Source organism: Vipera ursinii (genome assembly GCF_947247035.1).
Source record: "Vipera ursinii genome assembly, chromosome: 1".
Lineage (NCBI taxonomy): Eukaryota > Metazoa > Chordata > Lepidosauria > Squamata > Viperidae > Vipera > Vipera ursinii.
This window is the reverse complement of record NC_139512.1, coordinates 216,459,483-216,603,661: the sequence shown is the minus strand read 5'-3', so window position 1 is coordinate 216,603,661 and position 144,179 is coordinate 216,459,483. Positions and strand designations below refer to the sequence as shown.

General features: G+C 40.4%; 1 protein-coding gene across 1 annotated transcript; it reads left to right on the top strand.

Annotated features, from left to right (window-relative positions):
* Positions 1-23,649: 23,649 nt before the first annotated feature.
* On the top strand, positions 23,650-97,102 carry GREB1 (growth regulating estrogen receptor binding 1; the record flags this gene model as incomplete). Its single annotated transcript, XM_083363128.1, has 32 exons — positions 23,650-23,806; positions 34,756-34,884; positions 38,241-38,417; positions 49,125-49,307; positions 49,805-49,945; positions 53,762-53,875; positions 56,342-56,464; positions 57,660-57,800; positions 57,935-58,120; positions 60,846-61,196; positions 62,987-63,115; positions 63,918-64,043; positions 64,222-64,419; positions 64,501-64,681; positions 65,925-66,117; positions 67,816-67,952; positions 69,005-69,344; positions 71,151-71,266; positions 72,324-72,526; positions 73,667-73,756; positions 75,516-76,069; positions 78,077-78,179; positions 79,570-79,728; positions 80,484-80,626; positions 81,729-81,890; positions 88,177-88,381; positions 89,267-89,441; positions 89,634-89,852; positions 90,508-90,643; positions 92,319-92,519; positions 94,865-95,003; positions 96,939-97,102. 32 exons carry the CDS (start codon positions 23,650-23,652, stop codon positions 97,100-97,102), a joined length of 5,775 nt encoding a protein of 1,924 aa, XP_083219254.1.
* Positions 97,103-144,179: the final 47,077 nt, after the last annotated feature.

Here is a 144,179-nt window from a genome sequence, read left to right as displayed (position 1 = left end):
AAAAATAGCTACCTCTTGCACTTCTTAATGTGGGGTGGGCCTAGGGATTGGTTGAGTATAGGCAAATGCTTGAAATGAAGTGTTTAGCTTAACCCAGGGGTAGGCAATCTTGGCTTTTTTATGACTCGTGGACTTCAACTCCCAGAATTCCTGAGCCAGCCATGCTGAGGGGAAAGGGAGAGGTTTCCAAGCTGAGCCATGCTGGCTCAGGAATTCTGGGAGTTGAAGTCCACGAGTCATAAAAGAGCCAAGGTTGCCTACTCCTGGCTTAGCCACTGGTTAAACTGCAGGAGCAGATTCCATCCCCTGCTTGCATCATCAAGCACATTGTTGATGAAAAGTGCTAAATCACGGCTCTAGCAAACATGGAGTTGGAAATGTTGCTTTGGGACAGCTAAAAGCCACTTAAAGCAATCTCATCTCTGGCCTGAGGGTGATATTGGCAATGCTATGAAGATGTGTCATTTGAAAAAGATCACCAATGCATTTGAGTGGAGCAGTTCAAAAATGAGAGGAGGCACTAGGTGAATGTCTCAGTTCTTCTTCTCTATAAGGGGTAGTCAGCTTTCTTGTTCCCATGGTTGTATAGAGATAAGGGCCTGCATATTTGTGGGTAAATCTACCCTTTTCTCTTACGCAGTTGAGACTTTGACTGCAGCAGAGAAAGAGGAATGCTGACCCCAACTCCTTTAACCTTTCCTTTCCATTGATCTTAGCTACATCAGGTTTACTGGAGAACGAAGATTAAGCCCTCAAAATCCCATTAGCCCTGTAATTTCAGTACAAATGAGATTGCTGAGAGTGGGAGCTTTAGTTTTTTGTTTCCAGCAATCTTGGATGCATTAAGTTTTTGAAGGTGATGGATTAAGGTGTTGAAAGTAAGAATTGATAGGAATGTCACCAAGAAGGGTTTTTCGGTTTAATCAATGGGACAAACTGGAAGGGCTGGTCTTTAACTGTTAAACAACAGAGGTTCCAAGCGAATTTGATGCAAAAAAGCAAGATAATGTTTAGAGAAATTTAAAAAGGAAATAGAATAAATGCAAATAGAGGTGACAGTAGAGACTAGGTAAGTAAGAACGAAATTGAAGAAGAGGCTTGTGCTTGATGTTACAGGTATTGACTTTTCTAATTTTTTGATAAAAAATGTGCTAGTTTAACCTTGAGTGTAATTTATTAGTCATTGGGTGTAAATGTCTGCGGCAGCATCTACATCTCTGTTATTTCTTATCTAGAAGTCGTAATTCCACAAAGACCTTAAGAATGTAAATATACTTTTGAGTGCAGAAATATATGGTTGCAATTCAGAAACTAGATGCATACATAGGGTACACTGGGTACATAGGGTAGACAAATATATAGATCTGAGAAGAATAGATAATTGCATGCCTTGATTAAAATGACCTATAATGCTACCTTACATTTATTTGGAAGAAATTTCAATTGGTTTAAAATACATATAATTTTAAAATACTTTCTTTTAAATAAATTTTATTAGGATTTACAGATATAAGTATTAAAAAGAACTAATACAAACTAGGAAAAATGAAAAAGAAGAAAAGAAGAAAATGCAGAAAAAAGAGAATGTTTTAGAAAAGAAAAATGTAATAAACAAAATGTAACAAAGAAAAAAAGATATATAAAGAAATGATTTCCTCTGCTAAGACAAATATAATACTTTCAATAACTTATCATGTTCTCTGATACTACAACAAAAGATTTCCCCATATCTCATATCTTATCTATAAAGAAATGCTAAAGCGTTGTCATTTAGTCCTACTCAGCAAAGTCCACTAAAAGTTAATAGAACAGAACAGAACAGAATAGAATAGAGCTGGAAGGGATCTTGGAGGTCTTCTAGTCCAGCCCCCTGCTCAAGCAGGAGAACCTATACCATCTCAGACAAGTGACTGTCTAGTCTCTTTTTTAAAATCTCCAGTGATGGAGCACCCACAATTTCTGAAGGCAAGTTAATTGTCCTCACTGTTAGGAAGTTTCTCCTTATTTCCAGGTTGCTTCCCTCTTTGGTCAGTTTCCAACCATTGTTTCTTGTCTTGCCCTCTGGTGCTTTGGAGAATAATTTGACGCCCTCTTCTTTTGACACCTTCAAATATTGGAATACTGCTATCATGTTGCCACTGTTTCTTCTTTTCTTTAGACTAGCCCAGGGGTCGGCAACCTGAAAAAGGAAAAGAGCCACTGGGAACCGGTTCCATCACACACACAAAAAAGTGGGAGTCGCGTGCGTTTGTCCATGCACGCGCATGCGCAAAAAACGTTTTGCGCATGCGCAAAATGTTTTTTTCTTGCGCATGCCTGGACGCGTGTGGTTGCCATTTTTTTAATGTACGATGAAACCGGTTGCGCGACGGCGACGGCCCGTTTGCAGAGCTGCCGCCTTCGGCAGTCTGCAAACATGCCGCGGCAGCTTTCCCAAAGAGCGGCGCCGCTGCCCATTCGCGCGGAGGTGCGCGCACACCTCCGCTCGTTCGCCTGCAAGCGTGCCGCGGCAGCTTTCCCAAAGAGCGGTGCCGCTGCCTGTTTGCACGGAGGTGCGCACACACCTCCGCTCGTTTGGAGAGGTGCGCGTGCACCTCTCCGAACGGGCAGCGGCGCCGCTTGTTGGGAAAGCTGCCGCAGCCCGTTTGCACAGCTTCCGCCTTCGTCAGCCTACAAACGTGCTGCGGCAGCTTTCCCAAAGAGCGGCGCCGCTGCCTATTCGCGCGGAGGTGCGTGTGCACGTCTCCAAAGGTTTGGAGAGGTGCGTGCGCACCTCCGCTCGTTCAGAGAGGTGCGCACGCACCTCTCAGAACGGGAAGTGGCGCCGCTTGTTGGGAAAGCTGCTGTGGCCCGTTTGCAGGCTGCTGCCTTCCTCTGAAGGCGGCAGCTGTGCAAACGGGCTGCGGCAGCTTTCCCAACGAGCAGCGCCACTGCCTGTTCAGGCAGAGGTGCGCGTGCACCTCTCCAAAGGTTTGGAGAGGTGCGCGCGCACCTCCGCCCATTCGGAGAGGTGCGCGCGCACCTCCAAACGGGCGGTACCACTCTCCATTTGGAGAGGTGCGCGCGCACCACTGCCCGTTCGAAGTGGTGCGTGCGCACCGGGCAGCTGGGACTAGCCAAACCCAAGTCCTGCAGCCATTCTTCATACGTTTTAGTCTCCAGGCCTTTGAACATTTTAGTTGCTCTTCTCTGAACTTTTTCCAAGGTCTCAACATCTTTTTTATAGTATGGTGACCAAAATTGGTTGCAGTATTCCAGGTGTGGTCTTTTTTTAAAAAAATCCCATTTATATCCCGCCCTTCTCCGAAGACTCAGGGCGGCTTACAATCTAAGAAGCACAAATCAACGTGCTTAGCAATAGCCTTCATTCTATGTATATGCCTGCTTATTAGGGCTTTCGGGGGGCCCCAAGCAGCATTTTTACAAAGTCAGCTCATTGCCCCCAACAATCTGGGTCCTCATTTTACCTACCTCGGAAGGATGGAAGGCTGAGTCAACCTTGAGCCTGGTGGGACTCGAACCTGCACTAATTGCAGGCAGCTGGTGTTACTTAAGGAGGCATTAGCCCACTGCTCCACCAAGGCTGTTACTAGGGTTTTAAAAAGTGGTACTAATACTTAGTGTGATCTTGATTCTATGCCTCTGTTTATACAACCCAGGATTGTATTAACTTTTTTGGCTGCTGCTGCACACTGCTGGCTCACAGTCAAGTGATCGTCCACTAGGACTCCAAGGTCCCTCTCACAGTTACTGTTTTTGAGCCAGGTATCGCCTAATCTGTACTTAAACCTTTGATTTTTCCTGCCTAAATGTAAAACTTTGCTTTTCTCCACGTTAAAACTCATTTTGTTGGATAGGGCTCATTGTTTGAGTTTGTCAAGATCTTTTTGGATCCTGAGTTTGTCTTCTGGGGTGTTGGCTATTCCTGCCAGTTTAGTGTCATCTGTAAATTTGATGAGTTCCCCTTCTATTTCCTCATCTAAGTCATTAATGAAGATACTGAAGAGTACTGGGCCTAAAACGGAGCCTTGTGGTACCCCACTGCTTACTTCTCTCCATGTGGATGTAGTACCATTGAGGACTACTCGCTGAGTATGGTTTGTCAGCTAGCTACAGATCCATCTGATGGTGGTGTTGTCTATCCCACCTTCTTCTAGGTTACTAAGCAGCAGGTTGTGGTCTACTTTGTCAAATTCTTTACTGAAGTCTAAATATACTATGTCCACAGTGTTTTGCTGGTCTTCTAATTTAGTCACTTTATCAAAGAATGAAATAAGATTGGTTTGGCCTGATCTGTTTTTGACAAACCCGTGCTGGCTACTGGTTATAACTTTTTTTGCTTCTAATTGTTCACAGATCTGTTTTTGATTATCTTTTCCAGGATCTTCCCAGGTATTGATGTTTGATTGATTGGTCTGTAGTTTCCTGGATCTGTTCCCCCCCCCCTTTCTTGAAGATGGGAACTACATCAGCCCTTTTCCAATCATCACATACTTCCCCAGTGCTCCAGGATTTTTGAAAGATATGGTGCAATGGTTCTGTAGTAACATCTGCCAGCTCCTTCAGAACTCTGGGGTGTAATCTGTCAGGTTAACATTGTTTTCAGTATTATTATTGTAGTTTGTCATTTTTAAATCCATATTCAAATCAATCTTGGGGTCAGTCTTGTCTTTGTCTATCACTTCTTTTAAATCCCATTTTTTTTTAAAAAAAATGTTTTTCTGAAATGTCCTTGATTCTTTCAAAGTCAGACTATTTTGCTCCATTCTATATTTAGACTCTTCATTTAATTATTTTCTTTAGTTCTTTCCGGTTACCTCTAATGCCCAACCTTCAAAATCCCATTTTATTATGTTTTTTTTGTTTATTTGAATGATCTTATGAATAGAGCTGGAATTTAGCATAGATTTGTGCTAAATTCATTCACCCATGCAGCTGTCCCAATCTGATTTTATTAGTGACAGACTGAATTCATTCTTGCTAATTTTTCACAATCTGTTTTGCTTCTAAGAACAAGGCAAAAATCTCATCCAAAAAACCCTTGAGCTTTATTCTTGACTACTAACTGAAGTATTCCACATAGTAAATTCCCACATTTTTAAAACCTATAATAAAACCATAAACTATTATCAGAGTGAAGAAACAAAAAAAATCAAGAAATAAGAGTAAAGAAAACATGAATGTCCATTTTGGAATAATATTATGTTACTGCATTATGACTGTAGGAAGAAAAGTCTTCATCATAGTTCCATCCAAGCCGGGGATAAACAACATGGAGACTGATTTGGGAAGAGGGTTACAGTTTATTGCAGAAGAAAGCCAGACAGCAAGATGGATCCAGGAGAAAAAGGATTGAGCACATGTGGGGCGTGGGTTTTTATACCCCCTGGACTCTATTGTTTGGTTATTTCCTGTTTCAGGCTTTGTATTTCCTGTATCACATATTCTGTCCTGAGTCTAGGTGTGCCTTTCTAGGAATCTTGCTGGTTGTATGTCCCAGCCCCTGCCTCCCTGGGGCTGGAGTATGTAGATGTTAAGTCTTTGTCTACCTAAGCTCCTGACTCCAACCTTCTTGATGGCTCACATTTGCATGTCTATAGAACTGATTTTCTGCTTGGGGAGAAGGAGACCTGAGACTATTAAGAAAACTGGGCATACTTTCCTGGTTCGTCAATTTCTTTTTTTAGGAAATATATTTTTCTGCCCTTTTAATATTTCCTTCTCTGGGGAGCTGATTTCCCTCAATGACAAAAGGGATGACAACAGCAGTTACAAAGATGATAATGAAGGGATAAAGAAGATCTTGTTATTGTGAAGTTACAATATTCATTCCTAACAACATGGCTAAGATCAGAACGTGTGATTCTTCAACTCTCATAAAAAGAACAATCATATGAACTTGTTGACACTTGTTGACTTTGGAGTTTGCACAAAGAATATTGGATACAGAACATTTTGTTCATGTCAGATTTATCTAGTAGATACTTACTGTCAGGCCCCAAACAAAAAATGATACATTGCAGTTCTTCCAAGGTGAGTTCTTTATTGTTTCACACGTATAGACAAAATCTGACCAGAGTAAAGATTCTACTATCTGCATCTACTATATACTCTGTAAACTATTGGGGTGTGTGTCTTGTTTTCTCCTTGTTTTTCTCACACATCTGGACTAAATTACCTCTTACTCCTTTGAAATGTACCCATCTGTCCTAGGAATCCACCTTTCATTACATTCCATCACACTATACTAGAAATGGAGAACCAGTTTGGTGTAGTGTTGAAGGCATCAAGCTAGAAACGAAGAGACCAGAGACCGTGACTTCTAGTCCCACCTTAGACATAAAGCCATAAAGCCATTGGCCTAGTCATTGTGTCTTTACCCTAGGAAGGAGGCAATGGCAAAGTATTTCTGAAAAACATTTAACATGTGCTTTTTATATAAAAGGAAAGAGTCTTATTTTGGGGCGGGCAGGGGGGACAGACTACATGTGTTAATTGTTCTATTGTTCTATGCAGTGCTTTTTTTGTAAAAAAAAAAGTGCCAGAACTCATACACGTCATACAACCCACCTTGCCTACCCTACAAGGTTCCATCCAAAAAAGGTGCCAGAACTCTGTTTTGGGTGTTCTGTGAGAAAAAAAGCCCTGGTTCTATGGCTAGTGGAAGTCTGATCAACCTGAGAACTAGCTTTTATACTACTATAAATATTTTAAATTTGCACATAGTATAGCTGAACTATATACCAAATTGGTGGTAGGAACCTTCTGTCGTGAACTTAATAGTTTTCAGAGAATTTTATGTCCAGTATCTCTCTACATTTTTGATAATTGTGCTTACTTTTGGAATATGTAATTTTTGTTTATATTTCAATTAATTTTCTTTTCTGTATGTCTTAAAATCTTCATACTCTTGCTGTTCCTGGTGTATGTTGAGGTATGCATTGATTTATTTGGATTTATTGGAAACATCAGATTGTGCTGAAATACTTATATCCCACCTATAAATATTTTAATATATGGTTAATTTTAAAACAATAATATTAACAGATAAAAGATGCCCTTGGCAACAACTAGTGTTGGCATTGTGCTTTACTGTTAGAAGTAGAATTGAAATAACCTCACTTCTCATTCTGCAATCCTATTAATCCTTCCAGATGAGGAATTGTATACTGTAATTGCCCTGTCTGTTTCATGGAATTTCCAAATAATTCTGTTTTTCCACTGGTAATTTTCCAATGTTTATTCAGCACTTTTTTTTTAAACCATCTTTCCAGAAAAAAATAGAGGAGGCTTTGTCTTGAAGCAAAAAGAGGTCATTGCTAAATTCTATTCTAAATTCTATTGTAGAAGAACAGATCAAGTTAATTCTTAATTATTGGTATGTTCCTGCTTCCAGTTATACTTCAGCTCTTCAGCTGAGTTGCCTGTGGGATTTTCTTTTGCTGATGCTGAAATATCTCAGACAATCTGAAGGGGAAAAATATATTAGAGAGATGAAGTCTAACAGAGCATAAAGCTTTATTCACCACAGTAGCACAAATAACCCAATTTTTTCAAAAATTCAAAAGTAGATGGTAAAATTATATCTCTATTTGGACTATTGGTTTGTAAGGTTCACAAAGTGAAGGATGAGCTTATAACATATATAGAATCCGTAAAACAATAGACGAAGAGAAAACAAGGGGAAATTATAACACAATATTCTGCGGCTTGTTTCCCCTCAAGATAGTATCTTGCAGACAAATCAATTAGGCTGAACTTTACCATGTGTGAAGGAGTTCATGTTACACAGAAGCAAGAACAGAAAAGCAAATAAAGGATTTTTTTCGAGGGAGGAACAAACAGAGAGAGGGAATGGGAGAGAGAGAAAGGATCGTATTGGCTTTCAGGATCATTCTTTTGGTACAATTTAAAGTATGACCTTATACTAAGATACGGTAAGTTGGAATACTGATAGGCTCAAAGTAGTTTTGTGGATTTTCTATTTTTGATTTTACTTTTTCCCTCCATTTTTTTTGCAGCCATCTCTCCAGATATTTCTTAGCTTTAAGAAAGCTGTGGCTGAATCCAGAACTTTTTGCAAATTATGTTACAGGTAGTCCTCAACTTAACAACAATTCATTTAGTGACAGCTTGAAGTTACAACAGCACTGAAAAAAGTGACTTATGATAGGGTTTATTTTTTACATTTATGACCACTGCAGCATTCTTATGGTCATGTGATCAAAATTTGGACTCATATTTATGACAGTTGCAGTGTCCCAGGGTCATGGAATCCTTTTTTGTGACCTTCTGACAAGCAGAGTCAATGGGAAAACCAGATTAGTTTAACAGCATGTTACTAACTTGATATCTGCAGTGATTCACTTAACAACTGTTGCAAGAAAAGTCGTAAAATGGGGTAAAACTCACTTTACCAATGTCTCAGCAACAAAAAAGTTGGGCTCAATTGGAGGCCTATGTTGAGGACTACATGTATTTAGTGCTATTTTGGGGCAGCTTTTTCATTAACAAAAGCCATCTGGGTCTATCTCGAGATTAACTGTGACACAGTTTATACCTGGGGAAAAAAAGACCAGATATGAGAAAATCCTGTCAGTCTTAAAGATCTCACAACCTATTTCAGGTCTGTCACCTGAAGAGCAGCAAAAAAACCCTGGATTTAATGCGAGCACTGTGGAGAATGTTTCAAATTCTGAAGCAAAGGAAAAGGAAAGGGGAGGATTTGAGTATAAAAAATGCAGGAGAAACCTGGGTACTTTCATAGACAGCCTAATGAAGATGACTGGCTTTGCTAGCTAGCTAGAAATTACTGAAGTCCAACAATTTGGTGGGCAACAACTTGGTCTTATTCCTACATGTGACATTAGACTTCCACAGTAGTGTCTTCGCTTTGGTATATAGCACTGTTCAGTTTAAAAGTGAGCATCCTTTTTCAGGTTATTGGTTCAAGAAATGAATGTAGGTGTGGATGGGGAGAACAAATCCCATTTCTGTCCTTGGCCTCCATTTTCACACCAGACGTTCCAAACTAGACACCTAATAGTGATGGTGTGCGGGCATTGCTTCACCTACACTTCCATCAGTTTCACCCAACACAGCTCGCAGATGGGGGCAGCCCTGGACCAACTTTATCAAGGGTCAGAATTGAACATGGCTGACTGGTCATACATGGGTGGGAGACCACCAGGGAACTCTAGGGTTGAAGCCTAAGTGGGAAAATTATGAGATCATTCTGGAAGAAGGTTATAGCAAACCACTTTCACATTGTTGACAAACCTGGGTTGGTCTCTGTAATCACCAGAAGTCTGAATTTAATCCTGGTCTCGGCCTTTGCTGATTCAGGAAGACATGCTCTGTTTTCCTGGCAAAGGCCCACTTCATTTATTAAATAATCTGTCTAATTAATATTGCATGCTATTGGAAAGAATGGGAGAGCTTGCTTAAGTATGATTCATCCTGATCAGCTACCATAATTACATTTTTTTTTCTTGTTCCTCGGTCAAAGTGACCTTGTATACATTTTTAAAATTAGCACTCAAATGTTCTCCTGAGAGTTTGAAAAATGAATTCAACAAACAAACAAAACCTATGTTTTGTAGACTTATGCAATAGCCTACACATTATTGTTTTCCAGGTGTCTTTCTCCATGGTTGCTATTAGGGCCAGGCATTTCTACGGTAAGCTTTAGTAGATACTTTAAATTACTTTAACTACAGGTAGTCCTCAGCTTACGACCACAATTGACCCCAACATTTCTGTTGTTAAGTGAGACATTTGTTAAGTGAATCTTGTCCCATTTTCTGCCACAGTTGTTAAGTGAATCATTGCAATTCATAAGTTAGTAACCTGATTGGTAAGTGAATCTTGCTTCCCTATTGACTTTTCTTATCAGAAGGTTGCAAAATGTGTTCACATGACCTTGGGACACAGCAATGGTCATAAGTATGAACCAGATGCCAAGCATCTGAATTTTGATTACGGGGATACTTCAACTGTGAAAAATGGTCATAAGTCACTTTTTCAGTGCTGTTGTAATTTTGAACAGTCACTAAATGAACTGTTGTAAGCTGAGGACTAGCTGTACTCTACAGTGCAATCTTAAGTGAAATGGTGGTTGACGGAGGGCTGTAGGCAAGTAGAGGATCTTCTGTTTCATTCAATGCCCCACAAAGTTAGACTGAATAGGATGGGTGGTCTGTGTTTCCATGCTTATAAAAGAGCCTTGGTGGAGCAGTGGGCTAATGCCTCCTTAAGTAACACCAGCTGCCTGCAATTAGTGCAGGTTCGAGTCCCACCAGGCTCAAGTTTGACTCAGCCTTCCATCCTTCCGAGGTAGGTAAAATGAGGACCCAGATTGTTGGGGGCAATTAAGCTGACTTTGTAATAATGCCGCCTGGGGTGTGTGAAAGCCCTAACAAGCAGGCATATACATAGAATGAAGGCTACTGCTAAGCTTGTAAGCCGCCCTGAGTCTTCGGAGAAGGGCGGGATATAAATGGAATTAAAATAAAATAAATAAATAAAAAAATAATTCCCTCTTGCTTTTCCTGTTAACACAAACCACAGACCCTGGAAGGAAGAGGATGGAACTTCACAAGCAGAATGTCAGAAGGATAGTCCTCAACTTACAGCTATAATTGAAGCTGGAATTACAATTGTTAGGTCATGCTGGTTGTTAAGGGCGTCATCCTGCGTCTGACTAGCTTTTATAACTTCTTCGTTTGTGACAGTCATTAAACAAACATGGTGGTCATGAAGCAACCCATTGTTCATAATGGGCATCTTTTGCTGAAAGCCAGAAGTAAACATTAGTTTTCAACAAAAAAGTCCTAAATCACAGTAATGTGACTGAGGATTCCACAAACACTTATAATAAATACAGTAGCCAAAATATGGTCACATGATATGGGGTGGGGTGGGGAATGTTGGAACTCTGAATCCAGGTTGTAAATACCATTTTTATTGGGGGGGGCGGTGTTCGTCATAACTTTAAACTGCTCATTAAGCAAGGATTACCTATATGGCATAATCTGTTCTGATGGCCTTTTGATTTGCTTAAATCCTTCAATTAAATAAATATTTGCCCAATACTTTTTCAACATCTTAATTATAACTATAATTATATGTAAGATATAATTAGTCTTAATTATAACTGCACTTTCTCTCTTTCTCGCTTCGGTGGCCTATTCATCTTTATAACCAGTCTGTCTCTTCCAGCAGGGGCTTTGCATTAGAGACGGAAAACTTTGAGAAAAGGCTATTTTTAATATTGGAAGACCATTTGTAGACTTCAGCCTTAGCGAGAGTTTAGGGAGGATCTTTGTTTTTTAATTATAATATTTTTATGTAGGGCTTTCTGTACAGGTTTCATTTTCAGCACTCATATCTGCTTGCTTCTCTTTTGACTTCAAGTGTTAGTATGATTTTGAAAAGATTGGAAATAAAATGTAATTGCCATGGTGTGAACTTTACACTAAAGCGAGGGTGAGAGCGAGAATTCAAAAGATGAGATTTAATATACTGATTAAGAAAAATAAAAAAGGAGAGAAAAAAGGTGTCTATAAGAAAAAGCTTTCAAGCAGCCTCCCCTTTTATTCTTTTTTTTTTCTTACTCCTTCCTCCACCCCCTCAACCACTAACTGCTACCTCAGTATTTTTATAGTATGCTTCAAATTTCTAAATCTTACTCAAAATTTCTAAATGCATTTCAAGACATCTTCAGCTTCCAGATCTCAACTTGAATTGTACGAGGCGGCCGGGGCAGGGGGGGGGGAACACTCTGAAATCAGTCTTTGCACGGAATCAGCCAGAACACTCCAAAATCTCTACTGCTTTATAATATAAAGGATATAAAACGATTAAATATATAGCAACTTCATCCAAAGGAAGTGGTGAGGTCACTTTTTTCTTGAGTGTCTGAATAGCTCTTCTCAGGAAAGTCTTTACATGGATTCCTGTGCTAAGCAGGAAATGGACTTCGAAGGCCTAATGGCTCCCTTCCAATTCTATGATAATTTTTAATTAATGAACAGAAAAGGTTAGGTTCACTTTTTGGTGGACAGCCCCAGACATGCCATTCAAGGACCAAACAGCAGGCTCTTCCACTTTGTTCCATTCGGTGTGGTTTGCCTCCTCAGCCTTTCCTCCTGTGTCATCAAAAAGAGTGGCTTAAAACAGGCACACTAGCACCTAGCACACTAGCACTCTCCCTTTACACCTAAAGGGAGACCTTTAGCAAAATCTATAGGTTGTAGGGAGCTGGCAGTGGTTGACATTAACTTTGCTTTAGACTGACAAGTCTGGTAAGCACCCGACTTAGGAGCAAGATGACCCAGTGCCACACTTCAGTGTTAATAAGACATCAGCTGAGGTAAGGAAGCGTCGGTGGGGGAGGGGGCATTGCTCTTTATTCCCCAGCCAAAATTATTTGACACCAAATAACTGAGTTGTGGCGCAGGCCTTATTTTGTTTCCGTTGCAAACAGAGATAACTGAATCCTTCCTCTGTTGTGCTGTCACAGAAGAATGTTTGTGTCAGGGTGACCTGACCAACACTTGCTGTTTCCAGCGGCTTACTCAGTCAAGCTGACAAGCATCTCTGCTCTGAATCAAAGAAAGACGAACTCAGTGAAGCTAATGCTGGCACTGAGAACAGCAGCAGCAGCAGCAGCAGCTGGGATTAGCCGCCTTTGCAAAAGGCTAACTGGCAAGGCTTTGCCTGCTTGTGATGATTCAAGCACAAGATTGACTTGCAAGCTTCGCCTCTATAAGGTATAGTAGATTTTTACTCTGTGCAAGAGGAACCCATTAATGGCTCTTGAAGTGCCACTAGTATTTTCAGGTCTAGCAAAGAACAAAGTTGCAAGGTCTAGAAGTACGTAGATTAAATCAAGCTACGTTCACCACTGTTAACCTTCACTAGGCTGCCTGCAGGCCCAATTTTCTTTTCTTGGTGTACGTGGTCATTATTGTGTAGAGTAGGGGTCTTCAACCCTGGCAACTTTAAGACTTGTGGACTTCTACTCCCAGAATTCCTCAGTCAGCATGGCTGGTTGAAGAATTCTGGGAATTGGAGTCCACAAGTCTTAAAGCTGACTTTTAATAGGACTATAATAATTCAAAATGTACAGGCGTTGTTATATGGGCACAAGAAGCAGCATACTATTTGATTCCCCAACAATTTATTTCAAAGATCTGTTATTAACAGTATTTATTTCACAATTACTCACAGAAACCTAGTCTGTTGCTTGGCTATATATACTAGGAAAAAACTGCAACATTTTAAGTAACGGCATTGTACTCAAAAAAGTAATGTTTTTTTAATCTCATCCTTTTCTTTCATCCTGTGATTTAGTGGTTTAGATCCGTTTAAAAGTAGATGAAATATAATTAAGGAAGATTATCCTCTTTGTCTTTATACCATTTTATCTGCATGTTGTCTGTATTAAATAATATTGAACTTGTGTGCAGATGTTTTTTTCCACATTTAAAACTTTACTTTCAGGAGAAATTTGCACACTTTATACCTCTGTAATCCTGATATTTTATTTATTCATTTATTTTATTCATTTTTTCCATACATACAAGAGTAATTTTTCAATCAACGTGCTGTCTGAGTTTACATGCTAATTCATATTTAATTCCTAATCCATTTCTTCTTTCCTCCTGCCAATGCTAAAATAAATTCCAGGTTTGATAATAGTCCATTTCTTCTTCTTTTTTCAGTCTCATAGTCAATCTGTCCACCTCTGCGCATTCTAGTATTTTTAAAATTATTTCTTCATCTGATGGTATTCCTTCTTTTTTCCAGTGTTGTGCAAATATAATTCTTGCTGCTGTTGTGACATGCAAAATCAAGTATAAGTGTTGTTTATTAGTCTTTTCTGGCATTATACCTAATTTAAAAAGTTCAGGTTTAAAATCAACATATTCTCCTAATGTCGGTTCTACCAAGTATGTATCTTTTTCCAATAATTCTTTACTTTATCACATGTCCACCAAACATGATAGTACATGGCTGACCTATGTTTACATTTCCAACATCTATCTGACATATTTTTAAACATTTTTGCTAATCTTGCTGGTAGCAAGTGCCATCTATAAAACATTTTGTATAAGTTTTCTTTATAGGAAGTCGACATTGTCAATTTATAGTTTCTTTCCCATACTTTATCCCATATGATATTTTATTTTTTTCCTTTGATAATTTGTCTTTTACTTAGAGGGCAGAACAGAATTTAATAATATGTCTCCCTTACAGAATTAACTTTAGTTTTCATGGCCCTTCACTTTATAAATATCCTTTCTTAAAAATTGAAACCTCTTGGGTCTTTGGAGCCACAGAATTAAAATTCCCATGATCAAACTGGCCTTTTTATATTTTCCATGGGTTCTTTGAATATATGTGTGAAAAATTCAACAGACAAGCTAATGTACCCTGGTGAAATTCATTTTATGTAGAAGACTGTGTGCTAGTTGGATCTTCAGCATACTTGTTCTGTGCTAAAAAAAAGTAATAAAGGCAGCCTAGGAGAACAAATTAATATCAGCATGTTTCTCATTTTGAATTATTTTTTGTCTGTGTGAAAGATTAGTTAAATGTAAGGAAAAAAAGACCAAAAAGCGCCCCAAACTGAGTAAAGTCTGGAATATACCAAATGAAGCATCTTAGGAATGTTGTATTTGATTTATAACAGAATAATATTTTAATAATTTTTATTAGATCAGATAATTTTTTATTTTATTGTTTTATTCAAACAATTCTGTTTGGTGTGACTGCATTTAAGTCTTGCTTCCCATAAGTTCCTTTATGGTTCCAATCTAAATGTTAGCACATGAATAATTGTAAGTCAGTTTCTTTTGCCTCAAGAATTTAGAAGCTCAACAAGATAATTAAAAATGCCCATATTCGATATTTCAAGATTTAAAACAATATCATAGCTTGTACTTATAAGTGTTAATAATGTATACTTTATGATTATGGCTGACTAGTTTGTATTGATAATTTTCTTTTGGAGCCATCTTTTTCTGGTTAGTGTAACATGTTTTTCTGGTTAGTGTAACAGCTATAACATGGTTTGTTTGATCTACGGCTTTGCATTTTATGTTAACCCAGCTAATTGTGTTTATTTAATAAACCATATAGTAAACCACCATACCACTTAGTGTGATATGTAAAATTCGTATAATTATAATGTCTCTTACTTGGTTTTAGCTGATTTGAGTTAAACATAACCCACCACCATTTATGTAGACTCCGGGAAAGCTATATTTGAAGGCATGTTGAAGCCTGCATAAACAAACCTGATAGCTCAGAGTTAAAATCGCTGTACTATTGTATCTTTTAGTGCAGAAAAGCACCATCATTCAGGAGAAAGGAATTGGAAATGCTGCTTGAGAGATCACCAAACCTTTGCTTGTGTTATACTGATTGCTTTTTGTCATATAAGGCTGGAAAAATACCAGGGTTTTCTGCTGGAGAATGGTTCAAATGTTCTGCCCCAAAGACTTGTATTTAAACTTAAAATCTAAACAGCTATCTGTTAAAGCTAAGTTAAAGCTAAGTACACTTAGTTTGCATTAGATTTTATGGACAAACTTTGAACACGATACACTTTTAAATTGCCTTCCGTTTTTTAAAAGCAGGCTGGCCACTTTTCAAAGTGATAGTAAATCTTGTCAGCATAGAGGAGACAGTGATGTAAATACCGTGGAAAGAGTTAAGACCACCTCTCCTCCCAGGTATACAAATATATGTTTTATAACTTCCTTAAGTCCTTCCTTTCCAGATGTTTCTCTGCCATAATTTTAGATAACGGTGCTCATTTAGGGGTGATGGGAATTGTCCTCCGATAAATCTGTAAAGGCACCAGTTTAGAAAGACTACTGATTAATATAGAGATGGATTCATCTTTTATTTGCAATGAAGCAAAAAAGAAGCTTAGGAAGCTCTGTTTATAAAAACAACCTTGGGTTTAAATTCGGATGGAATGCAGTCTTTTGGTTAGTACCCACAGGGATATGTCTGAGAGAGACAAAAGCATTTTTTATTTTCTAAAATGGATTTAAAGCTTATGACTTCAGATATTCCCTCCTTGTCTTTATTGGCTATCATTTTCTACCCTGCTTAGGATTCCCATAACTACTTAATAGTTTTTAAAGTGCCCTGAGACTTTTAAATATAGTTTGAAGATAAATTTATTGTTTATCTAATAAAAATCCTCCAGGGGGATGGAGAAGATCAAAATAATATCCAGGATAGAAAATCCAGTTTGTGAATCTGGATTAACTAGATGCTGTTGACTCATGAACAGCAAACCATAGTAATTGAAGTTACACCTGCAGCTTTTATGAGATCCTGTAAGAAAAAAACCTATAAATCTGGATTGAAATACACTGTTTCCTGTAGGTGTGGAAAGACAAGGCCCTTACAGGATGTAATTCTACTGTCTAATGTATTTATTACCACATCGTATATTACACTGTGGGCCACAGTGGTGTTTCACTACCTAATGGCCAACTGATTTGAAAATTGTTCTCCAGGGCTCAAGGGATAAAATGAAGAAGTAAGGCTAATATTAGAATGTCAGTGCTCATTTCTCGACAAAATTAATGGATCAACCTAGTTCAGGAATGCTTCTTACTAAAAATGTAATGCTAGAATGGGTTACGGTTGGGAAAAAAATGTTTCTGGATAGGTTTTTTTTTTCCTTTCTGCAAATAGGAATTTTCTGTTACTGAAGCTTCCCAGGAGCCTAACACATATATTTTCTTTTGCAAACCAACATTTGGTGACATTTCATTTGGTCAGAATGTCTTTTAATCTGCAAGGTTCTCCAGTACAGTAGCTCTTCTGCGCTTTGTATAGCTCAACTTTGGAATGCCTTTAATTTCTAGATTGTTTAATGGAGATTAATGGATTTTCATTGTTAATGCTGTAATAATAATAATAATAATAATAATAATAATAATAATAATAATAATAATAATAATAATAATAATAATAATAATAATTTTATTTGCATACCGCCCTTCTCCCGAAGGACTCAGGGCGGTGAACAGTGCAAACATATAAAAGTACAAAAATACAAAAGTTAAAAAAGAATTAAACAAAATGCCCAAGCTACAACAATAAGTAAATATATTAAAACCACAATAAAATCCCAACCCATCCCCCATCAGGCTAGGCCGGCTCGTTGGAACAAATAAGTCTTCAGATCGCTGTTGTCATCACTTTGTGTTTTTTCCTCTTTGCACACCCAGTTGATGTTTACTGCTTCATCTCCATATAGAGCAGAAAACGGAGGTACAAAGTTCTATATGATTTACTGATCCCTCCAACAATCATTGAAAGGCATCCTAACATCTAATAAATTTATTTGTGCCTCCTGCTTCAATTGTACTGCTGAATCATATAATTAACCTAAAGCACATTTAACAACTGAGGAATTTTTGTCTAAGCATGTTTGCTATGATCAGAATGGCAGTGAACTAGTGTGCCAGTTTCCTTGATTTAGATCACCGTATAAAGCACAGCTGACAAGTTAAACACAAAAAACATGCCTTGCAAACATAACATTCTACCTCCAAAGTAAATAAATAATATTACGGATTAATGACAAGACCTTCAGCCATAACTTTTATAACCCCATTTGCAACATGGGAGAATTAGTGCTACAGTAAAGATTTTGGTGATACTATGAAGCATTTTGAGTACTTATCTATGTACAGTATATGTCTTATAGAGGTTGTTTATTATATACTGGCATTGAAAATACTGGTGTAACATCTTAATGTCAAATGTCTGCAAATATGTAAATGATAAGCAATAAGGAACCAATGTAGACGATCCCTTAGTTATATTTATGGTGAAAGTAAGCAATTTAAATTGCAGCTTCTTAAATATAGAGGCTGTTTCATATAATAATAATTCTGTTTTATATATTAAAGTGATCAATGTGAATATTGTTCTGGAACTTCAGACTCTTAGAAGTTTGATTCCCATTACTGAAAGGATGTTCTATCTGGTTCAAATATTATCAAAGTTTTTCAGCAGAATCTTATGCCTGTCTGCCCCCAGCCAGAATGTCTAAGATCTCAATCTTAAAAGAGTTATGCAGATTCTATTGTGTTTTTTGCATAGGATTATAAGAATGTCCTTAAAAGTTAGTACGGTATGCGTGAAATAAGCAAAGTTGTCCCTTGCTTTGCTTATTTCATGCATACTATATTTCACATGGCATACCATTTCTGAAATATGAACATATTAAAACTCATCTAAAACTTTTAGCATTTTGTACAAGTGTATCTATACGAAAAGCTACAAGTAGAGAGTTTATGTAATTGCACATGTACACTATATTCCCTTTATAATAGTTGAGCCTAATCTTCTAAAGCTTCTTTTAAAAAACGAAAACAAAAACCCTCAATCCTCAATATGTAGATGCTTGCAAAGTTGAAATTCATCCTGGTGTGTATATCAAAGCAATATTGTGTGAATTTGAGCAAACTATTGTTGCACAGTCCAGTTAGAGGTTAGTACCTAACCAATGTTGGCTGATCTCAAAAATCTAAGCAGAAATGGACTTGGTTAATATTACAGATCTTCTGGAATAGGAAATATTGCAGATTTCCTGCCAGATCTCAGGAAATACCAGTCCTTTAAGCTAGACATGGAAGTTGGGGAAAAAAACTTTGTAGAAGAAACCATTTCTGTATTGATGCAAAGGTAATAATATAGACATGTATAGAAGCCAAGTTCAACTAAAGGAAATTTCTCCATCTCTTTGAAAGCCAGTGTTCTGCAGGAATTTGGGTGCTGAAACTCAGAGTAGGGAAAGCCAGGTTTTACTCATTCTTTCTGCAAAGAAGCCAATGGGGTGACTTGGCCCTGTAACTCTCTCTCAACACTAAACTAGGACATTAAAAAAAAATGCCTGACACTTCCCTCTCCAGAACTAGCATAGTAGTTTACAGTCCATTACTGGAGCTTCACATAGAATTGTCAGCTTTCTACAGCTTCATGCAGGTTGATGTACTTTGAGGTTTTCATTTTGACAATATTCCCAAAATATTGATTTTTTTTGCCAGTTTTGGGATTTACTGCCAAGCCTGCCAATGTTTCCTTCTTGTCAACTAGTGGTGCTGGCTGTTTGGGCAGCATAAGAAACAGTATAGGTAGCTCAAACATTTGGAAGAGAAGGAATGGATTTACTTATAGCATTCTTCCTAGTGGCTCCATCATCCATTCAGGAGGAATAAGATCAGGTCCACCAGCCATGCCACCAACATTCATACGTCCACTGGCCTCGCTTTGCTTAGGAATGTGAAATGGGCATGTGTATTTTGTTTTTGTTTTTCAACCCATCAGGAAATAAAACCTTCCAGTCCTATATACAGATAACTGTGTCCTTGCAGTGACTATTCTTGTTCACATATGTGAAGATGCTGGAGATATGAGCTGAAGCCTGCTCTTGCTTATGTTTGGTGAATGTGTGTTTATTTGAGGCAAAATAGGAAAGAGGTGTTAAATAGCACTTTTGAAACCCAAACTATAAGAGTAGTTCTCCCCCTGATTTGATGTTAATATGTACTTTGTGTGTTTTTATATTGAATAGAAGGTACGCGGTGGCTCAGTGGGTTAGGACGCTGAGCTTGTCGATCAGATGGTCGGCAGTTTGGCGGGTCGAATCCCGAGTGCCACGTAACAGAGTGAGCGCCTGTTACTCGTCCCAGCTTCTGCCAACCTAGCAGTTCGAAAGCACGTAAAAATGCAAGTAGAAAAATAGGGACCACTACGGTGGGAAGGTAACAGCGTTCCGTGCGCCTTTGGCGTCTAGTCATGCTGGCCACATGACCACAGAGATGTCCTCGGACAAGCGCTGGCTCTTCGGCTTTGAAACGGAGATGAGCACCGGCCCCTAGAGTTGGAAACGACTAGCACGCATGTGCGGGGGAACCTTTACCTTTACCCTTATCTTGAATAGAAATGGAACTGCTGTTTTATTTATACAGGTTTTTAGTCACATGAAGATTTTTAGCTCACTGATCTTAGAGGAGCTGAAAAGAGCAAGCTTGATTTTTCACTCCCAGTTTGGTTAGTTCAGGTTACACAAGGAGGCCATCAAATTTTAAACTGCAGAGGATTAAGCAAAGAGAAATAAATTGAGATGTTTCCTTTTCTATCTTGAATAGAAATGAGGACGGTGCTGTATGTTTTTTTAAAAAAATTCAGATTTCTTTCCCATATAGTTGCCCTTCAAAAACCAAATTGAGTTGGCTAAGAGTTGTGGTGGCTGAACTTGAATTTGGCTTCCATGCCTCAGTAGACGCACCACACCATAGTAACTCGCTTCTCTTTATTGTCTGTGTCTTCACTTTGCAGACCATAAACATGGGGCCACAACAAACTAAATTTGCTGGAGTCTGCTTCACTCTACCTCACAAAATTCTATTTTGGGCATGAAAGAAAAAGAAAGGACAGCAGCTGGTATTTTCCCAATATGTTAGACTACAGCTTGGCAATTTCCTGTGAATGGGTTGTAGCCCAAATCATCTGAATACCATCACAGTTGGGAAAAGCTGATCACCATATTTGTAGGTTGCCATCCTGTAATCCTGGTATATTCTTCAACACGGAATCACCACCATCTCCAGCAGGGATTAACTCGAGCGTGGCTTTCTTCTCCCTATCTTCTTATGATTGTGAAGTATTAGGAATATACTTCGTGTTCTCCTTAGACCAAGTTTATAGAAGTCCTCCATAAATCCTCTTCTTCTGCAGCAAGTAGTAAAGTGCCGGGATTCCTTTCATCCATTGCTATGGGGAGATCAGCCTTTCTCTTGTCCTCACTTCCGGCTGGCTGGAGTTTTTTCAATAGAGATAGTCGGTTCTGATCATTGTTTGGAATTTCACAGACATTTGAAACAGCCTCCCCCATCTCCGCTTGTGTCTGAGAGCTCCTAGAAGACATAAATCCGATACAGAGTTCAATAGCGCAAGAAAATGAGGCCTATCGGCCTGCCAAACTTCTGGGTGCCATTTTATGACCTAGCTGGCACATTCATGGCCACCAACATATATCTTTCTGCTTCTTAGACTGTTAAACAAGAGCTGTCCCAAATTTTTATATCGTGTAAGTGCAGGCAGATGCTTTGATGTTGTCATTAACACGGTTTGTGCTCCAGCCGGCTGCTTCCTGGGTCCGAAGTAGATGCAGACGATGTTAGATAATTACCGTGTCTGGAATTTATGTTTATTAGACCTCCAAGCTTGGACATGGTAAAAGGTGAAATGAATCCAGTGAACTCTTTATATTTAAGGGCTGCCCTGCACACATCAGTTGCCTGACTGTTTTCCAATATCTCATTTATGGCTTATGAACTTGAATGTGAAGGTGGTAAATGGGTTTAGTTGGCAAACATGCTTGGGAAAAGGTTACCAAATGCCTTGAGGGAGGGAAGAGAGGTATAAATTTCAGAAATAGGTTTGCTTGCTTACTTGGTGTTTGGTGTAATGATGAAGAAACTTGTAGTTCTATACCCATGAGTTCTAATCCTCCCTTAAAAGTTGGGGGTGAGTTACATTCTCTTAAATAAATAAATAAAATTAGTCCAACCCACCTCATCCAGTGATTGTTGTGGAAAAATATAAGGAGGAAATACTATGCAGGCTGCCTTGGGTTTTATTTTTAAAGATGAGATGTAAATCTAATAAATACGTTTGTGTTTCCTCTAGGATTCAGAGTGACATGCCAACCCTTCCTTGCCACAACAACAACCTTGTGAGATAGATTAGAATGAAAGTGACTGATGTGAGGTGAACCTCCAAGGTTGTGGCTGAACTTGAACTTGTGTCTGCTTAGTTCTAGTCCAGCACCTTAACCACCCTGGCTCAGTATTTAAAAGAAGTGGCCTTGAGACCACATTAACAACACCTCTGTGTTAAGCAGATTGCCTCAAAAGTCTTTCTAGAGGCTCCTTCCGCTTGAATACACAATCTTGTTGTGCTGCTGTGAGGAGCTTGGCAAGTGCCTCACCTTTACTTCCAGAAGGTAGCCAGGGCTTGTCCCAACTGTCCAAAGCGTGAGCTAGCTGTGGTCATGCCCTTTCCATATTCTCTCATTGTGCTTATTGGTCACTGCAAGAAAAAAAATAAGCCACAAACTGGCTATCCATTCACAGCTTGGCAAAGATGCCTTTCACAGCACTTGGAAAATAAATAGGTGGCCAAGTAACACAATGCCTTTATTTCAGGAGGGAAGGGCAACCCCCAAGAGGGGAAGAGAACAGTGATGCTATGATTTCCATCAGTGGAAACTGACTTGGCAATGGTTCCTCTAAGCCAGTGATGGGATCAGTGTGTCAAAAATTCATAAAATTTATAAAATGCCTAACTTGATTTTGCTGGGATGCCCTCCCTTCCTCCCTCCCTCCCTTGCCACTGTCAAGAAATTCTTATATGTTCATTTATTTTAACAATACAGTCCAAACATGTATGGTGCTATATATTATATAAAGAAATGTCAAATAATTACAAAAATGAAATGTGAGTAAAACAAACTCATTTTTACAGACTATGGAGGTCATGCAAGAGCAGACCTTATTCTTACACGGCCTTTGCAGCCTCCAAAAATCATCTGAGAACGGGGTGTGCTTTTGAGAATAGTTGTGTTGATGAATGCTGGCACATCACTCAAAACATCTTGGCATATCACCTTTGACATCATAGAGTCGCCATCACTGCTCTAAGTTGATGATCTTCTGAAGATCAGTGGCAAAGGGTGTGAAGTCCATTGGAAATCTGCCTGTATCGTGCAGATGGGCAGGAATGATTCTGATTCTTAGCATGGAAGATATAATGTTTTTAAATGGAAGATGTATTGCCTAAGGTAATATTTTAAAAGTATCAGTCACGTATCCCCATCAGCTAAGGTTTGGCAGGTGATAACTAGGGAGAGAGCCATCTTCATAGTACTAGCTATAGAAATTGTCCCTCATAGAAATTTGTCTCATATTTACAGAGTTACCTTTCTGATCCCAGGAAGAATTTATTTTAAACAAAACTTTCCAAAGTTACCTGCTTGCTTTCTGTTTAACCTTACAGCTATTCAGATGTATACTCTTGTTCATTTCATATTTCAAAATATTGTTTTGTTATTACTGCTGCTTTATGCGAATTACTTTAGAAATGTATTTGGAGGGCAGTATTTAAAATTAAATTTGTATTACTGAGGTAATAATTTGCCAGGAGATAATGGACATAGTCCATTAATTAATTTAATTTGATAGATAGTAAACAACATAATTGTATAATGCTTAAAAATACTGTTTTAAGAAGTGCTTTCCCCAGAGCCTAAAGGTAGACTAACAATTTGTTTTTATCAATATTAAGAATGCCTCTCTGATGAATTACAGAAACCTATTATCATAAGTTCCTAGCATGTACCAAGATCTATATAATTCAAGCTGTCAGCTTTGCATCATTGTTTACTGGGTCAATTCACTGTTTTCTTAGAAGAAACACTTCTTTTGAAATCTCTAATGTTTCCAAATTTTATTAAAGCAAATGTTGATATGGTTCCCTCTATCTTTTCCTGTTTAGGTGGAATAATTATAATCCACCCCTTCTGATTCGTTCTTCAAGAAGATGGGAAATTCTTACGCGGGGCAACTTAACTCAACACGTTTTGAAGAAGTATTGCACAATTCTATCGAAGCTTCTCTCCGATCCAGTAATTTAGTCCCAAGGCCCATTTTTTCACAGCTATACTTAGAAGCCGAGCGGCAGCTTTCGTCTCTAGAAGGTAAGAAGTGCTCCTTTAAAAGATAATATTTGTAGATCGGGGTTGGGTCCTTGGGTGACTTGTTTATTTTCTTGCAGACATTTCATTACCTAACTAGGATTGATGATGTTACCTAGTTGGGTAATGAAATGTCTGCAAGAAAGCAATCTAGCTCAGAGAGCACTAAGGACCTCAAAGTGCTCCTTCACTATTGTTACCTAAAAAACACCCAGTTCTCAAGGTAATGGGCATCATCCAACAGTATGCCAGTGGGCTTTCAATCACAGAATGGAATGTTCACTAGCTCTGTTCATCCTTCCATTTTATGGAATATGTCACAATCCTCCAAAATAGATCTAGATATGGATACAACTGCAAAATGGGCCTCTTAGTGAATATTTATTCATAAAAAACGCTTAGAATAGAATAGAATAGAATAGAATAGAATAGAATAGAATAGAATAGAATAGAATAGAATAGAATAGAATAGAGCTGGAAGGGACCTTGGAGGTCTTCTAGTCTAGCCCCTGCTCAATCAGGAGAGCCTATACCATCTCAGACAGGTGAATGTCTAGTCTCTACTTTAAAATCTCCAGTGATGGAGAGTCCACAATTTTTGGCTGTAAGCTGTTCCACTGGTTAATTGTCCTCCCTGTCAGGAAGTTAATTCAGGTTGCTTCTCTCTTTGATCAGTTTCCAACCATTGCTTCTCGTCCTTCCCTTTGGTGCTTTGGTGAACAACCTGGCCCCCTTTGCCTTGTGGCAGCCCCACAGATACTGGAACACTGCTACCATGTCTCCCCTATTCCTTCTTTTCTTTAGAGTAGCCAAACCCAAGTCCCATAGCTGTTCTTCGTATGTTTTAGTCTCCAGGCCTTTGATTCATCTTTGTTGTTCTTCTCTGATTTTTCCCCCCAAACTCTCAACATCTTTTTTGTGATATGGTCACCAAAACTGGCTTCAGTATTCCAGATCTGGTCTTACCAGGGTTTTATAAAGTGGTACTGATACTGCATGTGATCTTGATTCTATGCTTCTGTTTATACAATCCAGGATTGCTTTAGCTTTTTTAGTTGCTGCTGCACACTGCTGGCTCATAGTCAAGTGATCGTCCACTAGGAGCCCAAGGTCCCTGTCACAGTTACTGTTTTTGCTTGTACATAGAAGATTAATATAGGAAGATGACAGCTTATCAAGAACCATTCTTCCAGAAATAATTAGTGTATTCTTATAGTTCTTATTATTTTGCTGATACAGGATTAGAATGTTGTAAAGTCCTCCCTGTGTTGATACATAGGCAAAAATTCTCACTGAGTTTTGTTTTCAACTAGGGAGAGTCAGAAAAAAATAATAAATAAAAAGGAAAACTTTACATGACTCATCAGTAAGACAAAAGCAAAGCCTCACCTCTATTTCCAAAGGTCCTTGTTTTTGTGATTATTGAACACATTAAGGGAGCCTAGCCAATTTCAATTGGTCTGACCAGTACTGTTCATTAATTCACCATATAGAAAGGGCTTTTGATACAAAAACCAGCAAATGTTACTGTTCAGAGTCTTTGAAATATGTCAGGGAGAAAGGATTCTATTTCTGTATGGAGATGTCTCCAACTGCCACTTTAAAAAAAAACAAACTCCCACATATTTAACTGAGACTTATGCTGTATTGAGTGTATATCAGCTCACAGCTTTTTGAAGTTTGTAAATTTGATTTAGTGTAGTAAACTGGACCCCTTCATGGATTATTGCCTTGTCGTGGTGAAGGGGCTTGCGTAATTCAATGAAGCTATGAGCTATGCCGTGCAGGGCCACCCAAGATGGAAAGGTCACAGCAGAGAGTTCTGACAAAACGTGATCCACTGGAGAAGGAAATGGCAAACCACTCCAGTATCTTTGCCATGAAAACCCTATGGACAGTACCAAAAGGCAAAATGATATGACGCTGGAAGATGAGCCCCTCAGGTCGGAAGGCGTCCAATATGCTACTGGGGTAGAGCAGAGGGCTAGTACTAGTAGCGCCAGAAAGAATGAAGCGACTGGGCCAAAGCCGAAAGGACGCTCAGCTGTGGATATGTCTGGTGGTGAAAGGAAAGTCTGATGCTGTAAAGATTTTTTCTCCATAGGAACCTGGAATGTAAGATCCATGAATCAAGGCAAGCTGGACGTGGTCAAAAAAGAGATGACAAGACTGAACATCGACATCTTAGGTATCAGTGAACTAAAATGGACAGGAATGGGTGAATTTAATTCAGATGACCATCAGGTATACTACTGCGGGCAAGAATCCCTCAGAAGAAATGGAGTAGCCTTCATAGTCAATAAAAGAGTAGGAAAAGCAATACTGGGATACAATCCTCAAAATGACAGAATGATCTTAGTTCGAATCCAAGGCAAACCATTCAATATCACAGTAGTCCAAGTCTATGCCCCAACCACCAGTGCTGAAGAGGATGAAATTGACCAGTTCTATGAAGCCCTACAGCACCTTATAGAACTAACACCAAAAAATGATGTCCTTATCATCATGGGGGATTGGATTGCTAAAGTAGGAAGCCAAAAGATAAGCGGAATAACAGGCAAGTTTGGCCTTGGAGTACAAAATGAAGCAGGGCACAGGCTGATAGAATTTTGTCAAGAGAATACAATGGTCATAGCAAACACTCTTTTCCAACAACCCAAGAGACGGCTCTACACATGGACATCACAGACGGTCAACACAGAAATCAGATTCACTATATGCTCTGCAGCCAAAGATGGAGGAGCTCTATACAGTCAGTAAAAACAAGACCAGGAGCTGACTGTGGCTCAGACCATGAGCTTCTCATTGCAAAGTTTAGGCTTAAACTGAAGAAAGTAGGAAAAAGCACTAGGCCAGTCAGGTATGAATTAAATCATATCCCTGTTGAATATACAGTAGAGGTGACAAATAGATTTAAGGAATTAGATCTGATAGACAGAGTGCCTGAAGAACTATGGACAGAGGTTTGCAACATTGTACAACAGGTAGCAACTAAAATCATCCCAAAGAAAAAGAAATGCAAGAAAGCAAAATGGCTGTCTGAGGAAGCTTTGCAAATAGCTGAGGAAAGGAGGGAAGCGAAAGGCAAGGGAGAAAAAGAAAGATACGCTCAATTGAATGCAGAATTCAAGAGAATAGCTAGAAGAGATAAGAATGCCTTCTTAAATGAACAGTGCAAAGAAATAGAAGAAAACAATAGAATAGGGAGGACCAGAGATCTTTTCAAGAAAATTGGAGAGATGAAGGGAACGTTTCATGCAAAATGGGCATGATAAAGGACCAAAATGGCAGGGACCTAACAGAGGCAGAAGAGATTAAGAAGAGGTGGCAAAATTACACAGAAGAACTATACAAGAATGAGCTTAATGTCCCTGATAATCACAATGAGGTGGTCACTGACCTTGAGCCAGACATCCTAGAATGTGAAGTGAAGTGGGCCTTAGAAAAGCTGAGCAACAACAAAGCTAGTGGATGTGACAGTATTCCAGCTGAGCTATTAAAAATCTTAAAATGTGATGCAGTAAAAGTGCTACACTCAATTTGCCAGCAAATTTGGAAAACTCAACAGTGGCCACAGGATTGGAAAAGATCAGTTTACATTCCAATTCCAAAAAAAGGCAGTGCCAAAGAATGTTCAAACTACCGCACCATTGCACTCATTTCTCATGCTAGTAAAGTTATGCTTAAAATCCTACAAGCTAGACTCCAGCAGTATGTGGACCGAGAACTACCAGAAGTACATGCAGGATTTCGAAGAGGCAGAGGAACTAGAGATCAAATTGCCAACATACGTTGGATCATGGAGAAAGCTAGGGAGTTCCAGAAAAACATCTACTTCTGCTTCATTGACCATACTAAAGCCTTTGATTGTGTGGATCATAACAAACTGTGGCAAGTTCTTAAAGAGATGGGAGTACCAGACCATCTTATTTGTCTCTTGAGAAACCTATATGTGGGCCAAGAAGCAACAGTGAGAACGGGACACGGAACCACTGATTGGTTCAAAATTGGGAAAGGAGTTTGGCAAGGCTGTATACTGTCACCCTGCCTATTTAACTTATATGCAGAGCACATCATGAGAAAGGCAGGGTTAGAGGAATCAAAAGTTGGAATTAAGATTGCTAGAAGAAATATCAACAACCTAAGATATGCAGATGATACCACAATGGCAGAAAGTGAAAAAGAGCTAAAGAGCCTCTTGTTGCGGGTGAAGAAGGAGAGTGCAAAACTTGGGTTGAAACTTAACATTAAGAAAACCAAGATCATGGCATCCGGCCCTCTCAATTCCTGGCAAATAGATGGGGAAGAAACGGAGGTAGTGACCAATTTTATTTTCCTGGGCTCCAAGATCACTGCAGATGGGGACTATAGCCAAGAAATTAAAAGACGCTTGCTCCTGGGGAGGAAAGCCATGGCAAATCTAGACAGCACACTAAAAAGCAGAGACATCACCCTGTCAACAAAAGTGCATATAGTCAAGGCTATGGTCTTCCCAGTTGCAATGTATGGCAGTGAAAGCTGGACCATAAAAAAGGCTGAGCGCCAAAGAATTGAGGCCTTTGAACTATGGTGGTGGAGAAGACTCCTGCGAGTCCCTTGGACTGCAAGGCGATCAAACCGGTCAGTCCTAGAGGAGATCAACCCTGACTGCTCTTTAGAAGGCCAGATCCTGAAGCTAAAACTCAAATACTTTGGCCACCTAATGAAAAGGAAGGACTCACTGGAGAAGAGCCTAATGCTGGGAAAGATTGAGGGCAATAGAAGAAGGGGACGACAGAGAATGAGGTGGCTGGATGGAGTCACTGAAGCAGTAGGCATGAGCTTAAATGGACTCCAGAAGATGGTAGAGGACAGGAAGGCCCGGAGGAACGTTGTCCATAGGGTCGCGATGAGTCGGACACGACTTCGCAGCTAACAACAATAAGTAAACTGGAAAGAAATACAACATTTGTGACTGGATCCTAACCATGCTTTTGGTAAAAATGAGCATAGTTGGAACAAACAGGATTCAATATAATAAAGTAAATGGCAAATTGCAAACTCACGAATCAGTGTTTCAAACAACAATTATTTTGGTGATGAATAATAATATTGATAAAGAGCTGATAGTATTTTTACATTTAAACGCATTCTTATACTTCATCATTTTGAACAAACAATATTGTGTTCTGGTTAAAGTCCAACCTGTGGACTTCAAAAACATTAGAATAGCTTAAAAGTATCAGAAAATATACCAGTTTTATTTTACTTTAATCGACAGCACTTATATACAATATTTTGGACCCTGTTATTATCCTATACTGCTTCCATTGAGGTGCAAATCATATATATATATATATATATATATATATATATATATATATATATATATATATATATATATATATATATATATATATATATATAATATTTTATTAGTTTTCTAGTTTTACAATTTTAAGTACTTAATAAACAACGTGTTGCCTGGGTTCATAAGTAATTAAGTGGTACATATTAACTTCTTCAATCTAGGCCCAATATTACACCATCCAATGCTTCCTCTCTTCTTCCAGTAGTACACATTTTCCCACACTAGGCAAATACAATTCTTATTGTTGTTAATACATATACAATTGAATATCAACATCTTTGTTATATTGTCTTAATAGTATCAATAATGTTCTTGATAAACTTTAGAATCTCCTACATCACTGTGGAAATATTTCCTTTAATTCATTTCTGTTTTCCTTTACCTGTGATCTTCCAGATTATTGAAAGAATAAGCAATACCCTTATTTTAGCATCCACTTATTTGTTTGGGTATTCTCAGTGTGGAATACCTGTGATCTTGGAACTTTGCACCAGCAATAAAATAAAGCGAATTGTGATATCAGGTGGGGAAAGGCTGTTTCTACAATTGTTCCAAGATGATGGGGTTGTCTCTTTTCATATGTATGTGATATTTATTCATTCATTTTTACTTATCATTGAATCAAAATAGACTCAGAGCAGTTTACACAATAGTCAACACTAAAAGATTCATAAAAATCCCCTTGGTACATATAACTAAAATTAAAATTATCTAAAATATAAATGAAGTCACAAATCTGTTCCTGTCAAATAGCAACAGCATTTAGACTTATATACCGCTTCACAGTGCTTTATGCGCCTCTCTAAGTGGTTTACAGAGTCAGCCTGTTGCTCCCAACAATCTGAGTCCTCATTTTACCGACCTTGGAAAGACAGAAGGCTGAGTCAACCCTGAGCCAGTGAGACTTGAACTGCCAAATTGCTGTCAGCCGGTATTCAGCAGAAGTAGCCTGCAGTACTGCATTCTAACCACTGTGCTACCAGGACTCATAGCTTTTAAAGCTTTTAAAAATCTACAACAACAACAACAACAACAACAACAACAACAACAACAACAACAACAACAACAACAACAACAACAACAATAATAATAATAATAATAATAATAATAATAATAATAATAATAAAAATCTTGGCAGCAGTATGAAAGTGGTTTGTCACTGCATTTTTCTGGATGTGGTTTAGGTAGCCCAGTCTAGTCTGTTTCCCAGGAATTAAAACAAACAAATAAATGTCCTTCAGGTCTTCTGTCCAAGTACTTACTAGGCCTACCCCTATTTAGCTTGCAAACTCAGACAAGCAAATAAGGTGCCAAGTTCTTATTGGATAAATCAAACATCTGGAAAAAGTCCAAACAATTAAATCATTAGGGGACATGACTTTCTTTCATGGTCTGTTGGGTAAATAAAATTCTTTGTCTATTGATTCAGATATAATTTTTCTTAGATGCCTAATTTTGGCTTAACATGCTAAATATGCAATAGAAGAAATACTAAATATTAACTGGAATTTTATCATTTGATCATTTTAAAAACTATCATAATTTTCAGTTTATATATGTGCCCAGTTGAAAGTGCTGGCTTTGATCATGAAAGTTCTGAGTGTTTGAGACTAGGACATGAAAAGATGCTTTCTTCTATAAATACCTATATGGACCTTGAGATTATTCCCAGAGGTCCTTATTCAGATGCCTTCATAGATCCCAGTAACATTACTGGGTCTTGACATTTCATTTGTGCCTCCTCTACCTAGGTAGGTGAATTAATAAAAATACATTTGCTTCAGTATTTTCCCCTGTTAGCCTGAGTGCTGACTTGTTGTTGTTGTTAGTTGCGAAGTCGTGTCCGACCCATCGCGACCCTATGGACAATGTTCCTCCAGGCTTTCCTGTCCTCTACCATCTTCTGGAGTCCATTTAAGCTCACGCCTACTGCTTCAGTGACTCCATTCAGCCACCTCATTCTCTGCAATCCCCTTCTTCTATTGCCCTCAATCTTTCCCAGCATTAGCCTCTTCTCCAGTGAGTCCTTCCTTCTCATTAGGTGGCCAAAGTATTTGAGTTTCAGCTTCAGGATCTGACCTTCTAAAGAGCAGTCAGGATTGATCTCCTCTAGGACTGACCGGTTTGATCGCCTTGCAGTCCAAGGGACTCGCAGGAGTCTTCTCCAGCACCATAGTTCAAAGGCCTCAATTCTTTGGCGCTCGGCCTTTCTTATGGTTCAACTTTCACTGCCATACATTGCAACTGGGAAGACCATGGCCTTGACTATACGCACTTTTGTTGACAGGGTGATGTCTCTGCTTTTTAGTGTGCTGTCTAGATTTGCCATGGCTTTCCTCCCGAGGAGCAAGCAATAAAAAGCAATAAAAATACATTTGCTTCAGTATTTTCCCGTTAGCCTGAGTGCTGACTACTGTATATTGATTTTACTTTCTATTGCTCAAGTATCCACACTCCCCCCCCTCTTTGCATTAGTGGCTTATCCATAATTAAAGAACAGTTCATACAATTATTCAAAAACTTATTCATTTGATTTATAATGATTGATGTTTATTTTCTGGGTTTTACTTGGAGAGAGTTTACTCGTGAATGCTTGTTACTGAAACACTGAAGCTTTGCTGATTTCTTCCATGTATGAAGCAGCTGTCAGGGTTTGGAAGTTGTCCCAGGGGTCCATATAGCTATGGATGTTCTGTGGTGTTTTTTGTGAGGTATGAATCAGGTGATATGATTGCTGCACATTGATTCTGTCTATAAACTTTGTGCAGATTGTTCTCAAAATGTACATCCCATATATGCATGTTGCGCATTTTATTAATGTTCCCACTGTGCCATATACTTTTGAAATTCTTTTTTTATAACCATCTTTTCTTTATTTTTTTATAAACACAAATCCTTAATATTTTAGCAGCAACATGTTGTCTGGGTCCCAATATTTAGCTTACTAATACACATTAAACTCCTTTCTCTCTACCTCATTTTTCTAACCACTGATAAAATAGATCCCATGTTCTATTCTGAATCTTCTTTCTCCTTCATTTTCAATGTAAATCTTTCCATTTCCACACAGTCCAAATTTTTCCTGATTATCTTTTCCTCCACTGGTAATTCTTCATCTTTCCAAGATTGAGCAAATACAATTCTCGCTGCCTTTTACATTTGAAATTCTTATTCAGTTTGATCTTTCATAATCAAGTGCCTTCAAAATATATAGGTCTACAATTTTCATTGATTCCAGCCTGTATGTATATGTATACTTCTGCATGTCTGGAAGATGTCAAATGAGAAAATACTGAGTTTGCTCATGAAATGAATACAAATGCATACCCGCCGCTCTCTCCCTCCCTCCTTCCCTCCCTCCCTCCCTCCCTCCCTCCCTCTCTCTCTCTTCTCTCTCTCTCTCACTATATTTGTATCCATAGCTTTCTTGTCTGTCTGTCTGTCTGTCTGTCTCTCAACAGCTGTAAATATGGAACAGCTGTTACTAATAAGGTAACTTGCTTGCTTATCCTAAAGTGCAATTTATCTGAGTTCTAGTGATAGTAGTAACTGTGAGAGGGATCTCTGAGTCCTAGTGGACAATCACTTAAATATGAGCCAGCAGTGTGCTGCAGCTGCCAAAAAAGCCAACACAGTGCTAGGCTGCATTAACAGAGCGATAAAATCAAGATCACGTGAAGTATTAATACCAATTTACAATGCCTTGGTAAGGCCACACTTGGAATACTGCATCCAGTTTTGGTCACCACGATGTAAAAAAGATGTTGAGAGTATAAAACAGGGGTTTCAAACTCAATTTCATTGAGGGCCGCATCAGCATTGCGGTTGCCCTCAGGGGGCCGGGTGGGTGCGGCCAGGGTGGGCGCAGCCTACTGGGTGGGCGTGGCTGGAGTGTGTGTGGTCTACTGGGTGGATATGGCCAGCTCTACATCATTCATGTCAAGGGTGCCTATGGGGGCCTGGGCAGGAGTGGGACAGATCTGTGGGTCTCTGGCAGAAGGAGATCGGACCGGGGCAAGTGCCAAGGCATGGTCCACTGGAGGAGCCTCACTGTTCATCTCAGGCCATGCCGGGGGGGGGGGCTGGATGGTGGCGTGGAGGTCAAATGCCCAGCCCAAGCACCCGCAGCACTAAGCCCAGCTCCACTTCCCCAAGGGGGCACCTATCTGCACTTACCTCCTCAAGGCTGCTGCTGATGTGCTTGCTCTCCTTAGCCAGGTTGCTTATGATGGGTACAAGGGCAAAGTCAAGAGGGAGGCCCACTCCCTCTCCATGTGAGGAGACCTGGCTTTGTATCCAAAGCTTCCTTAGCAATAGAATGGGAGACCCCCCAGGACAGGCCAGGAGGAGGGGGCAAGGGGATGGTGAAAGGGCAGCAGGGAAGGACTAAGGCAGGACTTACCTCAGACCCTCCCTCTCCCTCCTTCCTTCCTTCCTTCCTTCCTTCCTTCCTTCCTTCCTTCCTTCCTTGCTTGCTTCCTTCCTTCCTTCCTTCCTTCCTTCCTTCCTTCCTTCCTTCCTTCCACTGGTGGGAAAATATTTGAGATAAGGGTGAAAAACAGGCAAGAAACACAGCTGGGGAAGTATCATCCTTCATGAGGAATGAAGAAATGCACCATTTCCTGGAAGTGGCCAGCACATGGCCCTCGCCTACTTCACATATCTGGCTTGGTGGGCTCTGGGAGAGGGGATGCCATGAGCAGCATGAGAGTCGATGTTACCTGTGCAATGCTGCCCAGCCCCTAGCCTGTCTGAAGTAGGGAGGGCCATGTGCTGGCCACTTCCAGGCAATGGTGCATTTCTTCATTCCCCACAAAGGGTGATACTTACCCAGCGCACGCCCAGTGGGCGGGGCCGACGTGGCAAGGACTGGTCCCTCGCTGTTTCCAGATGGCCTTGTGGAGCTAATACTGAATGCGTTTCAGCACAGATGGCCACCACGAAATTGTACGTTGTCTCCTGGCCAGCCTGGGCCAGGGCCAAGGCAGCGGGGGCTGTTCCCTCACTGTTTCCAGGATGGGTTCACGGGCCACATGAAACCACTTTGCAGGCCGGATCCGGCCTCCGGGCCTTGTGTTTAACATGTCTGCTATAGAAAGAGTACAGAGAAGAGCAACAAAGATGATCAGGGGACTGGAGGCTAAAACATATAAGGAATGGTTGCTGGAATTGGGTATGTCTAGTTTAATGAAGAGAAGGACTTGGGGTGACATGATAACAGTGTTCCAATATCTCAGGGGCTGCCACAAAGAAGAGGGAGTCAAGCTATTTTCCAAAGTGGCTGAAGGCAGGACAAGAAGCAACAGATGTAAACTAACCAAAGAGAGAAGCAACCTAGAACTAAGGAGAAACTTCCTGACCGTTAGAACAATTAACCAGTGGAACAACCTTCCTCCAGAAGTTGTGAATGCTCCAATACTGGAAGTTTTTAAGAAGAGACTGGACAGCCATTTGTCCAAAATGGTATAGGGTTTCCTGCCTAAGCAGGGGGTTGGACTAGATGACCTCCAAGGTCCCTTCCTCCTCCTCCTCCTTGTTATTATTGTTGTTATTATTATTATTATTATTATTATTATTATTATTATTATTATTATCTCTTTAGCAGGCAATAGGGTAGATAATGAGGAAGAGGAGGAGGAAGAAGAAGATGATGATGAAGGTTCAGAAACAAGTAGCCCTCATGTTACTTATCAGATGAAACCACCACCTGAAGGTTGTTGCACTACTGATGGTAAGAAATTAATGTTATTTGGATGGTTAATTTATAGGCATGCTATAGATCTGCATTCCCCAATCTTTCCGGCTCAGCAGACCAGCAGTGCTGGGGAAGGGAGGAGAGGGGAATTTTTCATGTGCTCACTCATCCATCACTTCCACGGCCTGGTTCCAAACAGGCTGCGGACCAGGGATTGGGGACTCCTGTTATAGATGACTAAGATGTATTTTTTATATCAGCGACATGTAATTATTTGTTTAGTATAAAATGGAACCAAATTGTAAAATCCAGCCAGAGCTGGATTTTACATGTACAAATACATAATATTGATAAAGAGTGACTCCTTTTCACTGTTTCCATAAAATTTAAGGACTGGTTTTAAGTTTTATTATGCTGCAGGAAAAATTGTGTACTGTACTGCAGCATCTTAAGAGGCTCATATGATTTCTGCACACCAATTACGATATTATTTTAAAAATGCATAGGAAAATAGATACTGGAGACTGGTTATAAGCTGATCTTTTCCCAACATTCCATTTTTTCCATTGTGAGGGAGTATATTTTCATTACTATTTCAGTTTTCACATAGTAGAGTCTGTCCATTTTTTAATGGTGAGCCAGTCATTAGGGAGCTCAGACTGAAATTTACCACCTCAATAAATTTTATCCTTAATCAAAACCTTTTATATATTATGTCCACATATTTTATATCTTTTATTTATACACTATGTCAAAATGTCTGTATATATTAAAAAAATCATAGGATTTGAAAATTAGAATTTAGATCAAGTTTAATTTATAATCCATCTCCTCCCACACATTTTTCATGTTCTACCATGCCGATTATAAAAATGTTTTGTCAAATTATTGATTATAATCAAAATTCTTTTAACTTGTAAATTAAAAATATTGGAGTATAACTGTAAGAAAAGAAGTATGTATATTGGCAGAATATATTCTATCTAGATCATCTGTGAATGACATCTCTCATAGAAAGCGTACATCAAAGATTCCCATGATAGATTTTAAGATCACGTTTAGTGATTGATTGTGTGCTAATATTATTTAATCTGAAGCTCTTTATACTGATCAATGTCGTTATTTTTTTTACCTGGAAATCATTTGGAAATATGTTATACTTGAGATTTGTATATGCTGCTACCCTGAAAGTGCATTTTTATGTAAATCTTTGTTTTATGTTTGGAAAGACATGTTGGCACTTCTGTTGCCAGCATTAGCTGCAGGCATTAAAAATAATCCTATTTGTCACATTCTGTCACAATATATATAGACAGCAATATATAGCTGTATACTAAGAAAGTTGGCAAGGCACCAGAGCTTGCACGTGGCATATGACTCAACTTTCCATCCTTCTGAGGTTGGTAAAATGAAGACCTAGATCAGTGATGGCGAACCTTTTATAGACTGAGTGCCCAAATTGCAACCCAAAACCCACTTATGCATTGTCGAGTGCCGGGTGGGCATGGCCCATTGGGTGGGCGTGGCCCATTGGGTGGGCGTGGCTGAGGTGGTAATGGCAGACTGGGTGGGACTAAAAAATTCAGTCAATCAATTCCAACTTTACGAGATATTTTTCCCTGTGAGAAGTTGAAATTGATTGATTGATTGAAACTTTGTTTTGTTTTGTTTTTTGCACACGGTAGCGGAGGCCTAAAGCGAAAAGGTTTATAAAACCTAGCTGAAGGCCTAGGACTGGGGCGATGGCGTGTGTGCCCACAGAGAGGGCTGTGCGTGCCACCTGTGGCACGCGTACCATAGGTTCGCCACCATGGACCTAGATTGTTGGGGGCAGTTATGCTGACTCTGTAAATCCCTTACAAAGGGCTGTAGAGCACTATGAAGCAGTATATAAGTCTAAGTGCTATTTCTATGTACTGAGGAAGACTTAGTGGTGTTCATGCTATTTGCCCTAAGTTTCATATAAGACTATACAAAACAAAGAGTCTTTGAAGGTTGTTATGTATCCTAAACATGACCATGACAGAATCAAGCAATTGTTCCTTATTGAGGAACAGAAGTTGGTTGTCAAATTTGTATTGTCTGCCCAATAAATGAAAATGTTTTTTTTTAAAAAAGGAAATACCGTGCTGTGTTTCAAATAGTAGATAAGTCCTTGACTTACAACTGTTCATTTAGTGACCATTTGAAGTTACAACAGCACTGAAAAAAAGTGACTTATGACTATTTTTCACACTTACGACCATTGCAGTATCCCCATGGTCGCATGATCAGCTTTTGGACATTTGGCAACTGGTTCATATTTATGATGTTTGCAGTCTCCCAGTGATCCCCTTTTGCAGCTTTCTGACAAAGCAAAGTCAACGGGGAAGCCGTTGTCTAACTTAACAACTGCATTGATTTACTTAACAAATATGGCAAGAAAGGTTGTAAAATGGGACAAAACTCATTTAACAACTGCCTCACTTAGCAACAGAAATTTTGGGTTCAGTTGTGATTGTAAGTCGAGGACCAAAATTCTGTGAACAGGCGGCCCATTTGTCCCACCTTCTGCTACTGTTTCCAGTTGCTGAAAAGAATATATAAAACATGTAGGGGATAATTTTCTCAGGAAATTGCACGTTGCACTCTTTGCACGTGGGATCTAAAAAAAAGAATGATTATGCAATATTTTGAAGGGCAAATCTACACCCTTATGAACATGTGAACACAAATACCCTCTTATCCACTAAGAATGTTTTGACTCCAGTCCAAGGTTAAAATCATAGCCAGGTCATTTTGGCTTACCAGTGCCTGAACTACACCTTGAATTACTGGGTTATTTTTGCACATTTCCACTGCCAGTTTTTTTTCTTTTAAAGTTTAGCAGGGGTTTGCCAATAGGTGCTGACTATCAGTATTTGAATTAAGGAGTTTTTCCCAAAGGTTAAAGAAAGGTAAAGACTTTTGAGCAAGTAAGTGAACCTTTCCTTTCTCTTTTTTAAATATTTTTTGTTTGTTTGTGCAGTTTTAAAATGGTAAACAGAACTCTTGATAATGATGTGAGGAAGAAATTTCTAAGCTGAATTTCCCTTTCATCTTGCCATTTTAAAGCAGATTTAATCATAGCCAGCTATTTGTTACCTTTTTTTTCCGTTATTAGTTATTCTTCTGTTTACATTTTTTTGGTAAACTTTCTGTGCAAATATTTTCCAAACTGCTGATTTCTTTTGCTCCTTTATGTTAATGCTTCTTTGCAATATATGTCGCTACGTGTTCCATCGTCGAATCGTATATCAAGCTAACTAAGTGGGTCTTATAGATAGATGAGAGCACTTTTCATACTCCCCAGCTTTAGTTTTGTTTTATTGGCAAACTTGATGAAGCCTGTTGTCCTTTTTCTTCCTCTCCAGGTTTCTGTCAGACAGGTAAAGACCTCAGGCTAGCGTCTATTTTAAATGAACCAATTGAAGTGCCTTCAGGATTTTTACTGGTTGGTGCAAAATCACCAACCTTACCTGATCACCTTTTGGTGTGTGCTGTGGATAAGCGATTCTTGCCCGATGACTATGGGCGCAATGCTTTACTAGGTAAGTGGAATTGATAATTCCCTTTGTTGTCATTCAATAACATTAGTTGAACAATCTAATCTTCTGCAGTTTGCTCTCTTATCCTTGAAAACATACAATATGAACACGAACACCAGTTCAAATATCTTGACTCTAGTCTATGTTTAAGAACATAGTAAGGTCATTTTGGCTTACCAATGCCTGGATTATACCTGGAAATATTTTTGCACATTTCCACTGTCATTTTTTTAAAAAAAGTTTTTAAAAGTTCCCTTTCTACTGCCTTGGAATGGTTTTATTTTAAGGTATGATGTTGGTAAATTACTTATTGGTCAAGCTATGTTCTTAGGAATCCAGAAGTCATTGTACATTCTAAATATCATTTTATCATTACATTCTTTATATAGTTTATTAGTATGTTTGTTAACAACTGCTGTTAAGTTACTCTAAATTCAGCCTGACCTTATTGGAAACTGCAGTAGATCTTTCAACTTTGGAATATAAATGTCCTGTCAGGTAGCCATATTTTTATGTTTAATTGGTAGTACTCTAAATAAATAATGAAGAAAATATATTTATTTTTATACAGCTAAAAGACATACCAAGAAATACTATTTCCAAATCAGGCTCATTTATGATCATTTTAAGATGGATTAATAAACCTTGTCCTTGTCACATAAATCTACCCTACAAGTTGCCATTTGTGCATCTGACCTTGGAGGTTTAGTCAATCTGACAGGAGCCAGTGATTTGTAGATCTTAGACATGGACTTGGACAGGGAAAATAAGGATGGCCTAGGTCTAATTTGTCTCTTTCTCTCTTCTAGCTTGCTTTAGTTACAGAACTGCTGACTGGCAGGAAAGAAAAGGGATAAAACAATCTCGAAGGAATGCAAAATAAACATGGGATGAATAGATAGATGTTAGTCAAATTAATTTTGTGAGTGGAAGAAGATGTCAAGCCAGGCTAAACTCTGAAAGAAACTAGGTTGGTGCTGAACAAATCTGTTAATGAGGCTTTTAACAGCTACAGCTCAGATCTAGTGTATAACTTCAGAGAAAACACAATGACTTCTCAAGTAAATTTACTCAAGCATATTTTGAAATTTTGTTAGAAAGTTTTCCATACTGTATATAAGTCATCCTTTTACTGGACAGAAAAAGCGTTTGATGTTTGAGTGGCCATTAGTCGTATTACTAGCAACAAAGATCTACAGAGGCCTGCCAATAAAAATCAAAGGAAAACCACGTGAACCCATATAAATAAATTTAAGATTTCAGTTTATAGCCAGCTCTGTGGGAAGGGGCAGAGTAGATAAATTGTCAAGCAATAATATGTTTTGCTGTAAGATCTTGCTGTCTTTGATGGGTTACAATACAATTGGGCAGCAATAGTAAAGGAATTAAAGGGGCTATAAATTAGCAATGTGTTGTCATTTTAAAGATACAGGGAGTAGTGTTGAATCACTCAGCCCATTCATTGCTCCTGCTATTAACAGTTTAAAGTTCCTAGGGTTGTTAAATCAGAGGAAGTAGTATATGTGTTAATTGCATGCTAAACTACAAGAGAAAAAGATACTAAGAAACGTTTGGTAATAATAACTAGTGCTATATTTGTATGTACATTTGTGAGTATGTTGAATTGAACACTGGTGTGCGTCATGTATATATTCTTTACATTATTTACCCAGTGATCATTTTGAGTTCCCTTCAATTCAGTCTCTTTCTAAACTTTTGAATCTATGATATCTGCAGCAATGATGACCTTAAAAGAACAACGTCTACCCAGTGATGTTTTACTAGAGTTGCCCTGCATCTGATGTCTGATGCAAATTATATCATTTGCATGATGAAACAGTCCCATATTTTTCACCGGTTCCCTGCTAGCTCTGTCAATGCCCATGATTTAAAGAATTTGAAGCAGAAGTTCATTTATTTACTTACAGGGCTTGCGGGGGGGGGGGACTCCAATTGGATGTCTCTTGAGACATATTCAGTTCTCCCATCCATAACTGGAATTAAAACTCTACAAAATCAAGTTTAAAAATAAATGATATCTTATAATAAATAATAACATAAAACTGAAAGACATACTGTTTCTTCTCAAGATTGATAGGTGTAGCAAATTGGCCTCCATGGCCTTATGGAACAGATTTTTACTAATTTGTTGAAAGCCAGGAGGGAGGAGGTTAATACTGTTCCATGCAGGGGGTTGGAAACTGCTTCTATGGTCCATGAGGATGGCCCTGAATGAGGAGACATCTAAAGAGTTCTCCTCCCCCAGGCCCTTTATTGGGTGGGCAGTTGTTATTGGGAGACACTGGTTTTGCAGATGTCTAAGTCCCTGTAACACTTTAAAGGTATCAGCCGGTACCTTGAACTGCACCCAAACAATTTAAGCCACCACATTTTGGACCACTTGTAACTTCTGAATGCTGAAGGTCCACCCCATTTAGAGTCCTTTGGAGTAGTCCAGTTGAGAGGTAGCCAAGGGAAAAAAATCCTTTGCCTTCTGGTGCTTTCCAAAGCACCAGAAGGCAGGACAAGAAACAATGGGTGGAAACTAATCAAGGAGAGAAGGAATTAAGGAGAAACTTCCTAACATTGAGAACAACCAGTGGAAAAGCTTGCCTTCAGAAGTTGTGGGTGCTTCATCACTGGAGATTTTAAAGAAAAGATAGGACAACCTCTTGTCCGAAATGGTATAGGCAACACTCTGCTTGAGCAGGGGGTTGGACTAGAAGACCTCCAAGGTCCCTTTCAGTTCTCTTCTGATTGATTGATTGAGCAACTTCAGTAGCATTTCCCATTTCCAGCAGGGTTGCAAATACCACACAAGATTTAGTTGTGCAAAAGCATCTTGGCCAAAGCTGCAAGAGCTGTGAATCCGAGAGGACCCCTAAGTTGAGAACCATCTAGATCGTGGGGAATACAGCCCCTTCCAGTGCTAAAACTAGAATCCAGTAGAATCTGACTTTAAATCTATGTTTCTTTGTCTTGGTAAGATTGAGTTTTAGCGTGTTCCTCCTCATCCAGTCTCAGATGACTTTCAGGTACCTAGACAGCCCTGTCACAGCATCTCATACTGAGCCGGGGTTGAGCTATAGTGTTGGCTGACTTCCAGGTGGGGAAAAAGGGGGGAACTGATACATTTCTAAACAGCGGAGACCTGTCTGAGGCAGAGACTGGTGACTGGGTGTCAAGCCCAGGACAGTGGAGTCTCTTCAGAGAAGCCAGATCATTCACATCTGCTCTGGAAGACTTGTGAGTAAGCAACTTGGGAGTAAGCAACAGCAAGCAAGAATGCTGGGAGCCATGAAAAAAAAAATAACCATGCTCATCCTGTTGAAGGATACTAGGTTTCCCAAATTTCCACTTTCAAAAGCACATTTGAAATATCACAAGTTCAAAAACTAGAGAGGTCTTCCGAATAGCAGAGTTATACCAGTTGGTGAGTGGTCCTTCAGCCAGGATTAAAAATTAAAACTGAATTCAAAGAAAGAAATATAAGGACTTAAAAATAATTAAAATCAAAAGGCTGGCTAAGAAATTAGGAAATTAACTAAGAAAGTTTTAAACCAACTAAAGGGAGGGTTGAATTTGGAATTTGAAGTGTTTTTGAAATAAATAAATAAATAAATAAATAAATAAATAAATAAATAAATAAATAAATAATATAAATCTCCATGGGAAAGAAGACTGGTTAGATTTTACAGAGACATTACACCAAGGGATGAACAAAACAGACAATGTGACGCTGCTGGATTTAAAAGAGAAAGAATTTTGCTTGAGATTGAGAGTAGCTACAGAACAACCTGACAAAGAAAGTAAAGAGAGGGTTGCTGAAACCTTTAAAAGATAAGACTGAGAGGAATAAGACGTGAATGCAAAAAATAAAATAAAATAATGGACAACTTACCGTATACAGATTCAATGCAAGAAATAAAAAAAAATCAAAACATGTACCAAGAAATTTATTTGTGCACTTTGTCAGGAAGAAGACAAGGAACCAGGCCAAACAACAATATCTTAGAATTTCTCCTCATGTTATGCCAACAACATGTCTAGGTGTCTTTTTGTTTGCTTCGTTCCCTGGAGCTAGGCTTGGAAAATGCGTGACTTTTTTTTAGTAATAGAGCTTAATGGTCACTTCTGTTTAACAGTTGTTTGTGTAGAACTTGTGTAGAATTGCCACATACTCCCTTTCCAGCTCCATTAGTGAAGGTATCTTTTTTTTTTTACTAGCTCAAAATATGCACCCATATCCACATCCCTGAACAGAATTTAGTTCTGAGTAATTTTGAGGACATGGCTAGGGCAACTTCAGAGCCAACTTAAAAAGTGATTTGTATAAGACCTTTCATAAATAAATCACCTTAATTGATGCTGAGATGGAATCACATTTTCCTGTCTCCCCTGAACTCTTATTTTCAATATCAACATGCATGTTTCCTGAGGGGATTCTTATTTGCTTATTTGCTCTGATTGAAAACTTCAAGGGATGATATTTGCAGTAGGAAACACATGGGTTAGCCAAAAAAAGGTCTTTGTAGCATTTCTTAATTGATTGCACTTTTAATGGTGGGTTTGCCTGGAGGCATCCAGGACCTCACAAGCAAAATAACTGTGCATTTAGTAATTTCTTGAGCAATTTTTTGTCTTCCGGTTCCTATTCATGACAAGCAGTGATGTGTCTGGAGGGCATAAATAAGGTTCATTTACTGCTTTTGTTTAAAAAGATTGTTTTTGGTTACAGTTCACTGCCTCTGTGACTTGCACTGTCATCTCTCTCTCTCTCTCTCTCTCTGTCTCTCTCTCTGTCTCTCTCTCTCTCTCTTTTTTCTCTCTCTCTCCTTCCCTCCCTCCCTCTCTCTCTGTATGTGTTCAAATAACTATTCTGGAGTTGGGTCTCCTGTTCAGCAAACCATATCCTGTACTAATTTGTCTCTGAATCAATGCACTCAAGTAGGAGAAGTATTGCAGTACATGAAAATGGAATCTATCAAATGGCCTTTGTACACACCTCTTAAAATCAGAACAATTAGCAGAAATAAAATTTTGGAGTTCTGCCGGTAGCATTTAAGACGTCATCATCACTTGTTTTCTTTGTGTGTCGTCTTGCAGTGTACTTAATTCGTTAATTTTGCTGCTGTGATTCAAACACAGACATTCAAAACTTTTTAATATAATAAAATTAGCAATAAAAGAAGTAAAAAGTAAAATCAATAATATTTGAAATTTGCTGTCAAAACCAGCTGAAGTGTTAGAAGAATCATGAATGGAAATAATAGCTTTAAGCAGCTGCCTGAATAAAGCTCATATTAACAGTTTTCTCACCTCTGCCACTGAAGCCCCAATAATAGAAGAGTTTTCTTGTGAAAGTCTTCCAATTTCTCTTCAATTTTTTTTCTTTGTTTTTTTTTCTTCCTTCTCCTTTTTGGGTGCAAACAGCTCGACTTTTTTCTCCAATCCAAAAAGCTTCATTTTGACAGTTTGCCTCCATTCTTAAGAAGACCTATTAATTTTTTAGGGCAAAATTAAGTACTGTAGTGGGAAAAGCTCAAGAGTATTTTCACATTGTGCATGGGGCATACCAGATGCTCACACAAATCACATGCCCTTTTTAGTCAATTTCTTGCTGTTTCTATTAAGACTCATAGCCTAAATGACCTTGGTTGATCTTGAAAAAGCTAAGCAGATTTGGACAAGATCAAGAAATCTTAGAACTGCAGACTAAACTGGCAAATTTAAAAACATCCTCAGAGGCAGTAGTAGTTGCAGATTTTTAAGGGAAAATAGTGACTTGGTCCCGGGTAGGCAACCTCAGCTCTTTTATGACTCATGGACTTCAACTCCCAGCATAGCTGACTTAGGAATTCTGGGAGTTGAAGTCCATGAATCATAAAAGAGCTGAGGTTGGCTACCCGATTCATATAATAGCAACTTTACATACCAGTAGGTCATGTTACTTGTTCTTGTTAACCACAACAATAACATCTATTTCTGTATCATTTTTCTATCTAATTGTGGGTCCACAGAGACCTTAACATCTGTAAAATTGAAACGTAATGGCAATAAAGCAATAATGATGATTTAACAATACAAATAATTTAGATTGCAATATAACGTAGCAGAGAATTATATGATCAAAATGCCTACGGTATTGATAAGTTATACATGTTCTCTGACTTTAAAGATCATAATTTTAAATTTAATCTGTGAAGAAATTGATAATCAGGATAAATGCAATATGAATTATTGCACCTAGTGCTAAATTAGAATCATGCATCTATGTTTTGGATCAACTGTTTTATCAAATTTAAGCTTATATATAACACAATAAAAATATCTAGTCTAAAAGATACATAAACAGTAGCTGATAAACTAGATTAAAAAAATAATCTGAGGTAGCAGCCAAAACTGAAAGAGTCAGTTAAATTGAAGCCACTAAAGCAATGATATTTGTCACACAGAGGAAAAAATGGTGTGGCTTATTTCTGTGCATTTTGCACAATGTTCAACTTTTCAGAGCATGAAGATATATCTATTACTATCTATTAGACAAATAGATACAGAGGCTATAGACAAATCTCTGATAGATGTACAGAAGTGGTCAATCTTACTAGTATGATTCCTCATGGCATGTTAAATATCTAAAATTAACTGAAGTTGCACATCCAAAAATATTATTGCACATATGAAATAGTATTTGTCAAGCCCTTCGGGCTCGACATCACAGAGGGGATCGGGGGAGCACAAACGGCAGTTCCCGCCCTGCCCAGCCACGCCCGAACTCACCAGCTGTCCGGCAGGCGGACGCTGAACCGGTAGCCGCGCCAGCAGCTGAGAGGCGGCTAAAACTCAATAGTAACAGCCGAGAGAAGCCCGCGCCGGCAAGACCAGCTGGGAGGCGGCCGGAATACACTGAACGAAGCCGCGAGGAAGCTGCGCCGACAAAATCAGCTGAGGGGCGGCCGGCGTTGTCTACGGGTAGCCGCAGGGAGTCCGTGCCGGCGCAAACAACTGAGAGGGTTTCACAGCGGTCAGCTGTGTGGCGGCTGAGAGCGAACGTCGTTAGCCGCGCGGGGATTACGGAGCTTCAGCTGGCCCCACCGGCGATGGCACAGGGTGTTCCATGGTTACGCTCAGACGGCGGGGCTTGCCAAGGGGCTGCAGGAACAGCATGGGACGCTGGGATGGTGGAGGGGGGCACACCGGGGATTTTCGGTTATGGGGGAGGGGGGTGCTGGGATTGTACCTTCCTTCGAGTTGTGTGGTCTACAGCAGCAGGGGAAGAGGCAGGGCGTGGGGCGACGGGATAGGGGCGGGGTATTTACGCAGCTCAGGCGGATGCTGGCCTGCACAGGGAGTGGGAGGGGGTAATGGGTGGAGCTGTTGCCCAATTATCGGCACAGTATAAAAGGCGCGTTGGGGGTGAGTAACTCCCAACGCTGACTTTGTTAATGCTTGGAGTTTCCTGACATTAAAGTTGCTCTCTGCAGTCATCCGTACTTCGTCGTGGTTTTTCCTGAGTGCTTGTTTTTCCCGGCGGAGACGAGGGTTTGACAGTATTCATCCATTCTTGGAATATAATAATTAAAAATATAATGATTCTCCCTAATCCAGGATCTGTTTCTTTTCAGTGGGCATTTTAAGAAGAGTCATAAAGTAGGATTGTTTCTATTTACAAATGGAAGACTGTTCATTAATCCTTTTTCATTAGTCTAAACAAGCACACAACAATGAAGCAGAAAGTGGGAAAGGATAAGTTTATGATGTGGTATAAAGTAATTCTTTCCTACTTTCTCCCAAATTCTGGAGCCCTCTAAGTTGCGAACAGTTTTGTTTGAGTAGAGTGATGTTATGCAAGGGCATCAGTTGCTTGCTGTTTTCTTTACTTAAAGGAACTATTACTCACAGGTGTGCTGCCTCTGATCCTGGAGGTTCCATTTAGCTAGTTAGTTAATTACACAATGTGTCCATAGAATGGACCTTTTAAGATTTTGCCACATTCTAGCACAATCATTTCATCTGTTTTTTAAAAAATGTATTTTATTATAATGCAAGAAGAAAAAAGCCCACAAAAGCATATTTCTCTTAGGTGCTAGTCTTACATACATACTCATATCATATTGCACAGTTGAATTGGTAATACTTAAGTCACTTTACTTAAGAGGGGAAGAAAATAGGAAATTAAATATATCAATGGATAAATGCAGTCTGAGCGGCATGGTGGCCTAGAGGTGGAGTTCTCGCCTCACAATCTGAAGGTTGTCAGTTTGATCCTAGGTAGCAGCATATATTTCTCTCTTTCTGGTCTCAGTGAGTAGTTGTCTGCTGCAAACTCCAGGTAGGCAGCAGGAAGGGCACCTGGCTAGTAAACTCAGTTCCAATCAGTCACCCCACCTCACCCTGAAGCAAGTGATTTCAGGGTCGTTAACTCCCCCCCAATAAATGCAAATTTTGAATAGTTCTCCAAATGACACTTAAGTTTGTTCACATGTGTGGAGAGATGAATCCTTCACACTATTGTGCAGTTGCCTTTCCAATACTGAACTATCTGGTTTTTAGATCATAAGATCCTAGTTTTAATGTCTTCTATTGTTGTCAGGGCTGCCTCTGATCAATTCCTAGGAAGGAAAACCCCTTGACCATAAATTCAGAGAAAAACTGCTTTTACTAAGAACAAACTGAAAGCAGCAAAAGTCAGGCAAAGTCTGAAGCAAACACGTGTGGAAAAAAGACAAATTGAAAATTACCCCAGAGCCCACCCTCACGTAGTCAGGAAGACAAAGTCCAATCATTGGCCAGGATGATGTTTTGGGAACGTCTCTGGTCCAGGTGCTCAGGGCCGCCCTCGTGCATGCCGTTCCCAGGACGACTGGCTTTGAAGATGTTAAACAACCCAAACTGGCCTCTCTGAATCCAAGCCTCCCCATCGGTTCTCAGCAATTCCACTCTCAAATCACCTGCACATTTCCCCTCCCAAATGCCCATTGCTCCCTCCCTTCCCGTTTCCATGGCAGTTGGCAGCAGGCTTGAAGGAAAGCGATGATGGCCAGGCCGACAATTGTTTTCCTGCTCATTTCAGAAGAGCATAAGCACCAAGATCCTTACAGTGCATGGCAGTATCGTAAGAACACAATATTTTCTGCAAAACTCAGCAGGGCAGTGAAATAATAAAAGAGCCTGGAGACAGGTGGAGTACATCTAAAAGTAAAAGACTTATTTGGGTCTTTGGCCCTCCCTTGAAAGGTCACAGCACCAAGAGGAACCATATGCCTCAGATGCGGTCTGGCAGAATTGGCCAAATAAAATTAACCGATTACTCAACCTTTGGTCAGGGTTGATATGGACTGGTCTTGAACTGAAGACCTTGAGGTGAAAGGCCTTTATCAATCAGACTACAAATATTGATTTCTAGCCATCTCCTGGTCTCAGCCATATGACAGAGATAAATGGGAGCACCTTCTGGTTGGTTTGGCTTCGGTGACCTCTGATTTAACAACAATGCACATGGAAAATCTTTTTATTTAGTTTGCTTACAAGATGAGGCTATTTGTCTTGCCCTGTGCTAGGTCCAGATGCTTGTGTATAAATGGGCATGACATACCATTCACATTTATTTACTGAATTGCTTAAAAATGTCATTCCAGTACAAATTGGCTGTATAATAATTTTAGAAAGCCTCTGCTCAATATGGAAAATGGGTCTGCAGTTATTTGGAAGCATTTTTATTCTGCATGCAAGTTTTCAAAATAACAGTCCAAATGTGGGGAAAAATATTGTACCTTTATAGGAATTTTGGAAATGTACAGCATAATTCCACTTAGTTTAGCCTTTTAAGGGTTCTTTTAGGTCAGACATGTCAAACTTGTGACGTCACGTGATGTTGCACAACGTATAGGGACGGGTTTGCCATTGCCGGCAATGGGGGGTGGTGCGGCTTCTGGATGATGCATTGGGCCTGCGGGCCGGCAGTTGGACACCCCTGTTTTAGGTGAACATTTTATAGATCTATCCATTTGTTCTCATTAATTAAAAAAATCCACTAGGTTCTTTGTGACATCATCTGACTGCCAGCCAGTCAGCTTTATTCACAGCCTGTCCTCTGTACAAATTTGCTTTTAAAATCTCTCAGCTTGTATAATAGGTGAAATACCTGGAGTTAAACATAGAATCTATTTATCATGGAAATTATTTTAAATTGCTCCTGAACTCAAATTCTGTTTAGTATTTTTAGATTTTTGGCTGCAGTTGGATGTCTTTAAGAAGAGTGTGTAAAAAATTCAAACAAGTTAGTATCAAATCCAAGTAGTAAAAGAACGTGGAGCAGCTGTATGTTGGCTATCTGCCAAAATCTAATAAGGGTTAATTCTCAAATTATCTACGTCATAAACATCTAAAAAGTGTGATCAAACTTGTAGCTGTTTTGTAATATCAATTTCTTTCCTTTCCTTTTCCTCCCATTCTCATTATCCATTGATCTGCCTGGCTAGCCATTTAAGAGACATGGTGTTTCCACCTGAATTTTATTTAAAATCTAAATGAAAGAAATAAGATAGGTATTAAGTACATTTTAAAAAAAAAATCTGGTGTCTGTGTATAGTTTTTGCTTGTGTCAGAGCTACCATTCATTTTGTTAAAGCCATTCCAAACAGACTGAAGCACATTGTATGAACTATTTGATTTATCTTACCTCGTCGTTGTTACTGTTTATTTCATCAGGTTTCTCTGGAAACTGTGTTGGCTGTGGCAAGAAAGGATTCTGCTACTTTACTGAGTTTTCTAATCATATCAATCTAAAGCTCACCTCTCAGCCCAAGAAACAGAAACACTTAAAGTATTATCTGGTCAGGAATGCACAGGGCACACTTACCAAAGGCTCTGCAATCTGCTGGAAAGGGGCAGGTGAGATAATGTAGCTGTCCTTTTAAAAGGTCTGGAATATTTCTGGAAAGTTTAGAAGTTATTGACACAGAACTCCTTAAAAATAAATCTAAGATGCCAAAGATCACATTTTGTTAAAAGCCCAATAAAACATTTAAAAAGTGTGAGTATCTACTATAAAGTCTCACATTTAAAAGTCCCTTAATAGATAGTGGGGAAGGCATAAACACCTATAGATTCCCAGTATGCCTTCAATATAAGTCTGAACCACAATGTATGAGCATATGGTGCATCCAGTCTTCTGCCATTCCTGGAGGATTGGGCAAAATATTTATTGATATGAAGACAAATTATATGAAATAACATTTCTTCAGGAATGAATAATATAGTTCCTTCTTTGAAGTAATAATGTAGGCATGTCTGCCTATGTTAACATGTAAAATTCAATTTTTGTAGAAAAGATTTGCAAAAACAGTGAACAGTTCTCACTGGATAACAAGCATCTTGGTTTTTTTTAGAATTCAGAAACCGACAATCCTCCAACAATTCTTCCCATACATTGTTTCAGCCTCCAGAGAATACAGGTTCTTCAGCAACTGTTATGAATGAACCATTACTAACAGCACATCTGGTAGGTCAAGCTGGAATTCATCAAGCAAGTAAGTATTAAATTTTCTCTCAAATGTTCCGATCTGCATTTTCCCTTACTTGGTATGTCAAATCATCTTGGATGGATTGAAACAATAGCATGCATTAGCATTTTGTATGACCCTAAATTGCTTAGGGCAATACATGAACCTTGCCTATTATTTATCACCACTGATTGAATAAATCTGATACTGAAGTAATCCATTTTGGCAGCTTTGCAAAATAGATTAAATCATAAACTAATCAAACTGGCTGGATTTGCACTTTAGGCAAGGGCAAAAATGAATAAATAAAACTAATAAAGGTTAACCAAGGCTAGTGTGCTATCCATATGCAGCTGATGTCAGCGCTGCTAACATTGGATGTTCTTGCTTTGACAACATATGGAGATGCAGCCATTTTCTTTCTTATATTTTACTCCTAGAATTAGAGTTAGCATTAGATGATACTGGGGGGGAGGAATGTGCATGGGAGTTAGTTAGACATAACAATATTGTAACAGTGTGAGAACCAAGGTTTTTTGAAATAAGAGATGATAAGAAATGGCGGGTTGGAGAACTGGAGGGAAAGCCTGCATTTCAAACTAATTGGAGAATGTGATTTATGACTGTTAATTAGAGGAGGGAATTGTGCTTGACAAAATCTTGGCTATTGCATTCTTTGATTTGAAGAATGATAATGGTGGTCGAGTATCAACTCTATAATTTCATAGCTGGGAAAGCCAGCTGGGTGATTTTGAGCCAAACCCACCTCACAGAAGTGGTGGTTGTGGGGGAAGTAGGAGGGGGAAGGAGCATTGTGTGTTTTACCACCTTGAGTTATTTGTAAAGACAATAAAGGTGAAAAATAAATAAATAAATTTTAAAATAAGCCCCATAGGTTCCACCAGTGCAGAGGTTCTCTGGGTCTGCACTGTGAATTGCCAATCACAGGACTGCTAGCTAAGAATTCTGGAAATGACAGTCCCAGGTTGCCAGATTGGAATAGGTGTTATCAAATTTACATGGCACAGGTTGATAAAGACCACTTGGTTACTGGCCTGACAATGGGAATAATTATGGCGAGAACACTGTAAGCCTTCCCACTGCATTTATTTTGACTGATGGCACCTTTTCAGGATAGCTACTTCACTTCTTAAAATAACATTTTAAGTATTTATTCAGTCTTCGGAAAAGGCCTCCTGTCCTAGTAAGAGGTGCTTTCTTAGGTGACTGAACTAATCCTTGTCCATTCAGAGGAAAGCCTCGTAAAATTCAATGTGACCTTTTCACAAAATGATTAAACAGGAGTGCAAGCCAAACTTTGATTGTGCTTTTAGCTAATCCATTCACTAAAGTATGATATTTAGACTTCATTGCACCAATTGTGATAAAGTTTAGAGAGTGGATTAAATAAAAATTCACTTTTCCTGTTTTGTAGGTTTTTTTTTACAAACGTGAGAAAGTGTACACTTCTTTATTTATCAAAAGTGTATAATAAAGTGTATGATATTAAAATACAAAATAGTCTGCATTAATGTTCGGTACTAAATGCAATAAAAACAGCATATAACAAAAGTGGAAACATCTGTGAGAATAAATTGGTTGCTTAGTGAATGATTAACATTGGACAGAGAATGAACAAGAATGTAGGATGTTCTCTTGGTTGTTTAATGTATTTTCTAATAAAAAGTGGTCTTGTTAAAAGTTTATTGACTGGGTCTGTGAATGTTTATGTACCTTTGTGGGCAAATGCTGCATACGTTGCTTGAGAAACCTAATGATTTTCAGTGTAATAAAATTGTATAATGCTGGAAGGAGTATGAATCTGAATCTGAGTAAACATAAAAATTAGTTAAATGCAGCATGAATGGATTATTAAGTAGATGTATTTTAAAACAAAAGCAAGGACTAAGGAGTGAGGCTTGGATTGAATTCAAAAATGAACCACTAACATGGAAGAAATACATTGGTGATAGAATGAACAAGGATGGAAAAAGAAAATAAATATGGTGGAAGATGAAGAGGCTGAGGGGAAAAGAAAATATGGGAAAAAATGAATCATCCCTCATAAAAGAGAGATTATTAAAGAACAAGAGACAATATTTGAATCATGTACCAGACTGATGGAAACTAAAACATTTTTTGAAGCTATAGAAATATAGTCAGGTATGATGAATGGTGCAATATATATTTAGCTACATTTCTCTTCCATTTCTCTTATTTCACAATTTTAATTCTGTGATTTAGTGTTTCTTACAGCTGTGATTTGTATAATGTTTTTATCCTGAAAGGGAATGTGGTACTTCTGTAAGTAATTATAATGAAAACAAAAAGTCAAGTTAGATGATTAAAGATGGCTAAAATTAACCAAACTGATACTACTCTTACAAAATAATTCCCCATCTGTGGCTGTGTCCATTTTTAAAAACTTTTTAACAGTTTTATTGTAATTTATTTGATTGTTGTGAGCCTCCCAGAGTTGTTTGGAGTCAGTTGGCATACAGGTTTAATAAAATCTTATTATTATTAACTAGCAGATTATTATTGCTAATAAGAAGGAAGATCTTATCTTTTGCTACTCTTCTGAGTTGGCTGGAGCAATGAACATTTCTAAAAGCTCTAAAATATGAAGGAGAAAGTGCCATATATTATGTTGAAGACTTAGCTGTGTACCCAAGTTCTTTAGCTATATGGGCATATAATAGTGGCTCCCTCAGCCAACTCACGTTTCTTAGATGCCTGTAGGTTATAATCTGGAACTCTGAATGTCTGTTTAACAGATATAACTCTAGTGAATTTAGTACAAATGCACCATTGCATATTTAAAAAGGAATGTTTAATTTAATTTAATTTAATTTAATAATTTGATTTCTATACCGCCCTTCTCCCGAAGGACTCAGGGCGGTGAACAGGGCAATACACAATAAAAATCGAATACAAAAATTAAAAAGTCATTAAACATCATGCCCATAAAATCAATACATATTAAAGTTAAAACTAGTTTTAAAAACCCAACCCCATCCCGTCAGACCAGGCCAGCTTGTTCGAAAAAGAATGTTTTGAGATCGCGCCGGAACGTGTTAAACACACGTTCCATCCATTCAGTTGTATAACTAGATGGGGGTCTATGACAACTCACCGTGGCCAATCCACAAAGGCCAACTCGCCATGGGACAATTCAGTGCGGGATTAGTTCTTTTTATTATTCATCAAAGCATTACAAAAGCTGGTAGACACAGGCATGATTTCCTTTGACACAAGAGATACAATAACTTTGACGAAAATGTGGGCCACAAAAATAAAGGGAACTAAGTGAATCCCGTGGCAAGCTGGCTGCAGTGACTTGGCAGCAGCGAGTTCTCTCATTCTGACTTGATGTATGAAAAAGCACTAACTTCCCTCTGCCCAGTACGATCCCACAGAGAGGGCCTCCTCAGGGTGCCACCGGTCAAAGAATGCCGACTGGTGGCCCCCAGGGGGAGGGCGTTCTCTGTGGGTGCACCGGATTTATGGAACCATCTTCCGGTCGAGCTCCGGATGGCGCCCGATCTCCCCTCCTTCCGGCGCGATCTTAAAACCCATCTCTTTAAACAAGCTGGCCTGGCCTGATGGGTCGGGGTGGGATTTTTATAAATGGACTTCAATTTTTAATCTGTATTAATTTATTATGGGCATTGTTTAATTACGTTTTAATAATTTTTAATTTTTGTATCTAGTTTTTATGTATTGCCCTGTTCACCGCCCTGAGTCCTTTGGGAGAAGGGCGGTATATAAATTAAATTAATAAATAAATAATAAATAAATAAATAAATGGCTGACTGTTTTCTTTCCTTCACATTGACGCAGCTCCTGACCATCTCCCATCAGCCACTTGCCATCCAGTCTACAACGGGAAAGACTCTTCCTATCAACTTTCGCTAAAAAGCAATTTACCTTCCATGACAAAACCATCAGCATTAGGTATTTTATTTTGTTCATGCAATAATATGCTTACTCCAGGCACTGGAATTGTGTTCCGGCTAAACCAAGTGTGGACTTGCATCCACACAGTGGAATTTACCCCTTGCTATTGGAAGAAGAGGAAAAGCTATTTCTTCATCAAGGTCTTTTTCACCAGGAGACAAATATCTTTGGACTTAGTATGTCAATACTGTATATAAAAATGATTCTGCTAGCCATCTGTTTTCAAGCACAGTTCAATGAGAGTTTGCTTTTAAGACCCTATATAAATTCCTACCCTTTTAGCCTTCTTTACGGCTGTGAAGACCTGGCTCTTTTCCCAAGCATTGGGCTAGGATGGGGGTTGAGCTGTGAGGATGCTTGGTCCAATGCTGGAGAAAATGGTGCCTTTGTTTTTAACTATATTTTAAGCTGCCTAGAGTCATTGTATGAGATAGGCAGCCATATAGGTCTTGCAAATAACTGAATGAATTAATGAAAAATTGCTGTATACTGTAAAACAACAACAATAGGCAATGTAAGGTCAGTTATATTCAAATGTTAAATGCAAATATCAAAACTGCTCATCCTATATTCATGTTGGCAGTAGGATTTGCCAAGGAATTAATATCATGTAACGAAGAAGTTTCTAAAAACTGACCACTGAACTGTAAAACTATTTCTCACTGCCTTTGATTTTTTTTTCCCTTTGGGGAGGTGGTAGGGAGGAAGCTGGTTCACTCCTAATTCTAGTCTACACTCCTGGGATTTCCTGTCTTTCAAATCCAGCAGTTCCAACTAAAAAAAGTCCTAGGCAGATTAGGACGATACACAGCAGGGCCATTTTTACCAGAAAGCTCTATTTCATTTCCTTGCCTGCTCACCGTAGGTGCAAACAAAACTTTTGTTTACTTGAAAACTTGTCTCAGATCATTTAATCGTGAGTAAAAGGTTTTATGGAAACTTGTTACTTCTAAACCAGGGGTAGGCAACCTTGGCCCTTTTATGACTCGTGGACTTCAACTCCCAGAATTCCTGAGCCAGCCATGCTGAGGGGAAAGGGAGAGGTTTTCAAGCTGAGCCATGCTGGCTCAGGAATTCTGGGAGCTGAAGTCCACAAGTCATAAAAGAGCCAAGGTTGCCTACCCCTGTTCTAAACTATCACCTGAACTTTTCTGGCTTTTCTCTGTGAATTAGCTAGAAGGCAAATGAATTTGATAAATTACAATATAAGAAGTGTATGCTGCCCTCATGAGGAAACATTGTGAAATAAACAAAAGGGATTTCTTTTGTTTATGCGGGGAACAAAACAACAGGGAAAATCTATGCTTGTGATGGAAGGTGTAATCTTCTGCTTTCTTCCCATTGAAGTCAGAGGCTGGCAAATTAAATGACCCACCCAGCATCCTATTTGTTGCCTGAAGGCTCATTGAATGGATAGATCAAAATTTTTGGAAACCTGCTGCCACTGCAAACTTTGGGCTGAAAATTTAATCCTCCTGATGTCATGATCTGACTGGCTTTGATCCTTGTGAGTCTCAGGCAGGGACAACCCAAAATGATACTTATAAGCCCAAAAGTGATTACTTAAGAAGTTCTAGGTTGAGCAGGATGTGCTTAAGCATTTAAAAAAATAGTTCTGGAAAGGCTGGAAATTTAAATGGCATGTAGTCACTGAAATTATTTGCAAAATTAAAAAGCATGGCTACACAAAATCTTCTCAGCTCTCCTTTGTTTGGATTGGTGCTTGCAAAGCAGACATCAAAAGAGAAACAGCTAGACTGCCCTCTTGATGGTCAATAAGGCATTGTTACTGTCATAACATAGTTCTGAAATAATAGCACCCCTACGGTATTATTATCAGTCCAAAGGCATTGTGCAGATGCTTTTCTATTAAGAAGAAATAGAATAAAGTGAGAAAACAAAGACTGATTAGAGATTGAAAGTGATGTCTTTTGGACTCCAATTAACATTACAGAAATAAATCTGGACAATTAAACCTCACTGAAAGCATCCTTTTACACAGCCTGAGGTAGAAATGGACTCTTATGTTTGAAGGAGGATAGATTTAAGAAGTATTATAACTGCTATTATTTGGTTATTTATTATGGCACTTCTTTACTGCTGAAACTACATAGACTCCATATCATAAAACCATACCATAAAACCATGTCTCCATACCTATAACAAAAAAACCTCCTATTAAAAATAGTATGATACAATCACTGCGCAAAATTTTAACATCTTACCTAGTATATGTTCATCAATAGTCTTTTATCTCTATTATTTAAACTGTTTAAAATTGCTTGAAAGTCTCTTGAATTGATGTTGATTTTGTCTTTAATATGCCATTGTTTTTTATACACTCTCATGCTTGTTGCGAAGGAGTTCAGAAGTTTTTAAGGTATGACATGCAAATGTTCAGGTATGTGCTTTCACCAAGGAAACAAAAAAAAAAGTAGGTCTGGTTTTCTTATTGTTATCTAGGCACTTTAACAAACCCAGGACCTCCAAAAAAACGCCACAAAGGATGGTCACCAGAGTCTCCTTCCTCCAACGAAGCCTGGAATTTGCAGCCCAACTCACAAATCCCAACTAGAAATAAAAATGGTAATCAAAGATACGAATATATATATATATATATATTTATTTTAGGTTTAAGATTCCACTGCATACATTCTTATTGGATACCTGTTTGAAAGTTAGCAAATTGTTCTGTATAACTTCTTTACAAACCCTTACTTATATAATAAGCTCTGTCTACTATATAGTCTCTGCAGATGAATAAAGATATGTGTTGAGTTGAAGTTCACTGAATTCACTCTGCAGTCCTTGACAGAAAAATGCATTGTATATCTGTTGCTTCTTAAAGCTGAGCAAATGTCAGACTTTATTACAGGTAGTCCTCAACTTACAACAGGGATCTTCAAACTTGGCCCTTTTATTGCCTGGCTGAGGAATTCTGGGAGTTGAAATCCACAAGTTATAAAAGGGCCAGGTTTGAAGACCTCTGACTTACAATCATTCGTTTAGTGACCATTCAAAGTTACAAAGGCAGTTTTTTAAAAAATCGACTTTTGACTGTTGCGATGTCCCCCGTAGTCATGTGATCATGATCTGGGCACTTGACAACCAGCAGTCACATGATCGCCAATTGCAGCCTTTCCAGCCAGCTTCCAACAGGCAGTGCCAATAGGAAAGGCAGCAGAAAAAGTTGCAAGCCACGGCCACACGACCAGATCACTTAACAATAAATTTTCTTATCCCAGTGGTGGCTACAAGTCGAGGACCACCTGTAAATGATACCTCAGGTAATTATCAGGCTATCCATGGCATTATATGTGATTTTTTTTTTTAAAAAAACAAGTTATTAAGAAATTCTTATTAATTAATGAAATAATATAATCATAATTAAAATGCATCAACTTTGCCTGCTCCTTGTGGTCGTTTCTAATCTTCTGTTGGGATAGAGACTGACGATGAATTAATGCTTGTTAGGAGATCACAGAGTTGGGACTGAACGTTGCATAGAAGCCACGTGGAATTAGTTGACTGAGATTTAAGAACAGGAAGAATGTAGTGGAGACAGGAGAGAAGGAGGAAGAAGGTAGATTGCTAGCATCAAAGATGGTGACAAAAGCCTTAATTCTGTATCCTCAATATGTGTGGGAAGTGCATATTCCCAAACGATTCTAGTGCATGAATTCTGGAAAGATTAAAATACTTTATCTTTCCTCTTCTTGCTGGTTTGCTTTGGGTTTTTTTTTGCCTATTCTTTTAAATCAAAGTTTAAACTGATTTTCAGATGGAGGAGGAGGGCTCTCCTGTTTACCTCATGCTACTTTGGTAGGACCAGCATCTTCTCCAATAGTGGCTTCTGGGGAGCCAGTTTCAGTTCCTGAAAATTTGCTCAAAATATATAAAGCAAAACCCGTCATATTAAAAGGTAAAACAATTATATGAAAAGACCAATGCAATATCTGTTGTTGTTGTTGTTTTTTAAAAAAACAACTTGTAACACATTCATGCCTCTTTATATCGCACACTTGGGATCCACTATGTTATGTTTTGCTTCAACAGGGCATGGGAACTTCCCTTACCTTTGTGGGAACCTTAATGATGTCATAGTGAGCCCTCTTTTGTGTACATGTTATAAGAATGCACAGTCTCTGTCTAGGTCTTATGAACAATATGGAGCCTCCACTGTACAGCCAATTTCAGAGGAAATGCAGCTCTTGTTAACAGTGTACTACCTTGTTCAGCTTGGTGAGTTTATTCAATCAACATATTTCAGACATTCTTAGAATTGTCAGTTCAAATTGTTAATGAAAAAGTGATTGGCATAGAAACCTTTTTTTTATTATTTGAATGGGGTGCACATGTAATGAGTAGCCCCAATAAATGTGACAGCTACCTTGTGCATGTACAATGATTGAATCCTTATCATTTCCTTTGATTTCCTGTCTACTGCATATCTAATATTTTGGTTTAAAGTGTTGTGAAAAAGTAATTTATGGACTCTAATCTCACATTGCAAAAAATTAGTAGGATTTCCTTACTTAAGAGAAGAAAATTCTGGGAAAATATGACAATGGAGATAATCATCCAGATTATGGTTGTCCCCAGTGGTGGGATTCAGCTGGTTCGCGCCACTTCGGCAGAACCGGTAGCTAATTTTTTGTTGCCCAAGCCCAGAATGGACTTCTGGAAGTGGCATCCACAGAGAGAACTGGTTGTTCACCGATTTGAATCTCACCACTAGTTGTCCCATAGGTGCTTTTTCCAAAAGGCAACTGGACTTTCTTGGTTTTTTACTTTGAAAACATTTAGCTTCTCACTCAAGAAGCTTCTTCAATCTGGGAGAATGTGAGAAAAACTAACTCAAATTATTTCATCAGCTTGAAGGACCATTTACATAGTTCACGTGTTAATAGTGAACTAATTTGTACACAAATAAGTGTGCTTCATTTATTGTGCATTATGTAATAAATATCATTTCATGGTAAGGGTAAAATAATCTTTTTATGCCAATACAGGGAGTGCAGAATTATTAGGCAAATGAGTATTTTGACCACATCATCCTCTTTATGCATGTTGTCTTACTCCAAGCTGTATAGGCTCGAAAGCCTACTACCAATTAAGCATATTAGGTGATGTGCATCTCTGTAATGAGAAGGGGTGTGGTCTAATGACATCAACACCCTGTATCAGGTGTGCATAATTATTAGGCAACTTCCTTTCCTTTGGCAAAATGGGTCAAAAGAAGGACTTGACAGGCTCAGAAAAGTCAAAAATAGTGAGATATCTTGCAGAGGGATGCAGCACTCTTAAAATTGCAAAGCTTCTGAAGCGTGATCATTGAACAATCAAGCGTTTCATTCAAAATAGTCAACAGGGTCGCAAGAAGCGTGTGGAGAAACCAAGGCGCAAAATAACTGCCCATGAACTGAGAAAAGTCAAGCGTGAAGCTGCCAAGATGCCACTTGCCACCAGTTTGGCCATATTTCAGAGCTGCAACATCACTGGAGTGCCCAAAAGCACAAGGTGTGCAATACTCAGAGACATGGCCAAGGTAAGAAAGGCTGAAAGACGACCACCACTGAACAAGACACACAAGCTGAAACGTCAAGACTGGGCCAAGAAATATCTCAAGACTGATTTTTCTAAGGTTTTATGGACTGATGAAATGAGAGTGAGTCTTGATGGGCCAGATGGATGGGCCCGTGGCTGGATTGGTAAAGGGCAGAGAGCTCCAGTCCGACTCAGACGCCAGCAAGGTGGAGGTGGAGTACTGGTTTGGGCTGGTATCATCAAAGATGAGCTTGTGGGGCCTTTTCGGGTTGAGGATGGAGTCAAGCTCAACTCCCAGTCCTACTGCCAGTTTCTGGAAGACACCTTCTTCAAGCAGTGGTACAGGAAGAAGTCTGCATCCTTCAAGAAAAACATGATTTTCATGCAGGACAATGCTCCATCACACGCGTCCAAGTACTCCACAGCGTGGCTGGCAAGAAAGGGTATAAAAGAAGGAAATCTAATGACATGGCCTCCTTGTTCACCTGATCTGAACCCCATTGAGAACCTGTGGTCCATCATCAAATGTGAGATTTACAAGGAGGGAAAACAGTACACCTCTCTGAACAGTGTCTGGGAGGCTGTGGTTGCTGCTGCACGCAATGTTGATGGTGAACAGATCAAAACACTGACAGAATCCATGGATGGCAGGCTTTTGAGTGTCCTTGCAAAGAAAGGTGGCTATATTGGTCACTGATTTGTTTTTGTTATGTTTTTGAATGTCAGAAATGTATATTTGTGAATGTTGAGATGTTATATTGGTTTCACTGGTAAAAATAAATAATTGAAATGGGTATATATTTGTTTTTTGTTAAGTTGCCTAATAATTATGCACAGTAATAGTCACCTGCACACACAGATATCCCCCTAAAATAGCTATAACTAAAAACAAACTAAAAACTACTTCCAAAAATATTCAGCTTTGATATTAATGAGTTTTTTGGGTTCATTGAGAACATGGTTGTTGTTCAATAATAAAAATTAATCCTCAAAAATACAACTTGCCTAATAATTCTGCACTCCCTGTAGTGCCTAATGTGAGTCTTGAAATAACTGCTCCCATAACTTCTGGAGATAAACAAGAAGTGTTCTCTCTAATGGTAAATGTTCAAATTAAAAATGCAGTGATGCATTTATACTGCACATAAATTTATTTTTTTATGACATTAGCCTTTTGCATGAGCATTTTTTTCTTTTACAATATTTGTGTGTCTCATTAATTCATCTATGTTGGATGTAATTATAAGACTGTCGGTATTTTGATCATATGTAAAAACTGTAGCAATCTGCTGTTTGGAATGAGTTTAGTGTAACCATGATACCAGAAGAGAAGTGAGTAGCTTGGAATAGCAGATCAATCACTCCTGTTCATCATCATCTTTTTTTGTTTTGTTTTGTTGCTTTTCTGATGTTTCCCTAGCTTCAGACCAGGTTCCTTTGATTGAGGATTTGGAACAGATCTTCATGCGTTCATGGCGGGAGATGTACCTCTCTGAAATCCGCCAGTATCAGCAGGCCATTCCCCAAGTTTTTCCTCACATTCCTAGCCCCATTGCCCCAGTCACCTCAGCTCAGCTCCCATGGCTAGCAGGCCTGGCAGCCAGCTCCTGCAATGACAGCGTCCACATCATTGAGTGCAGCTATTCGTTAGCTGAAGGGCTTTCAGAAATGTTCAAGATGCTCCTCGAAGGAAAGCTGGCAAAGACTAACTATGTGGTGATCATCTGTGCTTGTAGAAACAGAGCCCTAGACTCTTGCATTGTGGTCACAGGTGAGCAAGTATGAAACATGCTGGCGTTTTGTCTGTGTTTGTTTGTTTTCTCCCTTCTGAGACCAGTGAAATGTTTACTTCTGTCCTACAGTATTTCCTATTTGGCAATGAATAAGGTAGAAATTGCTCCTTTTATCATCCCTTCTTCTTCTTCTTTTTTAACTTTACATGCAACCTCTCCAATCAGAGGCCTTCATCTACATTCTCATCCAGCTAGCAGCCAGCTCAACTGCATTCTGTCTTCTTGCCTTGAATTTCCGTGTTTGTCCTTTATCTAGATAAAAATAGGTATGACCTTTGAACAGTAGCCGTGGAGGGATTTCATCCCTATTACCTTGGTTATGGATACACAGGCAGATCTACACACAATATCAATTTTTTTCTATTTTAGATAAGTGTAACCCTACAAGAATATTCTGTTTATCTCTTAGGTTCTCCTATAGCTGCATCTGCAGGCTCTTACTACTTTCCACAAATGATGTGGGGCATGCATTGTGGTTGAAGCTCTGTCTCTTATCGTTAGGTGCATGTGCAGTGTCACAATATACAGAGAAAATGGACATGGCTTGTATTATCACGTGCTTGCATCAAGATTTCTCCCTTGCTTATCTCTCCCCCACCCCCAAAAGCATTGGTGCTCTCCCATAAAAAGGTCTTGGAAGCATTTCATCTTAGCAGACAATCGGTTGTTCTAAGACAGGGGTCTTCAAACTTGGCCCTTTTATGTCTTGTGGACTTCAACTCCCAGAATTCCTCAGCCAGCGTGCCTGGCTGAGGAATTCTGGGAGTTGAAGTCGACAAGACATAAAAGTGCCAAGTCGAAAGACCTCTGTCCTAAGATTTGTATCAGAAGAGCTAAAGAATGTAGATTTTCAGCATATGCATGATGCAAAATACATCAACTACTGGCTTTTTATTGTAAGAACCATATTAACGTCTTTGGTGGTATTTCTTTTTTGGATAATTTGTCATGTTGTGAAATCTCAAAATGTGACATATTATTTGATGGCTTTGTCATAAAATGAATTATTGACCACATATTCACTTTGTAAGATTAGCATGGCCAGAAGGTCATGCTACACACATACCTGAACATCGGCGTTCTTTCAAGGTAGAAATTTATCATGTCACCTTCTTGATGCATTCATAGTATTTTATGAATAAATGACCCTTTACAACACAGGACTAAATAAGTGGTATTTCTTTAGATTCACTAAAGAAGACAGTCTTTTCTGCAGAAATTAGATCCTAGGTTTATTTTTAGATGCATTAAAATTGGTTCAGGAACTGAGCAACACTATGAAGTAAAATAGTTTTGTAAATGCACTGTTCCAAAATTAAACTGCAGATCTAAAGGGTTTGGTGGTTGTTTTTTTTTTTTTTTGCTTTGAATACTCTTGGGCCTTGACCAACATAGACACTGCTGACCCAAATGTTAGTGAGAAAAAGAGCTAGAGATTTATTTACAATATATTCTCCCTTTCCTCCTTGGATGTTTCTGGTTTCTAGGTAATCGCTATCCTGTGTTATCAACCATATCCAGATCTACCTATCACCTGCATTTTTTTCACATTTTATTAGTTTTTTTTATTCCCCAAACTAGTATCCCTCCATTGCTTTGGACTACAATTTTGATTCTTACACATGAGAATATGGAAGTTATTCTTAGATCTGGGGGGTTTCCGGCTATAGAAGGATATTTCATGCTCTTGGATCTGGGAAAAATAATCCCGACTTTGATTTAGTGGAATGGTGATTCGGAGATTCGTCTTCCTTTTTCTATCTTTTAGGGAAATATCAAGCAAGAATACTCTCTGAGAGCATGCTCACTCCAGCAGAATATCAGAAAGAAGTCAGTTACGAGCTAGTTACTGGGAAAGGAGAAGTTCTTGGAGCATTTTTCAATTCTCTCTGCCCAGGTATGCCATGGGACCTTTGCACTGTGTTTGCAGGTGGATTTTTTTTTTCATGGTAAAAAAGCAAATACACTAAGAACAAAAGTAGACTGGAGCACTAATAAGCTGGCATTTTTTCACACTTCCCATTAGCTGGCTGCAAGGGACACTGGCCAAGACAAAATATAGCAATGGATTGTGGCACATACAAGTTGCCAAGAATTGCAAATTTAAGGCCAGTGGTGGGAAGTGTTCCTTAGGATTGTTTTTTCCAGTTCACATTAATCTTCTACTTACTATGAGATAGCATTATTTATTTGCCAGCTGATAGACAGGTGATAGTAAAGCCTGAAAGCCCTTTATATTTAGTTGCCATTTACAAGGTGTTAGATTAAATGCCAAGTAGCCTGTTATATTAAATGCCAAGTTGTCTGTCAGATTAAATGTCTGTCTTAAATGGGTATGTTTTCTTTTAAAATTCCTTCCTTCCTTCCTTCCTTCCTTCCTTCCTTCCTTCCTTCCTTCCTTCCTTCCTTCCTTCCTTCCTTCCTTCCTTCCTATTGTTGGAACCAATTTGAAAGCCTAAAATTAAAAATTAAAATTAAATGATTTTCTTCATGCAACATCCTAAAATAAATATCTGAATTTCAAATATTATACCCAGAAGCACCATTCTATAATTGTAATCTATAGTGCCTTTCTTCCTCAAGAGTTGGAATATTCATGAATATCCCACAGCTTTAATGCAACTTTGCTATTCCTGAAGCTCTATTACAGATCCATAAAGCTTTAACACAAAATATTAAGATAATTTTTATTTCATTAGATGGTGACCTTGATGTTTTGTTGGATAAATATTATCAAGAAAATAGAGCCCACATATCATCATCTCTCTCTGCTTCTGCAAATAAACCAGCAAACCTCGAAGTAACTGGAGCAGCTGTGTGTACAAGTATGTGTGGTGTATATGTAACCAATAAAGATATCTTTTTTATATACTGTATTTGTACCCCTTCCTACCCTTTTTTCCAAGAGTCTTGACACTGAATGTTCACCTCACAATTTAAGAATCTAAGTAAATAAAGAATTACATTTTTTTCCTCACCATCTTTTTGCTTTCCCCCCACTAGGTTATAACCTTGAGCGACACCAGATTCATCCTTTCCAGCTCACTGTGGCCCAGAAATTGCTCTCTCATGTTTGCTCCATTGCAGATTCCAGCACCCAAAACCTTGACTTGGGCTCTTTTGAGAAAGTAGATTTCCTAATTTGTGTGCCTCCTTCAGAAGTGACATATCAGCAAACCCTCTCCCACCTCTGGCATTCAGGTGCTGATTTGTGTCAATAGGTTGAAAAGAACCGTAACACAAATTTATTTCAGTTAGCTAACACACAATGTCTTTCTTTAGGTGTTTTATTAGAGCTTGGCTTGGAGAAGGAACATCTTACAAAAGAGAGGATGGAACAATATGTTGTCAAGCTTGACACCGATGCCCAGTTAAAGTTTAAAGCTTTTTTGCAAAACTCTTTGCAGAATCCACACACCCTGTTTGTACTCATCCATGACCATGCTCACCGGGACCTTGTAAGGTAAGAAAAGTTGCACTTTTTAGTGAATGACAGTGCTGTTGTTGAGCAGTAGAGAACTATTATGCTATGCAAGCTCCTTAAGTATATCAATAAATATTCCTTCTGCACTGTTATTTGTATTATCTCACCTAGAAGCAGCTGGATGCAGTTGATAATCTACTACAAGTATCCCTCAACTTATATTCATTTGGCAATCATTTAAAATTACAAAGGCATGGAAAACAGTGATTTACAATCAGTCCCCACCCTTACATCTGTCACAGCATTGCCTGATCACATGATCAGAATTTGAGCACTTGGCAACCTGCATGTAATTTTGACAGTTGGAGCATCCTCAGATCATGTGATCGCTATCTGCAATCTTCTCAGCCATCTTCTAGCAACCAAAGTCAGTGGAGAAGCTGAATTTGTTTAACTACCACCTGATTCATTTAACGACTGCAGTGATTTGCTTAATAACTGTGGCAAAAATATTGTAAAATTTAACTGCCTTTTCAGAATTTCTAGTTCCAGTTATGGTCGTAAATCAAGGACTACCTGTATAGGGTACAGAATATTGAATTGGACTTATCCAGCATTGCCTGCCTGTGTGTGTGTGTGTGTGTGTGTTTAAGTATATGTGTATGTGTGAATAGATAGAGATACCTATATATATAAGGTAAAGGTAAAGGTTCCCCCGCACATGCGTGCTAGTCGTTTCCGACTCTAGGGGCCGGTGCTCATCTCTGTTTCAAAGCTGAAGAGCCAGCGCTTGTCCGAGGACGTCTCCGTGGTCATGTGGCCGGCATGACTAGACGCCAAAGGCGCATGGAACGCTGTTACCTTCCCACTGTAGTGGTCCCTATTTTTCTACTTGCATTTTTACGTGCTTTCGAACTGCTAGGTTGGCAGAAGCTGGGATGAGTAACAGGCGCTCACTCTGTTACGCGGTGCTCGGGATTCAACCCGCCAAACTGCCAACCTTCCGATCGACAAGCTCAGCGTCCTAACCCACTGAGCCACCGCGTCCCTATCCTATATATAGATAGATAGATAGATAGATAGATAGATAGATAGATAGATAGATAGATATAGATATAGATATAGATATAGATTTATCACATATATAGATATATTATATTTTAAATGCTTAAATAACAGATGGACATGCATCTATTTTACTCTGTGTTCATAGATCATTTATATTTGCTCTGTGTTGCATAATATAGTGTCAACTCTTGACTGCACATTCTCTTTTTTACAGCGCAGTTCATAGCCTGTATCCTCAGTCAGATCCAGCTGTGGGACTCGTGGATAGACTGCTGAATTGTAGAGAGGTGAAGGAAGCTCCCAATATTGTCACTCTTCACGTGACTTCCTTTCCTTATGCATTGCAGACCCAATACACCCGCGTTAGCCCTTACAATGAAATTCACTGGCCTTCGTTGTACAACAATGTAAGAAGATACTTTTAGGATCAACATGAGCTTTTTGTTTTGTTTTGTTTTTTTACATTTAGTATGTCTGTAGTGATCGCATGACAGTTTAAAAAAATAGATTTTCTTCTTGGTCCATCCATTCTTAGATTCTTCTGTCATATTTTCCTTACTTTTTTGCATCAAAGGTGTGCAACAGGGCTGTGCAAAGCATTAAGAATAAAGCTGTTCAAAGTGAGTTCTTGTGAGCAAACCACAACTGTTGAGGCTTCAAAACTTTTTCCAAAGTGTCATTGCACATGATGCAGGCACATTGCACATATGTGCAAGCTTCAGTTTGCCAGTAGTCACAATGACAGTGTTGTCTATGCGTGCATATCCATGTACGAACAATTTGGGAAAACTCTTGAAGTGACTACACTGAGCCTTCCAGAGGCCATGGCTGCTTCAAGACCTTGAGGAGGGATGCTTTACTTGTAACAGGATGATTTGCCCTCGGAACCGGGTCGTGGAAGTGGTGTGCAAGTGTGCACACATCCCCACTTGCATGAACAGTGGGTGAGCGTGGGCGTGCATGCTCCATTTGTGTGAGCAGTGGATGTGCTCACCCATCACTCATGCAATTGGAGCTGCACGCACATGCGTGCTCGCCTGCTGCTCCTATCCCCTCCCCATGCCCGTCGGTCCTCAAAGCCAGAAAGGTTGGGGAACTTTGCATTTTTACTCCATTATTTATTGGCACCTTTATTTCAGGAGAAGTGAAATGGATGAGGTAAAGACATATTCTATGCTTGATTTGAAATAAATTCAATTCAATTAGTTTATTTCATTGAATACCAATAATATGGTCACTGCTAATACATATTAATACACTTTTCCATTTATTATATTAACATTTACAATTCAGCTGCACCTTTGGAAAAACTTCTGGAAGATGATCCCCAAATGTTTTCAGGTACATGGAGCTGTACACATTTACTTGAGAGATCCTTTTATGCCTTGTTTCTTTTTGTCTTGACTTTTCATCTTACCAAAGAAGTACATAGTGAAAGTCAAACTTAAAAAGTTTATATGTGTGTGTATGTATGATATATATATATATATATATATATATATATATATATATATATATATATATATATATATATATATATATATATATATATATATATATATATATATATATATATATATATATATATATATGTTTTCTGAGGTTTTCGCTGGTGCCTGTATGTGGATCCTTGGTTTTTCGGGTTTTTCCCCGCGTAGAATTAAAGGTGTAGGCGCAACGTTCTGGGAGAAGGAAGCAGAAGCCTGATGATGACGGATGGGATTCCGTCGAAACGTTGCGCCTACACCTTTAATTCTACGCGGGGAAAAACCCGAAAAACCAAGGATCCACATACAGGCACCCGCGAAAACCTCAGAAAACATATATATATATATATATATATATATATATATATATATATATATATATATATAATATATATATATATATATATATATATATATATATATATATATATATATATAGTATATACAGTATATACAGTATATACAGTATATACAGTATATACAGTATATACAGTATATATATATGTTCATGTGGTCATTTGTTTCTAAAGCTATTGAACAATTAACTAATTGCTTGAATAGTTATGGTAGTAAGGATCACAGATGACTCAATACTGTAATCCATCTCATTTATTATAGGTTATGGACTTATATCATGAAAACAAGAAGTACTATGGATTGCATGAATTCATTGAATCCACACTTTCCGGACACAGTCTTCCATTGCTTCGTTATGACAGCTCTTTTGAAGCAATGGTCATGGCTTTGGGGAAAAGGTAGAGTGAATGCATTAAGCAGAGTTTGGAACTGCAGTGTTCCTTTTGTTTTTGTTATTGGCTTTTTTAAAAAAAAGAATAATATTCTTTTAGATTTACATATTTCCATATACCTGAAGCTTCCCTCAAATATACAAAAACCATTATTTTCTCTCTGGATCGTGATGATAACTGCAGAAAAATTCCATCCTCCATTGTTGTCAGATCTTTGTTTCCCATGGGAATTGACAGAATTCAGCAACATCCATAGATTGTGGGAAAAATAATTTTACTTTTGAGAAAGAGATTAAACCTAAGGATTTTGTGTGGTTTTTTAAAAAAAAAACTATGTAAAGAAAGAGTTCCAAAGTGTGGCTAAAAACATAGGTGTGTGTGTGGGGGTGTGTGGCGGTGTTGATACAATATAATGTAAACACAGAATGCCATTTCCAACTCCCATTATTCCTGGCCATTCTGAGCAACTTTGAATATCTATATGTGTTCATAATTCACTCCCTCTCCCTCCCTCCCTCTCTCTCTCTCACACACAAAAAATATATGTTAATCAGTGGTAGGATTCAGCCAGTTCGCATCGTAGCTAATTTTTTTCTTGCCCAGGCCCAGAATAGACTTCTGGAAGCGGCACCCCCACAGAGAACCGGTTGTTCACGTATTTGAATCCCACCACTGATGTTAATCAGTCATGTTTTTTTGTTGGACTGTATTTTTGGTTGGACTTAAAAAGCAGGGCTTTTTTTCTCATAGAAAGCTCAGAATGGAGTTCCGGCACGTTTTTTGGATGGAACCTTGTAGGGTAGCCAAGGCGGGTTGTATGACATGTGTGAGTTCCGGCACCTTTTTCTTTTACAAAAAAAGCACTGGACTTAAGAGAGCCAATTTGCTGTAGTATTAAAGGCCTAAGGAGACCTAGTAGCCAGCTGGGTGACTGGTTTAGTCACTCTTTTCCCTAGACTGGGAACTGAAAAATATTTTGGAAGAAGGCATTGGCAAACCTAGGGTTTAGGTATCTAAAGTATCCTCATAAGATCATCTTGCTTTTTGTTTCCTTTCAGATTTCCTCGGCTGCATAGTGCAGTGATAAGGACATTTGTTCTTGTCCAGCACTACTCTGCAGCCATGATGGCAGTATGCGGCTTATCTCAGATGAAAAATTACACTACGGTTGAAACTTTAGAGATCATGCAGAACCTCATCAATTCTTCCCAGCAGTGTCCCAGTGGACATGGGCTGATGGTGGTCTTAAGGATACCTTGCATGCCATTGGCCGCGGTGGCTTACGAACGCCTCAGCCATGTGAGGGAAAAGCTTGCTTTGGAAGGCCGCTTTGAAATCATCTTGGGGAATCCCAATTCTGGAATGAACGTAGGGAAGCACTTTGTGGAACAACTCAAGGTACCTTGTGATGAAATTTCAGCTGCCATAGCCTGGGCAGCTAACATCTGGTTAAAATAGTCTGTAGGAACAAAAAATATTTAGGATTAAATTTGGCTAAGACATCGCATTCATGACAGTAGTTGCCATCTTTAAATGGGAGAGGGCAACTTTTGGGAAAACAGTAGAGCACTTTCTTTTAAAAAGTATAAATTTTAGTGGGTGATAACTGCAAGTGATTCTTTGTGTTTTTTATAATGATAGTTCTACAAGATAGGGGAAAAGACTTTCAATCTCCCTTTTCATTCTCGTCAGTTCTTTCTCTCCAATTTCTAGGAGTATGAAAGGTATTTGAGGTCTGTCTTTACTCTGCCAAGAAAAAAGGATGGTATTTGCCAGGGCTTTGACATTTTGCTTCTAATGTCAATAATCCACAATCTCCCTTTTTACATGAAAGATGATTCTATTTATTTGAATTAGGATGAACAGGCTTTCACCAATGAAATTATTTAATCAGTGTAAAAGTTAATCATTTGAATTAAAATTTAATTAAATTTAATCATGTTGAGATTTTTGATCGCATGCAAACTGAGTCAAATGTAGCATCCCATTGTTATTAGTTAAACATATTATTTAACAAAAATAATTTTAATTAATATTGCATTCGTTCTAGGGTTACAAATTATACCTGCATTTTTCTAGAATTTACTTGTACGCACTCCTGTCGTTTTATTTAGAACAGCCTTGTGAGTTAGGTGATCTTTCTGCTAACTCCCTGGCCAGCTTCCCCTGAGCTCTGAGGTTGACTGCAGGCGGGTCTGAAGCTGGATGATGTGCTGGGCTAGAAAGCAGGAGCAGGAGATGGCTGAGATCTAGGCTTCCCTCAGGCATGAAAATGGCTGGTGACTTCGGGCCAGTTGCTCTTTCTCTTCTTCACCCACCTCATAGGGTTGTGCTTGGGGGAAAAGAGGAGGCAGGAGTATTAAGTACAGGTATTCCTCGACTTACCACAGTTCCCTTAGTGACCCTTTGAAGTTACAATGGCACTGGAAAGAAGCGACTTACGACCATTTTTCACCTGGCCATTGCAGCACCCCCATGGTCGTGTGATCAAAATTCAGATGCTTGGCAACCGACTCATATTTATGACGGTTGCAGTGTCCCCGGGGTCATGTGGTCTCCTTTTGCAGCCTTCTGACAGGAAAAGTCAACGGGGGAAGCCAGATTCACTGGAGAACCACAGATGTTAAGTTAATATCTGCAGTGATTCACCTAACGGCTGTGACAAAAAAAGGTTTTTTAAATGGGCGAAAATTCAGTTTACAGCTGTCTCGCTTAGCAACGGACATTTTGTGTGCGATCAATTTGACTGTAAGTCAAGGACTACCTGTATATACATGCATACGTATACACAGAATAAAATCATTATTATTACCATAGGATGAAAAAAAATATAGTAATAACATCAGCAACATTTAAGTCCATGTTCCAGATGACCTCAACAACTGTGTAAAGTATGCCACAGCTTTACTTTTTTCTCTTCACCGTGTTATAAATGAAGGCGAAGCTGATTGACTGGAGCATGACCAGAATATTCTACATGTCCTCAGTTGAGCTGAGATCTGGAGCAGAGATTGATTGATTGATTTAAATCCCACCTTTTTTATTTTTATACTTATATGTAACTCAAGGCAGCAAACATACTTTCCTCCTCCTATTTTCCCCACAACAGTGAGGTGGGTTGGGCTGAGAGGGAGTGATTAACTCCCCCCCCCCCGCTGATTGGCTGCATATAGTCTAATTAGTTGTCTTAAATATGACTGACAGAACTGGCAGAAAATTGAAGATGCTGATTGGAGGCCCCAGACATATTTGGAACTGGAGGGTCTGCCTTGCATTTTGATTTTCAGTGGAATGGATCCTCAAGGAGAATCCCTGCCAAGGTAATGAGCGTTATTAAAAATAAACCAAAACCAAAAAAAAAAACAAAAAAACAAAGCCCAATCATGACATAAAGCCTAGTAGCTTGTATTGACAATCTTTTCTTGTTTTTGCAATAGTAGTATGAAAATTACTGCATCTTAAAGCCCCCTTTTAACAACTTCTGCTTGCATTCTAAGTGCTGGATGTAAATTTTAGAATGTCACTAAACCGTTTCATTGCTTTATGTTTAATTCTTTGGAAGTCAAGGCCCAAAACCTTACTTGCTTTGTTGGTTGTGTTCAGCATGCTTACTGGCACAAAGTAGTCCACTCTACTCGTAGGAGCAGAAGGATTGAACTGTAGTGCCTCTGTTCAGTTAAATAATTCAAACAGAGTACCATACTTGATGGCATCCAAAATCACCAGGAGCCCTCTGTAGGATCGTTGGAAGGAAGGGTGTTCCTCAGCCCTTGGCAAACATTGAATAGTTAGAAAATAGGGATCTGAACCAGGTTGGTGCTTCAGATCTGATGTAGGTGTGCTTGCCCTATGTAGTCTCTAACAGGTACAGCAAGTAGCCTCATGCTGTATCTGAAACATCTTTCCTTTTTTGGGCCAAACATGTGCACATCCCTATTAGGAAAAAATATGTTGGGAACAGTACATTTCTTTCTGGAACCTGATATTATCCAGAAACAAATATTACCTTCCAGCAAAAGAGGTGCACTGTACATTGGGTCAGGGATACCTATCGGTTTGATAACTTTCACGTTCGGGATTTGGTCTAGATAATATATCCTAGGCTGAATTTTGGGACAAATTAAGCCCCACTTGTACATCATATATCAAGGAAAGGCAATGCATAAATAGTATTTCGCAACCTTAGCAACTTTTAAGATGTGTGGACTTTAAGTCCCAGAACTGCAATATCCACAAAGTAGTTGAAATGCAATTCTCCATTAATGTTTATTGTAAACTAACAATAGAACGGGTAGGAATAGTTGGTAAGTGGCATTTCTTCATTAATATTACTGGCATGTTGATTTTGTTCATTCTTTTCCTATCTGCCTATCCAAGATCCTTGAGATACTGTGATCTACGATTGATAAACTCCTCGTGCCTGGTGAGAACAGCTTTGGAGCAAGAGCTTGGCTTGGCAGCCTATTTTGTCAATTCTGAAAGTACAGTAGAGAAAGGAGGAACCACAAATGATGTCTTGGAGAGTGACCCAGAGAAACTGAGCAGTACTGATAATGAGGATGAAGAAATAGTAACGGAAGGTAAAGGGACATCCTTTGGACCACAGCATTAAACCAATCTTCCCCACCTGTGGTCTTCCAATGTATTGAATACAATCCATTTTTATTTGTTAAACCTGCTTTCTATGAATAGGATCAAGAGCTGACAAGGGCAGAAGTTCCTTCCAATCAATGAATCTTGATAAATTTCAGTCACTGTTTCCCCAAATTTCCCCTTTAAGATTTGCTAAATGCACATTCCTCCTCCTCCTCCTCCTCCTCCTCCTCCTCCTCCTCCTCCTCCTCCTCCTCCTCCTCCCTTTTCTTTGGTCAGGAAGCATTACAATCTGTGATGGGCACTGTTCCAAAGACAAGCAGGTCCTCTTTGGGGAAGGAATCAATTCAGGGATACATGGTTGAGGTTCATTCATTCATTCATTCATTCATTCATTCATTCATTCAATTATTAAATTTATATGCTGCCTAACAAGAGACTCTGGGAGGCTTGCAAACATATAACCAGAGGTACAAACATTAGAAGATTTAAATATTAAATAAATTAAAAAAGTTACAGAAACTACAATATTATGGGGTATAGGTGGAGTCTTCTTCCACTAGCCCCCTCCAATGTAGAACACCCCCACTGGGCCCCCTGGCCTGTTGGCCGAGTCAGGTTTTGAAGCTCTTACAGAAGGACAAAAGGGGGAGAGTTGTGGGTCTCAAGGGGCTCAGTGTTCCGGAGGGTGGGAGTTACGGCAGAAAGGGCCTCTGTCCTGGAACCCATCTGCTAGAATTCCTCAACTAGCGGAGCATGCACCATGTCCCTTCTGCTGATATGGGTGGGGCAGGCCAATACCATTGGGGTGAGAAAGTTTTTCAGGTAGTATTTTCATAGTCATACCTTATCCAATTAATTTGTGTGTGCGTGTGTGTGTTTGTGTGTGCACAGTATATGTACCTATGTAATATAAGTATATATGGAAATGGTTCATGGCTAACTCCCGTTGATCAGAACTACAAAAATATAATACCTATCATTTTATCATGTATTTTTGAGGGAATCGCTGAGAGGAACACTGATATCAAATAAAAGTCTATTTCTTCACCCCCTTTGTATTTTAAGTTAGATCAGATTATGTCTATAAAAATGTTAAATAAGATTTCCCTTCAATTACAAAGCAGGCTCAGCTTCCGAAAGAAGTAGCCCTGTGAATAGGGAGAGATCTGGCTCTTGCGATTCTGCCGATTCTTCTGTCTCTTCAAAAGCATCAAGTAAGACTTCCCACATGTTGGAATGTTATTTTATTTCTTGAAACCATTTATATATCTCTCTTGTCCTCCGTAGCAGTGTTTCTCAGCCTCGCAACCATGGTAGCAGACAGCAGTGATGATAGATGTAGTAATGCAGCAACATTAGGAAGAAGGATGTGAGAAACTGGAGGAGTGTTAGGAGGAATAAGGAGCTGAGGAATTTTGGGAGATGAAGTCCACATATCTTAAAAATTCCTGAGTTGTCAAACATTGCACTAGCGTTTTAGTTCATGCTACTGTTGTTCTTAGGAAAAAAGCAGCAAAACGTCCATGTAAACCAGAGGTGTCAAACTGCTGGCTCTTAGGCCGGATGTGTCACGCGGAAGCCGCACCCACCCCAGCTCCGGCAAGGGAAAAAAAGTCATGATACATCGTGGCACGTCACGTGACGCAGCAAGTTTGACACCCCTGATGTAAACTTTTAAAACCTATCTTTATAGAATTAGGTATATTTTTTTACAATTTCTGATAGGAAAATATTTTCAACCAGTGCCGTTAAGAGTTTTGCAGTTCATTTTGTTGGAATTAGTCATTTGTAACATGGAAAGGTATTTGGGCGTGGAGACTTAAGCACGCACATAGGTAAAATCTCATGCTGAAATAAATGATCTTTTTGTCCCAGAATTCCTTTCTTTACCTTCTACCGGCCAGTTATTATTAGAAAACGTTATATGCTCTTAGAAGTGAGGAAAATAAAATAACATATGTTACCATATAACATACCGTATAATATGGCTCCAAAATCTTAAGGGACTGGTTTGGACAAAACGCAGCAGCACTTTTTTGTGCGACAAGAAAAAGATAATATTACAACATATTTTTAACATCTTATTACATAGCAGTATTTCAATCTACTATATAAGTAGAATTCTTGTCTAAAATAATACATCATGAAGAAACTTAAACTTTGCCTGTCATTTTAAATGTGTTGCAGTAGTGTTCATTGCCATAATAAGTCTAATTACGTTTTCTAGAACTAAAATAAACAACTACAGAGACAAACAAATATGTCATCATTTGGAGAGTGGAGAAGAAATATAAATTTGGTCAGAATGCTTCCCCAATTTCCCAGCCCCTGTACTCATAGAAAAATAAACATTTGTTTCACATTTCACAAGCGATGGTACATAGATTAATCATCCTAATACACAAATACTCTTTCTTATAAGAAAGATCTGGAGGTGACCCTTAATATTTGTTCCTCAAGGGCTTCCTACTGGAATTTAAAATAAACCATGGCTTTTTTATGTGTATACATACATACAGACGTACATGCATACATACACATAAAAGAGCCATGGTTTATTTTAAACTCCAGTAGGAGTTTATATATAGTGGTATATACTGTATGTATTAGGGTAAGAGTTTGTGGATTGTATAACAAGGTTTGCATGTTGAATTTGTGCTGAGGCAACTGCTTTTTTTTTTGCTTATATGAAACAACTGTCAAGACTTTAAGATACTTTTGGCAATGTGATAAACTGAAATCTAGACATATTTCAAACAAATTCAACCTCATCTCTCATCATGACTCCACCCCATTTAGCAGTGCCAATTTCAAGGTCTCAGCCTTGCTTGTCTACTTCTGCTTAATTTATTGTACTCCAGGAATGATTTGTGGTGGCCTTCTTATATGTGTGTGGGGAAGGGAGCAATACGATAGTACGGACTGGCACTAATCGCTGCCATTGCACTGCTAAAGTATAGATTTTATCCACAGGCACACCGTTTTGCAGTGAAGCATCTGCAGGGGAGGTAGGAAAAAAGTCCCCTCGTCAGATGTCAGGCAGCAATAATGAAGAGAGTATGAGCAGCACTGAAAAGCCAAGACCTAAAGTGGAGAAAGAGCCCAAACAGACCACGATAGCTGCTCAGGCTTCCATCTCTTCATCGTCACCCTCTCCTTTCTCATCTTCCTTGGCCTCGTCTGCCCCCACCCATAGTTCCTTGCCTCTGCAGGGCTCTCCGTGTTCCATGACTAAAGCATCCCAGCAACCTCCCATCGTTTACCTTCCCAAACTGATGTATGATATAGTGACCTCTGCAGACAGCACAGGCCTCCCCAAGTCCTCCTCCCTCTTGCCTTATCATTCAGTAACGTGGGCAAGCTCTTTTCGCCCTCTCATGAATAAAATGATGACCTGCACAGAGCAGTCCCTCTATTATCGCCAGTGGACCGTTCCCAAGCCAATCCACATGGACTACAATAATCGGAATGAAGGGAGGATGGATACTTTTCACCCAAGGAGGCTGCTGCTGAATGGGCCACCCCAGGTAGGTAACGGGACCAAAGTAATTACTCCTAATATCCTCTGTTTATCATTTCCTTTTCACCCTCTCACTTTAAGAAAACAATTGTCTTGCAGGATAAAACTACAAGTGGTCCCCGACTTAGTACAGTTCCGATTGTTTAATGACCTTTTGAATTATGATAGACAAAAAAAGAATTACTTATGATCAGTCCTCAAAGTTACGTCTTCCGCACCACCCGCATGGTCAAGTGATTGCATTTCATTTGCTGGCTCTCATTTATGAAAGATTGCTGCATTTCATGGTTATATGATTTGGGTTTTGAGATTATTTTTTTTAATCAGTGGTGGGATTCAGCCACCACTTCGGCAGAGGTAAGGTAAAGGTAAAGGTTCCCCCGCACATGTGTGCTAGTCGTTTCCGACTCTAGGGGCCGGTGCTCATCTCTGTTTCAAAGCTGAACAGCCAGCGCTTGTCGGAGGATGCCTCTGTGGTCATGTGGCCGGCATGACTAGACGCCAAAGGCGCACGGAACGCTGTTACCTTCCCACCGGAGTGGTCCCTATTTTTCTACTTGCATTTTTTACGTGCTTTTGAACTGCTAGGTTGGCAGAAGCTGGGACAAGTAACAGGCGCTCACTCTGTCACGCGGCACTCGGGATTCGACTTGCCAAACTGCCGACCTTCTGATCGACAAGCTCAGCGTCCTAACCCACTGAGCCACCGCCGGTAGCTAATTTTTTGTTGCCCAGGCTCAGAATGGACTTCCACAAGCGGCATCCACCCAGAGAACTGGTTGTTCACATATTTGAATCCCACCACTGGTTTTTTTCATTTTCCAGCAAAACATATCCATTGGATAAGCTGGTTTTGGACCTAAAATCATGGGATTTGTGTAACGAGCACTATGGCTTACTTAATGATTGTCATAAAACTGAGTTCAGTCATATGAGGACCTGTGAGCACAATGAGCAAAATTCTGGGTTCATTTGTGGTCATAACCCTATAAGATGATTACCATCATTAATCACCAATTTATTATATAGCTCCAACATCAGCCCAAAGGCTCTGAAGATGGCCTTTAAATACACTCCAATCTCTGCAGTCCTTTGAAATAATTTTTCTCCTTCAGCCTCTGGACATGGAAATAATTGATCCTTTTTTTCTTCTTCTTCTTCTTCAAATGGTCTGCGAATTCCTGTTTCATGACCACAGTGGACAAATCCAGGGTTATAGTTTATCTTAATCAGATTAATGTGGAGTTTATCAAAACAATTTATTGTTCTTTCCCTTTGTCGCCATGCCTAATCAATGCCTTCTTCTCAGTTTCTGTGTGACTGTTTGAGACTTGGAATAATAGTTGTAATAGTAATCACCAAGCACCACCATCATACAACGTAGCCAGTACATTTAATCCAAAATGGCTTTATGTCAGACCTGGACATTTTATGCCCTTCCCCTGGCCATATCTGACACTTTGTCTGGTCTGTGTGAGGACAATCTGAAATGAGAAATCAAATGTAAATAAGCACACCGCAGGGGGCAGGAGAAGAAGCCGAGTCCGGTTCAGCTCTGCACAGCTGCGATGGGCTCCTGCAGTCAGCTGGTGGCTGCAGGAGGGCGAGTAGAGAAAGAACTTTTCTGGGCCTGCTGGTCCCTTGCCTGGAGCACCCTGATGTGTTGAAGCTATGTAGTTTGAGGACATCAAATCAAGTTATATTGGTTCAGCCCTCCACAATGGTCTCAGTTTCTCATGTGGCTCCTTGCCTTCTATATTTGCAGGATAATATTCTGAGTGCAGTAATGTGCGAGCTGTGAAAAACAGAAAACTAAAGATCAATAGGGACATAACGCTCCTTTGCATTTGCCAAATTATAACTCCTAATACTAAAGGCTGTGAGTCATAGTAGGGCAGATTAGAGATGTCAGATTAACTTCAGATTAAGTAGCAGTCATCATTTATATTGGAGGATTCTAAAATACAGTATTTGAATCAAACATTGTTTACTATTCTGATTTATGTGTTTCCAGATAGGAAAGACTGGTGCTTATCTACAGTTTCTTAGCATTTTATCTCGAATGTTGATTCGGCTGACAGAAGTGGATGTTTATGATGAAGAGGAGATCAATATTGGTATGTCTCCCATACTTATTCTTTGGGGAACAATATTTAAGTCCCTTGTTATTTGATTTTCCTCTTCTTGTATTCCTTAAGCCTTATGTTCCCTTTTTTCAGTATTTCATTAACAAGATGTCTTTTACAAATCCCTCTTTTTATTTTTTTTAAGACTTTCACACTTACTGTCTTACTGCTCTTACTGTCCCTAATAACTATTGGTTTCCCTTTGCCTTCTTTGCTGATTCAATTGTAGAATTGGAAATACCTCAATAAAATATTACTTGTGGGAATATTCTTTTGAAACATTAATCTAGAAATGAACTTTGTCATGTTGTTTGGAAGCTGAGTGTTCAGATGTGCTTTTCAATTAATTAAAAGCGTTTCCAATGCTTGGGGAGCTTTCCATCACACCTGTGCACTGTTTTGGAGATTATCATCTGGATGTGTCCTAATTTCTACTACCTTTTTTGGATACTGTAGAAATGACACGTATAGGTTGTCCCTATTTAGTGACTGTTTGCAGTTACAACAGTGATGAAAAAGTGTTTGACCAGTCCTTGCATTTAATGATCTTCACAGGTCTTTAAAATAAAGAAAGACTGAAGTAAGATAATAAGCAGAGTTGCAATTTTACCTAGTGACTATTTCACTTAACGACCAAATTGGCGATTCGATTTGTGGTCACTAAAAGAGGACTGCCTATATCCTGAAACTTCAGGTTATAATTTAAATTATAGGTTCCATGGCAGTGATACCCAATGAGGTCATTTATCAGAGCACTTTCCCTGACTTTCAAAATTTATGACTTGGGAAGTTCTCAACCTTTTATTTCAGCTGAGTTAATTGTTCCAATACTAGAACTTCTGAAGGGCTCAGAATCCATTACTTCTCCCTTTTCAAAGAGAAGATGTGAAACACAAAGCTAATTTCCATCTGGCTTAATTCTTTTGATGACAAAAGAATTTGTGTTTTGTTTACAGCCATCAAACAGATGGATGCTCTTCCTTCCACTGCAAGGGTAGTGAACTATAGAAAGAGGATAAAAAAAATTCACTGTTATTAGTTTGAATTAATCGATATTTGAGTTTCAGCAGGGGCTGCCCTGTGATATCAAGCATTTTAGTTAGAGATAGCTCAGGATTACAAAGTTTACATGCTGATCATCCCTAAAATATTTGATTTTTAAGTTGTAACTAGGCTGGATAGTGCTTGGAGGCATTCATGTAAAAACAGGGGTTTGGTCCCATCCTTCCTTTTACATTGAATAATTCATCATAAATGCCCACATTCATTAAATGTGAAAAAGAATTACATTGGTTGCATTGTGTGAGTTTCTTCTGAAATCTAGCTTACCCCTGCCTGTGTTTATATTTTTTGAATTTCCTTTTTGTTGATAATACCACAGATCTGAAAGAAAATTCAGAACAATATTACCATCAGCCAGGAGATGTGTGGCCTGATTTAGAAACATTTAAAAAGATGCCTTTTGATTATACAATCCATGATCCAAAATATGAAGATGCAAGTCTCATTTGTTCAACAGTGCAGAAGACAAAGAGTGATGGTCAGAATATCTTTTTTCTTCATTTGAACAACTTATTTTTGTACAATTGTTATAGAATAAAGTATTGCAGGAGAAATTGTTGCTCAGAATCTTGTTTTACATTCCAGTCTCGGGAAGAAATTTGGGTGGGGTGGGGTAGGGAACACAATTCAATTTGGAAGGCAGTCAGTTACAATATTTGTATTGTGGATTAAATAACAGTTAGCTTTATTGACATAATTCATCTCTTGTTAGTTCCTTTCCCAATCTGACTTTGAGCATTGTACTCACACAGCTAATAGATGCTGTGTGTGAAAGATTGGGATCAAGAATGCAGAAAAATAGCTTGAAATTTTTGTTCATAGTTACTACTGAACTATTAAACCATCCACAATTACTTGCAATTATTAGCTAAGCCTGATACTAATTGAAATAAAGCTGCATTATTTTAGTTCAGTCTTGGCAATAGTGTGCAGTATGTGGACATGTTGGCTTGGAAGTCTTCAAATAATATTCTGAACACCTTTGAACGACACCAGACTGGATAACTATTCAGAACTATATTCTAAAAAGGGCTTAGTAATAGCATTAACAGAAGGCAATATTTTGACAGAATGGATGACATTCCTCTATTCCCATAAGGAAAATCCATTTTTAATCTTGTTTTGGTTGTAAGCTAGTATCGTTTTGCAGGAGCTAATGAACAAAGATGTGCTCATCCCTTTGTAGAAGTGGGTGCACCTTTTAGCTGATACAGTCAAAATGCATTTGTGCAGATAGATCAACAAAGAGAAAATCGGAGGATCTGTACATGCGCCGTCAGACAACTCGGATGAGATTATCCAAATATGCTGCTTACAACACTTACCATCATTGTGAACAATGTCATCAATATATGGGCTTTAATCCCAGGTATCAGGTAAGATTGATAGAATCTGCAATAGAAAATTCATTACATTTCAGGGACAGCAGAAATTATTGAACTATTCATCAGATTAAAAAAATGGGAAAAGGCAAAGCATGGTTTTATGCAATATTATATTGAATAGGCTGGTCCCTGTCCTTTTGTTTAGGACACAATATTATACCCACTTTGCTAAAAATCTAGGAGTCAGCCTCACTAACTCAAATCATTTAGCAATAATATGGAAAATGGAAGCTTTTCTCAACTTCACAATGTAAGTCTAGAGTGAAACCCCAGATTTCCTACTGGTATTCTTTTCAAGTACTCAGTTCAGCCCTGCTTACCTTTTTTTTAAATACCTACCAAGATGGACTTGGTCCTGGCATAGAATGAACTCATGAAACTGAAAGCATTTTTAAATATGTATGTACAGTGGTGGGATTCAGCCAGTTTGCACCACTTCAGCAGAACCGGTAGCTAATTTTTTGTTGCCCAGGCCCAGAATGGACTTCTGGAAGGGGCATCCACACAGAGAACCGGTTGCTTACATATTTGAATCCCACCTTTGTATGTATGTGTGTGTGTGTGTATATATATATATATATATATATATATATATATATATATATATATATATATATATATATATATATATATATATATATATATATATATATATATAATCTGGGTCCTCATTTTACTGACCTTGGAAGGATGGAAGGCTGAGTCAACCTTGAGCTGGTCAAAGAAATCGAACTCCTGGCTATGGGCAGAGTTTGCCTGCAATACTGCATTCTAACCAAAACCTGCATAAACTTCAAAATGCAGACAATTCAGAAATGTATCCATTATGACACCAGCTGAAGCTATTCTTGTTGATGTTCCATTTTATATCTTAAATAATCACCAGTTTAAGTAAGTGTATCTCTTTGAATCTATTAAAGATGTTGGGGGTTGGACCATAAAAATCTGTATTAATTAAGGCAAACTGTTTTATTGTATTAAGATGTGGTTTGCTTTTCTGCCACTGTTATTAAAATCAACAGCACATATCAATATCAGAGCTTTCAAAAAGAGCAAATGTGGTATATTACACTTGTATCCTTTTTCCCCTCAGCTTTATGAATCTACCTTGCATGCTTTTGCCTTTTCCTATTCAATGCTTGGAGAAGAAATTCAGCTACACTTCATTATCCCTAAATCGAAAGAGCACCATTTTGTCTTTAGCCATCCAGGAAGGCAGCTGGAAAGTATGAGATTGCCTCTTGTCACAGATCAGGTAAATAAAGAGCAATTTGCAAAACTGTTATTCTAAGGGATTAGAATTTAAACTGCTTCCAGGTGATAGTATAGCTGGATTGATTGATCTTATTATAGAAGATAACCCCTAAACCAGGGGTCTTCAAACGTGGCCCTTTTATGACTTGTGGACTTCTGGGAATTCTGGGAGTTGAAGTCCACAAGTCATAAAAGGGCCACGTTTGAAGACCCCTCCCCTAAACTATCCAGTAAGAAAACTAGAGTTGAACAGGGGTTTAAAATGGCCTTTCAAAATTTTCCATCAAGTTTGGAAAGACATTCACATACACCCTGGGTTTTTCTTAAATAGGGCAAGAATGCTACTTTGCATCCATTAAAATGTCCTTGAAGCTCATTTTTCCTTTAAAATAATTCGTACAGCAAATTCTCTTTTATCAAATAGAATGAGCTTGTATACTTTGACAGAGTAATAAGATATGATTTTATTTTGCTTAAACATAGAAACACACAGCTGGCCTACTTTTTATCAAGTTACACACTTGGTTTATTGAGCTTAGTACTGTTGATTGCCAGTGGCTCGCCAAGGTTTTAGGCAGAGATTTTCTCTTTTACCTGTATCTGGAGATCCTATGCCTTCAACATGAAAAGCTGCTTACAAGCGGTGAGGCACTCCGACCCTCTGGTTCCGCCCCGAGGTCCCGGGAGTGAGGATGTGCAGCCTCCTGAGCTCCGGCTGGTGTATTTGAATGCCAGGTCGGTCGTTAATAAGGCTCCTCTCGTTCGAGACTTGGTCGAGGGTGAGCAGGCTGACCTGGCTTGCATCACGGAGACCTGGTTGGGCCCAGAGGGCGGTGTTCCTCTGGTTGATCTTTGCCCACCAGGTTTCCGGGTGCTGCACCGGCCTCGGGCTCAGGGTAGGGGTGGGGGAGTGGCTGTTGTTGCGAGGGAGACCTTGTGTCCGCGGGAGGCCACCGTTCCCCAGACAGTCGGGTGTGAGTCTCTCTTTTTGAGATGCGGCCCTGGTGCGCAGTTGGGCTTGCTGCTGGTGTACCGTTCGCCTAGTCACGCAGCAGCAGCCCTGCCTGAGCTGCTTGATGTCCTCTCTGGGCTGGTGGTTGAGTTCCCGAAACTTATAGTTTTGGGGGACTTCAACCTACCATCGCTGGGAGGATCATCTGAGTTGGCTCGGGAGTTCATGGCTTCCATGACGGCCATGGACCTGACGCAAGTAATTACGGGACCGACTCATGAAGGAGGCCACACCCTTGACCTTGTTTTCTTGTCTGGACGGTGGTTAGATGATCTTGGTGGGGGCTCTCCAATTATTATGCCCCTGTCATGGACCGATCATCATCTCCTGCGGCTGGTCTTCCGTTTTGCCACCCCCCGCCGTGGGTGTTTGGAACCACTCAAATGGTACCGCCCCAGACGCTTAATGGATCCCCAGAGGTTCCAGGCGGCGCTGGGGTCCCCACCTGCCTCCCTCGCTCACAGCTCGGCCGAGGCCTTAGTGGAAGCCTGGGAAAGGACGGCCACTGAGGCCCTTGACCGAGTTGTACCCTTGCGGCCCCTGACCCGGTGCAGATCCCGCCGGGCTCCATGGTTTTCTGCGGAGCTCCGGGAGATGAAGCGTCGGAGACGGGGCCTAGAGAGCGGTTGGAGGTCCAGCCGATCCGAACCCGACCGATTGCGACTAAGAGCCTATATTAGGTCTTATCTCGCTGCAATTAGGGAGGCGAGGTCCAACCACTTCGCCACCCTTATTGCGTCCGCAGATAATCGCCCGGCTGCCCTGTTTAGGGTGACTCGCTCCCTCCTAAATCAGGAGGTGAGGGAGGATCCCTTGCAGGGACGTGCCGAGGAGTTTAACCAACATCTGTCGGACAAAATCGCTCGGATTCGGACCGGTTTGGACTCTGACTGGGCAGAGTCTGACGATCAGGACACGGGTGGTCTTGTCGATATCATCTGGGAGGAGTTTGATTCTGTGACTCCGGAGGAAGTGGACAGGATCATGGGGAGGCTGAGCACCACCACATGTTTACTGGACCCGTGCCCTTCCTGGCTGGTTTATGCAGCCCGGGAGAGGACACGCAGCTGGTTCCAGGCAGTTATATCGGCTTCTTTGAGTGAGGGTATCTTCCCCGCCGTCTTGAAGGAGGCGGTGGTGAGGCCTCTCCTCAAGAAGCCTGCCCTGGACCCGGCTGTATTGAACAACTTTCGTCCTGTCTCCAACCTTCGCTTTCTTGCGAAGGTTGTTGAGAGTGTGGTGGCGCATCAGCTCCCTCTGGTCCTGGATGAAGCGGATTATCTAGACCCGTACCAATCGGGTTTCAGGCCCGGGCACAGCACGGAGACGGCATTGGTCGCGCTGGTGAATGATCTCTGGAGGGCTCGGGACAGGGGGCATTCCTCTGTCCTGGTCCTATTAGACCTCTCGGCGGCTTTCGATACCATCGACCATGGTATCTTGCTGCGGCGTCTCAGGGGATTGGGAGTGGGAGGCACAGTTTTACAGTGGTTCTCCTCCTATCTCTTGGGACGTTCGCAGTCGGTGTTGGCAGGGGGGCAGAGGTCGACCGCGAGGTCTCTCATTTGTGGAGTTCCTCAGGGGTCGGTCCTCTCGCCTCTCCTGTTCAACATCTACATGAAGCCGCTGGGTGAGATCATTCGTGGCTTTGGAGTTGGGTATCATCAGTACGCTGATGATACCCAACTTTTCTTTTCGACCCCAAACCACCCCAGTGATGCCCTCAACGTGATGTCCCGTTGCCTGGAGGCGGTTCGGGTCTGGATGGGGAGGAACAGACTCCAACTCAACCCCGACAAGACTGAGTGGCTTTGCATACCTTCATCCCGGGTTTATTCGGACATTCCACCTCTAGCTATGGGGGGTGAATTATTACCCCCCGTAGATAGGGCTCGCAACTTGGGGGTCCTCCTAGATTCACGGCTCACCTTGGAAGATCATATAGGAGCCGTGACTAGGGGGGCCTTCGCACAGGTTCGCCTGGTGCGTCAGTTGCGGCCCTATCTTAGCCGGGATGATCTATGCACGGTCACTCATGCGCTCGTGTCCTCTCGTCTGGACTACTGCAACGCTCTCTACATGGGGCTGCCCTTGAGGACCACTCGGAGGCTCCAACTGGTACAGAATGCAGCCGCGAGAGTGGTGCTGGGAGTCTCCCGATACTCCCACGTTACACCTCTGCTCCGTGAGCTGCATTGGTTGCCAGTTGTCTTCCGGGTGAGATTCAAGGTACTGGTAACGGTATTCAAAGCACTCCATGGCATGGGGCCGGAGTACCTCAGGGAACATCTGCTGCCGGCATCAAGCTCCCTGCGCCCTGTGCGTTCCCACAGAGAGGGCCTCCTCAGGGTGCCACCGATCAGAGAATGTCGATTGGTGGCCCCCAGGGGGAGATCCTTCTCTGTGGGCGCTCCGGAGCTGTGGAATCAGCTACCGGTAGAGCTCCGGACGGCGCCCGATCTTCGCTCCTTTCGTCGCGATCTCAAGACATTTCTGTTTGTACAAGCCGGCCTAGCCTGAGGGGGAGTGTTGGGGTTGTTTTATCTTTCGTTTTTTAATTTTTCTGGGGGTTTTTAGCGTTGTATTTATATTGTTTTTAACTAGGGCAATTGTTTAATCTTTTTTTTAATGTTTGTATTTGCTATTTTATTCTGCCCTGTGAACCGCCCTGAGTCCTCAGGGAGAAGGGCGGTATATAAATGTTATTAAATTAAATTAAATTAATTAAATGTGCTCTGTCACTGAGTCCTTTCCCATCCTTAAATTTCCCATTATTAAATTTTACAGTCCAACTATAAAACAGTATGTATGTACATACATATGTATATATTTTTGTCTATATATGTGTGTGCATATATGTATGAGTGCACATCTTTGTGTGTGCATCTGTATGTGTGTGTGTGTGTGTGTTTGTATATATATCATGTTTCCCCAATAATAAGACTGGGTCTTATGTTTACTTTTGCTCCAAAAGACCTATTAGGTCTTATTTTGGGCTGATGTCTTATTTTTTCATGTACAGGAGGCAGCGAGTGCACGGTGGCCACAGGCCCACCCTCCAAGCAGTAGGTGAAGGCAGAGGCATGGGGGAGATACAGTCAAGAAAACGTGGCCAGCTCATCATTGCTCGCGTTGGGGGGCACCTGTGGGGGCCTGAGTGGGGCTGGGGGTGGATCCATGAGTTTCCAGCAAGGGGGTGGGATCAGGGCGGGCACAAAGGCCTGATCCACCAGAGGAGTCTCACCAACCCTCTCGGGCTGTGCCTAGCCTGGCCCTTGAGCTCCTGGGGTGCTGGGACCCCACGCCCTGCTTCCCTGAAAGACCATCTGTCTTTGCCCACAGCTGCTGCAGCTGTTACAAACAGACAGCTTCATGGTTGCCTGGCACATCTAGCAGGCCAGATTACGTACCACCTCCCCAGCGTCTCTGCCTCCACCTGCTGCATGGAGGGCCAGCCCAGAGGTCATAGCACTTGGGCACACCTGTGCTGCATGGGCTCTGGATTCCAGAGGCAACTGGGACTCCGCAGCCCGTGCAGCACAGGTGTGTCCAAGTGCCACAACTGCTGGGCTGGCCCTCCCAGCAACAGGTGGAGGCAGAAATGCCAGGAGGCAGACACACTATCTGACCTGCCAGATGTGGCGGGTGACCGTACAACTGCCTGCCCCATCTCAGCCATGCAGTTGTAGGCAAAGACAATCTTTTGGGGAAATGGGGCTGTGCTGCAGGATCCAGGTGCTCCAGGAACCGAAGGGCCAATTGCCCAATGTCCACCGTCCAGAGCTCCAGGCAGCCCATGCTGCCTTTCAGGGGCCCTGCATGACCTGAGAGGGGAGGTGAGGTCCACTGGTGGATCAGGCCCTGGCACCCACCCTGGTCCCACCCCCTCCCCCAGAAATCCCTGGCTCCTTCCCAGCCCCGCCTGGGCCTCCACAGGTGCACCCGACACAAGTGATGTGAACTGGCCACACCCACCCACCACACCCATGCCCACCCAGTCACCTCTACTCACCACTTGCCTCGCCTCTGGGGATTATTTTTGGGGTAGGGCTTATATTAGGAGCATCCTGAAAAATCATGCTAGGGATTATTTTTGGGTTGGGTCTTATTTTTGGGGAAACAATATATATATTGTTCTACGCGGGGAAAAACCCGAATAACCAAAGATCCACATACGAACACCCGCGTATGTATATATATATGTATATATATGTGTATATATATATATATATATGTGTGTGTGTGTGTGTGTGTGTGTGTGTGTGTGTATATATATATATATATATATATATATATATATATATATATATATATATATATATATATATATATATATATATATATATATATATATATATATATATATGTTTTCTGAGGTTTTCGCGGGTGTTTGTATGTGGACCTTTGGTCATTCGGGTTTTTCCCCACGTAGAACTAAAGGTTCTATACATATATATATGTATATTTCTATGTATTTATCTATATCTATTTTTGTCTGTAGTTAATTGGCTAAGATATGAATAGTTATTATTTGTTTTAATGCAAAATTAACAAAAGATGCTAGTATGTTAACATATGGGTTCCCATCCCCATATATTGTATGTTTATCTTATATTTTATTTTTATTTATTTTATTTATTTTATTTTAATTCCATTTATATCCCGCCCTTCTCCGAAGACTCAGGGCGGCTTACAAGCTTAGCAGTAGCCTTCATTCTATGTATATGCCTGCTTGTTAGGGCTTTCACACACACCCCCAAGCGGCATTATTACAAAGTCAGCTTAATTGCCCCCAACAATCTGGGTCCTCATTTTACCTACCTGGGAAGGATGGAAGGCTGAGTCAACCTTGATTGGCTAGTAGCAATTCAGTAGGGTAGTTTTAATTATCCTCTTTATTTTTTCTTTCAGTTCTCATTCTCCCAAAGGAGAATTAGTTGCAATTACTACTCTCTAGCTCAATGATTAATTGAACCAGCCTTTTTTTTCTTATCTAAAATATTTCTAATGTTTTCACTATAAACTTTAGACATACTAGACATTTGGCTTTATAAAGACTGGTGGAAGCATGGAGCCCTGTCACTTTCTTCCTTTACATTTTCACTTGGTTCTTTGTCTTTGAGTAGAAGTTCAGTCCTTTTCCTTTTCCTCCTCTTCTTTCTAATCATTTACCAATACTATGGATAGGCTTTGGCAAATATTAGGTTTACAATATGTTTGATTACAATGCATTACGCTAAACCATATAATATCACATAAATTCCTAATTTTACAGAGCCAGGACTACATAAAGAGTCCAACTTTTACTCCTACAACGGGACGCCATGAGCACGGACTTTTTAATCTTTATCATGCAATGGATGGAGCCAACCATTTGCATGTTTTAGTTGTCAAAGAATATGAAATGGCAATATATAAAAAATATTGGCCCAATCACATCATGCTTGTTTTGCCAAGTATTTTCAACAGTGCTGGAGTCGGTAGGTACATGTTTTATCAGCTACTTGTGTGAATAAAATAAGGGTACTAATTTTAGCTGGCTGCACTGGTAGAATAATTAAAGCAGGAAAAACTCTGGGGAAAATGTAATCCTGCTTGAGCCTCTTTTTGTGGCTCCAAAAACGTGCCACGATTATGTTGCCAGTTTGTATAAAGCAGCAAAATAACCAGCTCTTTTCAATGATGTAATTTCAGCTTATCCTCTCCCTTGGCCACCAACATCAATAAATCAATAAAATACAGATTTTGCCCACAAAAGGATTGAAAAGCTCATTGTATAAACTGTTGATTAATTGGTGAGGAACGACTTTACTCTGATTATATGCCATCAAATCAGCGTTGACTCTTAGTGGCTTCATGAATAGATTTTCTCTAAGATAATCTACCCTCAACCTGGCCTTTTAAATCTTCCAACAGTGGTGCCATTGCCATTGTAATTGAGTTATCCTCTTCTTCTCTTTCTAAATAAGCTTCAGTTTAGAATGACCAATAACAAATGAAGCTAAACAGTTTTTATTTGTAGGCTTGGTGGGTATAATATTACCGTATAACACTCTGAATGGAAAAAAAATGTTATATGTATTTTCAAATTATGACCATGGATGATTTTATGACTTAAATTTAATGCACAACACACAAAGGCTATTTTGATTTGGTTATTGTACAAATGTAGTCGTGGGTAGTAGATCCCATTAATGTATCTGTTACAAGTCAGGTGAACAATCATCTAAACATATTGAGCAGCCCAGGAAAATTTTGATTGTGCGAGAACAATCTTTTCACATATAGCTAAAGACATTGAGCTAAAATGAAACTTCCACTTTCCCTTATTGACAGCTCACTTTGCTTCTCTGGCTTGGTTGTAGGAGCTGCTCACTTCCTAATAAAAGAGCTGTCTTACCATAATTTGGAGCTGGAACGAAATCGGCAGGAAGAGCTCGGCATAAAGCCTCAAGATATTTGGCCTTTCATTGTCATCTCCGATGACTCCTGTGTGATGTGGAATGCTGTTGAAATTGATTGTTCTGGTGACAGAAAAAGGTAAATGGCTACTGCTTTGGGGTGGTGAAGATTTTTTTTCTTAAATAACAATAGCAATAGCACTTAGACTTATATACCGCTTCACAGTGCTTCACAGCCCTCTCTAAGTGGTTTACAATCGGCCTATTGTCCTCCAACAATCTGGGTCCTAATACCTAATCTGACTTGAAATTACTTCCTGATCTCTTGCAGTGAATATACCTGGAGAGAAAAGAATATTTCCCTAAAGCAAATTCTTCAGCACATTGAATCGACTCCCAGCGTCACCCACTATGCCTTGATTGGCATGAGGAAATGGTCCAATAAAACTAGGAGCGGAGATATCAAGGAGCCATTCTCATGTTGCCATGTGCATGACTTCATCATGCTGAATGTGGAGCTAACCCAGAATGTCCAGTATAACCAGAATAGGTGAGCCAAGTCTGATTCAGGGAGCCAGCTCCTCCCAACCAGGTGACATAGAGATTACAGTTTCTAGCATTTGCACCTGGTGTGGCAGACAGTCCCAATGGTTGGGTAACTTTAAGGGCAATTTTAATACATCCAGAGGACAACAGATGGGAAGAAACTGAGTTGTATTGTGGTAGCTCATTCCATTATCCTTACTGATTCGGAAGGATGATGAATATTGTCTACTTTATGATTCTTTTTTAATTTAGGGTCAAATCTTTACAACATACTAAAGACATCTTTGTATCTGGCATACATTTTTTAAAGAAATAAACATAAGTCAAGAAGAACTGGGAAAAAACCCAATTAGCACATTATTTTCCTGCTAAAAATAGCTCCATTGAAACAGTAGTTTGGATCTGTATGAAATTGTGTGAACCATTTAATATCAGGAACAGATTTTTTTCTTCTTAGACATATCCCTGTGGTGTCATACCATCAGTTCCCTTGGACAAATATCAATTTCATGCCTTTTAAACAGGTCCTGTTATCATTGGTGCTAACCTTGTACAGTTGGCAGTACAGTACAGTAGAGTATTTCCATTGTATTCATAGGGGCTTTCTATTAAAATCCACACTATTCTTTAAATGCTGAATCTCCTGCTCTTCCCAACAGATTTGTGTGTGATGATGTGGATTTCAATCTACGCGTCCACAGTGCAGGCTTGAGCATCTGCCGATTCAATCAATTTAGTGTCATGAAGAAACAAATAACAGTAGGAGGGCAAAGATCCTTTCATATCAAATCAAAGGTGAGACTTCAGAAATGGAGTACTTACTAACTGCAAAGTTACACATTCAGTAAGGTTCTGAGGTTAAGCGATGGGACGATCTAAATGGAGTTCCGATTTTAGGATCAGCTCTTGCCTCCAAAACTACAACGTGATCCAGCCGAACAGCAGCTTGGCGAAGGGAATTCCAGTCAGCTCAAAGAGCAGGTGGCAACTGTAGCTAGGCTAGCCTTTGCACAACTGCAGCTTGTGCACCAGTTCCACCTATTTCTGGTTTGGGAGACTTTGGTCATGGACATTCATGGCTAAGTTGCCTTCTAATTGGACTATTGCAACACTCGCTTGCACAGCCATCTGAAATTTGGTTCAGAATGCAGCAGTGCCTTTAGTTAGAGGCGCAGCTCATTAGGCCTGTGTGACATCACTATTCTGCTCCCAATAGTTTTTGAGGTGAGATTCAAGATTCTGATTACTACCTTTAAAGCCCTACATAGCAAAAGACTGGGAACTTGCAGAACTGCCTTATTTCAAGAACATCTGCCAACTGCACATATTCTCACAAGGAGGGAATGCTCCAGGATCCCTCTTTTGAAATTTGCCACCTCATGCAACCTAGAAGTATCAGTCAGCCATACCCTTCTGAGATTCAAACCTGGGCCGATTGCACCTTAGGCAATTGTTCTAACCTTTAGGCCACTGGCTCTTTCTCGATTTGTTAGCTGAGAAGCAAGGGAGATATGTGTTAAATGTTTGTTAAGTATTTAGATTACCTTGCTAGGCCCCAAACATGGGACAAATGTTCTTGCTAATTCTTTATTAGCAATTTGAATAATTTACACACACACACATATTATTATATTATATTATATTATATTATATTATATTATATTATATTATATTATATTATATTATATTATATTATATTATATTATATTATATTATATTATATTTAGATTACCTTGCTAGGCCCCAAACATGGGACAAATGTTCTTGCTAATTCTTTATTAGCAATTTGAATAATTTACACACACACACATATTATTATATTATATTAACATATTATTATATTATATTATATTATATTATATTATATTATATTATATTATATTATATTATATTATATTATATTATATTATATTATATTATATTATATTATATTATATTATATTATATTATATTATATTATATTATTATATTATTATATTATAATATTATATTATATTATATTATATTATATTATATTATATTATATTATATTATATTATATTATATTATATTATATTATATTATATTATATTATATTATATTATATTATATTATCTAACTGGTTAAGTCGCATTTGCAAGATGGGTGGCCACAGAAAGTAATAAATAAATGTTTGAAAAGATTTTTGTGTTTATTTTGGAAGCAAGCAGTCAAAAGGCCCAGACAATCACAATCATGTCCATATGCTAGACTGATATCTAAGCTCTCAACACGCATCTGAAAATGTTTCTTCATATTTGTATCTATGTGTGTATTTACATACATACTCTCAAATATGTGAGACATCTGAATTTATTTTTCGCCCCCAGTCGGTTATATAATTGTATTGTTGTATGTGATTTTTATTCAGTCACATGTATTTTTAACCTTATTTCAAAAAATCAGTGGTAAAAAATGTAAATCGCTATCGCAGTCCTTGTTTTCTTTTCAGGTGTCTGATAATTTAGTGAGTATTGGTCCAGCTCAATATATATGTGCCCCTGACAGCAAGCATACATTCTTGGCAGCTCCTGCTCAGTTGCTGCTTGAAAAATACCTCCAGTATCACAGCTATCGCTTCTTCCCTCTTTCACTGAAGAATTACAGCCACCCAGTGCTATCTGTGGATTGTTACCTTAATTTAGGACCACAGGTAATTAACTTACATATTAATTAAAATACTGTATACAAATATAAAATACATGCGTGTATTGGAGAAAGCAGTTATGTTTGGAAGAGTTAGAGGCGAAAGGAAACCAGGCTGTCAGAGAACACAGTGGCTGGACACCATCAATGCTAACACCAGCCAGAGCATAGAAAAACTCAAGTAGTGCAAGATTGAAAGAGTTGGATACAACTGAATGGATATCATCATCATCATCATCGTCATCTTCACCACGTGTGCACATGCCCTTCAAATGTACCATGTTTTCCCCAAAATAAGACCCAGTCTTATTTTTTTGCCTCCAAAAGAGGCACCGGGTCTTGGTTTGGGGGGGGGGTGTCTTTTCCACGGTCTTACCCCAAAACTAGGGTTTATTTTTGGGGTAGGTCTTACTTTTGGGGAAACATGGTAGCTGAACCTCAATTCCCAGCATTCTTCTTTATTGCTCATCCTGCCTCTAGGATTGTCATTTCACAGTACCTGGATGGCTGCAGGCTACCCATGTCTGATGTGGAATCTGAGAAGTGGACTCTCTTGCTTCTTGTTATCTGAGCTATCAGATTTATTTATTTATTTATTAAATGTATATCCTTCCACAGTCACTAAAACTTCTTGGAAGCTCATAAAGATAAGCAAATATTGTAGCACGACAAGAACACTTTATAAATGCAATTCCTTCCCACCCTGCTTTCCTCCAATACATTTTAGGAACCCTAGAAATCTTTTGGAAAAGTCCTGTTTTCAATGTGTTCTAGAAGGCAGATAATAATTGGAGACAAAGAAGCCTCCAGGAGGCCATTCCAGAAGGTTGGCCTGATTACTGATAAACAGTGCTCCTGGGTTTTGGACCTCTTTACCTCCCAGAAACAGAGAGGAACCAACTGTTTTTCCTGGTGTGATTGAAGTGGTTGAGCTTTGCCTCTTTTTTCCAGAAAAAAACAAGTGTACCATTCCAAGCAGCAGTGGCGTAGCGTGGGGGGTGCAGGGGGGGCCGGCCGCACCGGCCGCAACATCTGGGGGGGCGCGCTCGCACTGAGCTGCTCAGGGAGCCCCAAGGGCTGCACAGAGTTGGCTTGGCTCCGCTCTTGAGCTGCTCTTTCTTGCAAAGCGAAATGAGTCCGGCAGGTGAGATGGGCGGCCACATAAACTGAATAAAATAAATAGAAGCGGCCAACTCTCCGCCCAGGCTCAGGCCAACCGCAAGCGCCCCGCAGGTGCCCCGGCAGGCTTGGCCGAGCAAAGACGGACCCGCTGGCCGGCCGGCCTAGCTTCGTGCGCATGCGTGGCTTTATTTAGCAGGGCTCACGTGCGAGCTTGAATGCAGCGGCTCTTGCAGGTCGGAGCCCCGCCCAGCCGCCCTCGAGAGGGACCCGGAAGCATCCCGCATGCGCGCGACTCTTCTTGGAAAGTCTACGCCGCTGCAGGGCGCGTCTTTTCGGCGGTGCCGTGACGTCACCGCCCGCCCGCCCCTCTATTTCCGCTTCCGGTTGCCTTGCCCCGGGTGCTGACAACCCACGCTACGCCACTGCCAAGCAGAATAGCTGAATAGCAGTACCAGTGCAGCTACCTGCTATAATAGGTTTTTCTGGCTTTGCACAAATGAGGCAGCAACCAAATGTCTCTACAAGTGTTATGGAGTAACTTATCTATGGGTGCACTAGGATAGATCTCTTGCCAGAGGCAAATGTTTCCTGCAGAGCAGAGGGTCTTCAAACTTGGCCCTTTTATGGCTTTTGTGGACTTCAACTCCCAGAATTCTTCAGCCAGCGTGCCTGGCTGAGGAATTCTGGGAGTTGAAGTCCACAAGTCATAAAAGGGCCAAGTTTGAAGACCCCTGCTGCAGAGGAAACAATAAAATAAGAGAAAGGCAGTGGCAAAAAAAGAAAAAGAGAGGCTATTGTTTTGATTACACATGATTAGGGATGATGCCAGGCTCCTAGGAGAGCCAGCCTCTGCAGTTTAGCTAAATTTAATTTAATGTTATTAAGTTAAATGAGAGGGGATTTATATAACTTCTTTTTAAAGGCCATTCAGTCATGAAATGACTACATAAATATAAGAAAAAAGAACTTATCCTAAGTGTAGCATGTCAAATCATTTGTAAAATTAAAAAGATATGTGCTAGCTATAGGAGAGCTGTGATGAAAACAAGTATTTGCTAATATTTGGGAAAATGGATTCATTTATCTACTATAAATGGATTCCATAATACCCTGCACAATCTGAAACTGCTGTCAATGTTTTTGTGGCCATAACTGTTTAGTAAATGCTAACCTGAATTGTTTCTGGATGGAGAGTAAACCATTCTTGCCGTTTTGTTCCTCTTGCAACAGATTGCAGTTTGTTATGTTAGTTCCCGGCCTCATTCTCTGAATGTCAGCTGCTCTGAGATGATATTCAGTGGACTCTTGCTGTATCTCTGCGATTCCTTTGTTGTAGCCAGCTTCTTGAAGAAATTCCACTTTTTGAAAGGTAACAGGTTGCTGTTGACACATAGAGTGACTTGACATCTTTGAAGCAGGCAGGCAGGAAGGACAAAAGCATTTGTGTCTCTGATACTTGAACTTTCCTACCTGAAAAACTACTCAGGGGAAAAAAAGGAATTTTCCAGGAAGAAAAATCTATTCAGTGCGGGAATAGATTGGTTTCCTGGGAACAAGGAACCCGATCTGTTTTTAAAATAGCATTTTGACTAATCTAATTGCCGACAAGGAAATTAAATGTTCTAAAAGGAATACTGTTATATACACTAATTGTTCTGATCCTTCCTTCCTTCCTTCCTTCCTTCCTTCCTTCCTTCCTTCCTTCTTTCCTTCCTTCTCTCCCTCCCTCCCTCCCTCCCTCCTTCCCTAAAAAATCTTTCTTATACTGGAAATTATTTTGGTTTTCTTCTCTTTTCTTTGTTTCAACAAGAAACCAAATAAATATTTAATAATAATTGAAAAATGGTTGGAACCAGGTTTTCTTAACATTACAACATATCTATGATTTTGCCAGTCCTTGCTTCCTTGGTGCTAAGTATGTAACCTTTTCCTGACAAGCAGAGGCTGTCTTAAAGCTAAGGCTGTGACCTTTCCTCAGACCTCTCTTTTCACTTACATCTCCCAAATCTCTTTCCCTTTAGTTTCATACATCTCCCCCACCTTCCCAGGAATATAAACTGCAGGAGGTGCCCTGCATTGGACGTTTGGATTGACTGCTCTGATACCCACTCATTCCAAACACTATCTTCAGCAAGTGGAAGGAGATATGAATTTTTTTTGCCACCTATGAAAAGTATCCCATGATGCAGATAGGGAAAGAAAGCAGGAGACAAGCATATCTCTAAGGCAGGGGTGTCAAACTGCCGGCCCATGGGCCAGTTGTATCATACGGAGGCTGTGCCCACCCCAACTCCAGCAATGCAAAAAAAAAGTCACGATAAGTCACATGACGTGGCGAGTTTGACACCCATCCTCTAAGAGATTGCTTGGTGCCTCTTGATTGCTCAAAAGGTTGTCCTTTCAGCGCTTCTCCCTTTGACTGATACTATCTTTTAAATGATAGGGACGCAGTGGCTCAGTGGGTTAGGATGCTGACCTTGTCAGTCAGAAGGTCGGCAGTTTGGCGGGTCGAATCCCAAGTGCCGCGTAGCAGAGTGAGCGCCTGTTACTCGTCCCAGCTTCTACCAACCTAGCAGTTCGAAAGCACGTAAAAATGCAAGTAGAAAAATAGGGACCACTACGGTGGGAAGGTAACAGCGTTCCGTGCGCCTTTGGCGTCTAGTCATGCCGGCCACATGACCACGGAGACGTCCTCGGACAAGCGCTGGCTCTTCGGCTTTGAAACGGAGATGAGCACCGGCCCCTAGAGTCGGAAACGACTAGCACGCATGTGCGGGGGAACCTTTACCTTTTATCTTTTAAATGATTACATAATTGAGAGCTGGGATTTGGGTGCAGGGTGTTGTGTATGATTTTTGTTTTTAGCTCAGAGAGTTTTATGTATATGTGGGAGTCCTTGGTGCTCTCTGAGCTTGGTTGTTTTCTTGCAGATGTTTCATTACCCAATTAGGTAACATAATCAGTGCTAGAAGAGAATGGGGTTGGGGAGGTTTCTCTCTATTTATGTGGTTTATGGCTGGCCCTACCAGTGTTGGTTGGAGTGTTCTTAGTGGTTCCTTGATTAGGTTCCATAATTAATACTGACCAATACTGACTGGGCAAACCTCTGATATATAAAAAGAGAACAAACCACACTCCCTTCTAGCACTGATGATATTACCTAGTTGGAAAGTGAAACATCTGCAAGAAAACAACCAAGCTCAGAGAGCACCAAGGACTCTATAGTTCAACCCTGAGCTACTAATATTTTCTTCTATTAGTTATGTATATGTAACACAAATGCTAATAACAATAATTCCCACAGGGGCCACCTTATGTGTCATTTGCCAAGACAGGAACTCCCTTCGCCAAACTGTTGTCCGGCTAGAACTGGAAGATGAGTGGCAATTCCGGCTAAGAGACGAGTTTCAAACTGCCAATGCCAAAGAAGACAGGCCCCTCTTTTTTTTAACAGGACGGCATATTTGATAAGAGATTATCCGACATCTTCAAGGAGACTCTTCCAACCAAAAATAAGTTGTGAAAATAGTGATGGTGGGGGAACTTAAATGTTCAGCTGAAGTTTCAAAAACAAACAAACCCAAAAAACCCACCCCACAACGTAGACAAAAAATGGAGGCAAATTTGAAATTGTATTATAATTCTATTTTATTTGACACATTTGTGTTTATAATTTCAGACTATGTCAGTATCTTATATAATTTAAGATGTTTAAGCTGTTCGTTCTGTGTCAGTAGCAGAGTGGACTTGCTGCTTGTTGTAGCTGAATTGCTTATAGGCTGTCGTTGCCTTTGTTTTGGTTGTATAAATTATAGAGATTATGTTGTCATGAAATATTTGGGGTGGTAGAATTCAACATTTAGAAGTAGATTGCCTTCTTAATCTTTTGTTGAATTAGAAGTCAGTAGACAGAAAATGCTCCATTCTTAGTATACAATGCAGCTGATAAGTCAACAACTATGTGAAAAGATTTGGGTAAAGTGCTAGAGGCAAAAATGAACTGGGCAGTTTTTCCCCTGCAAGCCCCAATGAAATGAACGGGAAATGCAAAGAGCATGGCAGTGTGTATCAGACTTAGTGGGAATTGCAGAAAAGAACTGTCCAAGGGACTGTGCCTTATATTTCCATTTTAATGAAAATGGACACTTAGGCCTTCACCCTTCTACTAATTTTCCACAATCGCCCCTTGCCATTGCTGAGATGATGCAAAGCCCATCCTCATTACACTGGACAGGTCACAAGACACGGTGGATGATTCTAGAAGATTCTACTGTAATGATTTTCCTCAGCCTTGTCTCAGAATCGTTGGTTGTTCTACATAATTTTTAAAATGGAGGCATTTATAGGACACTGGTAAGGAGATAGTTCCTTTCCAGTTTCCTTAACGCTTTCAACAACAACGACAGGGCTTTTAATACCTAATCTCATTGGAAAAGAGACAGAGGGAAATATTCAGGGAAATATTCAGAGGTGTATCTCCTTGAAAGTAGCCCATATTGAACCATATATCACAAATATCAACAGTTGACCACAGGATATATTTTATGACATTTTGTACAGTATTATGTCACAAATGCTTTATGATAACTTTTATGTATAAAATGTTTTATAAAATTTGCTAGATTTCAAGTCCACAGGAGTCACGGTCCTAGATTTTGGACATATTTTATAAATTAGCCCTTTTGAAGTACCTTCATTCAATGATTGTTGCCTACAACACACTGTTTCATCCACTAAAGATACACAGACAAACGGGAGAGTTTTAGTAGTATGTTAGACAACTCATGACCTGTCGGATCATTGTTTCAAAGATATTTGCTTTCCAGATTCCCTAAAAACCTTCAAAAATGGTAGAATTTCTAATGCAATGGAAAAGTTTTTAAAAATTCAGGGACATATTCAGAGATGTATCTGCCTTGAAAGTAGCCCATGCTGGACTGTACAGCACAAACATCAGCAGTTGACCACAGGAAATGTTTTCTGACATTTTGTATTATCTTACAAAAAAGAGATGTTTTCCTAGGGTTAAACCAGCAGAGGGGAACTACCTCCGCAGAGCAGAGGCCTGCTTCAGTGCAATTCTTTTTCTGCTTATAACAGTATTTACATTCCAGCACTGGAATGAGGATAAGGAATCATCAGAAGGTTAAATGCTGGAAAACTTCATCCGTCAAAGGACTTGGCAAAGAATCACAACAGGAAAAGGACAAATTGATTGTCCTATCTAACTCCTTAATGGGCAATAAGTTCTTCATTTTTTAAAATTTTAATTAAAATTAAAGTGTCTAATTTTCAGGAACATTCTTGTAAAGGAACATGACACTGCTTGTAATTCATGCTTGTAATTCAATTTCTTCAGTTGCAAAAAGTGTTAAGCACTTCATCTATATTGACTGAGATCTGTTCAGAGATAAGCACTTTTAAATCCCACCATTTTAAAAAAGAAAACCATGCCTGCACTACTTAAGTTAAGGTCATTGCCTTTTTTTTTTAGGAGAGCCCACACTGATTGTGCACCATAACCCAAAGATACACTTATGAAATCTGGCTCAGCAGAAGCTGGTGTATTTCTCCCCCCCCCCCGTGAAATAAAATAATCAAGATGCAATGTCCCATGTTTGATAATTTGGAGAATTTGGTTATGTCTTTGGGGAACAAAACCACAAGAGTTTTGAACAATGTTAAAGAATAACTCTGTTACAGAGAGCTACAATTGTGCAACCACAAAACAGTTAATAGCATCGTGTCTGAAACAACTTGTTATACCAGAAAGTTTGTTTGCTGCTGTTATTATTTTTAGTGGGTCAGGGCTATAGGAAATACATCTGAATGTCCCATGCTAACCAGGCTATTTTTTGCCAATTCCCATAACCAGATTCATATGACCTCCAAATGGCTTCTGCTGCCCTCTAGTTTATAAGGTTCATCTTGGATGAATAATCGTATTTTTAAATATTAGAAATTTTATCATAGTCTAGTAGAAACCCAGTGGTTCTTTTTTTTTTGAACAATACCACAGTTATCAACTTCCATCTTGCACCACATCCCCTTCCTCACTCTTAACGAAAAAATAAATCAGAATTGTTCATCCCGATGCAAGACGGTAGTTATTTTTCTCCGGACACGTAAACACCTTTTCCAGGAGGCTTATGACTTAACAGGGATACTTGAAGTGTCAGCTGCCAAGCCGGTGGGTACCAGATTACAGAGCTCATGTTTCTCTTCCAGGCTAAGGTTCCAAGAACATGAGCAGGCTAAACTAGCAAGCAAACAGAATCGTTGGGGAAACGATTCTGTCTGCATCTTTGTTGTCAACGCCGCATTGCTTTAAGGCAAGATTTTTGTTTCAGGTTGAAACTTAAATCAGGGTTAGCGTCCTTGGCAGCATAACCCTCTGGCAATGGAGGAAAAGAACTATCTCAAGATGCCATCGGAAGATACTGAGTCCCCTTGGTCTTGGGTAAGGCCTCCTGGTCTCGAGAAGAAATTAGATGCTGGAATTAGAGGATAGCTTGGCCTTTCATTTGCAGATTACAGGTTCAAGCACAATCCTGCTCATTGATTCAGAGCAAAGCTGTGTTGAATTGGTGCAAATGGGTAGAGAGGTTTTTTTTGCTTCTTTTAGTTTGCAGCAGAGAAGGGATGTGCATGTGTGTGTGTGTGTGTGTGTGTGTGTGTGTGTGTGTGTATATATATATATATATATATATATATATATATATGTATATGTATATGTATATGTATATGTGTGTGTGTGTGTGTGTGTGTGTGTGTGTGTGTGTGTGTGTGAAATGTTAACTATTTAGATTACCTTGCTAGGCCCCAAACATGGGGCAAATCTTTATTTCCTGTTTTCAGCCTATCTTGAAGGCCATCGAACAGGCTGTAGTCACACCGGACAGTTCATATATTTGTGTAAATTACTAATGTAAATTACTAATTACTAAATTACTTTGTTAGTAATTTACACACACACACACATATATATATGTATATGTATATATGTATATATATATATATATCTATGTATGTATGTATGTATGTATGTATATGTACGGTATATGTATATTTGTTTCATTTTCTTTCAAATTGTTATTGGGTGCCATTTTACTAGACAAGCCTGTCTTTTGAAAAACTCTTTTCCCCATTTTAACATCGTTGGACTATAGAGAGACATTACTTTGGAGGCATGTTTGCCCAGCTAAAGTATCATTTTATTCTCGGTGTTGCAATTTTTGTATACCTAAAAGACAGCAAAATGTTAAACACTACTATGAGATGGATCTTGCTTTCTGAAAAAAAATGTGAACTGCTACTGTTTTTTGAAAAATAGCAATAGGGGGATTTTGCTTGGATGTTGTAAGCTTCATTCCATATCACTCCTACAAACCTCTATATTAGGGGAAGGCAGGAAGTTTGGATGACATTTGAAAGGTTTGCAAGGTTTTCTGACTCCTGGTGGTCTAATAATAGCAACTCCTAAAAAGCCCTGCCTCGTTCCTAAATACAATTGTTGGAGGCAGCAGACTAGCTGGACTGAATTTTTATATGGGAAGAACTCGAAAGTTTGCTTTTGGGATGCATCACAAATTTCTGGGGTGGGTTAAAACGCATCCTGCACCTTAATTCCTCCGGTTTTGTTGTCTATCTGAGCCACAGTTTGCCACTTAACTCAGTTCATTAAGCCTCTGATAAATGAAATAGATTTTGCCAACAAAAAGTGTGTCCCAGTTGTCTGCTTCTATTAAGATTCATGAAGGGGAAATAAATACATATAGGATTTTTTCTCTTGTTGGGAAATGCTTTTTCAATATTTCTTGATAGGTCTGATCAGAACAGTACAATCCATTATAGACAATGAAGACAGATAGGGATGTGAATTTGACACTCATGGTGTATGTGGAAAATGAATAAGAGGATGGCAAAGTTCTGTAATGCTTATTTTCAGGTGATAAATTAGTGATTCAGAACAAAAATATTGAGTCTTCTTCTGTTGGAGTTAGTCTTGCTAAATATGTTAATGATGGATGAACTTATATGTAAAGAAGAGCAATAAAGATATGGTGAAGATAGAAGATCTTACCTTTGTGTGGTATGGTAGGTGAAAACTATAAATACACAATTTCTTTAAAGGTAAAGATATAGGAATATGATAGGAAGGAATGAAAGAGACATCTTACTATCTTTCTCTCTCTCTCTCTCTCTCTCTCTCTCTCTCTCTCTCTCTCTCTCTCTCTCTCTCTCTCTCTCTCTCTCTCTCTCTCTCTCTCTCTCTCTCATACACACACAGACACATTTTTGGAACCACTCATCTACCTTGCAGACATTCTGGCTGGTGTACAGTAAAATACTAAAACAGGAAAGAAAAGTTAAAATGTAAATGGAGGCAATGGTGATTAAAAACAATGAAAAAAATTAATTAAAATACAAAGGGAGGGCTTTCAAGGTCCCTACCAGCCTGATGGTGGCATTCTCATCTGCATTTCCAAGCAAGGGCGCAGTGCCATGTTTTCCTACCTTTCAGGTATGAAGGCCACTTCCCAGGTTCACAGCAAGAAAGAACTTTTGACAGAGAAAACAGGCAGTCCTCAACGTTTGACCACAATTGAGCCCAAAACCTATGGTGCTAAGTGAAAAATTTACTGAGCTTTGCCTCATTTTATGACCTTAGCCACATTTGTTAAGTGAATCACTGCAGTTGTTAAATTAGTAACACGGTTAAGTGAATCTGGCTTCCCCATTGGCTTTGCTGTCAGAAGGTCGCCAAAGATGATCACGTGCCCCAGGGACAGTGCAACTGTCATAAATGTGAGTCAGCTGTCAAGCATCCGAATGTAAATCATGGGACCATGAGGGTGCATGACCATAAGTGTGAAAAATGGTCATAAGTGTGAAAAATGGTCATAAGTCACTTTTTTTTCAGAGCCACTGTAACTTTGAACGGTCACTAAGAGAGTCAAGGACTATCTTTATCTGAAGCTTAGGGTTGAAATGTGCTGGTGCTTTCTGAGCTGGGTGTTTGCTTACCAATGGTTCATTACCCAACTAGGCAGCCTTACCAGTGTGTTTGCTTAGTGTCAAGAGGATTCTGGGAGAGCGAAGAGCAGCTCACCACAACTTGCAGAGAGAGAACTAGGGTTTCATCTCATTGGATCAAGCTAGCGGCCTGGAAACTGCCTCACAAAGAACTTTTGCATACCACCAGAGGATTTCGGGAGGCTGAGTCGGGGTGTGTGTGTGATGGTTCACCATGACTAACAGAAGTGGAGCTTTGCCTCATTGGATCAAACTAGCAAAGAATCCCAATGGGGAGATTTGTGTAATGTCACAACACTCTGGGAAACTAAAGAGGAATTTAGCATTACTCATTATGCTTGTTGGCTTGGGGTTATTGCATATTTTGATTTATTTAACATGGTTTTGCTGGCTTTTGTTCATTTGTATACCTGGATTGTTACTGGGGTGTATTTTGATACAGGGCTATGTTATCCTTTTCAGAACTTGTGTTGTAGTGAGTTACACCTCCCCCACCCCACTCAGTAGCATTGTTGTCATCTAGTTAGGCAAGGAAATGTCTGCAAACAAACAACCCAGCTCAGAGAGCACCAAGGACCCGCCCACACACAAGTACTTGAAGCACTTCAGATGTTCTTTGGATTTGGCACTATAAAGGTAAATATAAGACAGAAATGTAAATAATGTCAGGGGTTGAAAATGTTGCCAAAATGGAGCTGATGGGTCAGGTGAATCCTAATTTATGGCAGGAAATTGATATTTTCAATAGGCAACCCTGACCATCATGACTGTAGATGGCCTGAGTCATTTTAGTGTATGTGACCCAGAATGGCAAAGAGAAGGAAAATTCAAATGATGCTGCCGTGACATTGAACATTATAATCAACTTCAGTAACCGATGACTTGCTATCTTTGGTATCTCAAACTGACAGCTGTGCCACAATATATTTAACCCATTCACTTGCTTTTCACTGAAAGTCTGCATTTAATCTACTGTACTGTCTCCCTTTTGTGTTTTATCCCAGACATCAACAGTCGTGATCACAGTAGCATCTGTTGCTGTATGTTTTATTTTAGTGACCTTTAAGAATGTGGGAATGCCACATTGTTAGATATTGCTCTCAGCTTTCCTTTCCTTTGACACCTTTTTGAAAAACAAAGCTTAGAATAATCCCAAAGCAGAAAGATAATAGACAATGTACAATGTATTAGTACACTAAAATGCAATTTGCAAAACATTTTCTTAAAAAAATATGAGTGATAAAATATATTTTCCTTGGGAAAGACAGTAAATCCTTCCACTGGAAAGCTTAAGTAACATCTTTCAGAAGTCTGCCAGTCTTGAATTAGTATGACAGGGGAATTAAATTATTCCTTTGGACTTGGGCTTCATCAGCTGATTCAATGGCACATGATGGAGGGTTGGATTTGGCTGCTAACTTGATATGGATCAGTAAATTCCTGGGAAGAATTTTTGGAAGCAGATTTTCTTCTACTCTATTTAAAACCCTGTTAGACTGGATAAATATCCTTAAAGGCAACACAATATTGGACAAAGTGAAAGAACCTCTAAATTTTTTCTATATCAATGCATACACACAGATCTCTAAGTTGTGGGATGGAACAATGATAAACAGGTGTCATTTCACAACTTAGCAGTCTAAGAAAAAGTTGTTTGGGTTGGGGTCTAGTTTCACACCAACACTCAAGATGTTGTTCTGGGTGTCATCAAACTGAAATAAAAAGCAATTTATTAATTATTAATAATTAATTTATCCATTACATAGTTGTAAAAAAAATACCAAAGCTATTTACTTAATTTTATTTCTTATGACAATAATTCAGTGGAATTAACTTGAAACAAACATTTTCCATACATTGTTCTTACTAAAAGATGGAACTGCCTGTTTATCCACCTAGAAATACTAATTTGTATGTCTGTGAGGACACACACACACACATAACGAAATCAGTCAGTTTTTACAACCATGCACTACAACAAAATAAATATGTAATTACACATCTTCCACTTATATATCCGTTCCCCACACTGTTTTCTATTTACAATGCTTAAGTAAAAGATGTCCTGTGTTGAATATGATCCTAAGGCTATATAAATACCAAACAGAACAGGAGAAAATGGGGGTTATTTGTCACAATATTTTTAAAAGTTGTATATTTAGAATAATATTCCCAGTGATTACATTCTAAAAACCCATACTAGGTCTCAGAGGTCTGGATTGATAGCTCACTTTGTTGCATTTTTAAAAACCTCACGAAACCTTAGGTTTCTTGGTTTGAAATTGTGAGAAACAATGTTTTTAATCACTAAGCAATGCAGATAGTACTGAATGATAGCTCAAGGAATCATCATTGTTTGTTTGTTTGTGTGTGTGTCTGTGTGTGTGTATACACAATTTTTTTTCATGACAGCTAAATTTGCTGAAGATGAAAACTTGAAACTTGTCAAAGTAAACAGAACAGACAAGAAGAAGGAAGAAAGTTTTGAACTGTCATGGATGACCAAATCAAAGGCTCTTCAGGATTATACAAGGCCCAGACTGCCCACTCTTGGTCAAAAGAGAGGACAAATGCTCCTCATCTGGTGCCTCTTTTATTTATTTTATCTGTTATTGTTCTGTTGTATAGGTAGCCCTTGACTTACAATCACAATTGTGGTTAGAATTTCCGTTTGCTAAGTAAGGTGGTTGTTAAGTAAGCCATGCTCCATTTTACAACCATATTTGATTCATTTTTGCTAAGTGAATATTACAATCCCTAAGTGAAACAGGCAGTTGTTAAGCAAATCTATCTTCCCCCATTGACTTTGCTTGACAGAAACAGGCTGGGAAAATTGCAAATTGCAATCACATAATCCTAGGATGCTGCAAATGTCACAATTATGCTTGCCAAGTACCTGAATTTTATTTCTGTCACCATGGAATGTGCAATGTTTATAAGTATGAGGGCCAATCATAAATCACTTTTTCCCCCAGTGCGGTTGTAATTTAAAACAGCAAACAAATGGTTGAAGGTACTGTAATGGTTCCTGGGGCCTCTAATGGTTCCTGGGATCATGTCACAATTCAATGACAGGCATTCCTGAGAGAAATGGTTTCAGAGACTGCTGCCTACTCTGCTGCCATTTTGGCAGCTGCTGCCACCCACAGTAATTATAGCCACCTAAAGAGAAGGAAGGACTCACTGGAGAAGAGCCTAATGCTGGGAAAGATTGAGGGCAAGAGAAAAAAGGGATGACAGAGAATCAGGTGGCTGAATGGAGTCACTGAAGCAGGAGGTGTGAGCTTAAATGGACTCCAGAAGATGGTAGAGGACAGGAAGGCCTGGAGGAACGTTGTCCATAGGGTCGCGATGGGTCGGACACGACTTCGCAACTAACAACAACATGTACCCATAGAGGTTTCTAGGAAAGTTAGGAGAACCTTACTATTAGTCTTCATGTTTGTTGCTTTTGAGGTTTTGGATTTTTTGGTTTACTTAAAATGTTTTATAGTATATAAAAATATCTGCTGTAGAAAGTGAAGTACTTTTTTGCCAAAATTGCAGTTCTCATTAGTAGTGTCTTCAAAAACAGCTTCTTCCTCTGCCCTAGAATAGTAGTGTCATCTTGCTCAAAGGGCACAAGTTTACTTTCCTGGCCCAAGTTATTGTCTTCAATGGCATCTATTACATTGATACCAACTATCATCAGGGCTTTTTTCCTCATAGAACGCTCAGAACGGAGTTCCGGCACCTTTTTTGGATGGAACCTTGTAGGGTAGGCAAGGCGGGTTGTATGACACGTGTGAGTTCCGGCACCTTTTTCTTTTACAAAAAAAGCACTGACTATCATCATTGTTCGTTATTTGCTATGAATGAGACTGCTGACCTTTATCATCAGAACAGGATGCTAAGGAACAGGATTACTAAGAACAGGATTACTAAGGAAATCAAATGTTACGTATGCATTAATATACAGTATACTCTCTTTCAAGGCATCATGTAGCCCAGCCATCCTGCCATCAATATTCAACATTCATTTCAGTGTTCTTAGCTGTTTGAGAACCCATTTTTTTCAGTCTTTCCACTTTCCTGCAGATAGCCTCTGCTACTAAAACGTTCAATTTCCCAGAATGAGCAAACCTTATATGCCTTGACAAGCAAATGCAGCTTTAAGTTGGGTAATCACATTTCCTTCCCCTTTAATCAGAAAGGTGACTGCCTCTTAGATAATTAGGAAAAATAATGTATAACAAGAAGAAAATAAGACAAATGATGCAAAAAATAATAATACCTCAGACTATCATGTGATTTAAAAGAAGGTACTTTTGGATTTCTAGAAGCATTTGATACAACCATCCTTTGAACATTGGCAGAATTGCTGAGATAATATAATATAATAATATAATATAATATAATATAATATAATATAATATAATATAATATAATATAATATAATAATATAATAAATATAATAAATATAATAAATATAATAATATAATATAGGTAAAGGTAAAGTTTCCCCCACACATGCGTGCTAGTCGTTTCCGACTCTAGGGGCCGGTGCTCATCTCCGTTTCAAAGCCGAAGAGCCAGCGCTTGTCCGAGGACATCTCCATGGTCATGTGGCCGGCATGACTAGACGCCAAAGGCGCACGGAACGCTGTTACCTTCCCACCGTAGTGGTCCCTATTTTTCTACTTGCATTTTTACGTGCTTTCGAACTGCTAGGTTGGCAGAAGCTGGGACGAGTAACAGGCGCTCACTCTGTTACGCGGCACTCGGGATTCGACCCGCCAAACTGCCGACCTTCCGATCGACAAGCTCAGCGTCCTAACCCACTGAGCCACCGCGTCCCTATAATAATATAATATAATATAATAGAATAGAATAGAATAGAATAGAATAGAATAGAATAGAATAGAATAGAATAGAATAGAATAGAATAGAATAGAATAGAATAATATAATAAATAGAATAGAATAGAATAGAATAGAATAAATAGAATAGAATAGAATAGAATAGAATAGAATAGAATAGAATAGAATAATGAGATATGATATGATATGATATGATATGATATGATATGATATGATATGATATGATATGATATGATATGATATTATGTTTTTTGCCCTGGTTCTAGATCTAGGAATGTGACATCAAGTCTCATTGACTCACAAAGTTGAGAGGATAGTCTTTTTCTCTGAAATTTAAGAATAACTCTCACATGAAAATGCCCGTGTGACTGTATAGCAAGTATTTTTCAGTAAATATCTTTTGCAACAGAAGGAACATCTCTCAAAGACTATGGGCAGCCATGAGTGTCCTCAGAGACTGAAGCTGAGAATTCTATTTTGGGACTTTGTTAGCACACCACTTTTCCACTTCAGTCCATTGTCAGTGTAAGAGTCATTCTTACTTCTTCCTTGAATGTGGACCTTCATCATTTATATGAAGGGCTATCATTTATAATGTATATTTATACATCATAGAGATACATCACATTGCATGTAATATATATTATATAATATATATTATGTCATCCATAAGCTTCTAAAAAGCTCTTTCATAACAACTTTTATTTATTATTATTTCTATTTATGCAATTTATTTGATGCCCATCTTGTATCAAAACAACTCTGATAACGATAAACTGGGAATTAAAACAACTTTGCCCAAACTAGTATAACACAGTTTCAATGTTGCATTTAAAATGGAAGAAGTTCCTTTTCTGTCCATAATTCTCTCTGGAAAATTTCAAGATGTGGCAGCATAAAATACTGATTCATTCTCTTCAAATAAATATGTTCCAGTATCATCCTTAATTGTATCAGTTTACAAACCAACTGACGTACCACTGTCAAAAGATATTGAATGATCAGGTCCTTGTATTGCACAACATCACAGCTTGCTGATGTCCTGGAGACCTTGAAGCTTGCTGTTTTTCATCAGAAAATTCTGCAAAAGTACTGTCAATTTTACCTTTCTTGGAAGACTGGGATATTGCACAGTACCCCAACATCTAAAATATTTTATCTGTCTCATAGGAGTGCTATGTCTGAAAAAAATCTTAAAGTGATGTTAATGTTAATTGTAATATTCAACAAAAACAATCTTGAACTGAACAGTTCATTTTGTTATATTTAATCCTTTTAGCAGGAGCTATTTCTAACACTTGATACTAAATATTACGTGTTTCTGGAATCTTGGCTGTGATGATATTATTTTCTCACTTTTCTATTGAAAAAAAACACACCTGCTTTAAAGGATCTAAGCTCAAATGGCAAAAAATGAAAACAATTCCTTTCCACGTTGTATTAAATGATTTATTTATGTATTTATTTAATTAGTTTTATATACCGCCCTATTCCTGAAGGACTCAGGGCGGTTTACAGGGCAAAGTTTAAAAAACAATATAAAAGTTAAAATAGAAATAGAATTAAAATAAATTAAATTAATTACTAGCCCAACAAATTAAAACAAAGTTTAAAACTTAAAACCCCTCAGTCCAGGCCAGATAGATCAAAGAGCCAAGTTTTCAGGTCCCAACGAAACGAACGAAGGTTGGGGGTGGTCTGGATTTCCACAGGTAAGTCATTCCATAGGGCAGGCGCGCCCACAGAGAACGCCCTCCCTCTGGGGATCACCCGCCAGCACTTCCTGACCAGCGGCACCCTAAGGAGGCCCTCCCTATGGGAGCGCACAGGACAATGGGAAGTTGATGCTGTCAGCAGGTGCTCCCTAAGATAATCCGGGCCCATGCCATTTAGGGCTTTATAGGTCATCACCAGCACCTTGAATCTCACCCGGAGGGTGAGATGATCTTCACATTTCAATATCCATCCTTTTTATCCAAACAGTTAAAAAAACCTCACACCTTAATCTTGCTAGTTGTGGAGATAATGTAATACTATCAATATACAATCTTACGGAGATAATTTTAAAATATAAAGAGGTCCTTGCGGATTTTACCTCACTAATTGTTGCTGACTATAGGGAGCGGTGCTCATCTATGTTTCACGGCCATTGAGCCAGCGCTGTCCAAAGACATTTCTGTGGTCATGTGGCCAGTATGACATCGCGGAGCACTGTTACTTTCCCCCTGAAATTGTACCTATTTATCTACTTGCATTTGTATGCTTTCAAATTGCTAGGTTGTCAGGAGCTGGGGAGAGGACTAGAGCTCATCCGGTCACGCAGTGCTCGGGTCTCGAACCTGGGCTGCTGGCTTTCCAGCTGACAAACCCAGCGTCTGAACGGCTGAGCCACCATGCTGCCTTTACTGGGTCCAAGCATATTTTCAATTTTCCATTTTTGTTTCCTGTCATAGTTAGGCATTTATTCGTGGGTCTTATGTTTTTAGATATTGTTCCTACTTTTTCACATGACAGAAAATATTTCATTCTATTAAATTAAGAATACATCAAATTAAAAAAATCTTTTAATTTAGTTTTCTCTTCTTATGTGACAGGAATTACTGCTAGAGCAAAAAGAATACAGTGAAGTCCATTACCAAACCAACCAGCCATCTGAATATAAGCAATTATTGCTGTGTTGGAAGCCAGATTGGTGACTACACATGCTGCCTTACTGTATTAGAAGTGAAGGAATAATCCATCAGATACAATAGTAATTTAGTTGTTGACCTTGAAGCCTGATGTTCACTAATGATAGTACCTTAAGACTGTATCCAAGCTCTTTAAGCATCGGTAGAGAGCATAATTCTCACTTTGTACAGATAGTCCTCATTTAGAAAGGATATTAGGGACCAGCAACTTAGTCATTAAATGAAGTGGTGACAAGTGAAACTGTGATTGTGCTTATGCTTTTTTACTTCATCTTTTCTTTCCTTTACAGATCTGTGAAAGTTGTAAATGGGAGCACTGGTTGCAAAGTTACTTTCTCATCAATGTTATAACTGTGAATGGTCACTAAGCAAAGCAATTGCTAAATGAGGACTACCTGTATATTTCAAAGCCTTAAGTTCTCAATAACACTAATAGGACACCGAAAAAAAGCCCAAATATATGGTTGAGGAAGACCCAGTATATATTTAGAACTATAGACTTCAGCCTTAGCATGCTAGAGACCTCTTCAACTGATGGAAATTTGTTGAGTTCCTTGAGCATGCAGGTTATAAAGTCAATAAGAATCAAGCCAACACCTGAAACAATTGCTGCCTGATTGTCATACATTTCCTTTGTCACTAGGTGGCTGACTGATCCTAGTTTAAGACCCATAATAGTATGCAGAGGATCAAAAGGAGGAGTGACAAGGGCCTGGATAGAACTGGGAACAATTGTAGCATTGAAGTGTGGAAGGAGGCAAAGGATTGCTTAATAATAGAAGGCAGATTTTGCTATACCAGTAGTTCAGGAGGCTCGGAAGCAATGCCAGATCAAGTTTCTGATTCAGTACCAGTGGCACACGCTCAAGGGGTAAATAGGTCAGAAGGGACAGGCGGGAACAATTTGTCCTACAGAATCAACACTGTCACTCTTTGTAAGGGAATAATTTTAAGAGTGCAGTTCCAAACCTTAAACCCAATTAAGTCGAAAGGGCAAACAAGGGGCAGTCAGCGATACATCTAAACTGATTTATTGATAAATCTAAATTTCGGATGGAATATTTAAAGCAGAAATCTTTCACATTTCGGCTGTTTAAGACTGTAACTTTCAATGCTTGTGCTTCTACTCAGAAGTAAATTGCAACGGGTTCAGTGGTTCTATTCCTAAGGAAGGGTACACAAGTTTATATCCTTAATATTTAATATGTATTGTTTACAGTTTGCACCAAAACAAAATCTAGAAGGAACATTACCGTAGGAATAGCACATATTTCTTGCAAAAATATTGTCGAGTTGCATTTAATTAGATCTACACAAAGCAAATGATGTTTTAAGAAAAGAAGCTGTGATGATACAAAGAGTACCTAAGGCAATGCAAACAACAGCTGTGCTGCCCATCTCTCGCCCCCTCACTAAATCAGTGTTTGGGATATGCAGTTCCCTATAACACATTGGAGATTTGTTTCTAGTACTGCCCCTGCACCATTAAAGCTATGGTGTTGTTTATGCCATTTTAAACTCTCGTTATTTTATTGGTCAAAGGTGAAGGCTAGGATTTACCTAAGTGCCACATTGTTCATATTCCTGCCAAAACTCTGTTTGTATCTGGATCCCAATATTTACCACGGGGGAAAAACAATTTTATCTTCCCAGCTCATAGAATGGAACGCTCTGCAAAGACTACTGTTTTGAAACTCACCCAAGAGACTCTAATATAACTCACGACTGATTCAGTTAAAGGCAGCTGTTTTTGAGAACCTGTCATGGGTCTTATAAATCAGCTTTCATCATTGTCTCCCCTGCAGAGGCCACTGCACATGCATCTTTACGAGAAACAATTATTGGAAACTGAACAAAGAGAAAAGCTACCTAGAATTAAGGAGAAACTTCCTGACAGTGAGGACAATTAACCAGTGGAACAGCTTGCCTCCAGAAATCGTGGGCGCTCCATCACTGGAGTTTTTTTTAAAAAAGAGGCTAGACAGTCACTTGTCTGAGATGGCACAGGTTCTCCTGCTTGAGCAGGGGGCTGGACTAGAAGACCTCCAAGGTCCCTTCCAGCTCAATTCTGTTCTATTCTATTCCTCTGTGTCCACAGTCACAAGTAAGCAAAGGCTTCAATTGAAGTTCTCCTTATGTATAAATCCTCAAAAGTGAATCTAATGTAACCTCTTGTGGTTTATTGCAAGGGAAGCCTTTCTAAAAGCGCATCTTCTAGACAGAGACTTAAACAATAAACTCATCCCCATGGCAATTCCTTCCAACACCCAGGCCAATATCCAATCATATCTGGAAGCTATTTTGTTTCTGTCAAATGCAGTGAAATTTTGATTTCATGGACCATTTGGAGGAGTTAGTGTCTGTTGTTCATATATGTCTGTTAAATTCAAAAGTTTATCATTGCAGTGATTTATAATTTACAGTGGTACCTTGGTACTCATCATTAATTGGCTCCAGGAGGCGCAGTAGTACTAAAAATGAGTACCAAACAAACCATGTGACTTACCACATAACCCTTTGTTTCAGCCAGGAAGAACTTCCTGTCTGTCCCTTTTCCTATGTCAGCAACCTTCCCATCACTGCTGATGTGCTGTCCGCCCTCTGCAATTGTCCCCTTCTTCCTTTTGCAGCAACTTTCCCAGCACGGCCAAATTTCTGTCCTTTCTTTGCAGCCGTTCCCCTCTTCCTATCACAGCACATCAAGCCCCAAACAAACAGTGAGTACCAGGACAACATTTTCACATCAAAATGCATTGAGTACCAAATCTGACAATCTTTAAAGCAGTCAAGTATTGAGGTACCACTGTGTGTGGTAACAAAATTAATCAAATAAAACAAATTATGTCATCATTACACAAATGATCACTGTGGAAGTTTCATCCAATCCGGGCAAAGTCTTTGTATTGAGATCTATTAGCTGAGATTTCACAGTTTTTGGGTAAATTACTATCAATGCAGTACAGTCTTGTACATACCTATAAAAGCCCATATGAGCTCAATGACAATCCCACAAAGAAAGTAAATAAAATTAAACAAAATTGGGATAATCTCATATAGTGCTGCCTGTTTTCAGAAGATGCAATGCAGTAAGACTAGCTGTATTGTACCTTCAAGACATAAACCCTGAGGATCAAGATTACTGATTAAAATTTTCCATTTCAGTCCAAATTCCTATGAGGCTCCAGGAATGGGCAATCTCTAATCCAAAGAACTGGCTGGCAGACTGTGATGTTAAGATAGGCTTGACTGCAATATTGACAGGTCAACTGGTCCAAAGGCAGCCCAGCATCTGGGTATGCTGGGAACCTTCTAGAGATTTGAGAGTGCCACTGTGTTCAAGAGATGGTAGAGATATGCAGCTTTATCACCAAGGCTGTGAATTGTGGGACTTATAGTCTAAAACATATGGAGTAAACCAGACTAAGAAATACTAGTTCAATAGGTCTGACACAGTGAACTTCAAGACCAAACAATTTTTTATTGTGTAGTGGGTCCGACGCAAGGAAGAGACGCCAGCCAGAGTGTGAGTTCAGCTCTTTATTGGAGGGGATGGCCAACTGGGGAATGAGGTTTACCTGGCCTCCTTAAATACCTAGCCAGGTAAGCGGACAGCCAATGGGGTTGGCCCTAGGTTTCCCGCCGAAACTGGGTTTCCCGCCAAAAACCGTTCAGGCCAATGCCCCCTGGTGGCTGTTGCTATGCAGGTGCCTGCATACATAACACCCCTCCCCCCTTAGAGAAGAACCACATAACAATGAACAACTTGCAACTAACTATAACTATATACACTGCGTGTCAATGATAAGAAAAAAACAATGCAACTGTGTAAGGGTCATTTGCACACATAGTCCGCCAGGTAGGCAGGTGTCCTGTGGGGCCGGGTGGACCGTCTGGGTGTGGCCTGGCCCTGGGCTTGGACGGCTGGTTCCTGAGGCCTCTGTGCTGGGTTGAACAGAACTGGGTTCAGGAGGCCCTCCTCCTCTGGCTCCTGCCCCATGTTGTTTCCGGTTGGGCTGGCCTCTCCTGGGGTGTGGCTCTCCTGTTGAGCATGTGTGGTGCACTCAGGGACCCTTCCTCTGAGCTGGTCGATGTGTCGCCTTATGTGTCTGTCCCACTCCACCCCCACGATGTAGGAGAGGGGTCCAGTTATTTCAACCACTGTTCCTGGGACCCATGGGTGCCCTGCCCCGTAGTTCCTTGCCCAGACCAGGTCCCCCACGTTGAGGACTCTGTGTGCTGGTGATGATGACGAAGAAGATGATGATGCTGATGGTGGTGGTGACCTAACCGTCTCGGCTGCTACCCGGTCTGGGTGTAAACGGTCCAGCTTGGTGATGAGGCGCTGTCCCCATCGCAGTTCTGCTGCGCTCTTACCGGTAGCAACGCATGGTGTAGTGTGCTGGGCGAGTAGGAATTGGGCCAGTCTGTGGTGCCAGTCCCCGCTAATGATGTGCCGGAGTGCGTCTTTGGTCGTCCTTACCATCCGTTCGGCTTGCCCGTTGGTCGATGGATGGAAAGGTGCGGAGGTGGCGTGCCTAATCCAGTTCGCCTTCAAGAACGCCTGGAAATCAGTAGCGGTAAACTGAGGCCCATTGTCAGACACAATTACGTCGGGGAGGCCGTGTGTAGCAAAGAGAGCTCTGAGCACCTGGATTGTCCTCCCCGAGGTCATGTTGGGCACTGGGACTACCTCCAACCACTTGGAGTGGCTGTTCACCACTACTAAGAATAGCTGGCCCTGGAATGGCCCTGCATAGTCAATGTGGATGTGGGACCAGGGTGTGTGTGTGGCCTCCCACCGGTGCACGGGTGTGTGTGGCATTTCCGGTCTGGATCTCTGGCACATGTAACAGGCCTTGACCCGTTCCTCAATGTCCTTGTACAGCCCTGGCCACCAGAGGTAGCTTCTGGCCAGGGCCTTCATCCTAACCACCCCCGGGTGTCCCTCGTGTAAGGAGTCCAATACCCTGCCCCTTACTGCGGTGGGAATGATGACTCTGCTTCCCCAGAGGAGGCAGCCCCTGTGTGTGGAGATCTCGTTACGCCTGGTGAAATAGGCCTGGAACTCAGGTCCCGGGGACTTGTCCTGCCACCCTGTGCAAACCCAGGAATGTACCCTGCTCATGGTGTTGTCTGTGGCTGTGTGGCTGGCAATGTCCTTGGCATGAACTGGGCACTCTGGCAGCTCCTGCAGTGCTAGGATCTGTGTGGCTGGGGCCGGGTCTGGATCAGGGGTGTCTATGGGTAGCCTACTTAGACTGTCTGTGTGGCCCATCTCCTTCCCTGGCTTATACACCAGCTTGCAATTGTAGGCTGCAAGGAAGATGGACCACCGGAGCATTCTGGGGGACAGGATTTGTGGGGTCTGCCTGTCCGTTGTGAACAGGCCCAGGAGTGGTTTGTGGTCCATGTAGACAGTGAACTCCCTGCCATACAGATAATCGTGGAATTTTTTGATACCTGCCACGATTGCCAGGGCTTCTCTGTCGATTTGGGCATAGTTTCTTTCTGCTCCAGACAGCGTCTTGGAATAATAGGCTATGGGGATTTGCACCCCATTGGGCTCAAGGTGGCTGAGTACTGCGCCCACACCGTAAGGGGATGCATCGCATGCGATGCAAATGGGCTTGGACTCGATGAAATGGGTTACTGTGGACTTATCCGACAGTAGTGCTTTCAAGGCCTTGAAGCTATGGTCGTGTGCAGCAGTCCAGACCCATGCTGCCTGCTTGTCTAGCAGCCTGTGGAGTGGCTCTGCAATGGCTGCCTTGTGTGGGAGGAATGCATGGTAGAAATTCAACAGGCCCAGGAATGCCTGTAGCTCTGTCTTGTTCTTGGGTGTGGGTGTTAGCTTGATGGCCCTCACCTTGGATTCTGTGGGGTGAATTCCCCTGGCATCTACTCTGAACCCCAGGAATTCTGTGGAGGGCACCCCTATGCTGCATTTCTCCCTTTTGAGTTTAAGCCCAGCTGTGCGTAGCCTGGACAGTACCTCCCTGAGCCTCCCTGCTAGTTCTTCTGCTGACGCTCCTGCAATCAGGATGTCATCAAAATAGGGGCAGACTCCTGGGATGCCCTTGTGTGTCTTCTCCATGACTTCCTGAAAAATGCCAGGAGCCACGTTAACTCCGAACTGCAGCCTGTTCACCCGGAACGCCCCCCTGTGTGTTACTATAGTTTGAATGTCAGCTGTAGCCCGCGTGACCGTGAGTTGCTGGTACGCCTGCGCAACATCGAGCCTTGCAAAGATGGTGCCGCCTTGGAGGGAAGCGAGAACGTGGCTGACTGTGGGGACCGGGTAAGCATGCGGGTTTAGGACGCGGTTCACCGAACACTTGTAGTCAGCGCAGATCCTAATTTCCCAATTGGATTTGAGGGGGGTGATGATTGGGGTTTCCCACTCCCCCCCATCAACGGGCTCTAAGATTCCCTGGGCCACTAGCTTATCTAATTCGCACTCTATTTTTTGTTTGAGCGCGAAGGGGACTCGCTGCGGCTGGACCCTAATTGGGGGAATGTTCGAGTTAAGCTTGAACGATATGGGGGGCCCAGTGTACCTGCCCAGTGTCCCGTCGAAGACATCTGCGAACTCCTTGCAGACGGTCTCGACGGGGTCCCCCTGGATCCGGTGGATCCCGGTGACCGCGATTCCCAGGGCCTCGAACCAGTCTAGGCCGACTAGGCTGGCTCTCTGGCCCTCTACTACTACAACCCCCAGGTGCTCTTCGCGACCCTTAAACCCCACCGAGATGGTGGCCTCCCCTCTTACCTTGACCGGTGAGTTCTGGAAATCGGTCAGGGTTAAATTTGCAGGCCGTAATTTAATCCGCTGCTTGCTCCGGCTATTTATGTAGTTAAGGGTCTCGTCCGAAATGATCAAGACCACTGATCTGGAGTCAAGCTCCATGCTGCAAGGGATGCCTTGCAAGCGGATTGTTAATCTAATTTTAGGCTTGAGTAGCCGGCGGCTACCCGTGTGATTAATGGCCAGCCGGCTCTCAACATAGCCAATTCGCATTTTGGTCGGGGCCCCAGTACCTTTGAATGGCGATTCCTCTGGCTGCAGCTTGTGGATCACCTCTCGGGGGCGGCGGCTACGGCAGACTGCGGCTATGTGGCCTGTTTTCTTGCAGGCCCAGCATGTGGCTGACCGGAACTTGCAGAGGCTTGCGCACATGGTTCCCACCACACCCTGCGCACTTCAGAGGGTTGGCGGCGTTGCTGGGAGGCCTGGGCTTGTCTGGCCGTCTGGCTCGCTGGTCTGGGGTCGATTTCCGCTGGAGGAGGTCGATGCCCTGGTCGTCCTCCTCCAAGGCAAATTGCCGATGAACGCTGGTCGCCTGGTTGCCGGACTGGGTTTCCTGGCAGGCTTGGACGGCCCCGTAGGCCGCTTCGTGGGCAAGGATGGCGTCCTTGGCTTCCTGGAGTGAAACCTCCTCTCTCTCGAACAGGCGCTCTTGCAGCCGCCTGTCCCGTAGGCCGCAGATCAGCCGGTCCCGTAGCCGCTCTTCCAAGTTTGAGAACCTGCAGGCGATGGCGGCTTCTTGAAGGGCAGCGAGGAAATTGGCACCAGTCTCGTTGGGGCGCTGGTCCCTTTTTTCGAATTGTGACCGCACGGCCACCTTGGAGCGCCGGGGCTTGAAATGAGTGTTGAGTCTGGCCATGAGGTCCCGGTATGCGACGGTGTTGATGGGCTCCTGGGGGAACAGGTTTGTGGCGATCTCCAACAGCGCTGGCCCCCCGAGGCAAAGCACCGTCCTCTGATATCTGGTTGAACCGTATGTACAGTTCAACGTGAGCCAGGTAACAGGCCGAGGTCTCGGGGTGGCGGGTGTCGAACTCACGGGGTTGTCCGGCTCTTGCCATGGCGGTGCGGTTGCGGTCTCAGTCTCGGTGCGGTGTGTGGTCTCGGTTTCGGATGCGGTGACTGGCGTGGTCCGGTCGGCTGGTCGGCTGGTGGTCGTGGGGGGAGAAGGAAGGAAAATGCCTTTCCCTTCAGCTTGCAGAGCGTTTCCCCAGTGACTTCAGCTCTTGGTCGGCAGCAATCCCACCTTCGTCGCCACTATTGTGTAGTGGGTCCGACGCAAGGAAGAGACGCAAGCCAGAGTGTGAGTTCAGCTCTTTATTGGAGGGGATGGCCAACTGGGGAATGAGGGTTACCTGGCCTTCTTAAATACCTAGCCAGGTAAGCAGACAGCCAATGGGGTTGGCCCTAGGTTTCCCGCCAAAACTGGGTTTCCCGCCAAAAACCGTTCAGGCCAACGCCCCCTGGTGGCTGTTGCTATGCAGGTGCCTGCATACATAACATTTTGATTCAAAGATCATCTGTATCCCAACCCAAATCATTCTATCTTGGTCTCCTTTGATTTATTATTTCTAATCTTTCTGCTTCTATCAGTGCTCAGCTGCATGAGGGAATAATAATATGCACCCACCTTAGGTAGATGGTGTTATGGTTGCAGTGGGGATGATCCACCAATCTGGGTTAAACATTCAAATGCTGTGTGCTTTTGCCCCCAAAGTCGTCCCAAAGAAAATTCTCCCTTTGGAACTTTTACAGGTCAGGAATTTCTGTAAATATACATATATTGTTAATTATACATATCTTCTAGCATAAATGGGGGGTAAACTATCTCTATGGGGGGTGAACTATTAACCCCCGTAGATAGGGCTCACAACTTGGGAGTCCTCCTAGATTCACGGCTCACTCTGGAAGACCATATAGTGGCTGTGACTAGGGGGGCCTTCGCCCAGGTTCGCGTGGTGCACCAGTTGCGGCCCTATCTAGACCGGGATGACTTATGTATGGTCACTCACGCGCTCGTGACCTCTCGTCTAGACTACTGCAACGCTCTCTACATGGGGCTGCCCTTGAGGACCACTCGGAGGCTCCAACTGGTACAGAATGCAGCCGCGAGAGTTGTGTTGGGAGTTTCCCGATACTCCCATGTTACACCTCTGCTCCGTGAGCTGCATTGGTTGCTAGTTGTCTTCCGGGTGAGATTCAAGGTACTGGTAATGGTGTTTAAGGCCCTACATGGCATGGGTCCGGAGTACCTTAGGGAACACCTGCTGCCGGCATCAATCTCCCTTCGCCCTGTGCGTTCCCACAGAGAGGGCCTCCTCAGGGTGCCACCGATCAGAGAATGTCGATTGGTGGCCCCCAGGGGGAGGTCCTTCTCTGTGGGCGACCCGGAGCTATGGAATCGGTTACCGGTTGAGCTCCGGATGGCGCCTGACCTTCGCTCCTTCCGTCGCGATCTAAAGACATTCTTATTTGAACAAGCCGGCCTGGCCTGATGGGGGATGGGGGGGTTTTATTGTTATTTTAATATTTGTATTTACTGTTTTTTAGTTGGGCATATATTTAATCCATTTTAACTTTTGTATCTCTGTATTTTTTATGCTTGCCCTGTTCACCGCCCTGAGTCCTCCGGGAGAAGGGCGGTATATAAATAAAATTATTATTATTATTATTATAAATGAACATTGCTTGTGAATCAGTTGTGATTGAACTGGCATAGAAGATGAAGAAGTGGGAAGGGAGGAGGGAGGGAGGAATTAAGAAAATAAAAAATTAGGGAGGGAAAGATAGAAAAAAAAACCCCAATGCTCTTCTAAGGATAAAATTCTGTTGCCATTTAAGTTGTAAAATAGAAAATGTAATGCTCTCACATGAGTTTTTATAATGGGTCAACAAAACTTGATTGTTAATATCTAATTAATTTGCCCCAAATCATTCTCTTTAAGTATTTGATTTGATATTTTTATTTCATAACTTGATATGACAGTATTTGGAGGGTTAACATAACCTGCTATTTGATATGTGATATTATTCAATTCCTGGCATGCCGTATTTGACAGCTGTTGAAACTTTTAACTGTACCAATTTAAACTAGCCTTACAAATGTCATTCAGCTCATCCTGATTCTAAGCCATCTTCATAAGACAAATATTTTCTCCTGTTAGTCAGGCACCAAATACTTTTATCAACATTTTGTGAACACCAAGAAACCTGATGCACAAAAGGGAACAATGAAGCCAAGGTATTGGCCCGATTCCAGCATCCTCTGTTTTCTAGAGATGAAGCAGGAACAAATGATTTATTTCTAGGTTTCCTTTTTTAAGGAGATCATTTGGCTGGGAGATGATCAGGATATACGGGAGTTACAAGCTAAACTGGGAAGAAGGCAATGGTTATTCTATACCATATACCATACATCAAACTCCACACAACATGACACCACACCACACAATATACTGTATATAATATTATATAATGTTATTATTGTTGTCAGGAAAATTAAAGATTTGTCCAGAAAGCCATTAGGAGCTATACTTGACTCAGAGAAACTTCTATTATTTTTATTTTGTACTATCAATATATTATAGGTTCCCCTATAATGATTCTGATGCTTTTATGAATCTACCAGTTTTGTTTGTCCTTAGCTTTAGGATTACAAATTCAAAATCTGGAGTGGAGCAGTACCTTTAGTAGGATAAACCAAAATATTACAAGTGCATTTCAACAGGTAGTCCTCGAGGTATGACCACAGTTGAGCCCAAAATTGCAGTTGTTAAGTGAGACATTTGTTAAGTGAGTTTTCCCCCATCTTTATGACCTTTCTTGCTACAATTATTATTGCAGTTGATATGTTAGTAACCCGGCTTTAAGTGAATCTGGCTTCCCCATTGATTTGCTTGTTAGAAGGTCGCAAAATGCGATCACATGACCTTGGGACACAGCAAGGCTCATAAATAGGAACCAGTTGCCAAGCGTCTGAATTTTGATCACACGATCATGGGGATGCTAAAAAAAGGCGGTAACTGAGAAAAATGGTCATGTCACTTTTTTTTTAGTACTGTACTGGTGTAAATTTAAAAGGTCACTGAATGAACTGTACTATACATGCTAAAATTCCTTGTAATATTAGCTGGCTTTCTTACGCAATAAAAGCAAGTTGTCTGTCATCTTAATGACTCGATGTTAAGCTTGTAAATCTTAAATCTCAGCATAGATGCTGTTCTTCAAATGCTTGTAAGCCGCCCTGAGTCTTCGGAGAAGGGCGGGATATAAATGTAATAATAATAATAAAAAAGCCTAAAAAGAGCCTCAGTATTGCTCTTTCCAGTTCAAGTTGCTTATATGTCCTCCTTGTCTAAGCCGCAAGTATTTACTCTCATTCTGCATCTAATTATTGCACAAATATACCCTGGCAACCTTTTTTTTCCCTGCTGGCTGTCCTGGAAGGTGCTTTCATCTCATCTCCCCCTCCCAAGTGAAACATCCTTAAATTACCATCATCTGTACTACTGTTATAGTATTTTCTCCTTATTCCAATATTTATTTATTTATTTATTTTATTTTAATTCCATTTATATCCCGCCCTTCTCCGAAGACTCAGGGCGGCTTACAAGCTTAGCAGTAGCCTTCATTCTATGTATATGCCTGCTTGTTAGGGCTTTCACACACACACCCCAAGCGGCATTATTACAAAGTCAGCTTAATTGCCCCCAACAATCTGGGTCCTCATTTTACCTACCTGGGAAGGATGGAAGGCTGAGTCAACCTTGAGCCTGGTGGGACTCGAACCTGCACTAATTGCAGGCAGCTGGTGTTACTTAAGGAGGCATTAGCCCACTGCTCCACCAAGGCTCTATAGCAATATCATGCAAGGGCATTTTCAAAGTGTCTATAGAAATTTGTTAGGTTTCGTCACTTTTGGAGGTGATTGTAAAGAACAGAGGAAAGAGAGGGAGGAAGGAGAAAGATCAGCAAAGCTCCATCAGCAAATCAATTTTATCCTAGTAACAGCTTCTGCCAGCTCAAAAGATTCTCAGAGCACCCTTCAGCTCAGGAATGGGGAAAGAGTCCATTAGACTCCAGCAACCATTATACAGAAAGGGACCTCTCGCAAACTAGTTATGTGAATGTTCTTATAAATCAAAGGTAATTCTATCGAAAACTACAAGCATTATTGGAATAATTTCAGGACAATGTGATCGTCAGATAAGAAACCTGAAAATATTTGCTATCGAACCACTAACAAATAGTAGAATGTAGTCTCAACCATGTTTACTTTCCCCCCCTCCATCTTTCTGCGTTTGCGCGTTTGCGTGTGTGAACTTTCTTCGAAAGTGTTTTCGAAACAGGCAGCCTTAAGGTAGGTGTGTAAACACACAGTGCAAAAAAAAAAAAAAGCATAGTGCAGAGGGACAGGCTTTTCTGCTCTGCTCTTCTATTTCAAATAGCTTAGCAAAGCTGTGAGGTGTTTTGATTGGTTCATGTGGGCCACCTCCCATTTCTCAGAAGCCGATCCCTGTAGTCTGTAGATACGTGGAAAGGATATACAAAATGTGCCTGGAAGATATCAAGTGGAGAGCTTTTGTTTTCACCAGGAACTGAGTGTTAAAGGACAGAGTGCCAACACATAATAACAGCACCCATAAAAACATCCAGTTAATTTAAATGGCAGGAAAAACAGCACTGTTTCAATACCATGAACTTGTTATTCACAGATTCTTGGAAAGCAGGCAAATTTTTCTCTTCTCTCTCCTGCGTTGTTAAAAGCAAACTTTTTAAGACTTGACTTTAGCAGGACTACCACGATTAGGAAAAATGTTTTTTTTTGTTAAAGTCAGGGATCATCCCAGACATTTCAATGCTCGAACAATAGACCCTGCTCAAGGGGTGGCGTGTCCAGGAGCAGCCAAATTGCTTTAGCACTTGAAGCAGCAAAGCCTGCAAACACTCCTCCCTTTGCAAATTAAATAAATTAAGGAACATTTAGTTGCCCCCACCATGCCACCCAAAAGGAATTGCCAAAGGGAACCACCACATTTAGCAAATGGCATATGTATATAAAGCTGGGCAGTGAAGGGAATGCTAACGGGACAATTTAGGCTAAAACCACCTTAGTAATGAGGTCAGAATGATTGGAAAAGCAGTGTATTTGTCACCTGCAGAGCAACGTAAGCAATATATTCCTGAAGGAGAAATCTACATGGGAGTCCATTCATCCAAATGTCAACACCACTCAGATAGATCCATTCTCTCACTTGTTGCCTTAAGTGTACGGTTGGATCTGGCAGGGAACAGGGGAGGCAAGAAAGTTATTGTTGTAGAGGAGGAATATATGAAGAGGAGAGACGAACAGTCTCCTTTGGATGGGAAAAGTGAATGTGTGGTTTTGTTTCAGGAAGGATGAAGACCCAGATTTTAGAAGATTCTGAAATGAGATTTGAAGGAGAAACAAATGCCCCCACACAAAGGGCATTACACTAGCATTCTTACTGAAAATAATTTTAGGGTACTGTTGAAAGAAAAGTCTTCATCATGGTTCAGTCCAAGCTGGGAATGAACAATATGGTGACTACTTTAGAAAGAAGGTTACAGTTTATTGAAGAGGAGAGCCAGACAGAAAGATGGCTCTGGAAGAAAAAAAGGGATGGGCACATGTAGGGAGTGGGTTTTTATACCCTCTGGAGCCTTTTGTTTGGAGTAGTTTCCTGTTCCTGTTTTAGGCTTTGTATTTCCTGTGTCGTGTATTCTGACCTGAGTCTGGGTGTGCCCTTTGGCATCTGTGGGCTAATCCTATTATGTCCTGTTTTAGACTTTGGGTGGGGTATGTAGATTTTAGGTGTCTTTGTCTTCTTAATCTTCCAGCTGGGGACTTCTAACCTTCCTGGATTATTTATATCTGCATTTCTATAGAGCTAGTTTCTGCTTGGGGGAGGGAGACTTGGGGCTATTAAGAAAACTGGGCATGCTTTTCTGCCTCTTTAAGATCCTTTGAGGAAATATATTTTTCTGCCCTTGTAATATTTCCTTCTCTGCGGGGCTGACTTCCCACAGTACAAAGGGAAGGTGTGGGGAGAAAAATAATGCAGTTACTCAAAGGTGGCTCACTGCTAAGCTCCTCTCTCCTATTCCATCCCTGTTCTTCCAGTTTTAAGGAACTGCTTTTTGGGGGGCTGCCTTTGAGTCAGTGTTGACTCCTGGTGACTGCCTGGCAAGTCCCTGTACTTTTTTTTTGGCAAGGTTTGTCAGAAGTGGTTTGCTTTTGCCTGCTTCCTCGTGCTGGGAGAGATGACTGGTCCAAGGTCATCCAGCTGTTTCATTCCTAACATAGGACTAGAACTCATAATCTCCCAGTTTTTAGCCTGGTGTCTTAACCACTGCACCAAATTAGCTCTAAGGAAGTGCAATAGGAAAGTACAATTTACAGCCCTTTGAAGGTTGTTAGGCTCCAAATTCTATCTTCCCAGGCAACTAAACCAATAAATCAGAAATGATAATAATAATCCAACAACATCTGCAAGAATCCCTGCTGTAGCAACTTAAACTTGGCAAAGCTCCTGGATACTATTTACATAATATTAGAGGTAATCTGGAATAATTTGGAATGATTGGCCCCAATTTTCCAAAGACATGGCAATAATATTGCCAATATAAAAAAAAATCAAAAGAAAGCTGCCCTCCAAATATAGATCTATCAGTCTGTTAAGTACAATTAGTAGATTAGACACCCAGTGCTTATATGAATGATAATTAGAAGGGATGGATTCTGAAAACATTCAGGTAGATGAACAATTTGATCAGGCCAAATTGTTAGACATTCATCATTTATTTTATACCAGCTGGAAGAAAATATATTTTTAAAGCCAATCCAGATGTATATTTGTTGATTTCAGATCTACATTCGATTTAATTTCAAGAGTGAAACCATGGTATAAATTATTATCAACATTATTTGATTGCTGCTTCCTTGACAATGTCTAGATGATATGAAAAAAAATCAAAGAAAACATTGTACTACAATGCCCAGAGCACTTTACCAAAGAAATGCCATCTTAGACAGGGTTGCATTCTGGGTGTGCTCTTCTTCAGTTTTTATATCAACTCACGTTTCACTCACCTAGACAATTTACACTACTATCCATACAAACTGGCACCTTGGCATGTTCGTTTATGAGAAAGATACTGTAATTCTCTCTCAAAGCCCCAAAGATGAAAGAAATGGATACGTTGTCTTGTTTCCTACTAGGACAATCCATCTTTAGAGATAAATTATAATAATAGAAAAATGGAATTTGCAAAGGCCAAAGAAATGGAATCTAAGCTGAGTGGGTGTATCTAGTCATAGGTGGCTTGGATAAAAATAAAGTTGAAATAAAATCAGGGAGAAGGCATACCCATAAAAATTATGTGACACAAATGCATCTAAATCTGCATCTAGGATGCCTGTTTATGCCTGCTGCAGTAAACCTCTTTGCCTCAAAGGCTTGTGCATCCAGTTATCCATTTATGGTCATGAGTATCATTCAAGTCTATTTCACATCATCAGTGTATTTATTAATAAACACTAACAACAGCAGCTTGCATATCTTATGTCAGTCATTATAAATCTACAGTTTATAAGGTTGGTTGTGTTTGTTTCATTTTACTTTGTTTCTTTTTAATCTTATTTCTAACTTAGGCTACTTAAGGCTGGTCAATGACCAAAATGAAGTAATTTTATGTTATTTTATTTCACCAAAGCAACATTTTCATAAACTTTTCTTTAACTAGATTTATTGGAAAGAGCAAGGGAACAAGTTACAGAAAACCTGGCAAAAAGTGGGCTTCCTTTGACATCCAAATTATCTTTATATTGTTTAGGTAAAAGTTCCTGGATTCTCTTGTGATGCCAGGGAAATGACTACCCATTTTGAACATGCCGATCTTCTGCTCTTTTAATATTATGCACAGCATCACTCTCTTTCCCAGGCTCTGTGAAAATTATTGCTGTTCATATGATTAATGTAAGGCATCTGAATATCACTAATTCTTAAAGAATAGACTAGCAAATGCTAAGCTCTTCTAACTGATATTTATTGCAGTGGTAGTTCTCAAATACCACCTCTCCTATCAGACATAAAGCCAGCAATGATATTGTTTTCATTGCTAGTGACTCAACAAATGTCACCTGATTCTTGGCACCTTGGTTAACTTCAAATCTAAGTAATTACATTTTGTCTTCTTTCCGCTTCTTATGACTGCATACAATTTTGCAATATTTTGCAAAATATTACATTTCCTTTGTAGTATTCATTGTGAGTGAGCATTTCTGGTCAATGGTGGCTTGGAGGAAAGTAAAATTGCAGTAAGGTCACTGAGGTCAGAATTTGTTCTAATCAAGTGGCGTGGTTTGAGATGTACCTTATGATAGCACAATCTATTGATGCAGCATGAATTTTTCATAACAGAACAGAACAGAATCACGGAGCTAGAAGGGACCTCAGAGATGTTCTGTTCCAATCTCCTGCCCCAAACAGGAGACCTTATACTTAGGAAGAAACTTAGGAATTTATATAATAATAATAATAATAATTATATATATATATATATATATATATATATATATATATATATATATATATATATATATATATATATATATATATATTCAATATTCACCCTAACTTCTGCTTCCAAGGAGAATGGAAAAATGAATGAATTTATATATAATTTTTATATAAACATTATATATATGTGTGTTTGGGTACATATATATATATATAGATAGATAGATAGATAGATAGATAGATAGATAGATAGATAGATACATTTTATATTTGTGGGCCAGTTGCATCATACAGAGGCCACGCCCACCCCAGCTCCAGTAATGCAAAAAAAGTCGTGAGACGTCATGAGATGTGGTGAGTTTGACACCCATGTTTTAAGATAAATAGGCAAAATGAACTTTTCTGGGCTAATGTAGCTTTAATATGCTGTTTCTCACAGTTTTTGACTCTTCTTGTCATAAATGCATAATAATTTATAAAATTTATATAATAAATGTATAATAATTTATACAATTTATATAATAATTTCTTCCTCATACTCAGGAACAGTGCTTTTTTTGTAAAAGAAAAAGGTGCCGGAACTCACATATGTCATACAACCCGCCTTGCCTACCCTACAAGGTTCCATCCAAAAAAGGTGCCGGAACTCCGTTCTGAGCGTTCTATGAGAAAAAAAGCCCGGGTACTAACTATATTTTTATGTTATTGAATTATTGACTAACTCAGCCGCCATGTTGCTTTTCAAACATTTAAATGTAAAACTAGAAAACCAATAAAATTTTCTTAAGAGAAAAAAAAATGGATAACAGAGAAGAGGAACCTTAAGTTTCTTGTTTTCTATTTGCTACTCTTATTTGGCCACCTAGCATTAGCCTTCCTTGCTTCTTATTCCTGAGCGTGTTCTTCATTGTCAGTTTTGCTCAAATTCTCCAACCGAGTTGCATTATGCTGCGCAACTATTTGGTTTAAGCATGTTTTACTGAATACATTACATTTGGTTGGAGTCACATGGCACTTTGAACCAAAATCAGACAAACGACATTGTAGCTTAGTCCAGTAATAATAACAACAGTATGCCACTTGATTTCTCAGCAACTCTGGGTGGCTTATAATAAACTGAAGAAATTACAATAAAACCAACAAAAAATAAAAATATATTGTAAAAGGTGGCAGCTACACTGAAGCAAGGGGTCTAACTTTCCCATGCCAAAGGCCAGGGTAGAAAGAAAGGTCTTCATAGCCCTTCTATGCCAGGGCTTTTCAACCAGTGGTACATTGGCACCTGGCAGGTGGTATGCGACCATCCTAGAAAAGTGGTAGCGGAGGAGGGGAATGAGCTGAACCAGTGGCAGCACGAGAGATGGCTGGAGCTAGGCGACTGGTGGTACTCAGATGTTGCCATATCCTAAAAGTGGTACAATGGGAGAGAAGGTTGAAAAGCCCTGTTCTAAGCAACAGCAGAGTGAGGGCATCTAAATCTCGAGAGGAACCGGGTTCCAGAAGTTAGGAGTAGGCTAATTTCATAAATAGGGACGCGGTGGCTCAGTGGGTTAGGACGCTGAGCTTGTCGATCGGAAGGTCGGCAGTTTGGCGGGTCAAATCCCAAGTGCCGCGTAACAGAGTGAGCGCCTGTTACTTGTCCCAGCTTCTGCCAACCTAGCAGTTCTAAAGCACGTAAAAATGCAAGTAGAAAAATAGGGACCACTCCGATGGGAAGGTAACAGCGTTCCGTGCGCCTTTGGTGTCTAGTCATGCCGGCCACATGACCACGGAGATGTCCTTGGACAAGCGCTGGCTCTTCGGCTTTGAAACGGAGATGAGCACCGGCCCCTAGAGTCGGAAACGACTAGCACACATGTGCGGGGGAACCTTTACCTTACCTTTAATTTCATAAATAAAGGGAACTGTAATTGGTTTACTGTTTTGAAATAATCAGGTTATAATGATCCAAAGTTTTAGAAGATGCTGCACAGCTTAAAATGTAATTGATATCAGACTAGCTATTTTAGGAGTGCACAACTGCCACCAGTTGGCATCTTCTACTTTGGCAGGACTTTTCCAGAACGTTGAGAGAAGAAAGAATCCTTAAACATCAGCAAGTTTTAAGGTATACCTTTTGCTCCTTAAGCAACACTCAGACATTAAAAAACTACTAACTGCCCCCAATACACACACACATAGTCTCAACCCCCTCTGAAGAAGGTCTCAGAAGGGATACTGAGGAAGACATCTGGCTTCAAGCCATATAGTACATTCTGAAATCCTGCCCTCAATAATTAAGTGTCAGTGAAGGTCATTATGGAAATATCCTGTTCAGTTTGAAATGATCAATTTTGCTGTCCTTCCTTTTTTTTTTTTGGCGGCACCTTCATAACTTAAAACCTAGTTACAGCTCCAGGGTAAATAAGGTTAAAAGAAGTTCAGAATTTTTCCAGGCTAATATAGATTAATATGCTGCTTCTCCTTGCAGCTTCTGACTCTGCTGCTTTCCGTTCAGAAATAGTTGTTTCCAAAATGGTCACCTGACCATTCCTAGGGTCATCTTCTAAAGGAACAAAGTTCAAATTAATGATTCTTTTTTAAATATGTGATTATCTGCTAGGAAGTTCAAGTTCCTCTTACAGTCCTAAATCAGTTTGGTGGGCATTTTCTTGCAAAATCTCTAGCAAACTTTGCTCCATAAATGACAAATGAAGCCTGGTTTTTTGTTTGATTTTTTACAGATTACCAATAGCTGTCTTTCCTGGTCCTTTTGAGGCCTGATGCCTCTTTCCATTGCATCCTTCCCAGGGCTGAGAGACTGGCTCAAGTTCACCCAGCTAGCTTCGTCTCACAGTCTCCTGGTTTCTAACCTCGTGCCTTAATCATTAAATCCAACTGGCTCTCTTCTTTCTATATTGCTCATAGCAAAATCACAAAAAAGAACATGAACAAAATTATTCCTACTATGGCAAACCTATGATCTCGCACAGTTTTCGTATAGGACAGCATTTCTTGTGTGAGCAACCTTCCATAATTTGAAACCTGAATACAGTTTTACAACCACCGTGAGAAACTGATCACTTTAGTTTAGATTTAGAACACCTTCCTGTCTGCCTTCTGAGGTAAACCAGACAGGAAACATGACTAGATGAGCATGACTAGAAATCTTCTTTACTATAAGGCTACATTAACAGAATCTTGCAAATCTGAGAACATAAACTTCCTCCCCACCACTTTTAGGTGCTAGGCCCATTAGGGTGGGTTCTTCCTGAGCAGGGCTTTTTTTCTCATAGAACACTCAGAACGGAGTTCCGGCACCTTTTTTGGATGGAACCTTGTAGGGTAGGCAAGGCAGGTTGAATGACATGTGTGAGTTCCGTCACCTTTTTCTTTTACAAAAAAAGCACTGCTTACAACTATGCAGTTACACAGGAGGTCATGAAATGAATTCCACCGATAGTCTTTCCAAATGGCCAAGGACCACAGATATGTCAGTTTCAACTCTGAATCTGAAGTCTCAGAGTGCTTCTCCTCTTTATTTTTTCTGTCTTCACTTCCTCACCTACTTGTGCCTACTTGGGTTGAATGGTTTGGAGTCTGGGCCGGCTATTTCAAGCTGTTCCTCCTCCTTTGTGACCGTCTTCAGCCCCATCAGTGATATCCCTGCCAAGCAAAGTGAGGCATTTATCAAGAACATTCTCTAGGGACATTAAGATCTGTTTAGGTTTTTTAGGCCTCAGGCAAGGACATTCCTCTTCTCCCAGGAACTGCTGTAATTCTGTGTTTGGTTTTTTTCCAATGTCCATCCCACATTGGAAAAATGAATTCATACCTTTGTTGTTTACTGGCTGCATTTCACAGCTTGTTTTATTGTTGTTCTTTGAAAATGGTTTTAGATACACAGATTTTTTAAATAATAGTGCAAGTCATTTGGAGAAATTATGAATGGCAAATTATCTTTGTCATCACTACTATACATTCTTGGGTAGAAAGAATTTCAAAGACATTAACTGTGACTTTTTAAGAAGAAATCAGACCCAGATAACTACTTTTCCCTGCCGTAAAATTAGCAAGACTTCCATAAAAACTGCAAGAGTTTATTAATTTGCTTGGTGTCAGGTTTACTGCCAAATATATATGGACTGAAACAGTTTACTGTGCATGTTCCTAGAACAAGACAAACAGAACATTGACATTTTCATGATATATGCATTTATTCTGAGACTTCATGATGCCTGAAGCTGTTATATGTCTAGTTTCACATCTTAAATCCATTTTCCAAAGCTTGTAAACATGAAAACTGACCTGAGGTAAGTTCAGCTGTTGGGTTTATTTGCCTGGTATGTATGTGCCTAGGCTACATAGTACAAATGTTATTTAGTGCAAACGCTTCCATGGTGTAAGAACAGATTTACTCTAAGCATTGCTTCATATAAATTCATGGTATCAATAGCAGGAAAAGAAGGGTGGTATACAAAGAAGGAAAATTGCACAGTGCAGTATAATATATGCATCTGCGCAGAAGCACGTAATGCTAGAGGCAGTCGTTCCCATAAATCCATAATCCACATTACTATTGTGTTTCTAATCAAGAATAAGCAGAAGATTCTCAGAGCATTCACTGATCAGTACATGTACTGTATGCTTGTGTTTACATGCTCTAAAACAGACATGTCAAACACAAGGCCCAGGGCCCGGATCTGGCCCGCAAAGTGGTTTCATGCGGCCTGCGAAGCCATCCTGGAAACAGTGAGGGAACGGCCCCCACTGCTTTGGCCCTGGTCCAGAGACCCTCCTTCTGCCAGAGACCCCCAGATCTGTCCCACTCCTGCCCAGGCCCCCATAGGCACCCTTGATGCGAACAATGTAGAGCTGGCCACGCCCACCCACTAGGCCATATGCACTCTAGCCACGCCCACCCAGTAGGCCATGCCCACCCAGGCCACACCCACCCAGCCCCCTGAGGGCAACCGCAATGCTGATGCGGCCCTCAATGAAATTGAGTTTGACACCCCTGCTCTAAAACATGTGAGGTTTCAGGAATTGAAGACAAAAACAAAAAGGAATAATGATTTATCTTCAGTCAGAAGTATTGTAACTTTGAATTGAGGAGGAACTTTCTCTGTCTAAGTCTAAAGCAGTGTTTCTCGACCTCGGCAATTTGAAGATGTATGGATTTCAACTCCCAGAAATTGAAGATGTATGGATTTCAACTCCCATAACTTCAGCTGAGAGTTGAAGGCCACACATCTTCAAGTCGCCAAGGTTGAGAAACACTGGTCTAAAGTCTTTAAGCTTTAAGTCTCTTCCCTTTCCCTTAAAAGGAACTCTTCAATAGTCTTCCATACAACGTTCACTCTATTTCTTAAAAAAACAACAACCCCGAAACAAAACACCAAGCCACGTTGGCTTTGTTGGTTTTATTTGCTTTACTTAGATATATGCACTCAAATGCATCTATTACAAACCATAATGAGGAAGTGACATGTTGCAATATCACAAGACAAACTGCAGTCTTTTTCACTTGCATTCCAATGCAATATGTAAATTATGGGTGGCAACGTATTCATGGAGTACGTATGCTCCCTTTTATCTTTCTTAAGTATACCATGCGTATAGTTTAAAATACAGTAAAAAGGAAAATGAGAATAAATTGTCAGATACGATCACCCTCTCAACTGCTTGGTTCCCTCTTGGGCATGCTGGCAACTGTCATGGTAACTTGGGATTTCACATGATTTGATCCAAGGATCAGGACAGCACAACCTTTCCTCTCTTTTTTTGGGAGGAAAAAAAATATATCAGTGCAAGTTTCAATTTCAGTTTTAGTTTTAGTCAACGGTTAATTACAGCAGGTTAGCCAGTCAAATCAAATTCATTTCTCCTGCTTTCTTGTCCAGAAGTGGCAATACATCTATAATTCAAGATAAAATCAACAGAAAATAGTCTATTTTACACAATGTTTGTCAAGCACTTTTTAGTAAAACAAAGCCCTTCATTTCTGGTAATGTCTGTTACCTGGTAATTGTTATGTTTGTGTTTTAGAGTGTTGATTAAATATGAGCATTGCTGATTCTGTATCTTCCCCCTCTTTTCTTTACAAACTGTGAAGGTCTTCTTTTCCCCAAATTGTCACTTCCCTGGCTAACTAGTTGAACGTGCTCATCCCAGTCTTGTCTTCTTCAGCTTTCCATAAAAGTCATCTGCATTGGGCAGATTTGTCCTAATGTGGTCCTCTTTTTCCTACAGTGGATCTTCTTCCCCACTTACAACTATTTACAGGAAATCATGGACAATAGCCAATTCTGCCTAGAATTTTTATTGATCTATCAGCCATGAAATCATCTCCTCCTGCTCCTCCTTCTTTTTAAAACTTTTTAAATCCCACACATTCCCCTCCTTCGTCTGCTCAGTAACAGCTTCCTCCTTTTCTATGGGAAATTTGTGAAAGCTTATGCTATTTCTTCTCTGCTCTGGGTCTTTGTCAGCTAAAAAGAACATGTTTAGCAGGGTGTATAGGTGATTATATATATATAAAATATATATAATTTTAAGGGACATGGTGACTCAGTGGGTTAGGATGCTGAGCTTGTCGATCAGAAGGTCGGCAGTTTGGCGGGCTGAATCCCGAGTGCCGTGTAACAGAGTGAGCGCCTGTTACTCGTCCCAGCTTCTGCCAACCTAATAGTTCGAAAGCACGTAAAAAATGCAAGTAGAAAAATAGGGACCACTCCGGTGGGAAGGTAACAGCGTTCCGTGCGCCTCTGGCGTCTAGTCATGCCGGCCACATGACCACGCAGACGTCCTCGGACAAGCGCTGGTTCTTCGGCTTTGAGACGGAGATGAGCACCGGCCCCTAGAGTTGGAAATGACTAGCACACATGTGCGGGGGAACCTTTACCATACCGTTTTTTATATAGGTGACTGGATACTAAAGAAACGTGTGGTCCCAGATTGTCACAGTAACTCTAGAAAATAATTGTCAGAAAAGTTTTTCTAAGATTGAGCATGATTCTATACATTACTTATTTCAGACGATCTAATCTGTTTGTGTCTATTTACCATGTCAAATGTATAAACTGAGTACACACAATAGGTTTTGGTGAAGGATCAGAACTTCAACAAGTATGATTTTTCCTGATACATGTAAAATTATGATCTTGGGTGACTTCAACTTACCATCCCTGGGGAGATCATCTGAGTTGGCTTGGGAGTTCATGGCTTCCATGACGGCCATGGACCTGACGCAGATAATCCAGGGCCCAACTCATGTAGGAGGACACATGCTCGATTTGATTTTCCTATCTGGACAGTGGTTAGATGATCTGGGTGGGGGCTCTCCAATTGTTACGCCCCTGTGATGGACAGATCATCATCTCCTGCGGCTGACCTTCCGCTTTGCCACTCCCCGTCGTGGGGTTACTGAACCAATGAAATGGTACCGCCCCAGGCGGCTTATGGACCCTGGGCGGTTCCAAACAGCGCTTGGCCCCCCACCTGCCTCTTTTGCTCATAGCTCAGCCAGTGCCATGGTGGAAGCCTGGGAAAAGGCAGCCACAGAAGCACTCGACCGAGTTGTACCCATGCGGCCCCTGACCCGTTGCAGATCCCAGTGGGCTCCATGGTTTTCTACGGAGCTCCGGGAGATGAAACGGCAGAGACGGGGCCTAGAGAGCTGTTGGAGATCCAGCCGATCCGAATCCGACCGATCGCGACTAAGGTCCTTTACGAGGTCTTATCTCGCGGCGCTAAGGAGGGCAAGGTCTAATTACTTTGCTGCCCTTATCACTTCCGCAGATAATCACCCGACCGCCCTGTTTAGGGTGACCCGCTCCCTCCTTAATCTAGAGGTGAAGGAGGATCCCTTGCAGGGTCGTGCTGAGGAATTTAGCCAACATCTGCTGGACAAAATCGCTCGGATCCGGACCAGTCTGGATTCCAACTGGGCAGAGTCTGACGATGAGAACATGGACAGTCTTGTTGATGTTATCTGGGAAGAGTTCGATCCTGTGACTCTGGACGAGGTAGAAAGGATCATGAGGAAGCTAAGCTCCACTACATCCTTATTGGACCCGTGCCCCTCCTGGCTGGTTTATTCGGCTCGGGATGGGACACAAGGCTGGATCCATGCAGTGGTAACTGCTTCATTGAAAGAGGGCAGTTTCCCCGCAGCCTTGAAAGAAGCGGTGGTGAGACCCCTCCTCAAAAAGCCTTCCCTGGACCCAGCTGTTTTAAACAACTTTCGCCCGGTCTCCAACCTTCGCTTTCTTGCGAAGGTTTTTGAGAGCGTAGTGGCGCATCAGCTTCCTCTGTTCCTAGAAGATATTGATTATCTAGACCCGTATCAATCGGGTTTCAGGCCCGGACACAGCACGGAGACGGCATTGGTCGCTCTGATGAATGATCTCTGGCGGGCTCGGGACAGGGGTCATTCCTCTGTCCTGGTCCTATTAGACCTCTCTGCGGCTTTTGATACCATCGACCATGGTATCTTACTTCGGCGTCTCAGGAGATTGGGAGTGGGAGGCACTGTTCTTCAGTGGTTCTCCTCCTACCTTCTGGAACGTTCACAGTGGGTGTTGGCGGGTGACCAGAGATCGACCCCGAGGCCTCTCATTTATGGAGTTCCTCAGGGGTCGGTCCTCTCACCTCTCCTGTTTAACATCTATATGAAGCCGCTAGGTGAGATCATCTGTGGTTTTGGAGTGGGTTATCATCAGTATGCTGATGACACCCAGCTTTTCATCTCGACCCCAAACCACATCAGTGATGCCCTTGACGTGATGTCCCGTTGCCTGGAAGCGGTCCGGGAATGGATGGGGAGGAACAGGCTTCAACTCAACCCGGACAAGACTGAATGGCTGTACATACTGGCATGTCAGGATATTCAGAGTATTCCATCCCTTAATATTGGGGGCGAGTTACTGCCCCCCGTAGATAGGGCTCGCAACCTGGGTGTCCTCCTAGATTCACAGCTCTCCTTAGAAGATCACATAGGAGCTGTGACTAGGGGGGCTTTCACTCAGGTTCGTCTGGTGCGCCAGCTACGACCCTATCTGGACCTGGATGCCTTACGTACAGTCACCCATGCACTTGTGACCTCTCGTCTTGACTACTGCAACGCTCTTTACATGGGGCTGCCCTTGAGAATCACTCGGAAGCTTCAGCTGGTACAGAGTGCAGCTGCACGGACGCTTTTGGGGGCTCCCCGATACTCCCATATTACACCTCTGCTTCGTGAGCTGCACTGGCTTCCAGTTGCCTTCCGGGTGAAATTCAAGGTGCTAGTGATGACATACAAAGCCCTACATGGCATGGGTCCGGATTACCTACGGGAGCACCTACTGCCAGTGTCAACACTCCTCCGTCCTGTGCGCTCCCACAGAGAGGGCCTCCTCAGGGTGCCACCGGTCAGAGAATGCCGGCTGGTGACCCCCAGGGGGAGAGCATTCTCGGTGGGTGCGCCAATCCTCTGGAATTGCTTACCAGCCGAAATCCGGATGGCCCCCGACCTTCGCACCTTTCGGCGAGATTTAAAAACCTATCTATTCCAGCAAGCTGGCCTGGCCTGATAGATTTGGGGTTTTATTTGTAGATCTGGGGTTTTATTTGTTTTATTGTTGGTTTATTGTATACTTACTTTGCTCTGTACACCGCCCTGAGTCCTCCGGGAGAAGGGCGGTATATAAAACGAATAAATAAATAAATAAATAAATAAATAAATAAATAAATAAATAATGTTTCCATCTTTTTAAAATTACAATTTTATAGCAACATCAGAAACCTTTGAGAGATATCTCCCAGGTATTCAGTGGCCTTGAATACTTCTAGACCAGACATGTCAAACACAAGGCCCGGGGGACGGATCCGGCCCGCGAAGTGGTTTCATGTGGCCCACGAAGCCATCCTGGAAACAGTGAGGGAACGGCCCCCACTGCCTTGGCCCTGGCCCAGAGATCCTCCTTCTGCCAGAGACCCTCAGATCTGTCCCACTCCTGCCCAGGCCCCCCCATAGGCACCCTTGATGCGAACGATGTAGAGCTGGCCACGCCCACCCAGTAGGCCATATGCACTCTAGCCATGCCCACCCAGTAGGTCACACCCACCCTGGCCACACCCACCTGGCCCCCTGAGGGCAACTGCAATGCTGATGCGGCCCTCAATGAAATTGAGTTTGACACCCCTGTTCTAGACATATAGATAAATGGGCATGAACTGGCCCAGATTGGTAATAGAACTGTTCAAAGAATGTGAATGGAGTGGGAGGGCCATAGTATGGGAAGTGATTAGGTGTTAATCTATTTTACTTCTAAAATAGAAGTAAAATTTTTACTTCTTTGCCAAATTCAGTTTACTACATTGGCAATGACAAATGAAGTGGTTTATCCTGTAGTCATATGTCACTATGCAGTCCCTACATCATTCTAAACTGAATCAACTGCATCATGAATCGTTCATCGAAAGAATGTCATTATGCAATGATACCACTCCTGTTGTTAAGGGAAAGGTCTATTGCCTAGAGTCCATTGTTCATGAATCTTCTCAAACTCACATCTCATTTGGCATGTGGATATTCCAGATTGCTAATTCTGCAGCTTCTGTTATTATATCACCCTTATGTAAGGGCAAGCTATACCAAATGGGCACGGAAGATTTTATTCATTCTCTATCTTGTGATGAAGCAAGCCGAAATGATATCACGTTTATTCTAGTCTTCCTCCTCCCTCCCTCCCTCCCTCCCTCTCTCCCTCCCTCCCTCCTCAAAAAACCTATTGGTGTTATAAAATACTGTTCTATAGAATATTCAGACATGTAAAGGTGCTTAAATATACTTCAATATTCCACAAGACAGCAAAAGCCCTCTGTTTTAGTATTAGGTTTGCTTGGAGAGAAGCCGATCTCCAAGTTCCTGTTTCTTCCTATAGCTGAAACATATGTGACCCCCTTTTGCAAACTTTATACCAGAAAAGTATATGGGAAAGCCAGATTCACTTAACAACCATGTTACTAATTTAACAACTGCACTGGTTCCCTTAACAATTGTGGCAAGAAAGGCCATAAAATGGGGCAAAATTCATTTACCAATGAAGAAGAATATTTGTAGCTCAGGGCCGAAATGCAGGGTCCTTGGTGCTCTCTGATCTTGGTTATTTTCTTGCAGATGTTTCATTATCCAAACTAGGTAACATCATTGGGGCTAGTAAGGAGTGTGGCTTGCTGTCAAAATTCATTTAACAACTGTCTTGCTTAGCAACAGAAATTTTGGGCTCAATTGTGGTTATAAGTCGATGACTATCTGTATAAATAAATATAAATTTAACTCTGAGGTAGAACATCATGGGTTTTCCCTTGTTAAGACCAAATAGAACAGGGATAAACAATTTCAGGGCAGGGTGGACAATTTTTTATTTTATTTTATCGATGGCTACATTCTTTTAGGAATAATTTGTTAGGGGCTCCATATCAATGGTGGGTGGAGCTGAAGGAAGCAGTGGGCAAACATGAATATGTCCATACATTCTATTTGAAAAGTCCATCTTTCTCCCAGAGATGCTTATTCCTCCTTCCCCATTTTTTCCCAAATGTATTAGCCTTTTTTTCTAAGTCAGTTTTTTTTTAGAGTGGATGGGACAGTTTATTATACTAATAACATCAGTCAAATATTCCATGTTGCTCATAAATAAAAATTTATATTCTATTCTATTCTTGATTATATGTCTGCTGAACATCTGTGAGGTAGCTTCTCATTTCCTTTATAAAAATGATCTGCTATTCTATTAAAATGTTAAATATTCCAGGTTCATATGTGGCTCTGAGTTTCTATCTCTGAAAGGGAGACCATTTGGGTGTTATTTTTAACTTTGCAGGGTGAAAAAAAAGTGCTTGTGTTCAACTCTGCCCTCGAATTCTTGGCAATAGGCCCAGCCTGTCACAGGATGATTATATCACTGAATGAAGAAAGTTGTTTTTGAAACTGAGCGTACAGTTTTGTTTTCCCAGAATCAATATCTTTATGTCTTATGTTATTTGAAACATCTGCACGATTGCCTCATTTATTGCAAAACACCACTGCTGTTGTCATCCTCAGACAGAAGGTGTTGTGTGCAATCACAGTTCCTGATCTTGGCCTTTAGAAATAGGAATGCAGGCTATGCTTCAGAGTGTAATGTCTTTAAACAAGGCCTAGGACTCTACAGCCTCAGCAGAATCAGTTCTGAGGGCTTCTTTTAAATATTGCTACTCCTGATGATCTCTGTTGCCTCTCTGAAAATAAGACCTGTTTAAGAAATGGATTCCAGGAACAACTAGAAATTATTATTATCTGATCTGCAAAAATCTTGAAAATCACTCAGAAGGAAGCAAAAGTCTTAGTTCTTTGTATCTCTTTAGTGTCATCTAGTGGTCATCAGGATTTTTGAGGGCTAGACGTGGCTACCTCTCCTTTGGAGACAAGAAATACACCCGTCAGTTAAAGCAGGGCTGTTCAACCAGTGGTACGGGTACCACCTGTGGTACATTGGCACCTGGCAGGTGGTACGCGGCCATCCTAGAAAAGTGATAGCAGGGGAGGGGAATGAGCTGAACCGGTGGCAGCACTGCACAAGCCTCAGCGAGAGACGGCTGGAGCTGAAGGGCTGTCAAGGCTCAGTGGAAGCGCCAGGATCAGTGCTTCTTCGGGGGTGTCAGGGCTCAGTGGAAGTGCCAAAATCAGCGCTTCTTTGGGGCTGTCAGGGCTTAGTGGAAGTGCCAGGATCAGCGCCAGGGTCCAGCTGGGGCTCATCACTGATCCTGGCACTTCTGCTGAGCCCAGAAGAAGCGCTGATCAGCTGGAAAGTTGCAGCATCTCCAGGGTCTTGTGATTTACATTCAGATGCTTGGCAACGGATTCATATTTATGATGGTCACAGTGTCCCAGGTTATGTGAAGTGACCAAAACCTGCTGCAACCACCCAGCAGATGGGGGGAATAAAAACCAAACACCTCCACCCCATCCCTGCTACCAATCCTCAACAGAAATGCTCACAACAATGAAAAGCTTAGACAGGAGGAAGAGTGCTGCCGGGCGGGCAGGCAGCTGTCTTGCTTGGCTGTGGCTTGGAGGGGCACTTTTTTCAGTGCCATTGTAACTTCAAACAGTCACTAAGCGAACTGTTGTAAGTCGAGGACTACCTGTACTTTATCACTTTTTCCTTTTTTGGTCATCAAGTTTTTGACACCTTTTTTTTTAAATTCCATTTATATCCCGCCCTTCCCCGAAGACTCAGGGCGGCTTACAAGCTTAGCAGTAGCCTTCATTCTATGTATACAGTATGCCTGCTTATTAGGGCTTTCACACACCCCCAAGTGGCATTATTACAAAGTCAGCTTAATTGCCCCCAACAATCTGGGTCCTCATTTTACATACCTCAGAAGGATGGAAGGCTGAGTCAACCTTGAGCCTGGTGGGATGCGAACCTGCGCTAATTGCAGGCAGCTGGTGTTACTTAAGGAGGCATTAGCCCACTGCTCCACCAAGGCTCTTTTACCTTGCTAGGCGATTGGTGGTACTAGGATGTTGCCATATCCTAAAAGTGGTACAGTGGGTGAAAAGGTTGAAAAGCCCTGAGTTAAAGAGATGGACTGAATCAAGAATAAGCTGAAGCTAAGTCAAGATGGAGTTTTCTTGTACAACAACACAGAGGAAAAAGTGCTTCGGAATTCAAAAACACCCTTTTCAGTGCTCCATCACTTCTTTCCTGCAGCGTCCATGCTGAACAGGGTGGAAAATGAAAATGGTGGTTCCCAGGCCCAGCCCTTGGATCTTTCCCGCCAAATTGCTGTGGTTTCCTATAACAAAGGATACCACCACTTTACTAGGAAGTCCCTTAAAAGAAGAGTTATAGGGCACTACTGTATGTTTGATGTTTTAACGCTTCTTGTATAAAAGAACGAGGCTTTTTCATTCTTCTTACATAAACAAAGAGTGATGCCAACCGAACACAGGTAAGAGCCTACATTAGGCTCTACCTTGTGGTAATAGGAGTGTAATTGCTTCTCCAGCCTTATTAAATCTGCAGGTAGCCAACCAGCAGCCCGGGTTTAGGTAACCATGTCCTTCCTGGGTAAAAAGAAGCTGGAGGAACTCTGGCAGGATCACTGTGAGGAATATTCTCGGCATCTGTCAGAGTTGGACTTTGGCTGGGCAGATCCCTCTGATGTGACGGAAACACAGTATTGGGCTGAGCTGCTGCTCAATTTAGGAGTCCTCTTGAATTCATGGCTCCTGCTAAAGAAGCAGGTACTGGTAGCAGCTGTGGCTAAGTGGCGGCGGTGGGGGTGGGGCGGTGGGGGGCTTTGCAGTTTCATCTAGTGCAGGGGTAGGCAACCTTGGCTCTGCTGACTCAGGAATTCTCCATGAGTCATGGAAGAGCCGAGGTTGCCTACCCCTGATCTAGTGCACCAATTGTGCCTTTTCCTGAACCTTGCTAACAGTCACTCATGCCTTGGTCACTTCCCATTTGGTTTACTGCAATGCACTCTACATGGGGCTGTCTTTGAAGACCACCCCAAAACTTCAACTGGTCCAGAATGCAGCACCAGAGAAGGCTGTAAAGCACCATGAAGTGCTATATAAGTCTAAGTGCTATTGCTATGGCTATCATACTGTGCATGCTACTACATTCTGGAGCAGCTGACCTTCAAAGACAGCCCCATGTAGAGTGCATTGCAGTAATCCAAATGGGAAGTGACCAAGGCATGAGTGAATCCTGACAATCACTAGATGACACTAAAGAGATACAAAGAACCTCTAACATTTTTGCTTCCATCTAGTGGTTTTCAAGATTCTTACATTTGGCAATGCAACACCACTGATGCATGACTGTGCTGACTTCCAGCTTTTTTCTGAGTGCAGTTCAAGGTGGTCTTCGCTGTTAAAGCCCTATATGGTATAAGGCCAGGTTATATACTGGATTGACTTTCCTTAAAGACATCGACCTGTCCTACCTGGTCAGATATGGTGGATATGTTCCTGTTTCCTTCCCCTAAATATTGCCAACTGGTGGAAGCTAACAAGCACGCACTGCCCTATGGATCACTCTGCACCACTGACGTTAGGCAGGGCTCTACCCTCCAGACCAGAGTTCCCCAATCTTTCGGGGTTGGTGGCCCAGAATGGGGGGAGGGGGAAGAAGGGATGGTTTTGTCGGGAGGTGAACTCATGTACACGCACATGCATGAACACCCGTTGCTCGTGCGAGCGGGGCTGTGAAGGCCTGCGAGGCTTTCGACAATGCTCATGCGAGTGAGGCTGTGTGCACGTGCACACTGGCCAGCCATTCACGCTGCCCAGTGGCCAATAGGTCATGGCCAGGTAGTGTGCCATGAACCACAGGTGGGGGACACCTGCTTCAGACATTCCGTAAAGCTTGGAAGATCTGGGTTTTCTTCCCTCAAGTGCTAGGGCACTATGAGGTAACTGCACATCATAAGTTTCAGTTGGTGCCAGGTTTTTGTTGTTTTTTAATGTCTTGGTGTTACAGTTTTATTATAGTTTTTACATTCTTTTTACTTTTGATTGGGAGCCACCCAGAGTTGGTTATGATAGCTGCTTATATAAATGTGATAAATAAATAAATAAGTAGGTAGGTAAGTAATTAAGTAAATAAATAATATGCTTGCTGAAACTTATGTTATAGAGATTCTTGGCAGCTTGTAGTTATTTATATTTCCTATCAACTATTGCCATATTTAGCTTTGCCGAATGGATATTGGATGATTAAAGAACTATCTCTGGTTAGTGACCCAACCAGTATCCTGAGGGTAGGAACAGATGACATCACTTTTCACACACTTCTCCCATTGCAGAAGGAACCTCCAGGCACATTTTCCTGCTGCAAGTATTGTTTTCTTCTTATGTTGCTTTTCTTATTTTTGCAGCCAACATTTAACCTCCTTTCAGGTTAACCCATGGAATGAGCCTACTTGTGTTTTATATATATAGGTATGCATGAATACTACCAACTCAGGAAGGAAAATGATTGGCCACTGGACAGAAAGGTGGGAAGGACCAGCTGCAGAGAACTGCCCAGTGGAAGGTGATCGTAGCCAGCTCCTTTTCAAGGTGTAGTCAAACCATCTTAATCCAAACAGATTTTTCTTAACGCAATTTAGATTTAAATTATCACAAGGGCAGGACAGGAGCAGCTGACAAGTACAGTGTGGATATGCCCTAAATCTGAGGACAGCAATGCAGATTAGGGATAACCCTTTGCATGCTTATTTGGAAGTATGTACATACTTTCAAATGAAGCTTCCTGTAAGAGAATGGGACTAAAGGTAGGCCTCGCTTAATGATGGCAATTGGGACCAGCAACGCTGTTGCTAAGTGATGCAATCATAAAACGCAACCGTACCGTCACCAAGCCGACTTATGACAGCAGTTGCAGAGAATCTGATAGGTGTTAAGATGAATCCTGTGTGCTCACAGCATCTTGTGGTCATGTGATCACCATTTTATGCCATCCTGACAGTTTCCCCATTGACTTTGCTTTTGGGAACCCAACAGTGAAGGCTACAAATGGTGATCACTGCAATTCTGCGACAGCAGCAACTACAAGGAATGGTCCTAAGGCCTCTCGTTCAGTATCGTCATGACTTTGAATGCCACTGAATGAGGATTGCCTGTATTTAAAGCAATGAGGAAAACAGATTTTGCTATTATCATGACGCTAATACATTAAATATATGTTTGTGTTTTGCAAGGAGCTAATAATACTTAGTTATTACCAACGGATCATTTTGAAACCTGGGTGGCATGGTGACAGTGTTGCCACTCCCTGCTTTAATTATTGTCTTGCTTACATTTGTTATTTCCATCATAACCTGCTGGACTATTTTCTGAGTGTTCCAAGTCACGTCTGGAAGTTAGATAAAAAATTATCAGGCAGATCCTTTTAGGAGATGGGTAAGGCAATGCAAAATCTCCCTCCATAACCTATATACATTTATTTAGTACTACGATTGCATTCTAGAAGGTTTGAGAAGAATCCTGTCCTTTTGTCTATGTTTTATTATCATTTCTCCCTGGAGTCCTCCAGGTTCTCGCCATTTTATGCTTTCCTGAAAGCCCTAAAGGGAAGGATTTCTCCCCATGGCCTTGGGACAGTAAGGTTTGAATCTTGGGATTGTATGGGCCAGTGTTTCTTAAACTTTTTCTCTCAGAACCCTTCCTACTTTTAAAAAATATGGATGGCCTCAAAGAACTTCTGTTTGCCTGGAGTATATTTATCAATATTTACCATATTTAAAATTAAAGATGATGCATTTGCTGCTCCTACTGCTTCTCACAAGGGTTTGATGGGGTTTTAATATTAGGTATATTTTTTCAACTGAAGCTGGTAAATAATTTTGATTTCACAGACCCCTGTCTGTTGTTTTATTTGATTTGTTTGTTTTAGGAAGTTTTTATTGTTACATGATTTATAAAGTGAAGATAACGAGGTTGGAAGAAAATGTGAGTGGCTAGTTTGACTGAAGTCATTTTCTTATTCTGCCTTGGGATTAAGGCTTAAATTGGTACGGTCCAACTCTTGAAAGCAATGGTGAAGAAACTGGATAGAAAAAGTATGGAAGCTATTATTATTATTATTG